This window comes from Apus apus, chromosome 3, assembly GCF_020740795.1.
Source record: "Apus apus isolate bApuApu2 chromosome 3, bApuApu2.pri.cur, whole genome shotgun sequence".
NCBI classification, from domain to species: Eukaryota; Metazoa; Chordata; class Aves; order Apodiformes; family Apodidae; genus Apus; species Apus apus.
Window position 1 is genome coordinate 52204222 of NC_067284.1, and position 144179 is coordinate 52348400.

At 39.5% G+C, this 144179-nt stretch overlaps 4 protein-coding genes across 9 annotated transcripts; 3 read left to right on the top strand and 1 right to left on the bottom strand.

Moving 5' to 3' along the window:
- The first annotated feature begins 16822 nt into the window (after positions 1-16822).
- PPP3R1 (protein phosphatase 3 regulatory subunit B, alpha) lies at positions 16823-56298 on the top strand. 2 transcript variants are annotated; one of them, XM_051613322.1, is made up of 6 exons: positions 16823-17035; positions 39820-39859; positions 48583-48759; positions 50802-50861; positions 51713-51897; positions 54126-56298. In XM_051613322.1, the coding sequence occupies exons 1-6, from the start codon at positions 17033-17035 to the stop codon at positions 54171-54173; spliced, it is 513 nt and encodes a 170-aa protein (XP_051469282.1). In that variant the 5' UTR covers positions 16823-17032; the 3' UTR covers positions 54174-56298. The 2 variants fall into 2 exon arrangements, with proteins under 2 accessions (XP_051469282.1, XP_051469283.1); XM_051613323.1 differs by lacking the exon at positions 16823-17035 and adding an exon at positions 37623-37642.
- A 1411-nt stretch (positions 56299-57709) lies between these two features.
- On the bottom strand, positions 57710-62796 carry PNO1 (partner of NOB1 homolog). The gene is made up of 7 exons (XM_051613318.1): positions 62550-62796; positions 62322-62471; positions 60385-60468; positions 59688-59748; positions 59000-59117; positions 58455-58525; positions 57710-57992 (listed from the first exon to the last, which is right to left on the bottom strand). Exons 1-7 carry the CDS (start codon positions 62727-62729, stop codon positions 57925-57927), a joined length of 732 nt encoding a protein of 243 aa, XP_051469278.1. The 5' UTR covers positions 62730-62796; the 3' UTR covers positions 57710-57924.
- Positions 62797-62845: 49 nt separating this feature from the next.
- DNAAF10 (dynein axonemal assembly factor 10) lies at positions 62846-71815 on the top strand. The gene is made up of 8 exons (XM_051613314.1): positions 62846-63084; positions 64336-64436; positions 65484-65614; positions 66751-66852; positions 67998-68113; positions 68468-68602; positions 70061-70158; positions 70912-71815. The coding sequence occupies exons 1-8, from the start codon at positions 62878-62880 to the stop codon at positions 71117-71119; spliced, it is 1098 nt and encodes a 365-aa protein (XP_051469274.1). The 5' UTR covers positions 62846-62877; the 3' UTR covers positions 71120-71815.
- Positions 71816-79834: 8019 nt separating this feature from the next.
- Positions 79835-94684, top strand: C1D (C1D nuclear receptor corepressor). 5 transcript variants are annotated; one of them, XM_051614101.1, is made up of 7 exons: positions 79852-79914; positions 84434-84502; positions 86917-86989; positions 88897-89043; positions 90310-90376; positions 90821-90876; positions 94120-94684. In XM_051614101.1, the coding sequence occupies exons 4-7, from the start codon at positions 88897-88899 to the stop codon at positions 94294-94296; spliced, it is 447 nt and encodes a 148-aa protein (XP_051470061.1). In that variant the 5' UTR covers positions 79852-79914; positions 84434-84502; positions 86917-86989; the 3' UTR covers positions 94297-94684. The 5 variants fall into 5 exon arrangements, with proteins under 5 accessions (XP_051470060.1, XP_051470061.1, XP_051470059.1 ...); XM_051614099.1 differs by lacking the exon at positions 86917-86989; XM_051614102.1 differs by lacking the exon at positions 79852-79914 and having other exon boundaries at positions 86941-86989.
- The last annotated feature ends 49495 nt before the right edge of the window (positions 94685-144179 follow it).

Below are 144179 nucleotides of genomic sequence, written 5' to 3' on the forward strand. Positions count from 1 at the left end.
AATGTGAAACTTGAACTTTAGCAACTACAGTGCCTCCAGCTTAGGAGCAAAGTCAATACATCGATTTGAAAGCTCATTTTTATGGAACATGAAACATCCACATGATGCTTGGACATCATCACAATACATACAAAGCTTTACAGAAGGCATTGAATCCTTTAAAAAGTATTATGATCAAGAATGGCTTTAAGAGATTTTATCTGCCTGGTAAAAGACAGCATTTACAACATTCTATGTGATGCACTGCCATTTCTGGGTAATTTGCATCTGTGAAGTATCAATGGAGACAAAAAAGTTCTTCTTTTCCTTACTTTGAATATGACAATTAAATAAGAGAAGGAGCCTGCAAAAGTGTCTGCACTGAACTAGAAGTGTAAGTAACTAAAAATTAAAATTCTCCGCCCAAAATGCTTGATATTTAATAAAAAATATTTAGAAACCACATGGGCATCTTCACTGAGATTTGAAACATATTGATCATATTGAAGCAAAAGAATCTAAATTGATCTTTTTTTGGCAGTTTAATTCCACCCTGATGCAGACAAGTACTGGAATTATTCCAACTTGCTTTTAATTATGTCTATAATGGGAAATAATACCAAAACAAAAAAAAAGGCAACAAAAGTAATTGACAGTACAAAAAAGGGCTGAGTCCAGTTGTGACAAAACATTTCAGACCCCATCTGGTTCACTGAGATTTGACAGTACATAAACCATACTAAGTCAGGCCATAACTCTATTATATCTCAAATTCTAATACTGTTCTGTGAACTTCTGCACATGTATTTGCAACACATCGGAAAGCTAGCACAATCAACCCCCAAATACCAGTTGTCTCAACTTTTCAGGAACTGAAAACTGGGGAGGGTGGAATCTGTCCATGGTAAGGATATTACAAAAATTTTTCTCCTTTGCTCTGTGGCCTGTTTTCACATGGAGAACTTAACATTTTGGAGAATTTTACTTGGCAAACTTAGCTGACCACCACTGCATACACCTTGTTCTTAAAGATAGGCAAAAAAGGCTTCTCCAAATGTCAGTGGCAGTAATACTCCTTCCCTTAGCCGTGGTTTGTTGTTTGGTTTTTTGTTGTTGTTTTTTTAATGTTCAAATCATTACTGGCATTCACACCAAAGATGCATCTATCTACAAGATTGTAAAACAAAAAGAGGTGTGTGGGTGTGGATGTCTAATCCAGAACAGTTATAGCCATTATGTAAGCTCCATTGCAGCTCACTGCCAGCATACCTTAACCTTCATCTGAGAGGACCACATTTAGCCTTTGTATCCATTCCCTGAAGAGTAACAGGAATTCAAATGTTCCCAGCAACAGCATTCTTTTCATCACCACTGCCAGAAATTTAACATTCACAATTCTTTTAGGAGGCTACCAGATCACTCAGTCTGGCTAACAGATGAAAACCTTGCACAGTACTAACACCACAAACAGAGAGCTGCAGACTCCAGTTTTCTTACATCTGTTATTTTTTTAAACAGTATTCAGAACATGCACAAGATATTTTTATTAGAGATGCAGTCAAGGATACATCAGCTATAATAATGAAACAGTAAAATTTAACTGCTGCCAGCAACATTCTGCTTTGGTCTACAGTCAGTTTGAGCTTCTGCCCAACATCCACTTGCTATCAGGCTCCCAAGAGTGACACTAAGCTGCTCCATCAAGAGTCTTAAAAGTTTATTTTGCTTTTACTGCAACTCTTCACTATGCAGTTGCGCAGCAGTAAACACGACCTTAACATCAAGTGGACATTTGGCAACAACTTGATTGCAAATGTAATCTACAACAGCCACAGAAGTTAACCAAGCCAAAAGCAGAGTTACAGCTCTTAAAAACTCAAGGCTATAAATGGCTAAACAAGATGACACTTCTCGCTGCAGCTTGCTAGCACGATTAACTGTAGCGCTGTGTTACTCCTGCAAATCATTTATCTTTTTGCAAACACTCCAGAAGGAGTGTAGATGTCTCAGTACCTGACTGTCTTCAAATCAAGTAACAGTACAGGAAGAGTAATAAATCAGTGGTACTGCTTGAAACATCCATTGTTAAACAAGTCTCATGGGATCTTGGATGGAGAAGTGATGATCTAAAGTCCACTGGAAAAAAAAAAAAGACACCATAGTTTTAAAGGCTAAAAATGAAGGCCTGGTTAATGTAGTAGATAAAACGTAAAAGCCCTCATCAACTTTTTAGGAGAAATGTGCTTTAGAAGCCAAGCCTGTAAAGTTTTGCAGCTATTGCTACATTTTATAAGGGACAGGGAACAGCTGAAAAAGGAATACAACTTAGATTTATTTACAAATAGATTACAGAAATAGCCAGCTACTACCCTTGCTGCTGTTAAAAAGAAAGCTGAAGTAAAAAGGTTAGGCTTCTCTGGGAGCAATTGTCCAGGCACAGATAAGATAAAACCAAAAATAAAGAGATGCAGTAAGCTGATTGTAACAGAGCTCCTGAAGTGAACATTCTGATAAAATACTGTGTCCACTTTTCAGAGGTCAGCATATGAGAAGAGACATCCAATTTCCATCCTTCAGCATTTTCCTTTCTCAGAACAGCACTTCAGTACAGGCACTAGATATACTTGGCTCAGGAATATACTGCTAAAGTCACAAAAACACGAATATGGGTTAGATCATTTCCTCACTTAAACTGGCTTAACTTCCAACCCAATACCTGTTTTTCACAGAATTCAGCTACAGCACAGTAAGGCCCTAAATAAGTAGCTGCAGCAGCTTTGTAATCAGCTTAATTTGTAGCTGTCTCTCCCCAAACTTATCACAATCACACATTCTCACTAGTGCTCATGCAATCATGCAGTCAGCCAGATCAAAAGGACAATCTGGTGTACACTAAGTTTTCAGAAGGTTATTTTTTTCAGTCACATTAACTCCCCCTTTCCACCATGCCTGCAGCCACAGAAATACAAATAATGACATGAAAGAGGTCAAAAAGGTGTAGCAGGCACAAGCTGTGCCTCAACCAAATGTGAAACTGCTCTTTCATGCAGAAGTTGGGGCCTTGGCTCATCACGGTATTTGCAACTCTGCTCAGCAAAGCACTGACTTGAGGCCTCAGTTACTATGGTGATGAGCATGGAATAAATGTTTACAAATAATTAGATAAATTCTCCCTTCAATAAAGCAGTTGTCTTTCTCACAGGCAACTACTCTTTTTAACTAAACAGATATAAAAAAAAGGATTACAATTTTAGAGCTTAATGATCACTATTACTCATTACTACGTTAAAAATTTAAATCTAAAGCAAGAATTTTAAAAAGCACATAAAAATTAGTCAGTGAGAAGACCATCTCTTCAGAAAACTAAATTGCTAAGCTCCCTAAAGATTAAGTTGGTGCTTGATTTTATACATTTCAGGTATTTGTTTAATAGAAGTTTCTTGCTTTAGGTGATTCTCCCCCTCTCATGAGACCCCAACTGGAGCACTGTGTCCAGTTCTGGAGTCCCCAACAGAAGCAGGATGTAGAGCTCTTGGATCAAGTCGAGAGGAGGGTCATGAAGATGATGAGAGGGCTGAAGCACTTCTCCTATGAAGACAGGCTGAGAGAGTCAGGGTTGTTCAGCCTGGAGAAAAGAAGGCTCTGGGGAGACCTTACTGTGGCCTTCTAGTACCTGAAGGGGCTACAGGCAAGTTGGGGAAGGGCTTTTTTGCAAGGGCTTGTAGTGAGAGGACAAAGGCTAATGGATTAGAACTTAAAGAGAGGAGATTTAGATTAGACATTAGGAACTTCTTCACTATGAGAGTGGTGAGACACTGGAATATGCTGCCCAGGGAAGCTGTGGATGCTCCATCCCTGGAAGTGTTCAAGGACAGGTTGGACAGGACTTTGAGCAATCTGCCACAAAGATGAATATCCTGCTTAGGGCTTTGGGGAACCCTTTGCCACAACATTTATGCATATACTGGATTTGGTTTTAAGAAAATCCAGACCAAAAATGTGATCACTAGTCATACTCCTTATCATCTGAAATGGCATTAAATTTAAGGACTACTAAATTCAGAAAACATTATTTTCTAGGATCAATGACTATAGATGAAACTTCACCAAACTCTGAATTCCTCTCTGAAGAAAAACAAATAATCGGCAAAATGCGGCAGGAACACTGTCAGCTGATGAGCTGCCTCATTCTTTCCACTATGATGCCATCTGTTGTCAGCTCTTCCCTGTCCACATGCACCACACTCCCTCTGACCCTCAGCCTGACCCAGATTCAGCCCTGGTCTCAAGCCTGGGAATGAATCATAGAATCACAGAATCCGAGGGGCTGGAAGGGACCTCGAAAGATCATCCAGTCCAACCCCCCTGCCAGAGCAGGGTCACCCAGAGCACATCACACAGGAAGGTGTCCAGGAGGGTTTTGAATGTCTCCAGTGAAGGAGACTCCACAACCTCTCTGGGCAGCCTGTTCCAGTGCTCTGTCACTCTCACAGGAAAGAAGTTCTTCCTGATATTTACATGGAACCTCCTATGCTCCAGTTTGCACCCACTGCCCCCTGTCCTACCACTGGACATCACTGAAAAAAGCCTGGCTCCATCGTCCTGACACTTGCCCTTAACATATTTGTAAACACTGATGAGGTCGCCCCTCAGTCTCCTCCAAGCTAAAGAGACCCAGGTCCCTCAGCCTTTCCTCATAAGGGAGATGTTCCACTCCCTTAATCATCTTTGTGGCTCTGTGCTGGACTCTTTCAAGCAGCTCCCTGTTCTTCTTGAACTATGGGGCCCAGCTTTATCCACCCAATGGGTCTTAATATCTATACCTGTGCCTGGAGATGCTGCATCAGTGAGAGTGGGCAACTTAAAAAGTCTTCTACTCATAGCCCCCTACTACAGCACTTTTACTGAAATTTTTCTCCCTTCTCCCCAGTCTGCCCACATAACTACATGTATATCCACTTGTTGGAGTAGTTAACTTTAGAAAAGTTTCAAGTACATGAAGTGTTTAAGCTAAGAGGGATAGTATTTTAAGAACCAAGTTAGGAAGCAGGTTCATGCAAGTAGATCATATGGGGGAAACTTCCAGTATGAAAGGGAAAACATGCAGCATGGCAGGAACCAGCATACACTCCTGGCATCTATCTGCACACTATAACCCAGTAGTAAAGAATAGCAAGATCTTAACCCTAATAAATTCACTGAATAACATTTAGTTATCCTTTTCATTTAGGCTGTAAATTCCTCCAAGGAAAAGACTGTTTTGCACCTTGTACACATTGTTGATACTCAAGAGATGACGGGAAGATATACAGCTGATCATGAAGAAGCAGAGTGTAATTTTGGTTTGCTCTAAGGACAGGCCAAATGCTTTCCTCCAATTCAGGTGCACATTTATTACTGAAGACAACACAGGTATTTGAGGGAAGAAATTGGCTTAGAATGTGAATATGTCTTCAGGAACCATCCAAATAAAAACCAGATCTTCTCAAACACCAAAGTTTACAAATTTAGCCTCTTCTGTCAAAGACAGATGACAACGGCAAGTATTTACATACTTATAGAAGTGATCTTTGTTTCAACTGAGTATTTAGCTATAGCTACTGGGAATAGCATGTTATTGCAAAAGGCAGTAACTACGTAATTAGGTCAAACTAAATCTCCTTTTATCCTTAAAAACCATGAGTTACTATTAATTCACAAAACATTCATTTACAAGATAAACCATAGCAAGGGACCAGACATCCTCAAACATTGACACTAGAACTATCAGTTGTGCTGAGTCAGGTAAACTGCATATTGCACAGCTAAGAAATCTCAAAGTGGATTTTCTTATTCATACCTTTAATATTTTGAGTTGTTTTCAAACTTCTATAATGCTCAGTCTTAGACATTTTGTTTTCATTTAAACATGAAACAGTAAAGTTTAGTTGAGTTTCCTTTACAAAACTTCATTTACCATTAATTTGACCATAGTACCAAAAGAAAAAAATGCAGCTTTAAGGGTTTCTCTCCCTTTCAATAACTGAAAATTTATTAGTGAGCTATTCTATTTATCTTTTATGCATTTTTTCAGATAATTAAAAAACACCTAACACTGATGATATTGCACTTCAAAACTTTCATAAGTCAAGAAGAATCCCTTTTTTGTTGTTAATTTCTCCTCTACAAAAAAAGTCTTTAGGCTGAGTGTGTCAAGCAAGATTGGATTTACCACATTTGCATATCATTTACTTTTTTGTAAGTAATTACGTATTATACTATGTAAATATCAATGTACATAAAAATATACTACATATCTGTATAGGAATTTCTGAATCCTCTACCTACAAGCGCTGTTGCTTTTTAAAGACATAACAAAAAAGACCTTAAAGTTTACCTGCCCATCTAGTGTATAAGGTTGCATGGCAAAAGGGCAAAAGGGTGACAAATGTGGTAAAAATTCTCTATTTAAACTCAGTGGTATGAACAGAATATAAGTGGAAGTGTCCCCAGAGTGACATCCATAAAAGTGTGTACACTAGATAACTTGTCTTAGATGTTAGGAGTAACACTTATTCCCCTCACAGATGTAAAAGAGATTGATTTTTTAAAAGTTGTAGAAAAAAAAAAAAAAATCACTGTGGTCCTGATTAAGGTTTGTTATCCACAACTCCACAGGAAACGTGCTACGTAAGTGCTTATTAATCCCATAAAACAGAATAGAAACAACAGGGCATAAGCTAAACCTTACCCAGGTAGGAATGTCTAGACACGTTCTGTGGTCTTCATCACCACAGCAGCATGCAGGAGCATATTACTACAGATTAGGACGTATTTGACCAAGGTGTGGTTCCTGAACAGGACCACACACCACATGGGAAGGTTAAGGATGCTGGAGAACCTATATGCTAGCTCTAAGGCAGAAGAAAACCAGGGCTGCCCGCAGCAACAGCCTTTCATTGGTCTGCTCAGGGATTCACCATGCTTCTAGCTCAATTTCATGTTTCAGTGGTGCCAGACAATCCCTGGAAAACTATTTTCATCTCTTAACTGGAAGTTACCCACAGAATTACCCCAATCCAAACTCTCTCAAAATATAATTATCCAAAACTGTGATGAGATACACAGAAGACTCAGAGTTAGCTACCCATGAATGGAGACCTTGAGCAAACGCTTAAACTGGCTACTATGATGCCAAGAACTGAGTATTCTTAACTTCTAGTATGTTCTATAGCATAGATCTACAGCTACATGCATTCAGTCAGAGCAAACACCCACTCATTCAGAACATGATAATTGTTCATGTTTGCTAAGAAATCAACCATATGAGCAGTAAAATGTACAATGAATGTTATTAAGATACCAGTAAACGTAAGGATTTACCATTGGGAAAGCCACTGTTCTTCCTTAAGTACTACACACCAGATACTTAATTGAACACTGTTTAAACAATATATTCTCAAACCTGGACTTACAGTACTGGAAATTCTTTACCTTTTGTTTCTTATACACATTCCACTCCACATTAACATAAAAGACAGCATAGCCCCTGGTTATGCTGTATTTTAGTTCAGTTAAAGAACTACCAAGAATCTAATGCTTTATCCACCGATCCCAGGTGCTTTAGAAGATTAAAGCTTTGATTGCTTCAATGATGGATGTTTTTCATCTTAGTACCACCAGCTTTACTGGCTTTAGACATTCTCTGCTCTCTTTTAGCACTTTCAGGAACCTCGATCAGGTAGCAGCATTTCCTCTTTTAAAGGTCCATTTACAGGATCACTCAGACTCTGCAAGAACTGGGAGGCTCCGAAAGCAACATATGTCAGATCTGGGCAAGTTTTTGATTTTGTTTTATTTTTAAAATACTTCTTACTCCACAAAACTATTTCAAAGGCTCTGACTTCCCTAGGTTTGTAAAAAACAGTGTTAGGCAATTTCCAAAGGCTTCCAAGTGTTGGCCTGTGGTTATACTGAAAATTCTTTCCCTGGAGAATTCACCTAAAACATGCTCTATTTATTGCACTCAGAACTGCAGTGCATAAAAAAAACCAAAACAACAAACAAGAAGGACACAAGAAGGACTGCAGGTTGTTCAACATGAAAGGTAGATCTCCATTTATGTGCCTGAGAAAAAGAGAAGCCCTCCACACACACTGGATAAATTCTCTCACTATACTAGATGTGGGTATGTTTGGCATACTACCAATGAAGACTATCCTAGACACCAGAAGGAGAAAGGAGTTAACTCCCAAGAGGATTACATACTGGCTCCTCCTTCTCCCTAACAGCAGTTCTTCTCTTTCCCCCCACTCCAATCTATATCCAGTAGTAGCTGCCATTGTATTTGATCAGCAGAAGACTGGATATGTATACCCTGGTATTGAGGCATTAACTAGACCTTTCACCCCAGGGTATGATTACAGGATGTCAGAAGTTTTCACAGGGAGTGAAAAGTTCCAGTTGCTGGCTACTGAGGTCTTGCTCAAAGTGTTGCTAGAGCTCAAGAGTTCCTATCCAATAGGGGGAGATAGTATTGATAACCTGTATTTATTCCTGCTACCTATGCCAAAATCAGTAAGTAGCACATGCTGCCTCATCATGCCATGAGAGGTGTTTCTCAAAATGGTTTCTATTTGCAAGAGAGCCAGAACATAAACATTTCCCAGACACGTCCTACACTTTTAGCTCTGCTGGTTAGCAACAGAAGGTAGCAAAATACTCCTGTGAGCACAAGCCAGCCAGCCAACTGCAAATTGCATTGACCAAAAAGCCACTATAGTGTTGTTTATTCTAGTCCAGAATTGGTGTGAGTTACAACAGGAAAAAGATATTGACTGCAACTACACTCAGGTTTGTCAGAATGGCTGTAATGTCTCATCCACAGATTGCTGTTACCCTGGGAATAGCAGGTCCAGCAAACTGTAAACACCAGAGTAAATCTTCATCCATTTTCAACCCATGCAGTTGTAGCATTACCCAGAGGTAAAATACTTATTACAACACTAAACAAGTTTCCATATATTTTTTAATATTGATATTTACATGCATTACAGAGCTCTCTCATGGCACTGTAAAGAACAGTCATGTGCTTCACCTGCTGGTGCATTAACTCTCCATTGCAATTCAACCAGACATCCCTAAGTTTGCAGAAAGGGCTGTGTAACAACTTCAGCTGACTGGGAAAAGGCATAAAGCTGAAGTTCTTTACATCATAGCATTTTTTTCAACACAAATAGCCTCATCTCATTAGTATTATACTGAGACTGAATAATCTGCACAATTCTTTTTTGTGTGATACTGTTCTCTTAAACCTGTTTGGTAATTTATGCATATGCACACACACCCAAGCCACAAAATGTTCTGTTGAGTTGCCCACCAGCTGAACGGTCTTATTCTTCCTACCACAGACAAGGCTTACAGGAGTAGGTTTTGTGAAAAGAGATTTGACATTGAGGAGAACATCAAGTACCTTTTGCTTTATAATATATGCTGCTTAAACTAGGGACAGGACATTTGAGGGGATTATAATCCAGTTGTAAAGCTGTTTGGGCTGTAGCAAAATTCCAGTGGTGATGTTTTATAGTACAATATCTGAAACAGTTTTCAGTGTGCAAAGCAGCCTGCAAAAGAAAATGCACAATTTCCAGAGAGCAGGATTCTTCCTTAATGGCAGAGGGAAAAAAAGAGTACTGTATGACTAAGTCATCCAAAATTCCATGGTATTTTCTTAGGAACTTCACTTTCATTATGCGTATCTTTTCTATGCAGGGAGATAGAAGTACTGGGGGGAAATCTGACATGAAAATACGAACAAATGTCTTTATTCTTACTTTTGAAATCTCCTCTGGAAACTCTGCAGGTTCTTCCAGAAAAGGAAGGAAAATCCCCTTTTTTTCTTGTGGGAAATTTCTTGTGGGAGTTCAGCAACAGCATGATTGATCAGAAGCTAATGTTAAAACGACTGAAATTACAAATCCATTCCACACAAGAAAGTAGATGGTACTCTGCCAAATAGGTAGGAGGCAGAAGCATCATGATTTACAGTGTACCACAGTAACAAGCTGCACTCCACCCCTGGCAAGTGCCCCTCTTAATTAGGCAGTCTTTTGCAACATGAAGGCCCGAAGTCTCAAATCACACAAGATTCACAGATTCACAGGCAAGTCAGGCCAAGCTACAATTCCTGCAATGGATTCCTTAGCCTCTGTGCAAAGCAAGAGCTGCCAGCAGCTGTAATGACCCTGCACAAAAAAAAAAGTTGCAGTCTTTTACCTGCTTTTTCTCAAAGGAAGAGGAGGATGCCAGGAAGCTAAAACGTTTTATGATTCCTTAGGTGACAACACTATGCTAGAAGTGCAAAGACCAAGCATTCAGTGGCATGATCTACCCTTTCTAGCAGTGGAGTGAAAGGATAAAAACTAGATTGTCCAAACACTTTGGATTCAGGACCTGAACCTGCTTTATAGGAACATAACACAGAACGCCATCCAGCAGGGTGAGAATAACTTCATTCTTCTACTGAAAGCAGCAGAGCAGGACTGAATATTCACCTGCAACCAAAGCACTGAGGTGATTTTCTAGTCCTGTGCTGCAGATGCAGAATATCTAAAGACTACCATGGTAAGAAAAAAGCAGTATCCAATTATGATACAAACACTGACAGCCAGGCACCGTTGGTAAGACTAGTTGCTTTGCACCTTGAGAAAAAAGCATCATCAAAACCAGTTTCACCATGTCTAAAGCAGTAAAACCTAATGCATCTATAAAAATTCAGGCAGCATTAGTACCAGTTAGTCCCTTACGAGTTCTTAGATGCACTTTTGAAATTCCATAGCAAAAAAACAACCAACTAACAACAAAAACCAACATCCTGTGGCCAATAGACCTAGCTGTCATACAGGGTTATACTCCTTCCTGTTTCTCAAATTGAAACTACAAACCACACAGTCCTCAGTCAACACTCCCACAAAAGTCTGGAACAGAGGCAAAGACTGAAGAATCACACACACGTGGTGCTTACCACAGTGTGGTCCCACCTTCTCAGAAGAGGGACCTTGAACATTTACATGAATACATGCTATCATGCTGCCTCATGTTTTCCTTGAAAGCTCTAACAAGCTACTTAATTCTTCACAGAGATGACAGAACTGTAAATGAAAACAGGTTACATGTGCACTGAGAACATGGCAATCAAAGTGATAGAAAAATGCAGAGCTAAGATGGATGCAATGTACAATATCATACCACAGACAGTATTTGTTAATGCAATTATTTTTCTCTTCAACTTTCTCTTCAGTTCAGATTCTGTTGTTTTGCTTAAATTATTGGTCTAGTATGATGCTTAAGTCATCACCTTCAGAATTTGTACTCGCCCAAACCTGAACAAGTCAGTCAATGCATAGCAAGTGATAAAACAGGTACCACCCGAAAATAATTCAAGTGGTTGTTTCCAGAAAATTGAAGTTACATCTATTAATAGCTCATTACTAACCTGTGCAGGCCAATCTCTAGTGACTGATCAGCTGCTGCAGGAAGATAAGAACTTCACGTATGTGTGAAGATACACGTGTATCTCTAGTGGAGGTAAACAAAAGTAATAAGCCGTTACAATGGTGGCAGACAAGCAAATCAGTGAAAAAAAAAAAACCAAACACTGCATTCGTGCTTCCAGCACTTACCTCCAGTTGCTGCAAGGTCTTTGAGCAGTCAGCCCACAGCTCTTATCAGAATTCCCCAGAACAAATGTCTTCAGAAAAAAGCAGCCAATTATACCAACCCTAGCTACAGCTGGATGCCATCAAGAAATCTTACCAGCTGCTATGCAAATAAGATCACTACATGAAATTATGCAAACAGCAGAGTCTCAAGAAAACTGTAACCTTCTAGTCTCCCTCTTTCTTGAAAACTGTTTCCATGTATTTGATCTGCAGTGAGCTATCTGATTTAACCCTGATCACAGGCACAGGATCAAGGATGCAGAAAACATTTTTATCCCCAGTTTACCCTAGCAGTAAGTCTAGGAAATCAGAAGACCACTCTTTACAACCCAATGAAGAAAAAATTGCCATCTGTGGCTTCAAGTTTTTGGGGGCTATTAATTACCACCAAGAGCTGAAAAGAACCTGAAGAAATAACCCTACTATCAGGACATTTAACTCATACCACAGTGGGCAGCAAGATCCACAGAGCAGAAGCATTTACAGTCACTGTTTAAGTAAATGCACATATGCTAGAGACACATCTGCACCTGCTCTAGCAATTTGAAACCCAGCATCCTGCAGTGATACAAAATGAACCAATGGGTAACCAAAAATCACCCTATTAAAACTATCACTTGCTTCACAAGGCTTTTGTGGCCCATGCCTTGCCTCTGGTCTTAAGGAGAGACTTCTCCATTTTCTAGGGAAAAATCAGTGTTCCCCTGCATCCCTAACCCTTTCATTTGACCAGTTTTTTCAGCTGTGCCTTACTGGATCTGAAAAGTATCATCTCCCTCTCCTCCCAAATCTTGGCAACTTATACATGCTTTCACAAATATGCAAGAAAATAAGTGCAGACTCCTTTGATTTCTTCCAACTGAAAAGGCAGATGTAGGTGTAAAAGAGATACAGTGAGAGGCACTTTATCTTTCCAACCATTTGAGAGTTCTAGTCAGTACTGCATCTTTAGATTTGCTTATTGTTCTACCGGTAATTACAAATGAAACAAGATGAATCAATAGGGTGCATCAGTTTCATAGAGTTCAGGACCTGCACTAGTGGGGCAATTCAAACATGCTGAGAAAAGACAGCTTGAATTTCTATCTATAGGCTTCCTCTTCTGCTAATAAAATACAGCTTCTGCCGCCCACTGCAGCTGAAAGCCTTTTTTCCTCAAAGCCAGTTCATAAAAATGGCTTTCCTTTTTTCTTCTACAGCATTAAAGAAGAATAAGAGTACATTTTAATAAAACACTACTGGATACTATGAAAACATAAATATGCTTAAAATTGTCTCACTCCCCCACTACTCTCTGGTGAGGCTGCATCTGGAATACTGTGTCCAGTTCTGGGCCCCTCAGTTCAAGAAGAACAGGGAACTACTGGAAAGAGTCCAGCACAGAGCCACAAAGATGATTAAAGGAGTGGAACATCTCCCTGATGAGGAAAGGCTGAGGGAGCTGGGTCTCTTTAGCTTGGAGGAGACTGAGGGGCAACCTCATCAATGTTTATGAACACCTTAAGGGCGAGTGTCAGGAGGACGGAGCCAGGCTTTTCTCAGTGATGTCCAGTGGTAGGACAAGGGGCAATGGGTGCAAACTGGAGTATAGGAAGTTCCATGTAAATATCAGAAAAAACTTCTTTCCTGTGAGAGTGACAGAGCACTGGAACAGGCTGCCCAGAGGGGTTGTGGAGTCTCCTTCGCTGGAGACATTCAAAACCCTCCTGGACACCTTCCTGTGTGATGTGCTCTGGGTGACCCTGCTCTGGCAGGGGGTTGGACTGGATGGTCTTTCAAGGTACCTTCCAATCCCTAAGATTCTGTGATTCTGTGTGTATTTTCAAGCTTTACTGCACTGTCCCAAGAGTTCACCTGCTTTGCTGGGAAAAGCTTCTTACAGCCTGCTAAGGGTCAGGGCAGATTATTTAATTAGGTGGCAGCCCTCACCTTGGGTTAACAGAGAGGGGAACGCTCCATACTAATTGTTATCCAGCTACATTTGTGCATAAGGGATGTTTGTATGAAGACCAGCACAAGGCAAGACAAAGAAGGATATGCTTGGGGGATCAAACATACTACCTGAACAAACCTCAAAACGTAAAGACAGATAAAGCATCACAAATAGCACCTTCAAAGAAGCATGCTATGTAAAGAACTGCAGCTGGATTTCAGACACAAGCAGGAGCATGGAAATGTTTTTTCCAGTCATTAAGTCAAGCACTATGCAATACATCATTATTGCTAATAACACCAAAGAATCTAAACAGGTAAAGAGTTTACATACCTCTTTACTTATCTGTAGCTAAAGCAGTTTCCCATTACATGGAGATACATATTTATCCTAGTTTGAATGGCTGTAATTACACTGCAGAGAAGCTTTACTAAAACCAGATCCTGAGAAAACAGAGCATTGTCTGAAGCTTACTCTAAAAAAGCATTCAATCTGTACTTGCAAAAATACGAGTCAGAAATACAGATGATATCATGCAAAGTGTTAAATGCAAGTAAAGGTTTTCTACAGACTCTTATCTTCATGCTAACAAATGCCATCTTGTATTTTAAACTTTTAGAAATCAGATATAAAATGCAACTCTGATGCATCCACAAAACAGAAAAATGAATAAAAACTGAATTAGCTCATCTTTGCACTGCATCTAGATTCAAAAGTACTAGCAGTGACATAACTGTGTTACAAGATAAGAATATTTTCATAAGTTCTTGGCCCTCTCTAGTTGGAAATTAAAACCGTAACAATTAAAGTATTGTACTCCTAAACTCTGTTTATTTTAGTCCCATTACATTATGCATAGTATATGCTAACCATCCTTGACTTCATTTAGCTGATTTTACTCCAGATTTGCATCTGCTAGATAAGGCTGCAGTGACAGAGACGTAAGCAACAAGACAGTTTTACATCAGAATTGCTTCTTTTGGATTTTTTTTTTTTTTGCTAGAGTCCAGTTTTAATACTAGTTTTCAGCAAAATCTAGGAATGCTTTATTCCTAGACATCCTAGCAACTAGATTTCTGTTTTTTTTCCCCTCAAAAAAGAAATGTCTTAGCTACCTGTATCTGTTAATAAGAAAAGGCAAGAAATTCCTTCCCTGGTTCAGACCATTTTACCACATATAACCTCTCACTGTGACCAGACCCAGGTTCTTACCTGCAAGGCCTTTTTTGCTGATTTGCCATTAACTCAAAGCTTACAGTGAAGCATTAGTATTTGTTTTGCTTTCTTCTAGTGCAAATTACCTTCTGTTTGCCACCACATAGTTTCACTCATCACCATGTTCTTGATTTCCTTAATTTGCTAGTTCTGTGCAATCTCTTTAAACCACTTCTTGTGCTTCCCAGTCAAGCTCACTCCTCTCTGCAGACATGGAAGCATGTTGAATGTCAGTTTTGGAACAGAGCCTTCAGCAGTCATTAACAATTTCTAAGAACTGTGCATTTATTGCCATGCTTTGCTTCAGTCTTTTAGGTAAGAAATTCTAATTTGTTATTGAACTTCACAGTCACCCTTTATTTCTCTAGTTTCTTGAGCAAGCTTCCTTATAGGAGATTACATGTTCCTTGTGGCCGTCGTGCATTAGCATTTCATTTCAAGATTCCAGGTTTCTCCAGAAATTCTTAAGGTAACCTTTGCTAGCCTTAACCAACTCAGACTCCCACAGATGGCAACAATGATGAGGCAGTTCCTTTTCCAGAAGAAGCTGAAGGGAAAGGAAAATTACCATTTTAGCTCATGCTCAGCTGTGGTCCTAACAAATTAACCTGGTTTAAAAGTAATAATCCAGACTTCCCTTCCCCCACAAATTAGGTTGCTGTTCACCTTGAAGTTGGCAGGATTGATTTGCATTTCCCTGGCAAAGTCTGTAGCTATTGTGAGCCAAATAGCAAATCCCTGAAAAACAACATCAACATGGTACTGAATCTTCTCTTTGGCAGTATTAACACAACAATATTTTATATGTAATTATTATTTTCACATCACCACTTCATTTGTCACAGAGTTATGCACTGTGTCATGGTGCTCCAAAATAAACACATTCAGCAGAATGAGCACAGAAAGAAGGGCAAAAACAGCAAAGGGAGAGTGAAATCAACCCATCTCTACTAATTATTTTACTTTACCCTTCACAGAGTTTTTTAAAAGTGTCATCTGGCCTACTTACAACTTTACTATATACAGAGATCACTCCCTGAGGATCAGCCTTACTTATGCAAGCAGTTGCATTGCCCTAAATCTTGCCTCACAGGGGTTACTAAGGCTACATCTTTTATGTTAGTATGCATTCAACGGTATCTATCATTTAATTTTGTAGACTATGAAGGGCACAAAGCATTAACTACCAGCATAAAACCACAAACATAGACATAAACACTTTTAAGAATTATCTCATCACAGCATAATTTATTTAGTTTTGTATAATTAATCCTACAGAAACACGGTACACTAAAATCTGCTAACTACTGAGTACCTTCCAGCCTGGGTAGCTTCTTGCAGTGCAACATTAAAAACTTGAGGAAAATCACAGCCAGACCCCTAGGGAGAGCAGGGGCCACTCAGATCCATGCTTCCAAAGACCTTCTCCCTGCCTAGAGTTGTGGGGTTTTTTTCTTTTGCAGACAGCAGGAATAACACAAGGCACACGGAAGGAAGTGAGAAAAGCAAGGACTCCAGTGCACAACTTACTAAGTGGCCATGGGAGACCGGCATAAGCAGGGGGTTCACAGGAGAGGAAGGACAACCAGCAGCTCTAACAGCCCCTGGAGCACCTAAGGAAACCTGGGCAGAGGCCTAAGAAAGCAGGAACCAGCCTATCCTAGCGTAGCACTCAAGGTCAAATGCCTTACAACAAGGAACCTTGTGACAGCAGACCAGCACCTCAGCTGAGACTCCCACGTCCCAGCTTCCACAAGACCCTTGCCTCGCTCCTAGGGGACCCCAACCGAGGCTACCCAGGGCTACCCCCCCCAGGCCCCCTCCTGCCCCCGCCGCCATTTTCTTCCTCCCTCCTCTCCCTTCCCTCCCCCGCCTCGCTGGTGACGTCACGGCCTCTCCCAACCCCGCCCCTCCGAGGGGCGGGGCCTCGGCGCGGCCGTTGCCCGGATGTGGAGGCCCCGCCCCCGCTGCCGAGCGTTAGCGCCGTTCGCGCCCCCTCCCTCCCTCCCTCGCTCGCTCTCTCGCCGTTGCGGCGCGGCTGGAGCCTCTGCCGCAGTGAGGGGAGCGGGGCCCAGCCCGGAGCCGGCGGCAGCGGCGTGCCCGAGGCGTGCCCCAGGGGCGGCGGCGGCGACGCCGAACAGGCACAGCGAGGCCGGGTCTCGGAGGATTCAGCTGCGGGGGAGACGCCTGACGCCCACCCACCGCCATGGTGAGGACCCTCCCTCGCTTCCTCTCCTCCACACCCCCCCCCTCTCCCCCCCCCCCACGAAACCCCCCGCTCCTGTCTCCTCGGATCATTCCAGGCCGGGCCGTGAAGCGGGGCGGGGGGGCAAAGCGAGGCAACGGCCCCGCGGCCCGGCCCGGCCGCCGCTCCGCCTCGCTGCCGCTGCCCTGCCTCTGACCCATCTCCTCCGCCTCCCGCCCCCGGGCCGTCCACGTCTTCCCTCGGGCGAGCGCCTCGCCGGGCTTCTCCCTCCCTCCCTCCTTCCCTCCGGGCTGCCTCCATGGCTGCCCCGCGCCTCTCCCCGGGGGCAGGCACGTCCCCCCGCTTCCCCTCCGCCGCCCACGGCCGCTGCCGCTCCCCCGTGCGCCTCGCTGCCTCCCCGCCTACTCCCTCCGCCGCCTCCCCCCCCTTCTTCGCCGGCGCTCCTGGGGCTCGGCCCTTCCCGTTCTCCCCCCCGCCTCACCCTCCGGCACCCCTTCACCTCACCCCCGCCCGCAAACGCGCTCTCTCCTCGTTCCCCCCCCCCGCCCGCCCCGCTTCCCCTCAGCCCGGGGGAACGCGTTCCCCGGCCTGCGCTTCATCTGTTTTCCAGATGTATCAACAGCGCCCTAAGCAAGCGCGGCGTTTGGGTAGCGATGCCTTGTGGGGGTTGTTTTGCAATCTCGATAGGGTTCCCCCTTGCCCCCCCCGCCCGCCCTTGGTGCAGCAGCGTTTTTCTGTTCGAGTGCAGACCGGAAAGCTATAATGCACGTAGCCCATGGCAGGGAGACAGGGCTAGAGAATGTATGCTTTAATTGCTCGGGCTTTGGAAAGCTGACACTTCAAATATGATAGGCACGTGGGTTTTGAGCCTGCAGGAAGACGGTATGCGGTATGTCCCGGTGTGTGTATTAGAGGTGTTCTGTTTTTTAAATAATTACGGTTTAAATTTCCCTTGTATTGCCGTGAAATTAACCCGGAGATACAGTATGGAGTCCTGTAGTATTTTACGTCGACACTAGGGGTGTCGCCTGCTTCTCACCGCTGCCAAGAAATCAACGCCCTTTTTTAATAAACATTTATTTTAGCCTGAATTATCCAGTGCCCTGGCTGCAGGAAGATGCTGGCAGTATTTTGGTTTTACAGCTGGAGAAATATAAGTGGTGTAAACTTTCTTCTTCTTAACGCTTTAAGAGCAAGGCCAGCTGCTCATCACGTTTTGCATTAGACCTTGCAGTGCCTGGAAGTAAAAAAATGGGTTTCTTTTGTTTTTAAGCAGGGAATTGCAGTGAAAAAATAAAGTTCTAGCAGAAACAGATGCGCCATGCGACTGTCTTTGTGTGTACACTTTAATGTCAGTTAGATGTGCCTTTGGAGAACTATTTTGAAGTATATAAAGGCTTGGTTTCAACTGGGGACTAAACCAGTGTGTTCACTTTGCACAGCCTTGGAGTACATTAAGACTTTGAGAAAAGAGGGCTTGTATTTTGAGAATAAGGTGTTGATGAAGTTGAAACTTAAACAAGTTATTTAAGAACTATGCTGTGGTTGCAATACTGTTAATTGCTGTGAGTATATATACTACCAGTGATTAAAAAGTTGTGCTCACACTGCCATTAGTTTGGTCCTCTGTGAATGTGGTTTTTTTTCTCAGATATTTGCCTCATGAGAGACACTTAACATTTGTAAAGTGAAAGAAAACGTTATTTAATCATGCCTGCGTATGTGTTAGTGCCTGTAATGAACCTAATTTTTATGTATGATTAACTTTTTTTACCCCTCCATTCTGTTGTAACTAAAGCTGTCCTAATGTTTTTGATGGTTTAATTATGTTGATTATTACTTTGCTACTTCTTGAACAGTATTTGTGTATGATCAGTTGCAATGTGTAAATTTCAGATGCTGGGGAAAAAAGATACGCTGGATATTATCTCTCTTAGTAAAGGTGTTCATTTGCTCACATAAGCAGTAGCAACAGCAGAAGAGTTTTCACTGTAGCTGTATCAGTATGCTGGTTCTGATAACACCTGATCTTAGGTGCCTTATAGTCTGAAAACCAAGCTTAAACTGAACAGCTGATACACATTTAAAAAAAAACTGTTTCATTTAAGTTGCTGTTCTTTTTATTGTTAATACCCTGTGGATATTTCACAGAAAGAGTTAACTTTTAATGAAGAAGCAGAGTAGACCTTGTTTAAACCTTTATTAGAATAGAGCAGTTCCTTTTCACAGTTTGGACCGGCATTTCTTTTGTGTTCTTACAGGACTGGAGAGAGCTGACAGTTAAGAAAGAGGTGAACATATTGTTGTGTTTGTAGTAGGTAGCTTAAGATAAAACATAAACATCTAGTGAGTCAAAGAATGTTCTTCTGGGTGTTTTGGTATAGCCAGTTCTAAAATAATCTATCAGGCAGAGCATAGGATGATGAGCCTATTACATAATGCCAGAAGTAATGTTGATATGCTATTTCTGTCAGAGTTGACTTAGCAAGTTTTTCCTATGAGTAGTATTTTCTAGGAGAAGGTAAATAGCACGGATAAATGCTATTAAACAATCTGGATTTTGGATAGGTAAATTCTGTTTTCTTAGGGTGGTCTGCATTCTGGTTCATATCCACATCTTGGAACTTTATAGTTGTTGGACAGAAGATGCAGAATTCCACAGGAGTTACCCAAACCGTATTACGTAGTGCACCCATCCTCTTAGCTAGACTCTATTTAGTTGTTTTGACTTGCTTTACTTGAGTAGTGGTGCTTCTGATGCATTTTCTCCAGCTGTAACTGATCCAACAGTCTTTCTAAGTTACTAAAGCCAAGAACCACCAAAACATTTTTCGCAATAAACAAAAAAACCCCGCCCAGAAGACCACCTTGAATAATTTTTTACTATCTAGCAGCGAGTGTGTTAAGTAAGTTGGTTCTTAGCTGAAGACCTGGTTATTACATTACCAAATCATAATTTCACTGCTGTCATTACAAACATCAAACACTCATGTGGTCTGCCTTATGTCTTAGAACCTACTGGTGGTCTTCTGTCACAGGTAGAATAACTGGTCTAGGAGTCAAACTGTGAAGCTCATATGTAGGTCTTAAGAAATATTTTATAGGGTTATTTAAGCCAATTTGCTTAGTAAAATATTTTTGAAGTAATTTTCAGAGGCATAGTTTAAAGGACAATTTGAATATGCAAGTTTACTTTGTGATCTACAAAGGAAGATGGATCCTGTTGATGGAAAAGGAAAGAGACTTTAAAAAGTAGTATTTTTTTTTTCCTCTTTCTCTGTGGTAGAATTCTTGCAGCTGGGTGTTGAATTAGTGCTTACCTGGCAGTTTTGTAGAAGGGATAGCTTTTTAAATTATAATTATGCTTTGTGGTGTTCTCCTACTGTAATTCTTAATATACACTTGCATAAGATTTTTCAACATTGCTTTGATTTCCCTATTGAAAGAATTACTTTGCTTTCCCTCACCTTTTTTATTGCATTTGTTTAGCTGAATTTTGTTAAAGAAAATTGTATTGTCTCCTAAAATGTTGTAAGTCTGAATGGTAGTTGAGCATGAAACTGTTAAGACTTCAGTTTATTTATATGAAATGGTGACCAAAAATTATGTTAATAGGAACAACTTTTTTGTAATTTGTCCTTTTTGTCCAAAGCCTATTCTCCCTTCTCCAGTTAGTATCACTCATGACCTTCTAATTGGGAGAAAAATTACACTGTGCTGTTCATTTAGTGACGTTTCCTGGTTTTCCATCCTTTTCTTCTTCTGACCTATTATGTTTTTCTCTTTTCCTAAGCTTGTTTATTCCTGTGTATTCTCTACAGAAAGACCACAGGGGCAAAGGGGGCTGGCTTTCCCATGCTTCCTACATGCTACTTTGCCAGAATCATCAGCAGAAATGGCGAAGGTGTTACTGGTTGATGTCCTTGTCACAATAAAACTCCTCTGCTTCTGATGGAGCAAGCACTGCAAGGATAGGGGAGTAAAGACTGAAGTGTTGGGGAAGGAATGATGAGAGGCATGGATCTACGTCAGAAGAGAGGAGTGAAAAATGCTTATGCTTAAAGGTTATGCAGTTGGAACCTACTGAGCAGGATATTGTGAGAAAATAAGTGTCTTGTTTTCCTTGTAATTTTAACAGAAAAAAAGTTGTAACTCCTGGAAACTGGTTAGAATTTTGCTGGCAGACTTGATGATATAAATGACCTAAGCATATTCACTCTTTCCCAAAGACTGTAAGAGCTTATCTTGTTGTGCTCTTGTGAAGCTGGTAAATATTATCCTTGTTCCACAAGTGAAAAATATATTGAGGTCATGGAAGGGTAAGAAGGCCCATTTTATTCTTTAGAAGTTCACATTAGTATGCGATGTAGGAAATTGATAATGTGGTTGTAGCTCTGATAATAATAACAACTAAGATTAACTGCTATGAATGTTGAGGTCTCGATGCTGATTAATTTTTGCAGTTAGAACACAGCCACTAGAAAACATGCTGTACGATGCCCATTTGGGTTAAGGCATGTGATGGTGTACAGTGGTTGAAAGCTTGGTCACAGATTACCATCTTTCAGCATCTTTGTAACATTGTGTTAGCCACTCAGTGACTTTTTTTTAGAGATTAGACCTGGAAATGGGCTTTTTATATCCCAGAAAAGTTACTCAGTTTCTTAGATATCAGTGACCTAAAGTAACCTTGACACCAGCCTTTGGAGAAAGGGCTGCTACAAAGGTTGCCTCAATGTGTTGAATTGAATGTGACAGACTCTGATATGGACCATTTTTTTAATCTAGGATGTATCTTTCAGTGTACCAGTTGAAGTTTTTTGGGAATGTTTTTAGTGCTGTTTCCCTGGATCAGTGATCACGGAGCTTAAATGACTTTAAATTAATAATTTTGTAAGGATTTATTTACAAGGAAGAAATAAATTTTACTTGGTGTATGACAGATTATTTTGTCACCATTTGAAATACTGTATTTTTTTAAGGAATATTGAGATAAGTTTAATGGCTTTAAACTTAAACCGTAGCTTCTGTTCCTATTCAAGTCTGTTCAGTATAATTTGAATGGCAAAAGTCTTAAGGAGAGGATTTGGGGGCTTTAAAAGTTTTATTAAGAATAAAACCCACATCCTTTAAGTAATTTTTGGAGTGACAATTCTTTTTAATAGGAAAATTTAACCGTGACATTTTATATAGCTTTCTAAATGTGTAATCTGAAAATTTTGACTTGGGTAACTCTACTTCCTTAGTTCTTTTCCACATAAGGACCATTAAAATGTTTTCTGTATCGCTTCTAGATTGTACCTAGAACTGCCACATGCATAATGTTATGTTAACTGCTTGGAAAAACTACATAGATGGTACAAAACAGGCTGGAGACTATCAACTTGCTTGTAACTTGACAGTGAGTTGGCTCAGCTATTGGTACTCCACAAATCAGGAAGAACCCCATGCGATATAATAAACCTTAACTGCGTTAAAGAAGTCTCAGAAACCCTTTAAATACTTCTGATTAAAGCACCACATTGCTCATGAACTGCCAATAAAAATCTTGGCTTTCCAAGCTGCAAACATGTTGTGCCAGTTAATACACTGAGGTGAGTATTTGTGAAGTCTGCTTTGATGGATGTTAGTAAGCAAACTGTTAAGGCAAAGAACCGGAACTCCCCCAGTAAGCTGATACTTTGCCTATTTTAAAAAGCATATGCATTCAAATTGAAGTTCACGAACACTTCATGTCATTGCCTAAGTTAGGTGAAGTAGGAATTAAACAGTGTTTTAAGATTTGAGTCATAATTTGGGAAGGGCAAGGGAGGGAGGAACGGGGTAACAGCCCAGGGTTAAATATGTTTCTGGGAAGAAACTCAGCTACTGGAAAAGTGAATTCAGCTGTGTTTCTCCCAAGAATATGATCTTAGGATCATATTCTGTTTATGTGGAATGTTTCTTCCTCTGCTATATTTTTGACAAATATGGAGGCTTTTTACTCTTTATTTTAAGCAGCTGGGAACTTTGAGAAGGAGGACCTCAGCTGCACTACTTCTTTCTACCCCTTCTCAGTTGTCACCCTGTTTATAGTTCCTATGTGTACATTTATCAGGTGTGTAGGGTTTTTTGTAATAGGTAGTAAAAGAGAGAACTGTTGTTTCACTGCTGACTGTGTAGATTCAGAATAGCATCACCAAAGCTGAAAGAAACTACTTGAATTCCCCCTCTGTTCAGTGATATTATAGCTAGCAGAGAGGACTTTAAAAGGAGGGGGTTTTTTATTACAAACTCAATGGAAGTTACTTTAAACCTGAGCTTATGAAGGAGAACTTCTCATATACTTTGTTGGCACGATGGCTGAACAGCTTTTTCAGTGTTATGCATGTTATGGTGTTCCATTGGGGAAGTTTAATTTAGTATTGAGCCACTGCTTAACCCATGACTGCTCAGATACCAATTTTGTTGGTAACACTGAAGGAACACTTCAGAGATTTCACAGATAGAACCCTGATTGCATGTAGTCTGCTAACAAATCAAGAAAAAATTATAAATAGAAATTCTAAACAGCAATAACAAAAAATGCCATGTGAATAAACAGACTTGATCCTTATATGTGACTTCAGTGGACTAGCTTAGCACTCAAATTGTTTTTTCATAGGGTTAGACAGTAAAATATCTGTTCTCTACTTGCTCTTATGCTTTTTCAGAGATTCTTTTAAAAATTGTGTTAGTTTTCCAGAAGTGTTTTAAATAAAACACTGGTTATTTTAGTAATAAGATTAAAGCATTTATACAAAGTTCTGCTGGTGTTAGTTTATTTCAGACAGCGCATTGAAAAATTGGATTAGTGACACATATAATTTCTAAAACATAGTAAATTTGAATCTTTCGTAGTCCCAAATGTTAGAGTGTTGGTGCAGCTGAGTTCACCAGAGTTCAGTTCTGAAAAAGTCTCTTTTGAGAGGCCTTGAAAAAATGAACAGTGGGGTTCAATAGGGTGGCCAGATGCCCTTTCTTAGTGAGAAAACAAAGTAATGTGATTAAAAGGGAATAGAATTGAAGGGAAATAGAAGATGGTGGCTTAAGATTTAGGCATTGTATGTGATGTAGTAGTACTGTAATGCTTTATAGTAGGGGGCAGAGCAGCTAAAGATTCCAGAAAAATAGGGAATAGTTTGTTTGAGTGAGAGAGTGGGTGATTTTTAACAATAGTTTTATCTTGGCTGCTTTCTGAGAGGTATTGTTTAGCATCTGTGCATGTCATTAATGTTTTGTCAAGTCAATCCTTGTTACCTAGAGTCTCACAAAGAGAAGTTAAAACACTTCCTTCAAATTAGAAGAGTTCTTTGATTTGCCCTTCATCTTACATACTGATGTACAAATGTATCCATATTGTAAGCTGCTTCTAAGGTTTGCAAGCAGTGCATTTTTTGACATATAACCTAAAAGAGCTGAGATGGAAAGTAGCAGAAAGATGGTACCCTGTGGTTCTGTGGGCAAATCATGGATACATGCACAGTTGTGTCAGTCTTCAGGGGATGGGTACAGTTACTTGTACTGTGCCTTGGACTAGTATGGCTAGATTCTTGATTGTGTGCTTCCAGAGCAACTATTAATTATTACAGGAAGTCATTGGGGCTTCACAGGGGTGCATCTACTTGACTTATTTTGGGACCTGTGGACCCTATAAATAGCAGTAATTTTTCTAATGTTGCTTTGTGTGTGCTGTTACGCTTGCTGTAATGTACATTTATAACTTAAATTTACAGCAGGGCAGCTGTTTTTAATTGTATTGCTAGTTACAGGAATTAATAAGCTCTGATTTCCAGCAGGATGAAGGAATCTTTTCTATACCAAGTGCTATGACTTAAAAAAAAATGTTAACATCTATAAGTAAATGAGATTTTTGGATTCATACATTTCAGACATGGTTGTTTATAAGCTCTCGAAACCTGGTTGGAATTATAATTTGATCTTTTGAGTACCCTTTTATTAGCTTGAAGCAAAAGTGCTAGATGTGTGTTGGTATTTGCTACTTAATGTTAAATATTTGCATTCCAGTACATAAGTATAAGAAAAAGGTCAGTTCCTGCCCTGAAGTACTTAATCTAAAATACTCTTTGTAAATGCATTTTAATATTACTTCATATAACCAGCTCCTGAATGGACATTACCTCTGTGTTTTAAAAAAATCAGTGTTTTCTCCATGACACAGGTCATATAAAGCAAACTGATTCAAGATCATGGAATATTCCATAGCAGTGAAAACCTTAATTGAAAGCAGTGTGATGTTTTTCTGTGTTATACTGTGGTTCGTGTTGCTTTCCTATGATCAGAAAGTTTATTATAATGATAACTGGAATACTTTGGAAATTTGCACTCCATCTTTTTTTAGCAAATAAATTCCTAATTTGCTAGAGTGCTGGAAATTCCTAATTCTAGAGTGCTGGAAAGTCTTAAGTATTCAGTTAGAATGGGAGGTGGTAATGCCTTGAAGACCTGTTAAATGTTTTGTAAAATTATTGATATTTTAATTATAATGGTTTTGATCTCTCTGTGTTGGGTCATGGTGTTGATAGGGCCTGTTTTCAAACCATATGACTCATCTTTATTGACTGAATTCTTCATGAATCCTTGGGTGACAGAAAATAAACTAGAGCTTGTTAAAATGTCTCAATTTAGTAGCTGACATCTGTAAGTTTTGATGGAAGTTATTTTCCTTTGGGGGGGGGGGAGGGGAAGAAGAACTAAGTATTAAGATCAGTGTTAGCTGTTAGAGACCATCAATAATACTGGAATACAATCTCTATTTTTGTGGATTCTGTATCTATGCAACAATGCCCATTCAGCATAGTCTGCTTTTTCCCTTGATTTGAACATCTTGCCCAGCTCTGCATCTTTGCCTCTGTTCTCTGCTCTTGACAGTTCATGAATTAAAATCCCATTTTTGAACTGTCGTTTCTGTTTTCAGATACATGTCCTTTAAAAGATTCTTTGCTAAACCTCTTTTTGATAGATCCTGGATGGCAGGATTATTGATTGTCTGCTTTCCTTTGTAATCTTTCTTCCTGTACTGTTTCCATTTTCTCTATTCTTGTTGGCCAGTCATAAGACACTTCTTTTTCTCAAGCTCATGTTTCCCTTTTTCTCACTAAGTAGTATTGAACTGTTTGTAAGTTTCTTAAATGGGAAGAAGGGCTAGTGACAGCATCTTATTATGTAGCCTGGTCTGTGCTCTTACACCTTTTGATCGAGTACTGTACAATGACCTGCGTGACTTTCCCAAACTTTGTCCTTGTGGCATTGAATTAGGGATTTTCTCTGGCACTTATATTTCCCAGATGAAGGATGTTCTACTCTGTAACTCTTAGTAGACTGTTGTATGCCGTGGAGCTGCATTGGCTTTTTATATTCCATCCAGGCCTTCTCAGATACATTAAAAAATCTGTGCAACTGTTTCTGAAGCCATAACCTTTGCAGTTAACTCATTACTGAATAAACTGTTAAAATTTAAAAGCTTTTGATAATTTTGTTAGAGAAGGATGGGTTGGTCACATTGTTCTTGAGTATTTCCAACCTGTTTATGTGAAGAGGGACTTATATTCAACTGTAGCATACATAGTTTTTTACACTAAATAGTGTAATACTATTATATGATGCAGTACAATCTGCTGCCTTCATTTCTAGAATGTGTCTATTTTTTTCCCCCTCTGCAAATACCACTTGCAGCAGTTCTGTGAATCTGCTATGTCTAAAGCCCCTGAAAAAATTTAGCCTTCTAAACTTGCTTTCTAACTGATACTGATCTTCCATTCTTTGCTAGCACAAGTCGGTTAGCAGTTTGTGGTGAGGGAACTTTACCAGATATGTTTGGAACAAATAAATATGTTATTTTGTATGTTTGTCAGTTGCTGTCGGAGGATAACATGCTGCATTTCATTCCCAGCTAGTTTCTCATCTTTCATATTTTCTTCAGCCTGATGCATATGTGTGATATATCTGATCAGTCACAAGCAGGCCTGTAGCCATTTCTTGCAGACGTAGAGGGTGGGTTTGTTTGCTGAGAATTCTGTGACTGCTGTAGGTCTTTCTCTGCTTTTGGAAAACCCTCTGCAAAGAGAAGTATTAGTCCTTTCTAGTGCTGCTAGTATTGCTGAGGAGCAGTAGTGTGAAACTGTTCTAATGATTATCAGTTTTTTTCCAGCCTGTAGAGTTAGGACTTTTGGTGTTACAGCTGATTTTCTTGGTGCAAGCAAAATCAGGAAGTTCAGAAGACTGAGCCACCCTTAGTTTTATTTTTTTGTACTTAGGATGTCACATATTATTAAGAGGTAGAGTTTTTGATTCTACAGATGTTAACACTTGCCTTCAGCTTTTTGAAAATGACCCCCAAAATTTTAAATTTGCAAGCATGGTAACAGTGACAGTAATTTCCACAACAAATTAAAGCATGTTTAAAAAAACAAATGGAGAGAAAAAAAAGCTTACCTTTCATACCCCTCGTCAATCCAGTGGCAAGTGTGCTTGACTGGAAGTATGAGTATAGCTATATATTTTTTTACTGTTTCTTTTAATTTTGGAGGGAGGTATTCAACTACCAATTAACTTGGCAGAGTTTTTACTGGAATTGTTCTAGAGAGCTGTTTGCTGAAGTTACCTAATTGTTTTTGGTTTTAAGTACCTGGAAGTGCTGAGAACTAAATTTGCATAATTGAAAGCAGCCTCATGAGAGTATATCTATATATAGCAAATTATATTTCAGTATGACTTTAGGTCAAGGTAGTATCTTGTGAAGCAGCTGTTCTGTTCTACCTATGCGAGTCAGCCAGTTCTTAATTCTCAGTTTTGCTGGATCACTGTTTTATTGCTTTGTGTTGGAGTGAAAGTTTTTAACATTGTTTTCTGGGAAGGTACTTCATACAGAAACTGTTTTGTTTCCAAATTGTTGCAGAGAAAGGGAGAAGCTGAAAAAGCTTTGATTGTCTACTAAATATTGTACCTGTGAAATGGAGGTTTTGACTCTTTCAGGTTGTTTTGTCTTTCTTCACTTGACAAGACTGTAAGGTGCTAAATAATAGCTTAAGTGTAATGTTTTAATTACCAGAGAAAACTGTGGCTTTGTTATAGTCTCTCCTGGTTCTCAGCGATGCTTGCATACATTGGCTTAACGTTTGAAGTCTTGTTTCCTCTTTTTTGTGTGTTACTTTATCTTTCCAAATCTGCAGTTATTCTTTCACACAAACCTGTACACAATGTACTGCTTGTGGTTGCTTGAGTTTTCTATATTCATATTGACCCATAAAGGGAAAACATTCATTTTTATTATTCAAATAATTAAATCAGAGAAGATTATAAATGGCTGATATCCAGTTTATATCCATTACTGTCCCTAAAACAAGATTGACATGATATGCCTTGGGTTGTTTGCCTTTAGTATCTCCTAATATGCAAGGTGTCTGATTTTGAATGAATTTGTGGCCTATTTGACACCCTACTTGTGATTTCTTTGTTATTAAGATGTTGATCCTTAGCTCTGTTAATCCTGTGACACTTTGGTCACTTTTTACAATCTTAATCATGTGTTAGGCTTTCTCCCATACTGTTTATGATAACCTTTTGTACTATATGCTTTAAAAAATGCCTTCTTTGAAATGCTTTCTAAAACTTTTCAACTCCACTTGTTATGCATATAGATTTATGTATTTTGCAAAAAAAAAATTCCTGGTATGTGTTTTTGCCTTGCAATCTTCTCTGTATCTTCTACCTTGTTTTGTACTTGGATTACAGATTTTCTGGTTGGACAGCATGGTCTTTTTTTTTTTTTCTTCAGTGTGGTTTTTGTCAATGCTACAGCACAGTTCTGGGGTGGATTGGCTGGGAAACTATTGCTATTATCTTTAAAGTTGGGAAAGAAGGCTGCTGTGGTCGCTTTAGCTAAGAGAATTGAATAAACTTCAGTGAAGAGGCTTGTGTAGTAAACGTAGTAAGAGGTTTTGTAGGTGAAACCAGTATGTTAACAAATAAATTAGTGTCATGCAGACTTACTTGTCTTCTCTAGAAGCAGTGAAGGGCCAACCTGTCTCTCAGCAAAGACTTTCTAATATGCACTTCTAATTGCATTAGAACTTACTCTGATTTAGTGGTGACAAAATTTTATTGTTTCCCTACTGAAGGATGAGTTGCTTCAGAATCTTTCTGGGAAACTCCTTGACTTTTGTAGAGTTCATTGTTCATTTATGCGCTTAAAATTACAGGGTTCTGAGAATTTTCAAGGATGATGCAAGATTTAGAAATGACAGCTCTGTAGTGATCACATAAGTAAACTGGATTGTTGCTTCTCAAGAGTAGTAGTTGGAAACTGCCCAAAGCAAAATTGTCTAATATGACATAGGGAATTGTACCTTAGCTCATAAAGTTAACACTTTGGATCCTGTGACTCTTTCTCTCAAGCTCTATTTGCAGATTGCAGTGCTAAGGCAAGGTTTTGCAATGAGCGTTATTTTGCAAGTGAGTTTGTGATTTCTTGTACATGCAGCGTTTTGCTTTTGTTCAAATGAGATTTGTTAGTTTTCTAAAAGAGGCGCAAAGTTTTCTGTGCCACACCTTGGTTTAAAAACTGCAGTGTGTCTCTGGCACTGGTGATTATCTGTGCCCGACATTGCAAACTTTTGTCAATGAGATCATTAAATAGAACAGAAAGCTTTCATATTCACACATTACAGACTTAAGGGTAATGGACACATTATGGACACATAATGGACTTAAGGATAACTGGATTGCTTTAAACTTTAGGTTTTGATTATGTCTACCTCAAACTTGTGTAAGATAATAGCATTCACTAGGTATTTGTCTATCCCTAGAAGTTGAGTGCTAACTGCACAGTCTGACTTGGTGGATCAAATTCAAATTCGGGAATAGTACATGACAATAAAACAGTTCTGCATCTATGATCATGGTTTCTTAAGCAGTTTTACAGACCATTTTCTTTGGTGTTTCTGTGGGTCCTTAAGTCTCATTCTGTATTAGGTGACTTTTTTAAAGACAGTTTATCTGCAGATGAGTAAATACAGTGTTGTGTGTATGTACGTATAGATCTATGATTAAACCAAGTACTTTTTTTGCACCTTCAAGATAATGGAAGTTCAGATTTTTGCTGAAAACTCTGCGATTGTAACTAAGTTCGGACAGGAAAAGCTATAGCATATATTGATATGAGTATATATAATGTAATTAATCCTGTAACTGGACAGACTTTACAGATTGCTTTTTAGTCCTGAACAGTTCAAGTTCAAAACACTAAAATTTAAAATGAGTGGGTTTATTTTATTTTACTAGATATGTTTTAATTATCTTTACTTAAATATTAATAAAGCAAAAGGAAATATTAACGATGAAGGCTGAGCTCTTATACTGTTGATTCCTTAAGTTTTCCTGTGTGGTTGAGGCTTTGGCAACACTATCTGTCTCTAATTCCGGGTTTGCTTCTTGCCGCATTGGTTTAGGGGCTTCCCTGTGATAGCCTAGAATAGCTACTTGACTGTGATGGCCTTAAGCCATTAATATCTCATTCTGGAGGAGACCCGTGGACAGTGAAGGAATTAAATAAAGCATAGCCAAAGTGACTGGCCAACTGCCAGCCAGAGGACAAGTGGCTTCCCTTAAAATGACTGACAGCTTGAGCAGAGCTATGACTGGATTAGATGCTGACTAAAGAGTAAACTGCAGGCTTTTCTTAAGACTTAAACAGTCTTTCTTGCTTCCTGCATCCTGAGGGAGGACATGGTAGAAACTGATGTACCTCCCAGAGGGAAGAATTTTCTAAAGAATTGCTTCTGTTGCTACAAATTGAATAAATGTACTCAAAGTTTTAATGAGACTTTTTTGTTTGTTTTTTTTGAAAAATGTAAAAGGGAATTACAACACTTACTTTGCATACTTGCAAAGAACAACAATGCCAGAATGCTGTAACAGCTTTAACCTGACTCGATCTCTACTGTAATCCCAAATCCGGCAATCCCCTTTGCCTTGGTTCATTATCTCTGATGTCTTCAATTCAAATGCCATGTTGAAGAATTAGGTATTAATCTTTTTTTGAGTTCCTTCAGTACAGAAGGTCATGGAGTGTTTCCTGTAGAGGCAGGATTAACAAATTCAGGCTACTTTGGGGATAACACATTTAAAACGTGAAATCTTCTCCTTCCAAAGGTAAGTTACAACAGGCTGTATATTTTGTTTTGTTTTTCCCTGGAGTGCTGTTTTTTTACTACAAAATGCTTGTAGCCTTCCTTAATGTTTGCTGTTGATTAGCATTCAGGTGAAATACTGAGTTAGAATATTAACAGCAGCTGTAAGACCTGTCCTTGTAGTTTCACCTTTGGGTTAAGATCATACATAAAAACTGAGCACTGATACAAGTTCAGTCGTTTATCAGAATTTTAGTAATCTTTCCAAGAAGTGTAACTTGAAAGTGTTCGGCAAAAAGTTAGCTTCAAGGGACGATGATGACACTCACTGGCAGGTACAAGGGAAAGCATAATTTATGCTGTAGTCTCAGAATGGCAACTGTAACAAAATATGAAGGTGAAATGGAAGAGTATGTTGTTGGACTTAAACTGCTAGGTGGAATTGTAAGATTGATGCCCTGGAGTCATGGATGTATCATGCTAGATAGTTGTATACTCTTGAAAATTACAGCTGCCAGAATATGGAAGATGCTTCCACCTCCTCCAAGAAAACCATAAATTGATTGGACAACTGTGTGTTAGTTACATGTAACTGTAAGGTGTTTTTTTTCATCCCATATGAAACTATTTTCTGGAGCTTTGTTAGATTTTTTTAAAAGATTAGACCACCTGAAGCATTTGATACTTCCATTATTATATTATCTAGGCTATTAAAACATGCTTCGCAGTTTTTCAGTGCTTGTAGAATGAACATTTATCTAAAAATTATGTATGTGAATAAGAAGTAGAGGAGAATGTGTTAGCAATCCCTTGGCAAATTCAGACTTGAAAAATGTACGTTTTTGCATTAAGATGTAGTCATTAGATTATAGCGGTTTTCAGTTTCCTTTATTTCTTTATGGGACATACTTGGTTTAATGTCTTCAACATGAGAAGCTTCCAACTACTGGGTTGAACCTGAGTCAGAGAAGTTAAAAGTCATTAGAGAAATTCTTAGATAAAATATATTATTTTACTAGAATTCTTTTGCTTTCCTACATCTGTTTTCCTCATGCTTTATGGGTTTTCCCAATGACCAACAGTAATAGTTGGGAAAGTAAATGTGTCACAAAGGCCTGGAAGAACTTAAAAGCACATTCATGTGTGGTTAGTTTTTTTTGTTTGTTGGTTTGTTTTTTGTTTTTAACAACTAGGGTGCATCCTAGAACTTAGTGGATGTTGTATGGATTCCTTATCACTGTGCACCTAGGGAACTCTTAATAGCTCATAGGAATACTAACTAAATACTAAGATTTAACGTCAATATATAAATTTCATAGCTTGCTTCTCTAGATGTATCTTGTGTTCAAAGTTCCAGGAGAAAATAATAGAATACACTGCTGTAATATGCACCTTATTTTTGGTTGTGTAAATAATTTCAGAAAGAAATGGTGGATACTCTTCCACAAAAATAGTGTGTCTTTCTTTACTAATAAAACATTTCAAGATTTATTTGGTTAAGACCATGTTCTGTGTGCTTGCATGACTCATGCTGTTCTGTGAATTCAACATATGATAGCAATTTTAGCTGTTGGAATTTCATTAATAAAAATTATAAATTTTAATAGAAGTTTTACTCAAAGAGCAGGAAAGCACAACTCTTAAGTACCAACTGAATGCTTGAATCCTTTGCTGTCAAATTTGTGGTCTGTACTACTTACCTGGTGCCTTTATTGCTGCTTCTATCTTTTTCTTTCTTGCCTTTTCTTTCCTTATTTTTCTTCTGTAGTATTTTGCTTTTCTGGATACTCTGTTCAAATTTACTGCTCATTTTTAACATGTTTAATTCCTTCTTTTGCACATGTGGACAACTGAATGTTCACCAGAGGTAAGAAGGTGCCCAGATTTGACAGTCCAAATGCTAGAAGGGAAATGAGATTAATTGGACTTTTGGTCAGACAAGAAAATGACTATGAAATCTGGGTGAGGACTTTTCCACAGATTTGGTTACAAAAATGAGTGGGACATAAGCAGAGCTGAGGTTGTGAAAATTGTGTTGTTGTTAAGATTCAAGAAGTTGTTGTCTTAGTTGAGTTCAGCTTTGAAGTGTTAAGTTTTAAACTGTTGTCATACTATTTTAGCTTCAGGATTAGAGGGGCAAGGAATTAGGCTGTCCCTCAAAAGTGAATGGATTTGCTGATGGCCTAGAAACATAATGTAAGATTGGGAAGTGTAGTACAGCATACTACTAGAAGATAGGTAATTTTGGAATTCACTGAATCTATGGTGGGGTTTGGGCATTTGTATGTATTTCTTTAATTTCTTCTGTCGGCCATGATCTTAGAAATGCAGTGGAGAATTTGAGCACAGCAGTCTTTAAGTTGCTCAAACTTCTTTTATGCCCTCTAATTTCTTGGCTTTGTTTAATTCTTTTGCATCACAATATCTGGCTCAATGTTAGTCTGATCATAAAAACCTTGGAGGCAAATTTATTCTCTTAGTATTTGAGTAGAAGTGTTGTGCCAGAGAACTGCTAATTCGAAGGGGGGATTTTGGGGAGACTCGCTCACTATGCCTGGAATAATTCTATGCAAGGCAAGTTAATAGTTGCTTTGCTTAAAATAATAAAAAAGTCACCCTGTTGTTTAAAATATTTATTTCTAAATTTTGGCAGTTAGTCTGTACTATTATCAGCTCTTAAATTGTCTTGTTTTCTGTTAACTGTGTTGTGATATCCCAATAATAAGTAGTTTTCTTTTAGTGGCTGCAATGAAAAACCTACAAGTTGACTTAATTACTCTGAGTCAAACATAAAAGCAAAATTCAGAGCAATTTTATCCGTGACGTTTCCTTTACGAGTTTCTTTTTGTAGTGTACAAATTGGATATTCCTGTTAAATATACTGGAAGATAAATCAGTAACAGGTATTTCTTAATTCACAGGCTTCACTCACTAGGGCTGAGACACATCTTATACCTGTATTGGGCAGGTTGTTAAAGGGTGTTTTATGTTTTCTTATCAGATTTAATTAAAAAAGGCAAAGTATATTCACAGTGTTCTGAAGGTGGTGTTCTTGCTGCCTGTTTTCCCAGTCAAACCTTATTCCTGTTTGTCTTGTTTTAAGCTTTATTTGTTGTGGTGTCTACAGAAACTTCAGGCATGTCTTCCATCTGTGTGCTCTGGTAGACTTCTTTAAGGCTGTAATTGCTCTGGTAAATTTGTTATGAAATGTACAAATTACATTAGGTGAGATCTTGCATGGTTGTGACCATCAAGTAATACAGAAATTTGAATACAAAAGTGGCTTAAAGCATCTGAAATTAATTTTAAGAAATACTTTAACCACTGTGGATGTGTCTGAGTGATATGTTCTATTAATACAAAAGTTTTTGCAGCCTCGATAACAAATACCGTCCTTTTTAGTTTGCCAACTTGCCTGGTGACTGTTTATGAAGAATACAGTGCCAACATATGACAGCCAAAGCTCTGGTAACTTGTTAAACAAGGGCTGTTTAAAAAACCAACCAAACAAAACAAGATTCTCTTCACCAAGCTGGCAGTTCTTCATTCTTAAAGCTTTGTGCAAATAGCAATGCATGGAAAATTAGCTCAAAGGAGGAGGAGGAGGAAGAATTCTCTGCAACAGGTAATTTTCATTAATTGTTAATTTTGGTGCTATGGAGAATAATGAGAGAAAATAGACAAGTAATTGTGTGTTTGTGGAAGAGGGGTCTTTTGAGCAGGTTTTTTTTAAGTACTGACTGCCAGCATCTGCCATCTTTTCTCTTAATACTCCCATTCTTTCCTCGAAATAGTGGATTATATGAAACAGCTTATTGTGTAGCTTGGGAACTGAAGTTGATTATCTTGATAATCCCCTAGTTCTGACCCCCAGTTTATGTGGCTTGGTTAACTGTTTCACTTGCACACTGTGGTTTCGTTCTTGAGATATCAAAGATAATTAGTATCATGGAAGGTGCAGAAGCAAATGCAGGAAGCACAATATACAGCATGCTGACAACACCCCACGAGGTGCCCATGTATCAAAAACCTAAATGCAGGAACATTGTAGTGTGTTTCACTTCTGTGGGAAGCTTTGGTGTGTGGGTGTAACAGCCAACTGCAGCCTCAAGGCAATTTGTATGTTTAAGGCCACTTACAGCAAGGATGAGCTTATACAGTTCTTTGAATGTTGCTGCAGAAATCATAGTAAATCTTGGACAGCCACTTGTGGAATTAATTAATTGTCTGGCTATGGAAACAAATCAAAAGCTTTGAAACAATCTAACTACTAAACTGTTCCAGGAGATGATTTGTGTTTGCAGTCCCTAACACACCACCTTTTGAAAACTAAATTTAATATGAGTTCTAAGCTGATGTTGTGGTTTGCTGGCATTTAAACACATGTTTTGCTTTTATAAAACCAGAAAACCAATTGAGGGTTGACACTGGAAGTCTCTGAAACATTTACAAAAAGATGTGCATTGTGCAGAAAGTAACATACAGTTGAACAGATCTAGACATTGTATGCTAAAGAACTGTTTTGCAATCTGATATCTTATGTGTACAAGCTGTTTTGTGTAGACAAGTTCAGCTAAGAATTTGGCTTATGTTGCTAATTTTGCTAATTACAAATTTCCTTTTTTATTTTATATCCACAGCTCTCATGTCTTTCACTAAGAGGAAACTTGTCAAGATAATTGCCCTTAACTATCCTACCTTGGAGAAGCATGTACAAAACTCATCTTAAGAAGAGAGGGTGATTAGTATTTGAAGTAACTGCCTAAGAAAGAAATCAAGAAGCACATTTTTATGTATAATCTGTGGAAGAAATAAGGCCGTTACTAGGTTATTCTTGATCAATAAAAAGGCACATCTGCTTAAAGGAGAAAAGAAAAAGAATCTGTAGAGGGTGAAATTGCAAACGATGTTTTTATCCTTAAAGGGACAAAACTACATGCCATATGAACTTGTGAAATAATTTAGTGGCACATTTTGACATACCTCTAGTGAACTGACATTTTTGCAGTATTCAGAATTTGGTCGGCCTGCTGTCAGTAGGCTCTGTACTGTTCCTTGATAAGTAATTATTTCTGTCTATAAGCCATAATTTTGCTGCTGTTTAAGCAGGAATTAACTTGAAGGGATCTAACAGCATTCAAAACAATTTCAAGACTATACTAAAAGAATAAGGCTATTCAGAGTATCAGTAGTATTCCAACTGCTTGTCCTAATTGTGTAACTGGAGAGAAAAGAGTTGAATTCCAGCAATATGGTAGTAATACGCAGATGCAGCTGAGGAAACAGGTTTTATACTCGGCATAGGTGCCAAGTAAATCTCTTGTGGAGTGTTGATGCTATATAAGCTGAATTTCTTCAACAAACCATGTGTCACTTGTTTCTAAATGTGCTAATACTGTGTATATGAGAGGATACTCTCACTTCATGTGAGATACGCTAAATATATTTCTGGCAGGAAATATGAGGGTTTTTTTAAATTGGCAGTCTTGAGACTTGAATCACATTTATTTGTATAAATGAACTTCTCTGCATCAGAGATTAAATGGCAGGTGCTGCTTTGAGATTTTACAGTTACTTTTGTCTTTACAAATTAGTATATTTTTTACTTTAAGTAAATATATGTTGCTGTAGTGTTCTTTTGCTGAATAAGGTTTATTACTGTGATGTAAAATTTTCTGTTGGTACATCCAGTCACAAAGTTGTATTTCCCAGCATTCTCTGGAATGCTGCCTGGTATTAAACTTTGGTAATTCTTTGCACTAAAACTGCATTGGATGACAATGTGTGCCTGTTTTTTTTCCCTTCTCTTAAAGGGCTCAGTTGATACTTTGACGTCTCATAGCTGTGCTTCTCTCCCTGCTCTTTTCCATAACACATTAGTGTGGATGTAGTTAGACCTTCCACCACACTGACCCCTACCTATTCTTAAACAGCAAGAAAATGTTCAGCCTGTTTTCAGAAACTTGTGTTTCAGGGCATATATTGTATCTCATACAGTGTGTACACAAACTGATTGTATTTGGGAACATATAAGTAACCTGTTTTTACTGCTGTTCAGAATACAGTGAAAAATGCCTGGCCCCACGACCAAATAATTTATCTTCATTTCTGAGGATCAGGTCTTTGGTATAGAAGAACACCTTTGTGTTTGTCTGGGTCACAGCTGTGCAAACACGAATCTTGGCATGAGTAGCTTGAACATTTACTTTAAAAAAAATAAAAATAAAATAACAAAATTAAATGCTTCTTGAAACTTAGACTTTTGGATCCTTCTGTGAAGATGAACACTCAGCACATCAATTACAGGTAACTACTTCCTACTTGTTAAAATACTTTATTTCAATACTATGTAACAAATAGTGACTAATAATGTAATTGTTACGTTGTCACTTACTAGATTGTTCTAATTTTTTGTAGGTATCCACGTTCCAGTCCTGGATAGGTAAGTATTCTTAACACTTAACTGGTTCACAGAAAAAAACTAAGCTGAAGTTTATTCACTATTTTTCTCTGCTCTCCAAATATATTTTTTAGGTTATTTATGTAGAGAGCTTGTTTATGGCCTAGCTTGTGCATCTAGATGCATAGTAAGACTCCTTATAAAGATTACACTTAGTTAATGAACTGAAAACAGTTATTCCTTTTTTTAAAATTTTTCCTACTCGATTTTCAGAAGCATTTTGTGCTTCTTTAGACAGATTGATTTCAGTAGACTACTAGAAATTAACTTTCTCCCGACACCTGAGCAAGGATGTAAGTGCACAGAACAGTTTTCTGATGTAGTTATGATTGTGTATTTGTATGTGCATGTGCATAAGCGCACTGGTTTTAATTCAACTTTCTCCTTTAATTTGCAGCCTTCCAGTCTGGTGTTTTTCTTGCCTCTTCATGACCTCGTGTCTTGAGCAGCCTAGCTGGATCCCCTGGTTCCTGTTTCTTCTTGTTTCAAAATTCTGCTTTCCCCCATTTAAAATCCCCTACCCTTTATATTCACACATACACGCTAGGCTTTTACTACCTGCTTTGGTCTTCACTGTTTTTTCTAAGACTTCAGGTTCCGTCCAAGATTTTCCATGTGGCACTATTCTCCTGGCTTCCGTGCCACAGTGGAATAAATTTCTCTTATAGAATATCTCAGTCATGCTTTTGAGGTTTTAGGGACTCAATGGTCCTTTGTCTACATTTCTATTCTACTGCTTTATCTTGCTGTAAGTAGACATTGGGGAAGAAGCTCAGGCTGTATCTTTTGCTGCTCTACTTATAAAGCAAACATACGAACTTTTTTAAGAGGCAAGAGAGCTTGTGGATTGTGGGAGATAAGCAAAGTGTATATGTTTTGGAGGTAAAAAAAGCAAACAAAGCCCCAACACCACATCTCCTCTGAGACATGTTTAGATCCATGAGGTGTTCTGCCCCTTCCTGTCCTTATTAGGAAGTGCAGTTATATGCTTCCAGGCTAAATGTAGTTCTTCCCCCTTTTTTTTTTTCCCCTTCTGACAAGCTGTCTCTGGATTTGTTTAATCTTGCATAATTTTGAGGAGTCTTTATGTGCAAGTGCTCAGCTATGGAATTGCTTATGCTCCACACTGCAAGAGAATCACTGCTGAATAGAATGTTTTAGACTCATCTTAAATATTGTTTTCCTGTATAAAACGCTTCTTTTAAAAACAGTTTTTGGAAAATGTTTGGTTATGAATCTCTTTGATTATCTGGTCACTCCTTTGCTGACTGATTCCAAAAAAATATTGTGTGTGTTTTGATCATTTTTGGCTCAAAGTGAGGCACTGGGGGGAAAAAAATACCAACTTAATTTTAGTGTCTTTTGGCGTTCATGCTGCAGTAGTTGCAGATTTCTGTATGTGCAAGTTTAAGGTGACTCTACTCTCAAAGGTTTCATTTTTCTTGCTGTGACTGTGTTGTAGTGCAGCCAGGGTTTAAAATCTTAAACCTTACTTTCAGGTATAAAGCAGGAACATACTAACATAGTACATCATAAAAATATTTCAGTGTAAATCTGTTATATCTGAATTTCTCATCATGTAAACCACTTTTTTGCATCATTCTTCCTGTGTGAATCCTTTTTGGGGAGAGTGGGCAGGTGGCTCTGGGAAGAAAAGATGCTGTGATTTTTGTATGCTAATTGAGTAAGGTTTGTCATGGTAAATCTTAAGGATATGTCTGTTTCTTTGTATAAAATGGTAAAGATTATTATTTGAAGTCTTGACAAATATTTTATCTTGACAAGTAGCCTTTGTACTACTATATGTAAGTAGTGAGTTTGACTTTTGGAGTTTAGAGTGTGGGATTGAAGTTCTTACCATCATCATGTGGACTACCGATATTTTCATGGGAATTCTCATCAGAGGAAACCTCTCAGTGGTTTTATGTTTCTTTGTATGTTTGGTATCATAGACCTGTCCAAATAAAACACAATCCATCATAGTTTGGTTTAAAATGTATATAGAGAAATATTTAAATATATATATTAAAATACATACATGTATTTTGAAAATGACCTCATAATTTGTATTGCCCAAGATGTTTACAGTGCTGAAACAAAATAGTTCCTCTAAGCTAATTTGGGAATAATTGCAACTTTGTTCTTTTCTTGTGTTTCAGGGAAATGAGGCAAGCTACCCTTTGGAAATGTGCTCGCACTGTAAGTTTTTTAGTTGCTACATTATATTGTTAAGAGAGGTTAAGTTTATTTGGAGATCCATACACACAATTTTAATGTATGAATTTACTGCTTGAAAAAATTATGTAGTTTATATACTAAGAGAGTAGAATTAAAAGGTGGAAGATTACCTTTGGAAAAAATACAGCTTTTGATGTTAGATTGTAAAACCAAAAAATCAGACTGTCTTTACACAAAAGCACTGATTTTTAAACATTTTTCCATTTGTATATGAAACAAACATGGATAGTTCTGATGTCTGTACAGTGAAGCCTTACAACTGGTAGCTCAACTGGTGAGACTTTCCATCAGTCCCAGTGCCAGCTCCTCAGAGGAGTGGAACAGCTTGTGGTGCAGTGTGTGCTATGTTAGGAGCAGAGTGAATTGCCTAAGCTGTATTTGCACACTGAGAGGAAAAGGAGGTTGAAGCTAAAAGAGCCTTTTCTCCTGTGTATGCTTGCAGCTAGGCATTTAGGTGAGAAGCCACTTGGTGTTACTTACTTTTGGCTATGAGAGCATAGAATTCATGGCTGTGTCTCATGGAGTTAGTCTGCCCTGTAAAAATAACAAAGTATTTCTTGCCTAAAGCTGACCAAAGAAAGCATTGTCTTGTAAAGTGTCCCTGGGCAGTTACGCTGAAGTGTACTTAATTTTAACTGCTTTTTTTCTTTGAATGCTTTTTGTCACTAAATCATGTGTAGACCTGTGTATGTATGTATGGACTGCTTGATAAAATTCGTCTTCTTCAGTGAATCAGATCTTGTTCTTAAACAGGATAATAAATCCTTCAAGATAGGGACTGTCTTTGGATTGCTTTCATAGTGCTAGTCGTAACTGAACTCCAGCTCTCAAGTCAAATGGTAAAATAAAAGAGGAATCTCTTTCTAAATACATTATTCAGAGAAATGATGCTTTATGCAGTAATTTCCAAGTCCTGTGCTTAATATACATATCCACAGGAATTATGAATTGAGTCATTAGTTTGTAATGCTTGAGAACTTATCCACAGCATTGCATTGCTAGGTTACGCACTCAGTGTATAATTTGTTAAATATGGACAGGAAGGTGAGAGTTTCTTCTTTTATTAAGACTACTGAACTCTTTTCCTGAAATCATGTATATCGGTCTTAGGTTACTGCTCCAATGGTGATTTTTCCCTTAGGGACAAGCTTCCTTCTGAAGATTGTATTCTTTAACCAGATACATCTCTGCCAAAGTTGTAAGCAGTGTGTTACTGTCCTTAACTTGATTCTAGGACAAGCCATATTCATTGGTAGCTACTGCCAACCTAGAGGTTTATTACTGATCTGGTTTTCCCCCTTATTTTGCAGAGAAAGAGAAGATTTCAACATAATATTCTGTGGTTAAACTGTATTTGGAGGATGTAGTGTAAATCTTGAGGTTTTGCATTATTAAAGCTTTTTCTGCTTCAGTGGCCCTTCGCATAGTAGATAGTCAGCTGCTTCTCTGGGCAGCATAAATACATACCCTCAGTAAGATGCTGTTATTACAGACTTCCCTTTCCTTTATTGTGTTTAATCACTGGGATAAGGGCACTGTGCTTAAAGATTCTGCATGCCCGAATATCCTGAAAGTGTGGGGTTTGTACAGTCATGCACAGCAGCATGTCTGTCAGTAAGTCCACCGAGTAGGTATTCTTCTTCCATGTTCTTCCAATCATAAATGTTGATGCTGCTTCCAGGTAGCTGCCACTGCCAGAACAAAAACTTTTCAGGGCAAGTGCAGACAATGTTTTTGAAGATGATTTTTTTTTAAGGATTTTGAATGGTTAGACTTTTGAGAGACTGTCAGTTACCAGTAATATGTTTATGTGGTCTGCATGATGGCATTGGGTCATAATTTCTGCCTGGCACTGCAGTTGCTATTTTGGTGTCTCATTTTAAAAGAATAATTTTGGTTTAAAGTTGGCAGTTACAGGAAGCAAATTTAGGATGCTCTGCAGAGGATGCACACCATTAAATAGTCAAGAATATTCTTTTTACCTTTCATTTTAGAACATTAATTCTTTTCAGTGGGTGAATTGGTGGTATTGGATTCATTAATTAAACAGTTTCTCTGCTGTACTATGTCTGGGAAGTTGCTGAAAATGTAGTTCTGTTTTATGTACTGAAAATTTGCTGTTAGCCAAGCTATGCCAAATCACCCATAAGGAAAGTTATCATAGCAAGAAAATGTGAAAAAAACTATTTTGCAGTATGTAGTAGGCAATATTTTAAAGTAGCAAATAGTTTATAGTATAAACAATATTTTATAGTACGTTTTTGTTCAGGATAAGGAGACTAGAATCTCTTTTCTAACTTAGGAAAATGTAATTGACACATCTGAAGTCATGAAGAGGATTAGGCCAGCTGTGTGTAAGCATATACAAGACAAGTGGCTGAATGTGTTCTCAAGGGCGTCATCTTTTTGAAATCTGATCTCCAAGACTGAAATGGCTGTCTTGGTTGCTACTGTGAAACATTATATTCCTGAATCAGACAACACTGTAGATAGAGGTGAGAGCTTTTGCTGAAGGCCTGTTTTGTTTTTGAGATCTCTGCAATCCATTCTAATGGAGAAAATGTGATTTTTTAAAATTTTTTTTTTACCTGGGAACATTTAAAATAATTTTCAGAACATGCTCTATTTGCAAAATCTTATTTCTAATACCGTAGGAATTTTCTTGTTTATAATGATCTCATATTTGAAAAATGTGGAAATGGCTCTCTGTGATCATGCTCTGGTTTTTGTTAGTTATAGCTTTGAGCCAGTATTTTAGGAGTGTTTAAAAAGCCAACCTTTTAAATACAGGTTTCAACATTTAGGTAAACACTTAGATTTCAGAAGTGCCCAGCACCTCTTTGCTGAGAGATATACAGCTTTTCTACGGTTTGCACACTTTGCAAACACCCGTGTGAGTATTGTGTACTCTGCAGCAATGGATGTACAGTGCTTCTGAATACATAAGCAATTATCCTGGTGAAAATGTCACTGAACATAGTGATTTCAGAGACATCTGTATTTTTAAGGAATTTTTTGCTCTTCACTGTCATATTAATTAGCAAACTACCCATGCACCTTTGTTGACTAGAAAATAAATAATTAAAACACATTTTCTGAAACAACTTTTTAAATGTAAAGTACATTGCATTCCAGAAATTGGCTTTTAATGAAGCTTTTTGAGTTGCCACTTCAATGTGTTTTGCAATGCTATCTGGGCATGATTTATGGAGTAATAACTTGAAACAAGCAATTTTATAAAAACATGATGGATCATCCTCTATTATTGTGTTGAGAGAAAGAAGTGGGGTGTTCATTAATACTTATCCACATGTTAGAGATTGTCTAGCTGGAAGATAAAGTTACCGTACTAAAACAGGAGTTACACAGAACATTTGCATGTAGTTTCTTGAAAGCATGGAGTTCTTGCATTTTAACTTGATTTATCACATATTTAAATTTAGGCAGATGAATTCAAGGTACAAAGCGGGTATTGTTGGTTCTAGGATTTTAATATTTGGATGGAGGAGGGATCTTTTGAAAATACTGATAGTTCTTTAACAAAGCATCCTTAATACTGGAACTGCTTAAATAAAAACCAGTTGTTTTTTTTTGTTAGTTACAAGGTGAATTAAATTCAAGATGGAATATAACACAAAGATAAATACTCCTGTGTGCTTTAAAAGAGTGAATAATTTGATGTTTCTACTGAACTACCAGCAAGGCCTTTTAAAGAAACATTTAAGAGGTATTATTTCTAGCCAGTTAGTATGTTTTAAGCTCAGGCATCAGTGCCAAGCTGATGGGATGCTTTCCAGTTCTGCTGAAAAACATAGGAAGCATGGAGTCTTGTGTCAGCTGGTGAGCAAAGCACAAAAAAGGCTAACTTGAGTTTGAGGTTAGAGGAGGGAAAGCTCACTGCAGCCAGAGCTGAAGGAAGCTCAGACCACTGTGATGAGTCACAGGCAAACTCTGCCTCAAATGGTGTAAACAAAGCTTGATCCTCCTTATTTTGCTCAGTGATGTTATCACCCTGTTTACACTCTTGTGGACTTGGACCTCCTTGAATTTCCAAGTGTTTTTATCTCTATCCTGGACTCCTTAGCTTGAGTCTTGTAAAATTCTGTCTGCTACTGCCACCATCAGTCCTTCTGGCTCAAATACCTTCACTGTATCTGAACTATTTTGTGCCTTGCATTTTCAGTATAGCTTCAGGATTTTTTTGTGGGCAGTAGGTTGTCTGTAAGGAGCCTTCAGAGAAGACGGAAAGAAGTATTTTGGTCAGGCTCTGAAAATTGGTGCTCTGTTCTTCAGTGATAGCTGTGTGAAATGTTAAAGTCAGTCTGTTGCTAAACAGTGAGGAAAAAGTGGCCTTCTAAAAGGGACACATCCATCATAGATGAAGACTAGTGTATGTGCATTTGGGGAGGAAATCTGGACAAAAATTAGTAGGATATTCCTGAAATATCGATATTATTGAAATCTGCTGTTTTCAAGATAACATAAATGTATAGTGTTTTTATTTTAAAAAATCCAAATAACACAAACAAACCAACCCCCAAACCCACAAAGCCTATTGGACGAGATTGATACTTGATCAGCTTTTGGCAGAAATACTAATTTCTTTAATACTGTTCTTTTGCTTGTTTCCCCACCCTGAGAGTAGAACCTCTCTCAGATCAGTAGTGCAGGCAAACTCCTTGCTCAAATGTGTGTGATTCCTTTTCTAATAGAAACTGCTGCTAAACAGCTTTTTCTGGACTGCATATTGCAGTTAAATTGGAATTGACTGTTTGAGCTGGGAAATTGGATGTGTGGAGAAAGAGTAATCAACATTTTCTAAGTGTGAAGACTCTAATTTCTTTATTTAGGCAGTTAGTTGCTACTTTGCTACTGTTCAGCAAAACATGAAAATTGTTCTTGAAAAAGTTCTCTTACGTGCCTTTCAGACCTCTTCCCCTTCCTATAATCTCGTTCTTTGTCATCCATAATCTTGATCTCTTTGGCTACAGTCTTTAGACAAAAATAAATTGGTGCTTTATCTTAAGCATTGCTGGTTTGTAAGTTTTAAGTATCTGGCTAATTGCAAATGCAAGACTTAACAGTGGATCTTATGCCCGACAGATGACGTCAGAGCATGTATTTTCAACGTGACATTGCTTATTAACATTGTGTGCTGTGGATGAGTCTCTGAATGTGCCAATAAATGTTCTTATCAGTAGGTCCTGCTAAACGACAGAGACAGATTAGCTCGAGATAAAACAACTTTCTGACAAAGTTTGCTTTCTTAGCACATCTTGTGTGGAAGATCTTATCTCCCTGCTGGAGCAGACCAGTGCTATGGCAGAGTTGGTCTTGTCTGTCTTTTGCGCCAGCTCTAGTAATTTAAAGCTATATAGCTGTGTTTGACTGACTTGTGTATGTGGTAATTAGTTCTGCTTCATAGCAGAACATTGACAGAACTCTGGGTCTCATTTTCAGTCTTTGCCGATATATATGTGAGGAAAAATAACTGTTGACTTCAGCTCCCAAACTAGGAAATGGGCTGGAGTAATGAAATCAAGACTTTGTTTAATTTGTCTTCGGGGTTCTGAGCAAATTATGCTCTCTAATGACTGCTGGTCTTCAGTCCTGGCTCAAGCATTTATTTGTTCACATCTTGATTTGTAAAAATGTTGTGATACTTTGGGGATTAAGCATAAGCTAGAAATGTTACAAGGCTCACAATTTATTAACACAATTTAAGTGAGTCTTCTCAAGTGAGAAGAGATGCAGCTATATATTGCTCCTTTAATTTTTCTCCAGTGTGATTCTGTGAAATTGCAGAGCTATGAAGTGTTTCAGATTGCTTAGGAGGCTTGAGTCTTGCAATTTTAGTCTGTGCTGGTCTTTCTGTTGGTATTAGAAGTAAGATTTCACTGCTCTGTTAAGAGGACAAAGGTGCATTATATAAACACTATAGATAATACTTTCAAATTGCTGCTCAGTTGTTTTAAAATGAAGTTATTTTTTTAACAAAGAAATTATGCATGTATCTTTTATTCTTGTTTGTTCCAATAGGAAGAATAGTTCTAATAGTAACCTTTACAGAACTTATTTCAGGGTTTCCCAGCATGAGTTCTGAATGCAATTGCAAACTTCTGATTTCAAAACCAGGTAATTTGTGAGGGATTTGCCTTAACAAAGTAATGGCAGTTACTTGAAAGATGTTGCCATTTCTGAGTCCAGGTAAGGAAGCAGGAGAGTGGCGGTTGAACCAGATCATCATTTTAAACATGGCTAATAAAAGTGGAGAGAGACTGATATCAGGGCTGGACAGGTCCTTATATTACTGGAATACAGGTATAAATTATGTCTATTCACACATTCATTTCATATTGGAAAATGTATTGACATATGTAGTGTGACAAACTGGACTTGATATTTTTGTGCTTTTTCAAATGCTTATGCTCTGGGGATTTTTTTTATCATACTTAGTCTTCCTATGTGAGTTGCAAGTCTGGAGTAGAGCTTGCAGTAAAAAAGATATTCCTGTGTTAACACCTTTCCAAGGATGCTGGCTTCGCATTAAACTGTAGCAAGTCCTGTAATTTTAGGGTGGCAGAGCCTGAAGTACAGGTAGACAGTGCCTGCTGTTTCAAAGACTGCCTGACTCCATTTACAGCTCTAAGATTTTGAGGAAAACAGAAACCGAGGAGTTTCTATGGACAGAAGCAAGAGCTGACAAATACCTTCAGAAGCAGCACGTTGTGCTGGAGGAACTAGTAAGCTACTAATTTGAGCTAATTGCCACTGGAGGTGTGCTGTGCCATTCTCTTTTAGTACTGTCTTTTTTTAGTCTCTTGATGGTGTTCTACATAAAGCTTTACCATATGGTAACGCTGCTCCTTTCGCATGATCCAGAAGGGTTTCTGTGTGGTTATGCCAGCAGTAACTGCTCGTGACACTGCAGTGCAATGTCATGCTATTACAGTCACACCTTCAGTCACATTCTAGGCTTCCGTGTAAACTGGTGCGTAAATGAATGCAGCTTCAGTGCAGTCGAGAGCCTAATGAATCAAAATACCTAATTGTATACTGGAAGCTGAGGAAAATAAGCCTCTGCAAGTGCTGTTGAGTCTTATTTTTGTAGCCTTAGAGGTAGAATCAGATCTGTCACTTACTGGCAAAACAAAGATAAGATTTTTCTGAGAGTATCATCCCTTTTTTGCCCTTTGCCTCTAGTTACTGACTAACTGAAGAATGTCAGAATTTACTATTCAGGCAAAATAAGTCTTGACAGAAAAATAATCTTGTGCATCTGGACTTGTGATGTACTGTCTCCATTTCATTACAAATTACTGCAATTGAGTATATCTCTGGATTTGTGTTTGGTTATTTTTTTAGATGAGGATATCAAGAAAATGAGTAGAGAGGATCAGGTCTCTGAATCTGCTACTGCTTCCAAACATAAAGCTCTGCATTTTGGCTGACCTTGCTGAAAAGCTTTAACTTCTATTTGTTTTTATGCTGCACTTTTACAAAAGCCTAAAAAGATATTAATATGATGTAAAGTGAATTGGGTGGTATGTGTGTATCTTGCAGAAGTTAAGAAGCAATTTATTTTACTATTGGGGCAAACGCACTAACTGGAACTAAGAAATGTAGATGAGACTTCGTGTTAGGAAAGAAGTTGATATGGGGAGTTTGAAAGCTTCAGGTTCTGTACGAGATGCTTGCTGTGCTTTGCTGTATGTTGGCCTCTTTCTAGGACTTCCTAAGAACCTCAGTTTCTCCTTCATACCCAAACATGGTGTGCAATTTGTGAACTAACCTTTTGGTCTCATAAATCAAGCTGCTGACAGGGATTTCTTCAGGTTGTTACAGGGAAAATTTTTCAAGCTCTTTAGCAGTAACGTAGTACAAAATGGTTTTAATGGTGTTCATGGATTCCCATGGATTCCTGGAAAAATCAGAGGTGTAAAGCGTGGATATATGCTTTAACTGAGTTTCTCTTTAAATGTTAAGACAGATGAAGTGGTATTGCTGCAGAACCTGAATCTTCTTTAATTTCTGAGACAAAAAAAAAAGATGTCTGCAGGTTGTGGCTACAGAAATGTCTGTCTGAGACTGATAAATTTTTTAGGTCTGTCTGGGTGATACTTTGAGTAGGTGAGTGATAACTGGCCAACAGTGGGACTGTTACAGCCTGCTTAACTTGTTGTGTATCCTAGGAGATCTTGTATGTTCAGTGTGCTGGAGCAACTCTGGTTTTGCTAATGTGTTTACGAATATAATTGTCTTTCTGACTTACTGTCTTTATCTAGTGTAAAAGTAATTCTAGCTCCTTCAAAGAAAAGTCAGTCACTACTTTCATTTCTTCATACCTGGTATTTGTAAGAGCTGTCTGACTAAGAACTAGCTAAGCACCCTCAGTCCCTAAAAATGTTGTGTCAGCATATGGTGTTCAGTGAGTCACAAGGCTAACTGTATTATGGCTGGTGCAGGGAGGAAAAAAGGTAAGATTTATTTAAATTAAAAGGCTTGTGTTTATCTTCAGAATTTGATGTTATCTTTATAAACTTTCATGAGAGTGTTTTATAGTTTTAACAAAGTAGGAGAAATTCTCCTAGGGAAGCAACAAAATGTGCATTGTTTTTAACTGGCAAAGGATTTGCTGAAGCGTTTCTGAGCAGAGGTGTGTTGTTTGTTCCTTTTCCTTTCAGTTGATGCTGATGAAATAAAACGACTAGGAAAGAGATTTAAGAAACTTGATCTGGACAACTCTGGTTCCTTGAGTGTGGAAGAGTTCATGTCTTTACCTGAATTGCAACAAAACCCATTAGTACAGCGAGTAATAGATATATTTGACACAGATGGAAATGGAGAAGTGGACTTCAAAGGTAAGACATTGTGCTTTGTGACAGGTGTTTTATCAGAATTCCTGGGGCCCTGGAATTCCAATTTTGTTTCACCTGTGAAAGGGGGGGGGATAAAGAAAATCTGTTCATCAAAATAAAGATGCTAATTCTTAGTGAAACTGAATACCAGTAAAACTAGTTTCCCTGGTGCATTAGGGCAATGCACTCCTGAATTAAATGCTTAAAAGAGCAGATTGTTCAGTAATAGCTTTCCAGGTCATGCCGATTTAGGATTACTCATTAAGTATCTCTTAAAGTACACTAATTCATACTCTGAATTGTGGTCTTATCTAAAGTATATTGTTAGGCTGAGGAGACTGAAAAAAGTGGGGTAAAACTGTGTAAGTTGTGTGTCTGTGCAGAAGCTGTATTTATCAAAATATTGTTAAGAGATCTCTTCTGGAGTATTTTGAAAGTAGTTTTCTAATTTCTGAAAGTGGTCCAAATTTTTCTGTTGATACTTCCTTCACAAGATTATTTTTATTATCTTAAGTAGGCAATTCAAGTAAAAAACAGGTTTTGATTTAGTATATTTCTTCAAAAATTTAGACTTAATTTAAATATTCATGATGAAAAGGTTAAAAATCTTCATTCCTAGTTTATGTTCAAACAACCACTGAACCTTATGAGTTATAATGTCTGTAACTTTTGTTCAAGGTAGTATTTATTACCTCTCATTGCTCACGGGTAGATGTTCATCAGATTTGAGCTTTTTTTATTTTCATAGAATCATAGAATCAGAATCATAGGGGTTGGAAGGGACCTCGAAAGATCATCTAGTCCAACCCCCCCGCCAGAGCAGGGTCACCTAGAGTACAATCACACAGGAAGGCGTCCAGGCGGGTTTTGAATGTCTCCAGAGAAGGAGACTCCACAACCTCTCTGGGCAGTAAGTTAATGAATCTCATTGATAGGCTATCATTTAAAATAAAATGTTAACATACAAAAGCAGCTAACCTTTAAAAATCTAAAGGGTTTTTTATAGGGAGAAAAACTGTGTAACTGGAATGTTGAGTTTTCAAGACTTTCTTGGTATCGGTTTCCAAAACAGTAATTGCTGTATGTAATTTTTCAAAATCCCCTTGTGAAAAATAGGCCGTGATGAAAGATGATGCTGTGTTTCATGTGACATTGAGCTGGGTTAATGTAATTATCAAGAGATGCTGTACTTGGGTGGGAATAGGAAGTTGTCAAAATCAATTTTCCATTCCAGTAAAATGATGCTGTTACAATAAATGGCAATGAATTCTACTGTTATCTGGCCAAGTTTGATAAATGTCTTTATTTCTGTCTCAGAGGAGGAAGCTCAAAGGAAAGATTTTAAACTGAAAGAAGGTAAATTTAGATAGGATCTATGAAATTTTTTACCACAAGGGTGGTTAGATGCTAGAACAGGTTGCCCAGATGAGTTATGAAGGCCTTGTCATTGGTGTCAAGGTCCGGCTGGACTAGCCTTTGAGCAACCTGGGCTAGTGGAAGTTGTCCCTGCCTATGGCAGGGAGTTGGACGAGATGATCTCTAAACTTCCCTTCAAACCCAAACCATTTTGTGATACTGTGAAAAGAAAAATGCTTAATGTGAGGAAACAGGCATTTTTGTTGTTGAAAGGACCCAGGCTTAGAAAAGTTTCTTTAAGAATTATTTTGAGCGGTTTTCATGTAATTCTTGCTTCAAGTTGAGAAACCAGTTTTGCAAGGAGCTGTACAATTAGAATCCCCACTTTAGTAGAGATCTTGGGGGGTTTTATATGAGGTTCTGGTGAAAGTCTAGTAGCAAAATTACTTCCAATACTGATGTGAACAAGTCTGCTCAATGGGCACAAAATTAGATTTGAAGTACTTCCCACTAAAGAACATTAAAGTATCAAAGTATGTAGACACTTAGGTGTCACAAAGTAGGCAATATTTTAAAGACATTTAGGGTAATTTAGTTTCTTTTTACAATTTTAGAAAATTTCTGAATGTTGATTGCCTTGGTTTATTAAAAATACACTTTTACATAAATGTTTTTCTTGTGTTCTTTAGAATTTATAGAAGGAGTCTCCCAGTTCAGTGTCAAAGGAGATAAGGAACAGAAGTTAAGGTGTAAGTATTTTCATTAACATTTTTTTAATCCTCAAAAATACACCTTGGGTAGTTAACACTGAGAAATCAGCAAATCCATATTATCTTTAAAAGTTAGAAATCATAAAGGTAGATAGTAAGCTTTTTACAACACATTTTAATTTGTGTGAAGAATTTGGCAGCATGCTTTTCTGCGGGGAATATTTGAGAGGGTTGATCTCTGAATCTCTTAAGTTGCTTCCCATTTTTTAAAAATAATTTAAACTTAGTTCACAAAACTTTGTAGCAATGTGCTTTGCTTTGCTTTATGGGAGCATAAGATAACATTAATTTTTTTTTGCTACTATAGTAGGAAAGCACTAGAGAATTGTTTGAGAACCACACCTCAGGAATGCAACATGACTCAAGCTTTTGGAGCAGGGAAGGGCTAAGTTCAGTGATGGTTGTAGCTTTCAATAGCTAAGACATATTATTGGTTTAGGAAAGAAACTTGCCTTACTGAAATGTTTAGATACAGGTTTAGTCTTAATGCCAAAGTGTTTGCAACAAAGCAACCAGGGTGAAGATTTTCCAGTTCGGTTTTTATAGATTTCTTTTACCAGTGCTAAAACAATCCTGATTGACATCTCTAAAGTGAGTTTTTTCTTTTAAATTCCATAGTAGCACTGTTCATTGTATTGTTTCTGATGTTTCATGTTTTCCAGACTGTAACAGAATGGCTGTTAGAAATCTCACTTAAAATGCAGTATTTCTCTCAGTTTGTGCAGGATTGTTTCATCAAATTGTTAATGCAAAGCACATGAATGCATATTGCTCTTTTCCAACCACCTTTGTTACTGAAGGTTTTACATGTTTATGTTTTACTTCTGCAGTTGCTTTTCGCATTTACGATATGGACAAAGATGGTTATATCTCAAATGGAGAGCTCTTCCAGGTCCTGAAGATGATGGTTGGGAACAATCTCAAAGACACTCAGTTACAGCAAATTGTAGATAAAACCATTATTAATGCAGATAAGGATGGTGATGGAAGGATATCCTTTGAAGAATTCTGTGCTGTAAGTAACCTCTGAAGAAAACTTTGATAATTTGGAATTTGAAAAAAGGAGGAAAAATAGTAAAAAGTATAAAGGGTAAAGCTATAAAAGCAGAGTGTTTCTTCTGATGTGACAACAGTCATCCTTTGCCACAGCTTTATTGTAGATGGTATCATCTTGTGGCTTCCAATAGAGAAATGTCTTACGGCCTCTGAGCAAGTCATGAATGGGTTCCTTCAGGATGCAGACTATCCCACTGACTAGTGTGCCTGAAGAAGATGGCTTCATTCAGAGCACAGCAACTTTTACAAAGTAATTTCTATGTCATTTGATGACATACGAAAGACAAGACCAGTCCTAATTACTTTTGCATATGGACAAAAATGCTAGCCTGACATGAAGGACATACATTGAATTTCGGTCTCTATGCTGGTAGAAATTAGCAGCTTTAAAGATTACTTGCAAGTGACTGCTTGTCGCAGGAGGCTGGTTTTCCTTGTTTTCAACAGCTACTTCTGATTAACAATTTCTGCTGGTTTAAATGTCTCAAAGTGCTTAATAGAATATAGGGAGTGAAGTCAAAGCATGGTGGGTAGACATGTAGTCTGCCAAGGGAGGAAAAATGCTTCAAATGATCTGAAAGGTGTGAAACCCAAGTATGTCATAGCAGATCTCTTTTTAAAAGTGTCACTGGTGGGGTGGTACATGAAGGGGAGAGGTGTTTTCCACAGCGTTAAATTCAGGTTAATCTTCCAATCTCTAAACTAGGTGTCTGCTCCAAATCACCCTTTAGAACGGTTTATCTTTGCAGGGTATGGGGAGAGGCTGGGGAGATTATCACAATCTGCAGAAGATGGGATTTTACAAAGGCCACATAGTGGGATTTGTGTCAGTAACAGATTAAACCCCTCAAGTGCTGCTCCTGAAAAAGGACAAACAGTTGAAAGGCACCTTTTAAAAACTTTGGGTATTACTGAGCAGAATGCATGAATATAGCACTTCAGACTTGAAATGGTTGATTTTCATCTGTGTCATATTTGTTTAATCAATTGACAGCTAGTTTTAAATACTTTCTTTCAATGTGCTATGCAATTATGAGCATTTACACATTAATTTTAAATGCTGTATTAATGAACATACAGCTGGGTAGCACAGTTTGAGTTGATAGGTGCTCAAGCATTGCTTTTGCTTCCTACTCTTTGAATTTACAACTTCAGCTCAAGCATAATTTGTTCATACTCATGATCAATGCAAGTTCCAAAAAAACCCCAAACAAACCAGGGAAAAAAAAGCTGCCCACCTTTACTGTTAAAGCAAAAAGGTTCTGTTGTCTGCATATTTTCTTTTAGGAGTTTAGTTATTTTTATGGCATCATGTGAAAAGGTGTGTTCACCTGCAGAGAACTCAGAATGAGTTGCAGCCTGAAAACACCTGGATCAGTGAAATAACTATTTCTTGCACTGGGCTGTTGTCTTCCAGCCATCCATTGCAAATGATGTTACTCTTTCTTTTCTCTTGTCCTTCGGCTTCTGCCCAGACTTCCTGTCTTGTACTACATTTTGATTTTTTTCCTCTTCCTTTATTTTAATTCCTTCAGTCTTTTTGACCTCCTGGCAAGACACGTTTCATTTCTACAGTATCGTATCATCATTTTTGCGTTTTACCTGATTTCAATTTTGTGCCATCTATCTACAAAAATGCTTTTTTGTTTGTGCCATTTGGCCATACTGTTTGGCCTTTGAATTTTGTTTCCATATTATAAAAAGTTCCTCTGACGTGGCACCTTTCCTTTTCTCTGTACATGAATTGTACACCTTTGAACACTGTAATTCTCTTTTGGGTGCATGCAGTTTTTGTGAGAAATCCTGCTGCCCTGCCCTAAGGCCCTTTGCTTTTCATGTCAAGATGCAGTTTCACAGGGTGTTTTAGAAGTAAAGTTAGCATTACATTTAACATGCTGAAAAATATCACAAGGTCAGAGTAAGAGTTGGGGGAGGAAAGCCAAAATGGTTTAACTTATACTGTTTTTCAGGCCCTTGAGTGTGTAAATTGTATTAATTACCTTGGTTCATATCTACTTCATTCACAATATTGTACAATACTTGAGAAATGTAAATGATTTAGGAGAAGCCAGGGAAGGACTGTAATTGTGATTGACCTGAATGCATCTTCTGAATAAAGTGTGTTCTTTGTGTCTTCTTAACTTTCAATTCTCACCTATTTATGAACACTGATTTTTTTTTTCCCAGGTTGTAGGAGGCCTAGATATCCACAAAAAGATGGTCGTAGACGTGTGACTCTGTCGGGCACCACCCAACACTTTTGCTTTCTTCTCCATCTCTGAAGATCTGCTCAAGACGTCCAGCAATGCTCTCTGTGTATTTAAATGGAAGTATTTTTCTCTGTGAAGCCACATTTTCCAACATGAGCCTCATGAAGCCAACTAAGTGTTATTGAACTTTTATTCTCTCAATAACTCGGTGTAGCACTTTAAAGTCTGAAGGACAGCAAAGATGGAAAGAGCATATCAGTGTGGTGGAGAAAGGGAAGGGGTTGGCTTTTTAATTTATTTTTCTTCATCTTTTATAACAAGGAAATATCTATCTATATATATATGTGTGTGTGTATTTATATATAGATATATATGTAGCTTTCTATATGTAGTAGCTAGGTGGGCTTTAATTTAATATACTTGATTCAGAAACAAAACTAGAGTACAAAGTGCCAAGCAGAATATTAACAGTTCAATATATGGATATACATCCTTACTTTTATTTCACACAGTTTTATATATATAGTAGAAGAATGTAAAATTTTAAATGGGTGTTAGGTCAACTCTTTTCCTGTTCCTGTGACAGTTCAGATGTTTCTATATATTGAATGGCTGACAAAGCATTGCTTCTTATTAATTCACCTTAATTACTTTTTTTTTGTAACACAGGAAACTAAGTTTATTTATACCTGTTAATATATTACCAGGGACTGTGTCTCTTTGCTAAATAACTTAGTACAGTTCTACTTAGTATGAGAATATAGTTTAATGCTACTGCCAAGAACTAGCCCTCACATGCATGTAGTAGCTGCAGAATGCTTTGACGGCTGTGAGATTTCATAAGCTAGGAGTGCAGAGCAGTTACAGCTGTCCTGAAGTTAAGGCCAATCTGCTGTTCTGGATTCATTTTAGATATGGCTGCTCAAGATGTTAGATGCATTCACAATTTTCTCTTGTGCTTATCTTAATGAAATTAGGATTGACATAACTGTGCAGGATTCCCATCTACTTATTTTATACAGTACTTAGATTACAAAATGTTCTTGCCATTTAAATTCTGTTGTTTCAATCATCATAGTTTCCCCTCTGCATTTAAATACTACTACAGGTAGCATAAATAACTGGTAATATTTTATATATATATATGTATATAAGATTCATACAGGGGGAAAATCTTGTTAACCTATGCCATAGAGGAGGAAAGCTTCACACTATCTAAATTTATACCTCTTGCAGTTCTCCAGTCCTTTGCCTGGAGAATTTTTTTTTTTAGAGTTGTCCATATCATAATTTGTAACGGATGGTAACTTGATATATTTGTGTGATATAAAAGTAGCGAGCCATGTTTTACAACTTTATATCATCCCTTCCCTTTTCTGCAATGGTACTATTGGCTGGAAGAAAAATATTTGCTAGATTTTTTTTAGGACAGTACATCTTTCTTGTATAGTAGTTTTTCTATTAAAAAAATTATTTTATAATCAGCAGTGGAAAGTGCAGGTTGTCTGAACCTACTTCAGTCGAGCACCTGTCTGCCATAGCTGTTCCTTCAACTGAGTGCTGCACATCATGGGCTCTGTCTGTGAGAGAGAAATCCAGGTGCTTGGTGTCCTTGCATGACATGAAGTTTTGCATGTAGATCGATTTGACATGTTCCTCTTGTTTACATAATTTGCATAATTTAAAAGATAATGTTGCCAAACTTTGGTAAATGTTGATGTTCAAAACAAAAATCTCCACTACATGTAACTTTTCTTCCTCTGGATCAGTACGTGGCTTATAATCCCAGCCAGTGGTTCTATCTGTTCCAGTGTCAACTGCCATGTGCTCTGCTTCAAGGGGGAACTAGTCTTTTGTGAATTTTTTGTACATAAGTATTTGTTACAAACATTTTAGCAAATGCTTTCAATTTCTCTTACTTGCTTGTGCATATCTTGGCTGGCATTATAGAAATTAGTGCTGATGTTATTTCCTTAGGTGCATTGGAAGGGGAGGGATGAGGTTGGTTGTTTTGTTTTTTTTTTAGTTTGTGTGGGGAAAAATGATTTATGTTGAATGTTTAGTTTTTCCTCTGCATGCTACATCATATGTTGTGGGAACTATAAGGACCTTCATACTATATGAATACAAAATAAAATCTTTAAACCTTGGCTGGAGTGCTTCAGTACTTACCCAGACCTTTCCTGTTCACCTTAATGCAGCTCTGCACTCTGCTTTGAAGAAAACTTAATGTCTTTAGTTTTTGTCCCCTCTGATTATGAAGATTTTTTTTTAAACTCTCCAGGGTGCACACAGAGTACTTCAGGTGTCATCTTAGTGATTCAAGACCAATCACGTTTTTTTTTTCTCCAAGACACATCTCTCTTTGCTACATGTTGCAATTGGATAAAATACCTTGTTTTAAATCCTACTAAATTCAGAATTATTATGGTAAGTGGAAGGTGGTTTGAAAAACAACAAACTCCTAACCTTAATATAGTCAGATTCTTACTCAAGGAAAGGTTGGAATCCTGTGCTGGTGAGAACCCTCCCTGTAGTAGGTATGTCCTTTACAGGAGCTGTTTGCTGTTGCTCTTTGTAGTGCAGTTGTTTGGGCCTTCTGAGGCTGCTCTCTCCCTTTCTACTGCTTTTGGTCTGTCCTGGTATGTGCCTGCTTTAGGATAAAGGTTAGATTAATCTTCTGTGTGCTGGCCTCACTCTCCTGTCTTTTCAAGCTAATTGAGATAAATGACATAAGCAGCTGATGGACAGAAAATGTGCTAAGCAGGTAGGTGACCTGCTTGGAATGGACACTCTCCTTCCTGTATAGCTCAGACTGCTGAGAGCTGTAAATTTAAGTAACTCAGCAAGTCTTAAATCTCTTAGCAACTGAAGACTCAAATTAATTTGGCTGCAATAATAATCCCATACCATAAAGTGCTGCTCTGGAAACTGACATTGAGAGAAACACTCAGGGTGCTAGTGGTTTTGATAATCTCATTTCAGTTTTTGTTTTCATTCACAAACCTAAACTGAATTACTTTACAAGGGACTTCCTAACAAGTTTGGCTGGCAGGAGAAAAGGATTCATCTTTAAGTCAAGTTGGAACTGTGGCTGGGCTCTGTTATCTCTCCCCCTACTCAATTGCACGTGTCATTCTAAGGAGGAGACGGCACTTTGCAGTTGTTTGTGGTCTACTACACTGTCATGTATTTAATCTCACTAGGCTGCCCTTGCAGATCACTTCTGAGGGAATAAAAGTCTGTCTAGGTGCAGACTCTACTATTAAGTTCAAATGCATTATTTACCTCTTCTCACCATTTCTGTGTGGTACATTACTCCATCAGTAGCAGAGAATCCTTGGGCAGCCTGCCATTGAACTCTGCATTCCATTTGACACTTCCTTTTTCCAGGAAGATACTGATTCATAATGTGTGGTTATGAACAACTTGCCTATCCTTATTCCTTTAGGCTTAAATGCAATCCTCAGAGCAGTCTCTAATACTCTGGAAAGTCAGTAATGAAGCATGTTTTCATTTGCAGGTAAGTTTCAATAAAATCAGGTACCTGTACTTCTGATGTAGACACAACAATTTAAATTTTAATGACTATACAGAAATACAGAGTGTGTTCAAAACAGACATGCTGTCTGATTTGAAATTAGACTGCACCAACAGTCCCAGTTTTCTTCTGGGCTTCCAAATCAAGCAGAAGACTGAGTGCTTGTGTAGCTCCAGGCCTCCTGTGCATACAGAAATCAGGACTCCCAGCCCCTGGTGGTGCAGCCCACTGCAGCTCAGAATCTTTCAGCTGCTCTGCTGGCCACTGCCCGAATATTCCCATAAACTTTTGATGGAGGACTGCCTGCAGGAGAAAGCACAAATTCAGTCAGCCAACAAGATAATGGATGTCACAGAAAGAGGTGTCTTGCTCATTGCTGTGTTAAAAGTGGAGAAATAAGCCCATGGGAGAGAAGACAAGGTTAGCCACCTTGTCTGTAACTGCAAGAGCAGAGTTAAGCTGCTACTGTTGATACAGGCTTTCCCCTTTGGCTTCCTAGACAGTGCATACAAAACAGCTCCTCAGGACTTGCTGCAGCTGAAGCAAAGAACAGAAAACACTCTTTTTACACCATACAGAGGGTTTTGGAGACAGAAACCAAGCCCCAGGCTCTCTGCTGCTTCCCCAAACCCTTCTCTTAAGAGCAACAAGTCAGCTCCCAGCAAGCTACCTGCATGACACACCAGGGAAGAAGGTAAGACCCACAGAAAGCAGTCTGTCAGACTGCAAGACACATAATGGGGAAGATGAGACACTGGGACTTACCTAAAATTAGATTGCAGATTGCTGTTCTTGCCATTTTAATGTTCTGAAAAGAGCCCAAAATATGAATTTTCCTGTAAAAAGCAAAGTAGCATTAGTTACTGGAAAAAACAATAAGAGTCTGAGGTTAGAGATAAATGCAGAATTTCAGATCAGTGTACTAGTTCCTTTTCTAAACTTGCAAATAAACCCCTCAAACCCAAGAAAAATCTATAATATAAAATTTGTGCTCTTCTAAATATCTCTTGAAATAGTTAACATTTGCAAATTTAACTGTAGCAACTTCAGGAGGGAAATGTTGCAGGGGCGATGGGTTCAACTTCAATGATTCCTATGCTGTGTATAAGCGGCTCAGTTCTAGGTGTGGTGGTGACTCTTCATTCTTCTCAAAATAAATATGCAAGCAGTTGGTGTTCATTAAAAATAACACTTAAATAAGTTGTCCAATACTCTACAACAGTTTAAAGAAAACTAAGTTATCTGTGCTCCTGGAAGAGAAGATGGATTAGTTTAGGGACTGTGCTAGAAGGAAGGAAGTCAATACTTACGCATCAGCAAGAACAATTCGCGTCCTGGTTACGTTTTCTATAGTGAATTTTGTTTTTCCACCTTTCCCTGCTATTCTCCCTATAGCTCTTGACAGATGATCTCCTTTCAAAGGTTTGACTGAAAGAAGAATAGCACACTAAGTACAGCAGCAGTGGTGTGTATTTCTGTAATGCCCTTATTCAAGTTACTGGAAACATCATTCTAAAAAATAGGAAAGCAACTTTCCTAGAGGTGAAATACAAACATATCTATATTCACCTCTGACTAGAATCCTGCTGCAAGGACTCCCAGTAAGACGTGAAACAATTAACATTTCTGCTGCCCCTTTCCCATGCCTTGCTCTCATGATAGTAGGAGGAACAGAGCCCCTTTCACTTTAAAAATGTACTGGATGTATTCCCCAAAACACACCACATCACCTTTAAGTTTAAAGCAATGTTTACCCTGTGAGAAGAAATATCCAATCAACCTGACAAAATCATATGCTTTTAAAGTTTCAGGGGAGATCTTTGAAAAAGGACAACCCTTTCAAGCCTGTACCAAGACAATGGTTCTGTGTAATGGCACGAAGGGTTTCCTCAACCCTGAGGATAAATGATAAATGGGGGAGACAAACAGATGACCCACAGAAAATATACTCACAGATAGTACACATGACTACTTGGATACTGCAGCAGAACTACTTACCATCTGTAACCTCAAATGATTCCAGAAAAAGATCATCTAATCTGATGAGAGCAAGAGCATCCTGAAACATCAAGAGTTTTGTTATCAGTATTACAGTACCACAGAGCTGCAAGATTTTATGTTTTCTCTATACATTTAAACAGACAACATCAGTAGTATTTCTCCACTTAACATATACCAAACGCTAGTTAAAGTTAGACCAGCTAATTTTTCATAAACAATGTAAGCATTCATTTCTGAGGAGAACCCTACACATTCACCCCAGACCCACCTATACAAGTGGTGTCAGTACAGGGCTCCAACAACGGGCAGCCCATATGACACTGCAAAAAGTGGTTTGGTTATTTTAAGTCAATTTCTAGTTTTGCATAGGCTTATTGACTAGGACTAAAGCAAAATGAACAGTCTCTATGTGTGCAGGGCACCTCAGACCCAGATAGAATATAATTCCCTGCTTGCCTCTCACAAACCTTTAAACATTTTCTCCATTGTATAATTTTATTTATGTGCTGTCTGAAGATTACCTTTTTATTCTGCATGAAGAAATTAGACTTCCACTCCAGTCACAATCTCAGACATTTACTTCTAGAAAACCACCTAAAGATTTTTATTCCTTACTTACTGTGATTTGTAGAGGCCAAAGACATTGTGCAAGCAAATTCAAGCAATCTCACGATACAGCTGTTGAGAGACTCACCTCTACTTGAAACCCAAGTATAAAAGCTTTCACAAAATCAGCTGCTTTTGTTAAAGCACTGAGATCCTTTGTCTCTTGACAAGTCTGCAAGAGAAGTTATTTGCAAATTAACACCATGCAAGTACAATAAGGACTTGAAAAGTCTAAGAGATACAATCTAAAAATAAAAAAGCCACACTCAGGTAATGCTCCTATATTGTGTTTCACTGAAAGACCCAAGCAACAAACTTTTGCTTCTCTATTATGTTGACCCTCAACCACAAGAATGCACCACCTACCAGAGCCTGTGGGCTTTGGAGGGGAGGGAAAAGAGAAACTGCTGAAAATGCCCACCAGCAGTGACCGAAGAGAACCTTTTTCATTAAAAAATCCAACCACAAACAAAAAATCCCAAACTAAGCTGCAACACAGAACAGCAGAATAAAAGAGAAGGGCTTGAAGATGGAAACTTATCCTAATGACAATATCCTAAAGATGTTTTAGCAGGTGGTGAGAAACATAGACAGGTTCAATAAAACATATGTGAAACAAGAGGAAAAGAGGAAACGAGGCAAGAGGTAAGAACAGAAATAAATGGAGCTGACACATCAGCAAGTGTTGGAGTGTTTAAGCTTTATACTTCCCTGCCTCCTTGATCCCCAGTAGAGGCCACAGGATTTGCTGCCAGCGGACATTTTTTCAGCTCATGTTCCAAAACTGAGCCAAAGCATTCCTCTGCTACCAGTGGGGAATTCTGTGCACATCTGCCTTTGCAGACACTAACAGGGCCAACTTAAGAGCAGTCTTTATAGCAGTAGAAAAAATAAAGCTGGAAACAGTATGGAAGGAAGATAATTATGTTAAGGCCTGGAATACACAAAAGGTATCCTGAAATCTCCTTTACAGCTTCCACACCAAGTCAAAAAAATTATGGACATTTGTTGCAAAGTTTTCAGACATTTTATATTAATGATGGATATAAGCAAAATGAAATCTGTTTGACCAAGAACAAAAACTACCTGCTTCTGACTTTCTGTATCAAAAAGTGGACTTCAAATCCCAGGATTTTCACCTGCAGTTATTCAACGGAACTGCAAAAGTTCTTGAACTGCAAAAGTTCTTGACCTTCCTTGTCTTTCCTTTCAAGTTATTTCTAGGAAGTGTAAATAAGGGACAGGTCTGTCACCTTTCCTCTAGTTGCTACCACTAAACTTGTGATAAGATTTCAAGGCTAGAAAGCAGTATTACTGTTAGTGTCACCATTTTGACCATTACATTAGAAGATCTCATGCATCAACTTTACTAATACAGCAACTCATGTCAAAGGCATATCAGGAACTTTGGACATACTCTTAAAACAGTGAGGCTGAATATTCCTGAGAGGGAATAAGAAAGAAGAACGAGCATCTGCAAGACCTGCACTTACATATTTGCATCTCTGCCCTCAGCTACTTCAGTGCAATCCAATAAAGAAAAACCACAAGCTATTAAACTAAAGGCCCTTATCTTCTGCCACAAACAAAAAATAATATAAGCCTTGGTGGCATCAACTCAAAGTTGTCACGTAAATACTTAGTAGCCCTAAACTGCATTCCAAAGTCATACCTAACACACACCCTGATCCTTCCTTAGTTCTCAAGTATGTAATTTTCTCCTATGAAAACTGGGAAAAAAACCCCACCAGCTTCTTATGTTCCTATGATTCCGTGTTGCCCCTTCCAGAAGAGATCAGCAGCTCTGCATTTCACTTGCACTAACTGCTTGCTCCTACGCCATAACTCGACAGGCTTTATTTGGATCCGCAGCCAGGGTTTTCCGGCCAGCTCCCGTTCTCCCAAGCCTTCCGGGGGGTGCAGCGCGCTTCCCCCGCCTCTGGCCCGCGGAACCAGCGCGCCCCGGCCGAGAGGCCTGCGCGGCGGACACGAGCTGGGGGGGGGGGAAGCAGCAGGTCTCGTTACCTTGATCTCCACGTTTCTCGTTTTCAAATTAAACCTGATCTGAAGCTGCAGGTGCTCCACGATGGGCGTGAATATCTTCATCCAGTTCTCCTTTAACGGGGTGTACCTGTTGGCCGGCACGGGAACCTTCCGCATTTCGCCTTTCCCGACCTAGCAGGGGAGGAGGGCTGTGAGGCCGAGGGCCAGACGAGGCTCCGGGGCCCCAGCGCCCCCCGGCGCCCCGCGTACCCCCAGCGCCTCGGCGGCCACCGGCGGGAAGCTCGGCCTCTTGCTGGGCCGCGGCTCCGCCGTGTCCATGGCGGCCCCGGCCGGCGGCTCCTCCCCCGCCGCGGCGGCCCGCCGCTTCCTGCGGCCGCGCCTGGGCAGGACGCAGGTGAAGCCGCCCTGGCCGGCCGGGCCGGGCTCCATGGCGGGCCGGGAGCGGAGCGGAGCGGGGCGGCGGGAGGAGCGCGAGACACGTGCCCCGCACCGCCGCCGCCGGAAGGGGCCTCTCCCGCCCCGCCCCGCTTCCTGTGCCGCCCGCCGCGGCGCCGGGGCGGGGCTGTCGGTGTCGGTGATGTCGTCGTTGCCGCCGCCGCCGCCGCCGGGGCTGGAGCGGCCGCAGGTGGTGGCGCACGCGCAGCAGGCGCTGAGCTACACCCTGTTCGACTGCAAGTGGGTGCCCCGCAGCGCGCGGCTCCTCTGCCTGGGCAGCGCGGCCCGCGGCGCCGGCCTGCTGCAGCTGTACGAGCTGCGGGGCGGGCGCCTGGCCCTGCTGCGGGAGGTGAGCGCGGCGGCGGGGGGGGAGCGGGGCGGCGGGGGAGCCCGGGAGGAGGGAGCCCGGGAGGAGGGAGCCCGCCCCGCGGGGCCCGCTCTTGCTGTCCCCTTCGCTAACGGCCGGGCTCGCGCCCACCCGCTGGCCGTTGCCATGGTTTCCGTCCCAGGGAAAGGCGGGGCCTCTGGGTGCGTTTGGGGTTTTTAGGGTTTTCTCTCTATATCTCTTTATTTTATTTTATTTTTTAAGGCCAAGCTGGCCTTTGAGGGCTTGCTGATTTTCAGGGATAACGGCGCCTCAGGTGCATGGGACGTCTCCCCCCCCCCCCGCCCCGTCCCTTCCCGGGGCCGCCAGCCAATTAACTGCCTCGGTTAATGAAGCTGTGGAGGGAGGAGGCGCTGGAGGGGCCCCCGCGGTGCTGCTCCCTAGGAGCTGGGAACGGCTCATCCCGCCCTTTCCCGGGGTGCCCGCGGGGCGCGGGGTGGCCGGGGGTCCCGACGCCTCGTGTTTTCAAACCGGTACGGGCAGCAGCCTCTGGGTCTCGTCTTTTGGCACCATCAAGTAGAGGCGAGAGGGGTTTTCAAGACCTTTCAGTTGAAATCCCTGCTTTTCTGTGCACAGAAAAAAAATAACAATTATGTATTTGAGCCACAAAGATGATGAAGGGAGTGGAACATCTCCCTGACGAGGAAAGGCTGAGGGAGCTGGGTCTCTTTAGCTTTGAGGAGAGGAGACTGAGGGGCAACCTCATCAACGTTTACAAGTATGTTAAGGGCGAGTGTCAGGAGGATGGAGCCAGGCTTTTTCCAGTGATGTCCAGTGATAGGACAGGGGGCAGTGGGTTCAAACTGGAGTATAGGAGGTTCCACATAAACACCAGAAAAAAACTTCTTTCCTGTGAGAGTGACAGAGCACTGGAACAAGCTGCCCAGAGAGGCTGTGGAGTCTCCTTCACTGGAGACATTCAAAACCCGCCTGGACACGTTCCTGTGTGATGTGCTCTGGGTGATGCTGCTCTGGCAGGGGGTTGGACTGGATGATCTTTTGAGGTCCCTTCCAATCCCTAGGATTCTATGATTCTGTGTGTATATTTTGCTTTTGATAGCAGTTTTATTGTGTTTTACACCAAATATTCTATATGCATTTCACTTAAATCTGCCACCTGCAGACTCACCAAACTGCTGCCCAGTCTGTGATTGTGCTGCACGTTTCCCATGTGGTGACACAGAAAGTATCCTGTGGTGTTGTGTTTTTTTTAAGATTGAAAAGGCTAAACCTATAAAATGTGGAACTTTTGGTGCTACATCTCTGCAGCAAAGATACGTAGCTACAGGAGATTTTGGTGGAAACCTTAACATATGGTAAGCACACGTTCTCTTGAAGCTTTTCCATTTGATGTTGTACATGTCTGTTTGAATTGATGTTTCTGTGTGTGGCTGCCTTTTGTAGAAGATGCTTTCTGTGCTGCATGTGGTTGGGGCCCAGTTCCAGGCTTTGCTGGCTACTGTATTGGAACATGCCTATTTTGTAAAAACAGCATAAACTCTTCAAAACAATTTAATTCACTGCTGCATTTTCTGTGTGCAGTTACAAAAACCTGTCAAAAGTTATTCTAGGTCCTCTTTTGAAAAAAGGCTTTTGAATGGATGCACAAATACAAATAAAAGGCTGTGTTCAACCTAAATTTTATTTTTAGATTAAATAAGTACTTTTAACCTTGAAGTTTCATTTGTTTTTTGAGGTCCCTGGATGATTTGTGTAATTAATTTGTGTAGTAAGTTGATTGTCAAAGTTACAGAATCAAAACAATTGTTATTGTTGTTTTTATTGTTGTTGTTGTTACTATTTCCCTTTTTCCCTTTCCAAAGAATGATTGGTTATGTTTTTTTAAAATAATAAGAACACCATGAATTAGTCACTAGTTGAAAGAGGATAAAAAATTTAAAATACAATTCTGAAGGGTTCTTGAAAGATGAGATTCAGTGGGAAAGAAGTGTGAAACCCACAGCTGAATGCTCTTCATTTGAAGAGCAGTAGTCTGAGCTAGGTGGGGATTGGTGAAAAAGGTCATCATATAGACTTGCTGAAAGTAAAGCTAATTGGAGCGTTTTGATGTGTAGCATGATTAATTTTGAGCCCAATGTAAAAAAAAAAACAAACACAGTTCTTAAGGGTTGCTGCTGTGAATCCCTTAACTGCCTTTACAAACAGGGAAGTCCAGAGCAAAACAAAAACTTCCAGACCGGCCTAAAGCTGTAGCTAAAGAAGGAACTGAACAAAGACTCATGGTTCTTCATGGTGATATCCATATTTTGTTCCCACAGTTAATCTGAGTTTATATCATTTTTATATGAATCCTGAGTGTCAAGGAAAATGCCATATTATCTGTTCTTTTTTTTCTTGCCTAGGAATTTAGAAGCTCCTGAAATACCAGTGTATTCTGTGAAAGGTCATAAGGAAATCATAAACAGTATAGATGGTGTAGGTGGCTTAGGAATTGGGGAAGGTGCACCAGAAATTGTGACTGGCAGTCGAGATGGTGAGTTAGTGAACTCTGAAAGTCTTTTCACTTACTCTGAGAGAGTCTGCAAGCTTTGATGGCAGGGCTCAGTCTGCCATCTGAACTCGTTACAAGTCTCTTGCAACTGGTTCTTCATACACTGTCTTTTGAATCTTGCTTGGGACAAGTGTTCTCTCATGCGTTTAGAAGCTGCAAGTAAGCAAAAGATACTCTTGTCACTGAGTGTGGGACAGAGGGAATACAAAGCAGAATAAATGCCAAATATCAGCTTGAGAGAATATATCCTTAATAAATACTTTTACAGAATCACAGAATTGTCAGAGCTGGAAGGGACCTCTAGAGATCTTTTAGTCCAACTCCCCCACTAAAGCAGGATCCCCTAGAGCACATGACACAGGACTGCATCCAGGCAGGTCTTGAATGTCTCCAGTGAAGGAGACTCCACAACCTCTCTGGGCAGCCTGTTCCAGTGCCTTGTCACCCTCATAGTGAAGAAGTTTTTCCTTGTATTTAAATGGAACTCCCAGATACTTTTCCTCAGAACTGCTTTCCAGCAAGTCCACCCCTAACCTATATTGGTGCATGATCACAACCCTCTGAGGTCTGTCACACAGCCAGCTCTCAATCCACCCTCTGTCCACTCATCTAGCCCCAGCTTGCTGAGTTTCCTAATGAGGATGTTATGGGAGACAGTGTCAAAAGCCTTGCTGAAGTCAAGGTAGGTAACATCCACTGCTCTCCCCTCATCTAGCCAGCCAGTTACGGCATCATAGAAGGCAATCAGATGAATCAAGCATGATTTCCCCTTGGTGAAATCTTGCTGACCCCTTCCAATGACTTTCTTTGCTTTCACATGTTTTGAGATCATGTCCAGAATGACTTGTTCTACCACCAGGGATGGAGGTGCAATTAACCAATCTGTAGTTCCCTGGGTCCTCCTTCTTGCCCTTTGTGAAGACTGGAGTGACATTTGGTTTAATTCTGTTTTCTTTTGGGTTTTTTTCTGTCTGCTAAAAGCAGTCTGGCTTTTTGGAATTGAAAGAGATGCCCTGTGTTTTGAATTGTCAGGCTGAAAAGCAAAGACCTTCCCTGGGAAGATGAACACAACGTGACAGTGTATCCGTAATACAAAATCCCTTGTCTTTCTCTCACAGGAACTGTGAAGGTATGGGACCCAAGACAGAAGGATACTCCTGTTGCTAATATGGAGCCTGCACAGGGGGAGAGCAAAAGAGACTGCTGGACAGTAGCATTTGGTGACCTATCAGATTATATCAGTTTATCCCTCTCATTGAATATTATCAAAGTATTTCAGGATGTTGTGGAATAGTTTGTTTTGTATGGACCAGTCAGTAGCAGGTTTTGCTTTTCAACATTGTCAAATTTATGTGTGTTTAATGGGTTTTCAAAAGAAACTAGTTTTGTGATGTCAGGGTTTTGGACTCATTTGCTTATCACTTTTGGTCAATCATTTCACAGACAAACTGTGCAAGCTTTATTTCTATGTCAAGGAATGTAAAAACAGTGTATCCAGCTGTGTTGTCCTGAAGGAGTGCAAATGCTGGAGTGTACAAGGAACAAATTGCTGTTGTGGCATAGTTCCATCTATCAAGCATTAAGGCATTAACTTAAGAGAAGATCCTTGAAGCTAAGAGCTAATTAAAGACAACAGAGATGTTTGATGTGTGCTCTGCATTTTTCCTTTGGAGAGAGCAAGCTGTGTTTTACACAAGCTGGTATTTCTGGATTAGCTCCATTTTTGCCTCTGGAATTAGGGAGTGAGTTTTACAAAGTGCTAATAAGCTCAGGGAGTATAATAACAAAGTTGATAGTAAGGAGAGGACATTTCCTAGCAACTTGCAACTGTAATGCTCATTGCTATTGGTAGCTTTGTATTCTGCTTTGATGGACAGAGAAAAAAGTGTCATCGTATTTCCTTCCATTTTCTTTTGAGTCAGTGAAGCTTGAGCCAAGGTCAGGTTCATCTTGAGCTACATGCCCAGGGATAACTTCTTTCAGACACTGTTTCCTTGATCCTGTCAGCTGAAAGGTTTTGCAGGCAGGCTTCTACATCTCTCTAGTAAAGGCATGGTGATGCCCAGGGCCTCCCTATGGGCATATGTCCATAGAAGAGTCTTCTTGTCCCGCTAACATTTCACACTTGATTTTGGCAGGGGGAATAAGGATTTTTCTGATATTTTTATAAGAAACAGACTACCAATTTGGAAGCTATATTTTCTATACTTCCGGTTTGAAAACCAGACTATTCATTAAATCTTAATATCGCAATAGTAATATTTTTCTGGTATAAATATAAGTTGAAGTAGCAGGCTTAGGAGGTCTGAAATGTACAGCCTAAAGAAGGTTTCAGTGTTCTGATTAATTATTTCACTGTGTCCAGGAAATGCTTACAATCAAGAGGAACGTGTTGTATGTGCTGGATATGACAATGGGGACATTAAATTGTTTGACTTAAAAACCATGTCACTACGATGGGAGACCAACATTAAGAATGGGGTAAGGAAACCGTAAAAGTATTTTTCATTCTAGATCTTAAGCAGGATGGAAAAATTAAAAGTCCTGTGTCTACCTGAAATTGACCCAGATGACGGTTCTGCTCAGATAGTACAAAGGAGTTGTTTTAAGTTCACCAAATTATACTACTCAAGTTCTTGGTCTGGATAGCGTGGGGTATTTTTAGGTAGATTCATGTTTTCAGATAATTTTGTTATTTTCAAATTGGTTATGTTGGCATTGTACAAATAAGCAATGATTAGCATATATTTACGAATCACAAAACCCCCATTTTTTTTAGCAGTGGCTAAATTTCAAGGCTGCATGTAATTTTTAATATTTTTTTTTTATTTCCAGGTTTGCAGTGTAGAATTTGATAGAAAAGATGTAAACATGAACAAGCTAGTGGCCACATCGCTTGAAGGAAAATTTCATGTTTTTGATATGAGAACTCAGCATCCGGCCAAAGGTTTTGCTTCTGTTTCAGAGAAGGTATGGGGAGACAGACAATTTCTTAATAAGAGACAAACATTTTGAATGTATGCTGTCAGAGTACCACAGGTCTAAAACTACTGTGTCTGATAGGTAGTAGATGCTCAGTTTACAGGGGCACAAGCTGTGCGGGTAAGATGGCTGCTGTGGCCCCAGGTGCAGGCAGTGAAAGGGCCTAGTGCATCCAGCTGCCAGTGCTCACCCAGGTGTTCTCTCTTTTATAACCTGACATTTGGCTTCTCTGGTCTTAGGGTTCTGTTGCAGTTGCACCTCTGTGCACTCAGCTGTGCCCCTGGTCTGGGAGTCACATTTGTTTGAGGCCATATTTAATCATGATGAGCATGCAGATCCAAATCTTAAATATAACCCAAAAGGAAATGAGCCTTCTGCACACACTTTTATTCCTGCAGTCACCAGGCCTCATATGAGACACAGAAATCATTGTTTTTCTTCAGAATTGAGCATTTTTTGATTCAGTTATTGGGAGTGAGTGAAGGAGACACTTAGCCCAGAGGCTGTTAAATATGGAGAGCTCTTATAACCCTTTTTTCTTCCATCTGTGGCCTTGATTAGTCTAAGTTCTTTGTAAAGCAGTATTTATTTATTTTTAGCATATAAAATCTGATGATAATTAGAGAAAATGAACTTTTGTGGTGAAGTTCTCCAGGACTGCCTAAATTACAAAAAGCTGAGTTTCAACTTAATATCTTTTAAATCAATATTTTCCATGCCACCATTCAAAGCAGATAAAATGTTGGAAGTCCTTCAGTCAGATAACACAAAACTATTTACTGAATTAGTGTTTGTAATAATCAAAATGTGAAAATGGAATTTGTTCTCTTTCTTTCAATGCATTTAAGCTTTTCCTTCTGGGTATTTGCAGAGATGCATTGAGTCAGAGTACATGTGTTGGAGTTTTTCCCTAAGTGATTTCTGTTGCTGTGTGATCTTGCTGTGCCCTGGCTGAGACTTAAATTTGAACTGTAGATTGTTTGTTGTGTTTGCACAGTGTTTGTAGTGTGTGATGGTGATGAAATTAACCTTGTGCTGACTGTGTCACCTAAGAACCTGGGAATCTTGTCATTCTCAAGCAGTTCCAAATGACCTGCTTATGCAGCCACCTTACCTCTCTTTAACCTTGCTCACATGGCCAGTCCCAAAGCAGCTTGAGTACTAGTGAGTGGTAGCCTTGATCGGGCTGCTGCCTTATCCCTGCAGAAGAATGGAGTGCTCTGAAGGCCTGACTTGGCTTCTCCTCTGTGGGAACTGGCCACTCCTGTGGCAGCAGGTTGCAAGACTGGAGGAAGGGAAGGTACCTCAGAACATATGTTCCAATATCCACTGTGAGAACATGGGGTTCTGTTCATACAAGTGATTGCCATTTTAAGGTTCTGCATCCTTTCTTGTGAAGCTCATCTGTAATTGACTTCTATACAACACTGATTTTTTTTTTATTAGGTGCAAAAGTCTACCATTTGGCAGGTTCGGCACCTGCCACAGAACAGGGATATATTTATGACGAGTGGAGGAGCTGGGAGCCTTCATCTCTGGAAATAGTAAGTGATTACTCTCCAGCCTGCAGCAGGGGGAACAAGAAACAAACCATCTAATGTTTTAAGAAAGAATCTTCCTGAAAAGGATATATGGGGTCCTTCTTCCAACCTCAGAATTTCTGCTTTAAATTATTGCTTACAAATGCAGTAGAAAGGGTGGATTTCAGTGTCAGTACTTGATCTGGAATCTTGAATTAATCCCTCAAAGAATGTGACAACAGCACTGGTGAATTTTGTCCCTTGCCAGTTTTCTTACCATAATCAAGATTTAACTATATCCTTTCTTAAAAAGGTCATAAATGGAAGAAGAGGGATTTCTTAGAATTCTCATATCGTAGCAGTTATGTGTGAGAATAATATTGAAAGCCTGGACTTTTAATGAATCTTCTGTTTACATCTTCTTACATTACATGGCAGAATAATTTAATCATCCTAAACACTGTGAAGTAGGTGCATTGAGTTTCAGAGGGATAGCTGAGATGAAATTTTCTTGCCTGTGGCAAAACCCAAACAGTTAAAAAATGAAGAGAGGTGTCAGGATTCAAAATTTCCTGCCTCAGTGTTTTTCTTCTATGAAATATTTACCAAGTATGCAGTGTGGATATAGCTGGATATGAATATTAATTATTTTAAAGACATTTATAATTTATTTTCCTTATCTTGAGAACAGAGAAAACCCTTCCTTTGAAAACAAAGAGGATAATGATGTCTGCATCAGTAAATTCTAAGCACATGTTTTACTTTTCTTATTGCCAGTGAATACCCAGCTCAGCGCTCGAAGAAGGACTCTGAAGGAGCTGAGATGGGGGTAGCAGGTTCTGTCAGCCTCTTGCAGAATGTGACTCTGTCAACGCAGCCCATTTCCAGCCTAGACTGGAGCCCTGACAAAAAGGGACTGTGTGTTTGTGGCGCCTTTGACCAGACTGTGAGGGTGCTGATAGTTACCAAGCTTAACAAGATTTGAGAGGAAGACTAGAATTTCTGATGAGAAAGCAGTATAGTTTGCTGCAGTCTGTAAATACAGGAGCAAGAGCTTGCCTGTTTCTAGTTTAATTTCTCCATTATTAAAACTGGATTAAATAAATAGAAACTAGATCTTTCTATTGAAACTTCAGATACATGCAGTTAGAGTTGTTTGATTGTGCCGCAATAACTTAAAGTTGCCTGGGCACAAAACTTTTAACTTCTAGAAATGTGAATTTACATTTAAAATAAAATGTGCCTTTGTGTTAACACAACCTGTAACTTCAGAAATCACTTTTAAATTGTGTTCAGTTTAATCACAGTGCAGATCTGTTCACACTTGTTAAATGGTTTGGCTTTTTTATGTATAGTATTGTCTATATGCATTCATGCAATGGAAACTACTATATACTCCCTCACAGAAACTCTTGAGTTATTTGCTGTATTCATTAGAATGCTTGTTAAAGTGACTTAGGATTCTTTAATACATGATAGAAATTATAATGAATGCTCTTCAGTTTTAATGGAGTAAGCTTTCTATTGAAGATCATATTGAAATTAATCTGTTGAGCAGAATGCACTGTTTTATTATTTTACTTTTGTTTCATTACAAGTGTTTATGTTCTGTTGTTTTTTATATTTATTTTTTATGTAGGATTCTACAAATAAAATTATATGGAGTGTTGTCTTAATACAAGCAAGGCATATTATTCAAACATTCAGACAGTCTAAAATGCACTGTTCAGAGATGGCCCCCATTAGCTTTGTGCTCTAAATAAAATATATGTGCTGAGAGGTATGCTAGCCAGCAGAAATTTGTGGAAATGTGGTTTCTCTCTTCAGTAGTAATTCTCAGTCAAGCACAGAGTAAGGGAAGAAAAAGCTCTCAGTATAGGTACCTGTGAAGGAAAACAAAGAATGGTAAGTGCAGGACTGGGCTCTTGGTGGTATTTTTATTATATATTTGGCCTGCAGCAAAAATGTCCCTTCCGTATACAAACAACTCCAGGGAGGGCTCTTAGTGAGCCTACATGATAGTGATACAAATGAGAGCAAGAACTGATAAACACCACCTCTTAAGGCTCCAGGTGCCTCCAAAAGATGAAATACGTGTTACCTCTGGGTACTTAATTTTGGAATTAATTTTATTTGTTGTTTTGAAAATGAAGGAATGCATTTCCCTTATGAGTAGCTGGTTTCATGAAAATACATAATGGTTTGCATGGCAAGAGTTTGCAAAAACCTGAGTCCTGGAGAGAAGTACAGATGAATGGTGGTGCTGTCCTTGTTCGGGAAAGGTAAGTGGCTGTATGTGTGTACCTAAAGAATGAAAGGTAGTCACTGGCTGGAGAGAAGAGCTGTTGCTAGTGCCTGTACTATTCAGTATCTTCTCAGCAGATTGGATTTCTGCTTCTCCCAGGCTAAACAAGAAACAAGCAGACCCAAAGCTGCCTGTGGCAGCCTAGCCTGCTCTGTTTATAGTCCTTCCCCCTCCTGCAGAAGACTGGCACCTTGCCTCTGCAGCCTGGAGGCTGAAGAACTAAGTCATGTTCTAAATAAAATCCTAATGCATCAGAGATGAAATGCAGAGGGCCAGTTCCTCTCTTGACGCAGCACTGAGGCACACTGGAAAACCCCTGCCTTGCCCAGGGCCAGGGAATGGAATGTGCTGCCCAGTTTGATGATCACTGCAAGTGACCACGTTTGACAAATAGATCTGCTTGGCAGCTATCACTTGTTTCCTGTGCAACCATCCCTGTGTTCTCACAGAAGAGAAAAATCTGTTCATGGGCATGACTGCAGCCAGAATACAGGTATGTGTTACAAAGCTTGGTTGTTGTGGTTTTTTACCAGATATTGTGCAAATCCCCAGCTATTACAAATCAGTTTTTTCTTTCATATCAATTCAGTTACTTTTCTTTTCACCAGTTGTAAAGGTCCTTGGAGATTACAGCTCTCTTGAGATTTCTGTGCAGAAAGTCTGTACTTGGCCTACATAGTTTTTATCACACACACACACACAATAAAATAAATTGACAGCTTAGCCATGACTTGGGTTGAATTTGAAGCAAAGTAAGGCAGCTGAGAGCTTGAATTGTTTTGTGTGCAGTGTAAAGCATGGCTATGGGACTGCCTGTGCAGACTGCAGGTTCAGCTCAGAGGAAAGACCAGATGGGAGTTCTGTGGAGCTGGGCCAGACCAAGTTGGTGACTTGGTGATGTGGCCAGTCATAGCCTTGGCCATAAAGGGTTTTGATTTCTTGCTGGCTTTTGTGGAAGGACCAGGATGGCAACAAGCTATGCCAGCTGGTCTCTGAGCCAGAGTAAATCTTAGCAGAGAGAGTTGAGCTGCAGAACCACTAAGTTCCAACCTCCGGTAAGCCTGGCAGTAAATCAGCCTGTGCAGAACGTGTGGACTGGGGCTCCCTTCCCAAACCAATGGTTGCTTCCTCTCTTGTCAGTGTGCAAGAATCCACTCAAGGTTGCCAGCATCTCCAGGTATTTCCTGATCAGGACATTGCACCCTGACCTTCTCCAGCATGGCAGCAAAGCTGTTTCTCACACTGCTATGAAAAGCCCAACAGTAGTATTAATAAAACAAGCACAAGGAAGCTCTCCTAGGTTTCTTGGCATTTTAAGGTTATGAAACATTTAAGACATTCTCTGAAGCTGGGGGATGCATGGGTTGCACAATAGTAGTAAGGTCCACAGAAATGCACAGAATCAAGACCTGATGGGACATTTTATGTAGGAATGATAATAACTCAGCCTGTTTACCAGGATACAATGTATCCAAACTCTTAAGAGTTTTGCAGTTGAAACTGCTCTTGGAAGTAAATTACTCCTTAAGTCTGAAGTCCCAGCTGCTTCCAGTTCCTTCTCCTACCGGCAGGGGCTGCTTACATTAAAAGCTGCCACTGGCAGTATTTGTGTTTGTGTGTGAACACTTCCATCAGCACAGAAATGCTGCTTTATCCTCATTTTGCACAAATGTGAATGACTGCCTACACGTGGTGCAAAGCCTTAAGTTATTTGTGGATTTGCTGGGAGGGCTGCAGCCTCTTGCCCCAGTGCACATCTGCAGGTGTAGCTGTTTCTGGCTCTGCTCATGCTGGGATGTTGCTCCAGCCTGTCCTTTATCTGTCCACCAGGAATAATCCAAAACTAGCCATGTCCTCTGTATACTAAAGGCTTTTTCCTCCTCTTCATCTTTATTCTTTTGCTGATTGTGTAAGATTTCTGAGACAGAGAATTTTCTTAGGAGTTTTTCCAGCTTGGAGTACTGTGAAGCTCGGGTTTCTAGGCTGTCCTTCAGCAACAATGAATAACAATAAAAAGCAGGTGCATCTAATGAAATCTCTTTATTATGTCCCATGCAAAACCTTTCATCTTCTGAGTCATCAGTCTTCCTGCAGAGACAACAGAATCTCTCCTTGGTGTTTCTTTCTGGCATAGCTCGACCAGGCAGGTCTTGGCAGCCTGTTCAGCAGATGTGGTGTACAGACCCTTCCTGCTGCCTTCCAGAAGTGCACAGTGTCACAGGCCTGTGGCATCTTCATATCCGGCAGTGTTTTCCCTTCCTGACACATCCCCTCTTTCCCACATCCTGCTGTTGCAGTGTATGAGAAACATAAGAGCAGCCACATTGGGTTAGACCAAAGAGCCTTCAAGTCCTGTATTCTGCCTCTTCAGAGGCCCTGTGCAGGCAAATAAATACTAAAAAATCCTGTAAAATTACAGCTGCATTTTGTGTCCTAAGTTTAATTCATTCCCAAAGTTGTCCTAGGCTTCCTGCTAAAATGAAGTTGGAGTATGAAATATATGGTTCTATTGAATTTATGCACAAAAGCTAACAAGTGAGAATGGTGGAATGCTAACGCATTTAGGAATAAACCTCAATTTATAATATAATTTACTTCCATGATCTTAGTGAGAGAGACAGCTATAAAAAAATTGCATCTTTATATAGTAATTGGAAGAAATGCAATCTTAAAATAGTATCAGAACAAATACTCTACACATGGTACATTGCTTTCAATTTACTTCTGCAGTTTCCATATATAAATGCATATAACTTAATAGATATATCTACATCAGCAAATAAATCTTTGTATGTAAAGTAACCAGATATGGTACCAGCGCTTCACCACATCCTGTCATTTAATCTAGTTGGCATGAACACAAACTCTTTTGATCTGTACTAACTATCTTTATCTCAGTGTAGATCTCATCCTCCCTATCTGTTATGTTAAAAAAGCTTTAATCAGAGGGCTTAAGCTAGTCTGATTGAATTATATTATTTTTCCTCCCTAAAACAAAGCTACATCAAGCTCAGTTTCCTTCTTTCCATGTATTTTTACATCTGTATTTTGATAAGAAATGTTATGTTTCCAAACGGGAAAAGAGTCTGTGTTTAGTTGGCTTAAAGTAATTCTAATTTAATTAGAGTGCAGGAAAAAAGACACTTCCAGAGCATTTTAATGGAAAGGTGAGTCTAAGTTCACCTTGGTTTAGGCTGCCACATACACTGTCTACAAGTCCAGCACACTGTACCACAGCATGGAAAATTTTGGATGTTAAACTTCTTTTCCACTGTCCTAAGTGTCACTGCCTACAGGTTTGGGTTTTTTTTTTTTTTAGTTCCTGAAGATGTGAGACATCCCTGTGAGTTATCCTCAAGAGTCTGTTCCCCTTCTTACTCTGTCTAGTGGCTGGGCCACAAACCTGGCAGCCAGATATCTTGGGCTCTCTTCTGGGACTCACCATCTGCCTTGTAATAAATCATTGTAAACTCTTTAATTCCTGCCCTGCCTTCCTGCTTCCTGCATATATCTTGTCTCTGTAGCATACAGGCAGAGACATAAGTTACTATAAACATGCCACTGAGCCAGGCAGCTGCCTGTAACAGGCCTTTTGCAGGTATTTGTCTTCTGATATGTCAGAGGATACATCAGGCACTCACCCCTCTTTCATTGAGAGCCAAGGGCATGTATGCAGACAGGTACTGGCAAGCAGATGCATGTTCACGCTTCAGCTTGCACCTGGTACACCCTCTTCTGGTAACTTGTTGGTCTGCCCCTAAATCAGATTGCAAATTCACTATGTTGGAAAGAAAGAGGCCTCACAATCACAAAGTGGTCATCCCAGAAATGCCCAGTGTGGCTGAGGACCTTCAGACACAAATATACTACACATACTAACATCTCCCAAACTGGTCTGCTAGCTCCAATGTGGCATTTTAAAAGGTACCATCTCATACTCTGCTTTTTGATTACTTTGGCTGTAACTTGACTTTAAACATGCTTGGCCAGGAACTGTCAGGAAATGGTCTGCAGCTCAAGTAACACAGGTGCAGACTAACTCACTCTTGAAATAGTTAAAAATATGATGTTGCACAAGTTTAGACAAACATATTTTAAATGCAAGCTACAGACTGACCAGAGGTAACACAAAATTTCTCTGTTTAGTTTCAACACAACTTAGCTGCACTCTCACTGACTTAATCTCATTTGAGTCTACATTGGTTTAGCATTTTCAGCACTGTTGCTGAATATCTAGAGGTTTTGGACTGAGACTGACAGAATAAACTAGTATGTTCTCTGTGTCTGGACGTGCTGGAATTCCAGTAATTGCTAGGAAGTGCTTACGGTGGACACCTGATAAAAGTGTCTACTTAGAAAGAATGAATTATTTAATGAAGTATCTCAGTGCTTTCATGAAGACTCACATTGAAAGGCCGAAAAGAGTGTTTAGTGTCAGAAGAAGCTGAACTTGCAGACAAAGCACTTCTATTGCTATATTTTCTCCCTCAGGTTCACTACAGGTGCCTATTATGACCACCTCTTGCTTTTGGTCTGATTTTAGCATCTGCATTTTTATTCTGCCAATGATTCATTAACACTTTTGTTACAAGTAGCTTCTAGAAGCCTTCTCTGTTATTCACACCAGATTTACAGCAGAAGAACCTAGGCTATTTTCTTATTATTATTAATCTTGCCTGTGAGCATCTCCAAAAGCTTTTTCTGGGGCTTTGTTTCTGGGAGCTGGAGTTGTCCCAGGTGGTCTGTACATCAGGCTGTGATGCTTTGCATGACCCAGCCTGTAAGCATAATGTTTGTGGCACCAACATAAAACAACTGAATTATAACACCTATATCTCAATCAGATTTTGGCTGGGATAAATGCAAGTCCTTAACTCCTCACTCTCTGCTATTGAAAACCAAACAAGCAACACAGCCATTTTAAGCAGGAAATGAATGCTGATATACATAGTAACCCTCTGAGTAAACTGCCTCGAAAAATTCCAAGACCTATGGCACCCAGTAGAGGAGCTCCAGTTAATCTGAACAAAAGTGTAAATCTCTACTAGTTTGGAGCCAGGAGCAGATCTATAACAAATGGTAACCACTAGAAGGAGACAGAGAGCCACATGGTGTGGCCATGAAATACTCTCGAGTCCGTCCAAGCTGCCCTGCATTAATGCTGGATGCGGTTACAATCTTCTACAAACAGAGTTGGCTGAATCTGAACATTGTTCGGCATGTGTTGCATTTTCCTTTGATTTTGTAATTGAAACAAAATATTTGGTTTAGGAAATAAGACTCTGGCAGAAACTTCCTACCTAACATTTGGTAAATCAATTAGTCTTATCAATCAGCTTCTCTCTGTGTATTTCCCGACCTGTGGTATGTGAATACTGAGCTAAGAATGAGCTAAACATATGTCAAGTGTTCTGAGGTCCTTGTAGACACTTGGAACACTGAAAATGCAAAGTATTATTTTATTTAGGAGTGCAGGTCTTGCTGTTTCTCTGTCATCCTTCAGACTCTTCCATTTCTGAATTTTATTTTTAAAAAGTACCTCCTAAATTCCCTTTTACCTGCAGTACATAATTCTGTAGCTGTACTAAAAAAAAATACAAGATAAAGCAATTAAGACTGTGTTTTGTGAAAATAATAAATGTTTATGAAAATTCAGTGAAAAATATTATTACACTAAAATATTAGCAGACAGTAGGGATACAGTTTCTTGCTCCAGTGGTTCTACTGTCTGTGACTGCATCCTGCACACAGCTGAAAGGGTCTTAAAGAATCCCTGTTTGCTGCTTTCATAAATACCCTGTTCTAAAAACAATTATTTATATTGCCTTTTCAGACATTTTCAGTTGAAACTGAAAACCCAACCTCTAAATCTTCTGGAGGAAGAGATGACAAGATGTAGACAAGTTGCTATGCCATCTGAAGATCTTTAGATATGCTTCCAACTGGCAGTAAGGAGAAAGACTCTTAAATGCAGTTCATACTGATTTAATTAGAATACACATAGTGTAGCAGTCAGATGTAAACCACCTAATTAAAAGGAAACTCATTTTGCAATATTTTAAATCACATTGAAAGCACAGATAAGCGTACTGTATCTAGATAAGACCCCAAACTTCTAGTCTTGTTCCCCCTACAAATACACTCATCCATTTTCCCCTGCCTTGACCCCATCCTTCTTCAGCCCGGACCTGTTTTTCCCTTCCTTGAGAAACCCTGATGCTGAATAAGGCAGCTCAGTACTTTTCCTTGGGGCAACCAGCCACGACTTAATCAGCCACATACAATTCTGTGTAACTTATAGCTGAGAACAGGCCCTCTTCAGGCACAATGAAGGGTTCCAGTGATCCTATCTTAATCTGCCTTGGAGGGGATACGCTGCAGACTTTAGTTACAATAAGCTTTAGAATCATAGAATCATTAAGATTGGAAGGAACCTTAAGGATTAAGTTCCAACCCCCCTGCCATGAGCAGGGAACCCTACCACTAGACCAGGTTGCACAAAACCTTGTCCAATCTGGCCTTAAAAACCTCCAGGGATGGGGCATCAACATGTGGGACAGTGTCAAAACACCTTGCACAAATCCAGGTAGATTTAGATGAGATTGTGAACAGAAAAAAGGTGAAAGAAGTCTGTAGCTAGTAATGCCAATACAGATGCAAAAACTGGCTCCTGTTTTACTATTTATCAGGATGTAAAATGTGGACTTTATCTCTGGGAGTCACAGATGTGGTTGTACAATCTTCCAGTCAGCAAAAAAATGTCCCTTCCAAATTCCCTTTTACCTATGGTGCATAATTCTGTACTCAAAAATTAACTTCATAAAGCAATTAGTGCTGTTGGGTTGTTTGTTTTGGGTTTTTTTTGAAAATAAGAAAAGTTCGTGCCAATTGAGTTAAACATATGATTACACTAAATTAAAGAAATATTAATCCACTGCAGTTTCAACCCAGATTTGCTGAAACCTCGAGGGAAAACACCGTAGAAATGACAACACAAAACGCTCCTGGAAACGAAGCCTCGTTCGAGGATGAGGTGAAGATGCGCAGCGCCGGCCAGGAACGGATGCCCGCCCTCCGGGCTACCTTCGCGTGAACCTGGGCTCCCCGGCACTGAGGGACCGTCTCTCCAGCCAGTTCGGGCCTCCCTTTTCCCAGGCAGCCGCTGGGAGTGCTTGGGACCAGCCGGAGAACCGCCGGGCGGCGTGCTCCCTCCACCTCAACGAGCTGGCTGCTGACAAGCAGGGGTGCCCGGCCCTAGAACAGCGGCCTCCCCTTCTTTCTGTGCCGGACGCCGGCACCGCGGCTGCCCACCCCCCCCGCGGCGGGGACCCTCGCGCGGGGCAACGGCCGCGCCCAACCGCCCCGCCGCCGGCGTCACTGCCGCGCGCCGGGGGTGGCCCCGCCCCCGGGTCGCGCTCTCTCTCTCTCGCGCGCGCGCGCTCGCGGCGCGTGCAGCTGGGCCCGCCCGCCCGCAGGTAGGAAGGGCGGCTGCTGCACGCGCGCTGCCCGCCCCCCCCCCGCCCCCCCAAGATGGGTTGGGCCCTTCCCCTCGCCCCTTCCTCGTCCCCTCGTCCCGTCCCCGTCCCTGGGTGGGAGGGCTCGGGGAGCGGGCGGGCAGCGGGGCGCCGGGGGCGCCGGGGAGACGGAGGCCCGGCCTTGGGGGATCGCGCCGCCTGAGGCCGGGGTTTGTCGGAGGCCTCCGGAAGAGGCAAGTGCGGCTGTCGGGAGGCAGGGCTCTCCTGGCGGCTCGCAGGGGGGTTACCTGGGCCCCGCAGGTGAGAAGGGAGGCCGGGGTGAGGTTGGGAGAAAAGGTTGGTGTGCCACCAGCGGCAGCCCTGGGTGGGACTTCAGGGGTACGTCCTTTGGAAATCGTGTTCCCAGACGCATTCGGGAAGCCTGGTCAGGCGCTAAAATCCCGTTATGCAATGGTCCAAAGGGCCGTATTAGGAAAAACGTCTTTACTGAAAGACTGGTCAAGCACTGGCAGAGGCTTCCCAGGGAAGCGGTGGAGTCGCCATCCCTGCAGGCCTTTAGAAAGGGTGTGGACTTGGCACTTCAGGACATGGTTTAGTGGGCATGGTGATGTTGGGCTGATGGTTTGACTTGATGATCTTAGAGGTCTTTTCCAACCTTAATGATTCTGTGACTGGTAAGATGTTTCATCTTTTAGCAAAGAGGTGCTAGAACAAGGATTTTTTGTTATAAACTGTTGGGAAAGCCTCGGTTTGCACACATATCTAATTCACCTGGTTTGCATGTAATCAAGGAACCTGTGTGTGGCCTGAGGGGAGCCAGGCTTCCAGGGGAGCTATCAGTCAGTGTTAAACAGTCCAAGTTGTTGTCACTGTTTCAAATGCATGGACACTCCTCCATAACTTCCCAGAACTGAGGGTCAAGTTGTGCATGGTACCAGTTCTGTTAGTGAGCATAAACATGGTTTAACATGTGACTTTTAAAATTACCTACGTGTTGCAGTCGAGGAGCCTTGATAACTTCATAATTGTAAGAGGAGTGTGGTTTTCAGAGATAAATACAGTTTGTACATACAGGCCATGATTAAAATAGTTCAGCAGCACTCTCTTTCCTTAACAGAAAGGCAGGTGATACATAAAATTACTGAGTTCAAGTATTTTGTAATAAAGTAAATCTTGTTAAGGTTCTCTCATGTTGCTGCAAAGGTGAAGATGTCCTCTTCCTTATTCCTTGTCACAGCTTTCTGACTGCAAGCTTAGGTTCTGCTGGCAACGTAATAAGGGACACGCAAATTAAACTTTAGATTATGCTAATTAAAAGGCCGCATTTTGGAGAGAAGAATGGAAAGACTTGATTGTAAAATCAATCAAAATTAAAAGGTGCTTGGCTCATTTCTTGGTTTTAAAAATACAAAATAACAATTCCAATCTAAAATATTTGGATATTGCTAATCATCTGGCAGTATGACCCTTGCTAAAGAAATCAGAAAACACTTAACACAAGGCTGTATCCCAGAACATAAGAGTCTCGGAAGTGCTTGTCAAGAATTCCTAGGCTTCCTATCAGAAATGCAGTGCAGAGATCACAGAAACCTTTCTGATAAGCGCATTTGTCTTTGAAGTGGTTTAAGATCTTTATCATCAATTCTCCATCTGTGCGCAGTTGGTCTGCTTTTCATATGAACTGTCAAGCATGTAATAAATATTATTTCATGTTTTTAATGGCAGCAGTAGAAAATTGTAGGACACGTATGGAATGGACTGGTAAACTGACAAAAACATAAATTCTGGTAAATAAATAAAGAGTGCACTGGAATGGTACTGTTTACCACAGCTCCAGGTAGAGTTTGCACAATCAGAGCTAGAAAAGGCAGCACAGAAAGAAGAAACAAAAGTGATTGATGGCGGGACAACAATGAGAGTGATGAAGCATCATATTGTTAACTTTAGAGACGATGCCAAAGGGCTGTTGATAACAGACCATTAAATCTGGTTGCAGAATTTATCTGACCTCTCTTTGTTCACTATAACTACTTGCTTTTCTTCATTCTTCATGCAGGCTTGCTGTGAGGCATTCTGCTGGGCCATGGGGGTACACACCGCGTTACATTTTGTTACCTCTTCAAACAGGCAGTGTTCCTCATGCATGCTGCTCTGTGTAAGCTCCATTTTTCTGTGCTGGGAAATTGCTCGTATTCCTTTTTCCCAGCATCCTCTATTTTCCTGGTCCTTGGTCTTCCTTCTGTGTCAGGCTGTAGTTACTGCCACGCCCTTTCTTCCTCTGCCAGGCCAGAGTGAGTGCATCTCTGTTCTCCATCCTACAGTGTTTTATTTCATGTATTGCAATGGCTATGACAGCTCCGTATCTCCAAATGACCTCACCCTATTACTCCCTCACTTCTGTGATTTTGCACATCCCTTTTCTGATAGTAGTTGGTCTCCTTTTTGTCAGGTTGTCAGCTCTTGAACTCTACTTAGGGGATAGATAGAAAAGATTTTCCCCATTTTTCTCCTGCATCAGTTTTATTGATGCTTGGAACACAATGCTCAGAACATCACATCCCACAGTTATATAAAATAGGTAAATATGCTTCTGGAACAAAGCATGTTAGCACAGTCAAATCATGAACACCCAAAACCAGATTGAGATTGCTGTTCTAAACAGTAGAGAAAGGTACTGCATGAAGTGCAAGTACAGGAAATTGTATTCTGATAATATGAAGTACTTTTTCATGCATTGTGGAACTAGTGGCTGAAGGAAACAAAGTAGGTCAGCAGTTTAAAAGGATAAAAAAACTCCTTGGCTGTAATTCTGGATATTCATGGTGCTGATACCAGTGGGGAGTGACAGCATATTTCAGAAGAGGTAGTAATCTCCATGGTTTAGAGTGTACAGGAGCTATAGATTGGAGGCAGCGGTAGACTGAAGGCAGGTTTTTTCCTGTTCACTGTGAATTTGGTAGGACAGAAGTATTCAGTATTGATTGCTGTCATGAACAAAAACCCACTGGAATACAGAGGTACTGAGTTTCATCCACTCAAATGCTCGGTGAACAGTTTTTTGCAAGGAGAGAGTATTTTGCTGTACAAAAGTTCTTGCTACTTTCAGTGCAACCAAAAGTACATGTTTTGAAGGCCATCACTTTAATGGCCCTTTTTTTGGGCCACTGTTTCATTTGGGGCTACACTTTTTTTGTACATCACTTTAAAGCCCTAGACTTGAACTGAGCTGTGATAGCATAGTCTGAGTGTGAAAACTTCTCACCGACATACCAAAAGAAAGCTGGTATTAGCGTTGCACTTATGGGCATGCTCACAGGTTGGAGCTGAACAAGAGACAGCATATATTGGATTTGTTCAGAAGAGGAAACAACTATGTCATCAGAGATGTGGAATATAGGACAGTTGATTACAGAGAATAAAAATGTTTTACGCATCTTGCAGATCAAGTTGAAGCTTTACATCAAAGTTGGCTTCCATGGATATAGATAGTGCTGTAGTGAATGTGGGTTGTCGGTGAGATACCTGTTTTCTAATGTGATATCCTCCATGGGCTGCAGTGTAAATGAGCCTCAAAAATGTTATTTCATCCTTTTAAATTTTCATCTTTTAAGACGGATCAGATCAGGATAAATCTTCAAGTCCTCTGGAGGTTGAAGAGACTTCATCTCAGTGGCATCAGCAAGTGCCTGATGGCTATGAGCTTTTTTGTAGGATTCTTCTGTGCACATGGAGATGTTGACTGGCATCTAGCTTTGAAGGCACAGTTAAAAATGATTGCTTGGCTGTTGCCAATTTGTAATACAGTGCAAATGGTGCATTGGGTAACTACCATGTCTTGAGTTGGGATATTTTTAAGGGGATCAAGATAAGCCTGTTGGTGCATACTTGGTATTTCATGGTAGGCTTAATTGCTTTTGCAATGGACGTCTTTCTCGCTAACAAGATTGTGAGTTGGCGTTGCAAGAGCACTCTGACTAATTGTACTAGATGTGGTCTCCAGCTGCCCCAAGCTGGCTTGAAAGGCATTAGTAGCAAATCAGATCTGTAGACACAGTGATGACTAGTGGGCAGCTGATTATTTATCATGCAGTAGTAAAGCTGAGGAGTCTCTGTTACCAGTTAGAGCCTATTGTACTCAGAGCTTTGCAGACATGGAGTGAAGTGGATTTCTGTGCCCAAAAGACATTTGTGATCAAAGAACTTAGTCACAATCTCTGGTAGCTTTAAGTTTAAGATGCTCGCTCCTTGTTGCTCTATTGTCCTATAGCCACAGCAGTGAACTACAGTGTTGGAGCAGAAGGGAATCTCTGCTGTGTTCACAGCAGCTACATTCATTGCAGGTTGTGAATCAGAACTCGTGAGAAGGAGGACAGTGGCAGTTTTAGCAGAGATGGTTTATCTTGCTCATGTTGCTGATGCATTTGTTTGTAATATGAGAGCATTTTTATATGCTCTGACCAAAAGGCTTTGGGTTTGTTTAGTTTTTCATGAAAAGAAGTCTAATCTGATTTTTTATTAGATCAATAATCTGAAAAAAGAAGAGATGAGCTCAGTATGAAAACAAGGCCTTCTAGTGCTTATGAAACAGGTAAGAATTAACATGGTGTGAAAGGAATTGCAGTATTAAGCAGAATGAAGAATGGTAAATTACTTTCGTGTCTCCTGTTTGCATGTTACAAAGTATTTCAAAGACACCATTTTTATCCTGAACTTGGCAGTTTTAATTCCAGTTGAAAACCTTGTGCATGGCACTAGCACTGAGCATTTTTTAATTCATTCAGAGTATTCTATTGCCACATTGATATATGTACATAGGTTCCATTAATTTCACCATGCATCTTCAGCAAAATCTCACCTAGAGGGTACCCAGGGCCTAATTAGAGTTTATATCTTTCAGCATGACAGATACAGTTTTGCTGTGAGGGTGGGCAGGAAGGGAGGTTTGGTTTTGCCTTTTAAGCCAGTTTACTTTCTAAGGCTTGTGTTAAAACACCAGACATATTAAAAAATTATTCATAAAAGTCACCTGCAAATTGTCTTCAGTTTCCCTTTTTCCTCTTCTTACCTTTGTATGCCAGTCATGGGTGTGGTTTTCTTGAAAGGTCTCTGCAGTGTTCTTGTATAATTCTCCTGAAAGATAAATGTGAAGGCAAATGATTTTGCAAGTTGTGTTGTGCACAATTATCTGTATTTTGTTTGTTTCTATTTAAACTTCCTTAATACAGCATTTAACTCAGTTGGATCGTAGATCAACAGTAACATTGGCATTATGGCAGACTGCTTTTGATTGACATCTGTTTAGTCTTTTTAATACATTCTGCAGAAGATGATGTATTTTCTCTTGCTTTGTCCTTTTCATATGTGTCTTCTCTGTGTCTCATCATAATGTTTGGTATTTTCCTCCCTTCCCTTTTTGCAAGTTGAATGTATTACTTTCTCTGATTTGCACTGTGTTGACCAGAGAGAAAACAAGGTGTTCCTTGTTTTGTAAGCAGAAGTTTCTGAATAACTGATAATTTATTAAAAAATGTTAAGAAATTCCAGAATATTCTGAAATTTTCCACCTGTGGAAACTCATAAGACAATTTTTGATCAGTGTTAAATGCAACAAATAAGTTTTCTATTAAAATGGTTTACTTTTGTGACTTAAAGTCTTTTTCTTCCTCAAACACATATTTCTTGGATGCTGTTTTCCCAAAAACTATGTGGCAGTTTTTGAGCTCAGGGCTAAAAGGGAAAGCTGTTTGTGGTAGACTGATGTTATGAAGTCATACCACATTTTCCATCACTGTTTGTTTGCCTCAGTTTCCTTAATAAAAGTAAGCCTTTTCTATTTTATGCTTATGGGTTGCGAACTTTCCTTTGCATTCTCAGAATTAAAGATCTTACAAAGTATTATCATTGTGCACACAACTACAGATAGTGTTCTGCTTCAGAGGTGTTATCACTTGATAATGAAAATGCTGTCTTAGCCTTGTTTCTCTTTTACTTCTCATTATTCATATGCTTACCCAGCAAGTATTTTCATAACTTCTCTCATTTGAGTATTTGCATTATCTCTTATTTTTTTTCAGTGGAATCTCTGTGCCAAAAAAAATGGGTTGAAAATCATCAAATACAACAGAGGGAACTTATGTAGAACATCAACTTCAGGATCTGAATTAAATTTCTACTCGTTCAAAATTTATAGAGAAACACTTGTAAAACTTGAGAAAAATCTTGTTTGTGGTTCAGTAACTGCAACATAACTACTGAGGGCAGTATTGCCTTTAGGTATGTTTTAGAGAGTCACTGATGTGGGTTTAGTTCCTTCCATCCTTGGCTTTGTCATTGTGCAGGTGTGACTGTGCAGTCTGTGTGTTGATTTTGGCAGAAACAATTTAGTGGAGTTTCCCATGTACATGTTTTCTAATGTAGTGTAAGTTTGTTCTTGTTGATTTAATGTTATCAAAACTATTTTAGGCTGTTGACTGGTGCTTTATTGTTGGCATGTGCCAACACTGTAACATATCCTGCTTAGAGATTAGTAATGCTGAAACAACAGTCTAATGAAAAGAGAGAGGTCCCTAAACAGCAGGAGTAGGAACTTGCTAGTTCCTGTTGAAATGAACAGAAAACCCAAGTTCAACAAATTCTTCCCCCTCCCTGGGCAGAAGGAGCAGACTTATCAATGGGGAGCATGGTACATAGACTAATGTGTAGCCTTGTTCCATTGAAGGTTGTTGCATATTTTACCTTTCCTTGCTAATTGACAGTGTCATACTTCATGATATAAGTGCAAAGTTAATTCTTTCTGGTTCATGTGATGGTAATTGTAGAAAAACACATTTTGGACTGTATCTCTTATCTTTCCTTCTATCTTCCTGTTCTTTCTCTGTCTAGTTCTTTAGGTCTAGCTTGGGATATTGGAAAGAAAGTATATCACTCTAGTAATTGTTTATCCTTTCAATTGCTGTAAAATAGCTGGAGTTAGTTTTGATTGGTAACACATTTCTGCTACAGGAGTTTGGATATTTTTTCCTGCAGTTGCTGGTGCTGGATGCCCTGACAGAGAGAGAAAAGTTGTGATTTATCGGTATGTTCATGCATGTCCATCAAATTAAGACCACAGTAGATTAACTATTGTAGTGGTGGTGAGCTCTGTAGATTATTGTTGGATTGGATTACACCTCTCTGCCTGTAGGTGTAAATGTGTACTGACAGAGATTTTCTAGCTGGGCTTGACTGTATTAACAGCTGGGAAAACCTAGTTTCTTCTGTAGCTTTGAGTAATTTTTGTGCTGTATTGTATGACTGAAAGTTAATAACAAAGAGTGTTTCTGGACTCTTACAATCAACCTAAGAAGGGGGATCATAATGCAGGTGGCCAGGACAGAACAAAACAAAACCAATACTATCTTAAATGGCAGAAATAATCATGGTCAGCATCTTGTAGGTTCAGCTTAGCTTTCTTGCTTAGGTCTGCTGCAGCTCATTGAAACAGTATTTACATATGCGAGTTACGTGCTGGGATAGGGAGGGGACCTTCAGTATGTCATAGTTAGCATTGTGATTCTGTACTCAATCTAAAAACAAGCTCTGACCAGGATGAAATGTCATGCAGTTGAGTAGGATTAGAAATCTAACTATGCAAACAACAGCAGTGAAACTGGGCTTGTTAGATGGTTGATCATATTTCTGGAATCTCACTGGTGTGGTTAAAACTGGAGTTGCAGACAAGCTTGAGTAGCTTTGCACTGTTTTTCCTCTCAATCTTCCTCCTGTTTGACCTCCAAGAGACATTATAAATAAAAAGGAACCTCTCTCACACATCATGCTATTGCCAGGAAAAGGGAAAGATCAAGTCTTTATCTAAAACAAACTCCAGTGATGTGACAGCTGTTTGCTGTTTTCTTGCTGTTTGCACTGGCTGTGTGGCTTGACGTTCATAGATCAAGTTTTCAAAGCACAGTTTCTCCAACTTATATTCCTATCCTCAGCAGTAGTAGGATTTATCACATTGATCCTAAGTAGGAAAGACCACAGTGGTCCAGGTGCTCCCATTTGTTCTTGACACAGCTCACCAAATGGGCAGGAAAATTATATATTTCCTCCTCTCTTTCCTTAGAAAAAGTTGTTGCTCAGTCAGAAGTTGTGGAAAGTAACCTAGCTTGAAATAACATTAACTCCCCAGGAGCATGCGTGATTTGAAAGAAATTAAAATATATTGAGTATAAGACAACAGCCAAATGGCTTGGCAGTAGCCATGCCATGTTATCATGAATGTTGGGATCAAAAAAGGATTGCTTTGGGATTTTTTCACATCTTTTCTTATCGCACAGTTCCTGTGGGTAGATGCATCTGCAAGATTTCCAGAGTATTCTGAAATCCCCAAATCAATTCAGCTTTGTTAGAATTACATCACATATTGTAATACACCATAGAGAATTCAGAAAACTGGATATAGGGTTCACAACTAGAATTTCTTGGACCAACTCCTAAATTTAGCATTGGAAGATGTAACTGACCCTGACATAACTGGTGCTGTATAACCGCTTTAATGCTGAAGTAATGTCTGTCCCTAAGACAGGCTGAAGCAGTATCATTGGGTTTTTTTGGGAGGTTGGGTTTTTTCTTAGTGTCCTGTCTGTTGCTTGGTGCTCTGATATATAGAGCACTTCTTTTAAACAAGCAAATAATTTCTTTCTGTCACAGACCATAAAAGCTAAATACTGGTTTGGCACTGTTACAAGAATAGGTACTACAGTCATGTCATTTGTAATGCTTCTTCATGCTATTTTGCGCAGCAGCTAGGAGATACCCCTGAAATTATAGGACCTTTAACTGTGTCACTATTGACATTAGCTGCCAGAACTCTTCAGAAATAGGCCTTTCTTACAATATTTAATGAATAAATGCTAATGGCTTTTATTTTAAAATACAGTCTTTTGACTCTGTAGAGACTTAATAAAAAGGATTATTAGCTTTGTTTTCTCTTCCCAGATGAAAATGTCAGAAGATGATACTAATATGGAAGAATACCCCACTGAAATCCATGATTATCTTGCAGCATTTGAAAAATCTCTTGGTTCTGTAGATGAGATGCTGAAGACAATGATGTCAGTTTCCAGGAGTGAGCTTCTCCAAAAGGTGAATAGTCTTCCTTTTTGTTATTAATATAGGAATACCTGAGAACCCAAACTGAAATAAAAGGGTCTGTTAGGCAAGCCACTGACCAGAGAAATAACAAGTGTGACACTTCCTACCCTTGATACCTAATAATTGAAGTTTTTGCATTTCTAAGATATCCAGATGGTCTTACAAACACAAGAATTAAATATATGTTCTTCCAAGTTGAAAGGAGATGATCCTACCGGTGAATCATTTAGGTAGAGGACATTCTAGCTTATTCCTAACCTTCCTTATCGTGCATGCTGAATGCTCTTTCATAACAGTGAGGTCATTCACATTTTTGTCTGAGACCTTTTCACAACAGACTTAATGGAACTTAGTATACTCAGAAGGACATAAAGGTGAATTTACAGTAATGAGAAATGGTATGATTCTGGAAGTCTAGACTTGCAGAACCTGGTGGGTGCTTGAAAAACTGAGCTGTCTCCTCTAGCTATGTTAGAAGCACAAGTCTGTAAAATGTGGGTTTTTTTCAAAGACAGAGCAAGGTACTGCCTGAAGACTTCATACAAACCTCTCTCTCTTTCAACATGTAAAGCCAAACATGTTCTTTCCTTTGGGCAAGAAAAAGCTAGCACAAGAGGATACTTCTTTATCTTGTGAGGATTTCTAATGCAAATAAATGATGAAGAAAACAGTCTTGACAACACTGATCTTTTGACAGTATCCATGTTAGAACTAGTGAGCTGTACAATGATGTTATCAGAGTTTCTGGAAATCCTATAGGACTAAAACAGTAAATTGACTTTGACAGTTGAGGAAAAAACCCCCTTGTTACCTTTATTCTTCCTTTGTCTTACAGCCCTAAGTATTCCAACATGCATTGAACACAGTTTACCATGTGCAGTGTTAATGTTCGTTGATTGTCTGTAGCACACATTTGAGCTTCAGCAATCTTAAGACATTTTTTTCTGCCATTGATAGCAACAAGTATTTTGAATTAAGCTTCTATGTAAAAATCAGGACTTAATTTTGACTATGGGAATAGCAATCCAAGAGCTGTATGTCAAGAGGTTTTTGTGCTTTTGGCTATGTGTGACTGTGGCATTAAGCATCACACTGGGAAAATTAAATTAATATTTGCAGAGAGAATGGTTCTGTGTTGGCACACAGAAATAGGCATAGACATGGTATCAGTGAACTTGTATTGCAAAAATGTGCTCCTTCATGCACCTTTTTGTACCTTTTTGTACACGCAATTGTGGTGTGTTTTTTTCATTCTAGTTAGAGCCTCTTGAGCAAGCAAAGCTGGATTTGGTTTCAGTGTACACGTTAAATTCAATGTTCTGGGGTAAGTATTTGGTAAAAAAAATTGTTTATGATTACCATTTGAACATCTTCTGGACAGCTGCAAACATTAAATAATCATATCACCTAGCCAAATAATAAGAAACTTTTAATTATCCCAGGACCCAAATTATTGCTATTACAGGGTAAACCATGTTGAAACTCCAAATCAGAAATTGATAATCACAAAACCTGATTTTGTACATCTATGAAGATGTTTCTTTCTGTTTTTTTCTTGGCAGCATTTTCTATCCTAAGGACAGAAAGTTTAACCATGTTGGATTTTTTTTAAAAACTGCAATATTTTATTATAATAGTTTGTTTGATACCTAAAAATACAATAAACGCCAATTTTTATAAATGGTTTTAGTTTTCCTGTGTGACCGATCGATTTGGGTCCTCAGTCATCACACCTTTCCCTTTCAAAAAGACATGTTTTTTCTTTCAGTGTACTTGGCTACTCAGGGAATCAATCCAAAGGAACATCCAGTGAAACAAGAACTGGTAAGATTCTTATACTGCAATGCAATATTTTACTTACCCAGGACAGTTAACTCATGTAGAACTAAAAAAAAAATGTTTGTATCTACATTTAAAACTGTTGTGTTGCCATAATAGCACGCATATGCTGTGTGGTGTTATATAACCGTTCATATCCCCTGCTGGGCTCTCTAAATTGAGAAAGTCATATTTTTAGTTCCAAACAGTATTGTTTAAGGCAAAGTTATAGAGTCTGCTGAAATTACAAAAGAACAAGAAGATAAATGGTGTCATCTTTTCTCCACTTTTATTTGAGAATTTGATTCCGAACAGCGCAGCTTTTCACTTGTATTTCCATTGTTAAATGGAAAAATGTTTCATGTCTGATAATAATTTATAACTTCCAGTATAGTATTTTTTTCTTATAAATACTTGGAATCATGTTAATCTTTGAGGCTGCCTTTTCTTACTTTTGTAAGACTCTGAAAGTATAGAGTGCTTGATTTACTAGTGAAGACGGGAAAGAGCCCCCTCTCCCCCTTCCAAGTCCTCCATTAATTCATTTTCTCAGCAGTAAAGAATCCAGTTCAGCAACAAAGCTAAAAGCTTTTTTGGCACCAGCTGTATGTGTATTGTCCAGTAATTCTGCATTAGTGACGTATTTACAACCTATAATAAATCTTCTAGGTTTGTCTTTATATTCCATTTAGATACATGACTACAGTATAGAAGGCCAGCTATCTTGAAAATTCTGCTGACTTAAAAAATCAAATCATTTAGCTTGAAGAAGAAAATAGAAATCAAGACTTATAGCTACCCAGTTTAATTCCTATATAAATGAAAATACTAAATCTGGGCAATTGTAAAATACTTAGCTTAAATGTAATCCTTACATAACCAATGAAGTGGAAGATAGGACTGAAAAATGTGGAAAGCTAGCCTGAATAACAAGAATACTTCGATTTTTAATTTTGTGAGGTTTTCAGTAGTCTAGACAGTATCATATTAAAAAATGGATCAGTTAATATTTCATGAGTTTTCAGTCAGTTTCTTGTTCCTCCTACATTATATATAGTGGCTGAATATTGTGTTAATTTAGCAATACTAAAAAATAAATGTTATCTCTTCTGCTGTGAATGTTCTATGCTGGTATTTTACTTCACAATTGCCGGTCATTTTAACTCTGAAGAATGAGTGAATTATCACAGGCTAGATTCTTATCCAGTTCTCTTTTCCTTTTTCAAGTGTCAAGGTGAGTGAATGCACATTCCTTCCCTCCAAGAGCATTGTGATGTTCTTATTCATGTGGAAAGGGAATAAAAAAAGACTGTCATATTGCTTTGTTTTTTAGAAATGCTCTCCTTGTGTACCTACAGGGAATATACAGAGATTCCAACTGCATTAATAAAACTCACATTTAAGCTATCAGAGCTCATTTCTTTTGTCATGCTGACATTTGCCAGCTCCTTTTTCCCATGTTGATACATGTAGGTTTGCCATCTGTTCTCATTAGCCACCTCAGTCACCAAAGAAATATTGGTCTATCATGATTTCAGACCCTGTAAACCTCTCCTCATTAAAACTATGTTTTTGATACAGAAAGAGTGGCCAACTTTTTGACAAATCAGTTGCCTATAATGGTCACTGAAGAACTGAAAATCCGTTATGTAGTGTAGGTCTTAAAACTTTTGTTGCAGATTCAAAAAGCTGTCAATGGCTTGTGTGAGAAATGTGTGGGTTACATAATATTAACATGTATTTAGTTAGCAGTAACCATGAATGTTCCATTAATTCTCATTTGTCACTTAGGCATCAGAGCAGTGTATATATATGTGTAAATATGTTACTGTTGTTGGCAGTTCATATTACATTATCACATAAAGGCCCTAGAGTTGAAGGCCATATTAGGCTAAATATGTAGACATGAAATCTATCAACCAAACTTTTAAGTATTTTGCAGAATTACTGTAAGTGTCCTCTCTAGTCAGTGAAGAGAAGCAGGCGCTTAAGAGGGTGATGAATTGTTAAGGTGTGAGGGTATACTTAGGTGGGGCTGAATCCAAGCCATGCTTTGTTCAAAAAACCCGAAATTACTATGGTAGGCTAAGATGGCAAGAAAGTATCCTCTTGCTTCATGAAGTGGCAGTGGGAACAGTTTTTTTTATTTATGATCATAAAAGAAGCTTCTGGTACAGCTGGAAATTCATCAGGCTGCAGTAAACAGGTTCATTGATAAGTTTGCTTGAGCATTTCAGGATCTTAACCACAAGACTTTGTGTAGTTGGCATGTGTAATGCTTGTACCATCTTTGATTCTGTGTAAGATGCTTTTTGGCTCTGCCTGGACATGCTGTCTATTTTTTTATTTATTTTTGTAGACAGTAATCAGTATAATCTGTTAATATGTCATATCTAAATATTATTTTGCCATAGAATCATAGAATATGCTGAGTTGAAAGGGACCCATTAGGACCATTGAGTCCAACTCCTGTCCCTGTGTAGGGCATCCCAAGAATGACACCATGTGCCTGAGAGCATCATCCAAACACTTCTTGAACTCGGGCAGGCTTGGTGCTGTGACCACTCCTCCGAGGAGATTGTTCCAGTGCTCAACCACCCTCTGGGTGAAAAATCTTTTCCTGATACCAACCTCAACCTCAACCTGATTCCCGTGATGGCTTCCTGTTATTTCTCCAGATCTTGTCATTGGTCACAGGAGGGAAGAGATCAGTAACTGCCCCATCTCTTCTCCTTGTAAGGAAGGCATAGACTGCAGTGAGGTCACTACTCAGCCTCTTCTCCAACCTGATCCAAGTGACCTTATCTGCTCCTCCTAAGTCATCCCTTCCAGACCTTCACCATCCTTGTGGCTCTCCTTTGGACACCCTCCAATAGCTTGATGTCTTTTATATTGTGGTGCCATCTTTTAATGTAGGCTGAACTCCAAACTGAGTTCAGTGTTTTGTTTTCTAACGTTGCCTGCAAGTACAGTTCTTGTCTCACTGTAAATTAGATGCAGAGTCTTCACCTCTGTAGGACTTAATGTTCCTTTGGTGGGTATCATGCAAATAGTAGTATGGTAGGTACCTGTGATGAAAAATCTGCTGAAGGGGAAGCCTCAAGTTTGCAAAGAGCCTTATATATATTTAAATGATGCTATTTTTCTAGGTATTATAGAAATGCACAGTGTAGAGCACTTGTACTCTGATTTTATTTTAGTAGCAGTCTTGGGAGAGTGTTGTGAAATACACTTTTTTTTTTTTTCTAGGAAAGAATAAGAACATACATGAACAAGGTCAAAGAGATAGCAGACAAGAAAAAGGCATCCAAACTTGATAAAGGAGCTGCTTCTAGATTTGTAAGAAGTGCACTCTGGGAACCAAATGCTGAAAATGAACATGCCTCCAAAACTTTTGCAAAAGGAAAAAAGAGAAAGATGGACTAAATTTCTGTTTCCCCTTAGATGAATTAGAGACACCTATAACTTATTTCAAAATTTGTTTTGCATAATGTATGCATCTTGCAGAGATGCTATAAAGCAACATCTTGATTTGGTTATACTTAAGAATTTTACAGGACCGTATTTTGTTCAGAACACTTGTCACTGAGGTAATCACATTATATGTGTACCTGAAAGTGCCATTTGATGTGAGAGAAGTAATATTTCATTAGTCAAATAAGAATTACCTAATATACACTTGCTGGTAATAGATATTAGTAATGTTTTGCTCATAATGCCTAAGAATTCCTTTTTTTTTTTTTACTGCTGAATGATTGACACTTTTTTATATGTACTTAATCTCCAGAATATTAAAAAGTCTCAAACAATGCTACCCAGTCTGTGGTCTTCATGCAAGAGCTATGTTTACTTTCTCATTATATAATTGTGTGAAATGCTGTATTTGTACAGTTTTGTAAGGTTTTTTTCACTGTGCTAAATTGTTCCCTTTTTATCTTCAGAACTTGACTATATGCTATATTCCCTTACTTCTCTTGCTTCTGAGAAAACCAAGTTTCAAGGGCCAGAAGCAGACAGCTTGGATTCCACTCTAAATCACTGTCTAGTCAATGGAAAGAATAGATATCGCCAAAGGGCAATTTGTAGGGTCTGAAAAAAGGAGCAGGCTGGGGACAGCTATTAGGAAACAGCACATGCAGGAACTTGATTGGAATTTTTGCTTCAGTGTTCATCCCTCACTGCTGACACTGAGAGAGAGACAGAGAGATGTGCTCTGAGGTGGTAGGAGTGCGGTCATCTGTTGTGATTTCTCAGATCTTCATCAGGGAAAGCATTCTCTGGTGCTGTAAAAACTATACTGTTTTGCAATTACTCTATTTGTTTTCCTAAAAATGTTAAGCTTAGTTGATTAAAAGAGGTGGTGTATTAGTTTCTTCAGAAGAACCTCATTAGTTCATTTTTCAATACACTGCAAAGCAAAACTCAGTTGCTGGTTAACAATTTGAAGTTACTTAACTATTTATGAACAATTTAGTTCACCAAAATGCAGTTTTGGTAGCAGTCTACAAAACTGATTGGGAAACAGTGTTACTATGAAAGACTGAATTGTAAGAACAAATTAATCAATGTATACCTCTAGTACTGGAAGCTGAATGACATACAGCAGATGGTTATTGTCCTTACAGAGTTGTACTGCATCGTGCAATGAAGAATATGGGCTAAACTGAATTAGGTGCTGAAATGAAGGTTCTCTTGTTATTGACTATCTAAAAATATATATTTAAAAGCAAAAGTTCAATACATTGGCAAGTTTATTAAACTCAAATAATTAAGTATCTCTAGAAACTTCCTCAGTGACTGGCACGAATTTACACATTTTTGTTAATGATGAGCTCTTTGAAAAAATAGCAATTTTTTTCAGTCCAACTAACAAGAGACCATATGTATATGCATGTCAAAGGCCCATAAACATTTGCTAGCTGAAATCTAAAATGAGAATGGTATATTTCTGCAGGTTCATGTCATGGTTATGCCAAACAAAAGGTCTGTTGGACTCACAAGTCTTTTTTGTGTGTGTGATTAAGGTAAAAATGAAAAGACCCAAAGTGTGTTTTTAACCAAAGGCAGCAATACTTGTGTAAAGCAGTTCTTGTCTTGGCGTGCTCATTAGGTTTCTAAAGAGTATATTTGGAAGTTTGTGTGTCCTCTCTTGTACCTGTTTCAACCTGCTACTGCAAATGATAGCTGTAGACTTATAAAAAGACTTCTGGACTTTGCGTGGATGTCTGCATGTGCTAAGCACGAGGTTCAAAATGTTAATCTTAAAAGCATCAATTTAAAAAAAAAGAAAAAGAAAAAAGGCCAGGTGTCCTATGAACTAATTGGGAAGACAACACGAAAAAAGTGGTCTGAAGTGGCACAAGCCAGAAGCACTTTAATGTAGAGATTTTCTGGGAGATAATGTCTTATACTTTGAGAGGCATTGTCTTTAGGAAATTAATAGCTCAGCTTGTATTTACTAAGTGCTGCTAATTAAAAGGGAATTGAAGGACATTTCCATTTCATGATTTTCCTCTTAAGCTTCAATTATAGCTTTTGTTCTAAAAGGTAATTTCTGAAAAGGATCATAATTCATTGTCCACTGAAGTACACAGGTTTCATTGGTAAATGTTTAAACAAGAATAATCCAAGGCTATTATCTAAGATGTTCTGAGGCAAAAGTCCATCTGGTAGAATTAATTATATACGGGTATTTGGCATTAGTGATAGAGCAGTATAAATAGATGTAACAAGTGCAACTTTATAAACTTTTTTTTAGACTTGTGTAACTCATTGTGGCTGTTAACAGCTTGGATTTGTAGCTTTTCTAACACAAAGAAAACAATCCAGACCAATGCCCCACAAGCTAAGAAGCATTAACCATGTGCTTTTTATTCACTAACAGCTCTATTAGAAAGAGGCTTGAAATACAAGGTCATGAATGCTAAGTGTTTTGGTTTTTTTTACCACTGAAGTGTGCTTGGAACATCTAGACTTCAGGATAGCTATTGAACTTTACTTGTCTCAAATACAAAATGACTTGACAGAACATTGTTTGTGAAAGTACTTCCCAGGAAAAGCTATATGAGTATTGGAATAAAAAACAGCAGCTTTCCTGGAGGCTGGCAAAAAGAGCATCTATTGCAGTGGCTGTGTGAATAAATCTGTATGAGCCATGGTTTGTAGAATGCTTCTGCAGGGCCTCAAAGGAAAGGCAAACTGTGGGAGACTTCTAGTCTCATTGCTGTGAGTGTTGAATGTAGTGAAGAAATAGCAATTCTGCATTAGTTAATGCCAATGTAATACAAAGAGTTGCTATTATAATAACAGCAGTTTTTAGTACCAGTTAATAAAGTATTAATTAACTCAGGAAATTTAAAGAACATAAAGGTGTGTGTGATGCCCTCCTGCTTTGTCTTGATTTTTCTAGTAAAAGATTATGCATTAATATTAGTTAGACGTAACAGCTACGAGAAGCACTAACAAAATTGCTGTTTCTCAGAATGTTTTTAACGAATGCAGTGACAAAATTATGTAAAACTCCAAGTTATGGTAGAAATACATATGTAGTCGGACTGACTGGAGGCTAATTGATGATAAAATTAGAGTGGTTTGTATTCAGGTTTTTAAATTAAAAGTGAAAATAGTGTTCATTTTGTTAAAGATTTTGTTTTGATACGTGCATTTAATGTGTTACCTGTTCTTGCTTTGTAGTCTTTGAACTAAGAAGGTGATGAGGTTGGTATAACTGATAGGAGCTTGCACATAGAATTTTCCAAGCTTACAAAAAACCCCACAAAACTTCAGAAGATAAATGAAAATACAACTCAAGGTTTTAACCTCCACTATTGTTAAATAGCTACATTAAAATAGCAAACAGCGCTTGGGGGCATCTGGGAAGCTCTCTGCTTGGCAGAATTTGGAGGTCATTGGATATCAAGTCGACTTGATTCATTGACTTTAAAGCCAATGGGAGTCTTTCTACTTGGTCCTTAAGGACTTTGGTCCTTGAATTAGCACAATTTCATTGAACTGCCACAGATGGACAGGAAAAGTAAATTACTTGGTTATTAAATCAATGGCTCAGGACTTTGTAGTAGATGTCTGGCCCACTACTGAGCATTTTTTCAGTCAGCAAATTATCTTTTTCTTAGATACCTCTTTAAATGTCTAATGAAAGACTTCCTCTCCACATGCCTGTGCTTTTAAAAAAAGTATTGCAGGGAGAAAACTCCATGTCATTTACTGCTCCAGCCATGTAAATGGATTTTTACCATAACAAAATGGATATCTTTAACCTGAGAAAGTAGGTCTCCTCCCAGCTGTGTAAAGTTTCTCCAGATCAGCTCCTAGAAAACCTTTCTCACTGACAGAGTTTACTGCAGCTGCAAAGGAAGAATCTTACTTGAACTTAAATCCCCACCCTTATAAATGCTAGCCTTGAGTTAGGAAGTCTAAACATCAGTGGTGCTCATTTCTGCTCCTTCAGAATTTTTATTATTGGAGGACTGAATCTGCAAGAGTGGATTTTTAATTGTCATCCTATTTCTTCCTGGCCTCGAAAACCAATACTAGTATGAAGCCGTGTCAAAAAGTATGAATGTTGCAGTTTCACTGGAAATCTCCTTAAAACATAGTTATCTGTAACAATCAAAGTTCAACTTCATTCTCTCAGAATTAAGCATTTTCTTGGATCGAAGAGGGTAGACTAAAAGTCACTTTTAAGCTGTGGGTCTGGAACTATTAAAACTGTAAAGGGAGATCATGGTTTCTATAGTACTTTGCTCAGGGATTATCAAGACCTGGTTCTGCAGCCCCAGAAGAAGAAACCTTGGATACTGGGATTAAGGGCTCTATCAGCTGTTTACCACAGGAAGGCTTTTGGGAATTGTGAAGAGCAAACTCCAATCTGTAAGTGGAACCACAGGTGGAGGTATATTGGTGTGTCATTCTGTGGTATAGGATTCCTTCAGGAAAGATCTCACTGAACTTTTGACTGCATTCATGCAGATTCTCAACTGAAAGCAAATGCAAAACCCCCTTACACCTAGAAAAAAATTTCCTCTGTTTAACATTGCTACAGGCAGGGACATGTGCCAAGTTATTCTTAAAAAAAAAAAAAAAAAAGAACCAACTTGAATAGAAAGATGGAATGTCATTTCTTTCATAAGACGTGGCTACCTAGTAATGTGTAGCTGCTTTAGAGAGTTAAAAGTGCAAGGAAACAATAGCAAACTATTTCTGATGCAAATCAGAAGTTGAAAAAAATTCACTTCAGCTATACAGTAACATGTAAATCAGAATATAATTGGGGAAGTGATCATGAGGCTGTGCAGAGATGTTCTGGTTCTCCAAAAGACTAAGTCTGTCAAACTTCAAGCCAAAGAAACTTTACAACTTAAGTGGGGCCAAAATAATTGAAACTGGTTGCATCCCAAATGTGGGCAGATTATTCCTTTGTCAAACCAAGATGTGAAGATGCCAAAATAGGGCATTAGTTAAAAAGACTGTATGTTTCTTAGGAAATCACTTGCCACTGATTTAAAAAAAAAAAATTTAGGCTACAGCAATATAGGGAAAATAATACAGAAAGCAAATGATGGATGCAGTTTGTTCTTTTAGAATAATATGTAACCTATAATAGGAAAAATGCATTAGAGTTCTGCAGTGTGAAAGTGTAATTTTTCTTTTTGCTAATTTGCTTTGAGTTATATTCCTTGAAGAGACTTCCAGAAATTCCACATGCATACTTTTGTTTTTGTAGATTATGCTTAACATCCTTAGCATTAGGAGAAATTTGTTGGTTTGTTTTCCTTCTTCAAATTCTGTTTTCCAATGTGATACACTTTTAGTATTTTACTGATAGAACTAACAGTTTGCTTTTTTGCTGACATTTAACCTTCCCTGTAGGAGATTACTGATCTATGGAATACTTAGTGCTGGTGATCTAAGAAGCAGACCTTGAATTGCTCAGTTTTCATCAGCTGTACCAAAGGGAAAAGAGCAAAAGCTTGTTTTTACTACTAAGCTGAGTGAATATGGTGTGGAAATCTTGTAATGGCAAGGTATCAATTTTGTAAAGTGATATATTTCAGAGGGGATACTGCATTTGACTGTGAATAAAAAGCTTTATAAATGGAACATTTAAGAAGCTATCTTTTACTTTTCAGTGTAGGGTTGTCTTGACATGCATCATTTCAATTTGGCAGCCCCAGTAAATGGATTGAAGCAATTCAGTATGATAATTCAGTATAGTCAAGAGGCTTCTTCTCAGTCTAGTGTGGACACATTCCCTGGATGAATTTAAAGACTATATGAAGTGATAGAAAATGGGTCTAATTCAGCACTATGTTGTTCCAGCTTTACATCAAGACAATCTTGGTATCAAAAGTACCTAGATAGGATATCCAAAGACTACATGAAGAAAATAATTTCCAAGCTAAGGATCGCTTCAAATTCATGGTGACAGATCTTGCATAGCAATGATGCAGGATAGCCAGAAAAGAAAAGGAACTCAGCTGTGCTTGCAAATAAACTCTATTAAAGTAGTGATTCCAGGGGCAAATTCTTAGCTGCTGTTTTCCAGCAGTCTGTTCAAGTAAATGAGCAGCTGCTGAGTTATGCAAGTGAAAAAGTTGTCTGTAAAAGCATTAGTCTTGATATTCCCTCATTCGATATGACTGTTCATTTCCATGAATACATTGTAGTCTTTGTTTCCTAGAGTGTTTATTTTTTCTGTCACTTGAGTGGTTTTAGGCCTCATAGGAACAAATTAGTCATTGTTTAAAGCCACAGTTACTGTCCCCATTATTAAAAGGTGAGAAGGAGACATGCCTAGTAACAAACACTGTCAAGTTGGACAGCATAAACAATCTTTTTTATTCGTTACCCTGGGCTTGCAAACCTCCCCAACTCACACACAAGACAAAACATGTTTTATCCTGCAAAGGTTCATGGGGACAGCTTTTCCTTGAGGCAGTTAATCTCAAGAGGTGCTGTCTATGTACACATTACACATCCACCTGCATGTTTCGTATTTCCTGAATGGCAGCAAGTTCTTCTCTTGTGTGTAACAGAATATAAAGTATTAGTGAAACACTATTATTGGAGACTGAGTGTAATATTGCAAGCTTAATTCTCTATAGCTTTAAGTCACTCTTGATTTTGTTTGGGCCACAGTAGCAAAAACGCAGCACAACAGAAAGGAGAATTTGGCTTTATGTAAGTATTAATGTATTTACGGAACAAAAACAGCACTAAAAATCTAGCTGATTCTAAGTCACTGACTTCCAGTGAAATTTACCTGTCTGTGAATGAAATTCCACTTCCTGCATGCTTTGACAGTGCTTGTTAAGCCTTTTTAACCTTTTATTATATATTAGGCTTATAACTGATACCTCCACACAGTGTCTCAGCTGCTCAGGGCAATGTTCTATTTCCAGGTATTTATAATTCTGCCACCTTTTAACTACTCTCATTGGATTTTTTAATGTTTGGTCTCTGCCATGGCTGAATATATATATATATATGTTTATGTTTTTATTTCCTGGAAAGGTCGAACACTTATTGTTAGAGTTGTTCAAATAGTATAGGCCACATTGGCAGTGTTAGCTTAAACTTCTGACCATTTTTTTCTAAAAGTTGTAACTCTCCTTCATTGAGGTAAAAATTTGAAATGCATTATCAGGATGCTAAAAGGAAAAGTTATCCCCGTGAAAATCTATCCAGATTAGAACTCTAGAGAATCCTCAGAGAACTGCATGGTAGATACTGTTAATTTGCTTGTGTTCCAGTTTTCCCGTGCATGGTCATCAGCATTACTAAGCTCCCAGCACTGTTTTGAAGCCACAAATAGCTTTGGGAGGAATATGGGCTCTGCAGTTTATCTCAGCTGATGACAGGGCTCTGTAACATGCTATATTTGCAGAACTGCAGATCTAGTACAACTTTGCAGCTTTTAACAGCATTGTTTTGATTTAGCTTTATTTGGATTTCGGATTTTTAAAAAGTTGATGTAGACAAAGGATGCCCTTATACGTATCTGATTTAGTTTATATTATGATCACACTGGAGTTCAGCTTCAGACCACTTTAACTAGAATGGAATTAATTCACGCCACCTTCCTAAGAGGTAACTTCAGTGCGACTGTACCCTTTTTCACTGTTTAACTATGCTGAATGTATTAGAAATCTGAAAATTAATTTTTTGTCTCAACGCAAACCATCATGAAAATACATGAAGTCTGGCCCATTTAATATATGTATTTTTAGTAGGTGTTCTTGGGCTGTGTAGAATCCAGTACCCTGTTTTCTGGAAGACATTCAGATCATTAGAGTAAGAATTTGATCTCATTCCTTATATATACAGAATTACACCGAAGAAGGTAGGCAAATTAGTAATTTCTGGGTATAGATTAATATTTCTAGATGTACCTAGATGTCATTTCTAGATGTAATAAGTGACCTCGATGTTGGTATCAAGAGCACTCTGATGAAGTTTGCTGACAACACAAAGAAGAGTGGAGAGGTTGACACTCCAGAAGGGAGGGCCACCCTCCAGGATGACCTGGACGAACTTGGAGGAGTGGGCTAACAGGAAGCCTATGAAGTTCAACAGGAAGAAGTGTAAGGTCTTGCACCAGAGAAGGACCACAAGGATGATCTGAGGACTGGAGAACCTGCCATATGAGAGGCTGAGAACACTGGGTTTGTTTAGCCTTGAGAAGGCTTTGGGGAGACCTTATTACAATGTTCCAGTATTTAAAGGGTGGCTACCAAGAAGATGGGGACATCCTATTCACAAGGAATTACATGGAGAATACAACGGGTAATGGGCACAAGTTGGTCCTGGGGAGATTCTGACTGGACACAAGACCTACATTTTTCACCATGAGGACATTCAAACATTGGAATAGTCTCCCAAGGGAAGTGGTAGATTCCCACACATTGGACAGTTTTAAGTCTCAGCTTGACAGGGTGCTAAGCTATATAAACTACAGTAGTACATAGAAAGGTTGGACCAGATGAACATTGAGGTCTCTTCCAACCCAGCATTCTATGATTCTATTAATTCATTTTACCTTGTTCTTCCTTCCATACTTCATGTTGTTCTATGATTCTATACCTGTGCCTTTTTTTTTTTTTTTTTCCATTCTGAAACTTTGCAAAACTGGTCAGATTGAGACTTGGTCCACTTACAAAAAAATAAGAGCAAAATATGCTTGGGATTATTTATTTATTTATTTTAGTCTTCTGCTATGTGAGGTTGTACTATCAGAAAAAATAATTTTGCCCTTGGCTTTGCTTGCATGAGTTTTCAGAAGGCAAAGACGCCAGATCCTGACATTAGCTACAGTGACTTCTGACTTGCAGAGACTTTCCTGACAACATGACACTTCCATTCCCTTTGCAAAAAGCCAAGATATAATTTGAGCCAAGCCTTCAGTTACTGCACAGTTGTGAGCTCACTTGTGTTCAAAAAGAATACGAGGTTCAAAGTCATTTAAGACAAAGCCTGTATTTGGATAACCTGCCAGCCTCAGGAACCTCAGTGACCATTACCTCAGCTGTCCAAGATTAGTAACAATTTACCATATTCAAGTATCTGAGCCTACAAACAGGAGGAAAAAACCCAAAACAAAACAAACCCAAAAGCTGATTCTCAGCTGGTGTTAAGTGGAGGGACTTTGCTGGCACTGTGTTAACACATCTGTGGTCCCCATGTTATTAAGGTATCTGAATATTTCTTTGTGACATAACTTAAGAACACATCTTAATGCTTAGGTTTGAAAACCATCTGAAAAATGAACCAGACAACCACAAACTTCAAAGTTTGCCATTTTTCCGTATTTAATCTATCTCACACTTTTAGTAGGCTAGATTACTTGTATAAATGTAAGAGAGGCAAACATTTTTCAGTTTGTACAACACAACAGAGAAGGTGTATAAATCCTCATCTTTAATCACCTTTGTGCTTACAGGCAATTTAATTTATTTTTCAGTTGTTTATCTGCTTTTCCTATGTCCATCTTCAACATAATTCAGCTGGGTGGCTCTCCTTCTGCCTCTGAAATTAGATTGAATGAAAGAAATACTGCTGGAAATTCTTAAGGACTTCTCACAAGTTTGTGCTCCTGAGGCACATCTGCGTGGTATCACCTAAACGACAGCAATTGCTACAAAACCAAGATCTATTAAAACAGGGATAACATCTTCTAGTAGGTTAAATTAGTTTAAATTAAAAGGGAAGGTGAACAGCATATATATCCCTTGAAACCAATAATCACTGTTGAATTCCTTTGCAGGATAAGCACAGAAGTGTCTCCCAGCACTCTCCAGAGAGTCCTCTGTACCCTTCCAGTGGGCAGCACTCCTGCCCCCAAACCATTCATCTGCCCATAACACAATGAAACAGATGTTTGTTCCTTTAACCACTTGATACATCTCAGCAAGAAGTGCTTGACTCATCAAAGTTGTAATTCTATAGCTAGATTTTATCTTTCCTGGAATATAAGTAGTGATGGTATCTGCTTTGCGTGGGGTTAGCTTGTTCAAATATGTAACTACATCATGCACAGTTTAAGCACACACAGCAGTCAGCCTAAATGGTGCACCAAAATACTTACTTGCCTTTATTTTGTTCTTTATTTTTTATTACTTTAATTTAATCCACTTACTTCGATCGCCACTGAACTTCCAGGCTCAGGAGCTCAAGGGGCAGCCATGTTCCTGTACCTCACAAAAACCCACCCAGGGGCTGTGGCTACCGCGGCACCTCTGCCCCTTCAGAAAGAGGCACGCGTATCTCCTGCGCGTCCTAAAGGCGTAAAAGGCTTATCCTGAAGTTGGTGGGTTTCGCCTGTGGCTTCTCCTCTCTCTTTCTCTCCTCGTTCAGAGAGTACAGGCCCTCCCTTACCCCGCTGCCCTACCCCAGGCAGCTGCTGCCGCTGCGCGCCATTTTGTGGTCAGTCACCGCCCAGCCCCAGGGCTAAAATGGCGGCGCCGCCTGGTGGAGGGGCTGCCTGTGCCTTCCGGCGTGGTTTAACCTGCCCTTTGGTCCCTCTGCAGGAAAAAAGGTACGATTTGCTCTTCCCTGCACGTCTTCGATCTGTCACGTACGCTTGTGTCACTCAGTGGAGGGCCAGCTCCGCAAGGAGGCAAACTGAGGGCAGTGTTCCCGAGGAAGGACGTTTCATGCGTGAAGAGCTCCTTCCTTACGAGCTCCGCCGGAGGTGCTGCGTATCCGTTAACTTCTCTGCTCCCCTTTTTTGTGCTTTCCCAGCGCCTGCGGTGGGTGGGAGGGGTACCGCTCGGGGTGGCTGCCCCGGGGCCCCCCCGGGGCTGGGCTGGCCTGGCCTGGGCGGCAGCGGCCGCCGCCTCCCTCTGGCCGCCGGCAGCCTCGCGGGGGCCAGAAACCGGGGGGGGCGGAACAAGCTGCCAGGGGAAAGCGGGAAAGCGAAGTTAAGACGAGGCCTTCGGCGCGCTCTTCCAGCACGTTTTAGCCTTGCTGTTTCCTCGCCGCTTGGTGGCAGCAAAGGAGCATCGAACAGGCCGGAGGCAGCGGCGAGAAGTGCGTGTTTTAGAGCCTTCGAGATCTTCCCAAGGTTCAGGGGCAAAAAAAGCCCCAAACAACAACAAAAAAACACACAAACAAACAAACAAAAACAAACAAAAGAAACCACAAGCCAAGCATCCCTCCATTCCCCCACAAAAAAAAGAAAAAAAAAACCAAACACGCACAAACCGCCACAATAAAACCACAACAAAAAACCTAAGCTTTCAAAATCCTTAAATATGCAAAAATATTGTATTTTTAAGACAAACGAAACTGCTGCTCCACCCATCAGGTACCCACAGTTAAAAATACTGCTTTTCTTACCTTATTTATTTTTAACAAGCCAGTGTAGCAGACTGCTCTGTGTCTTTTTTTTATGATCAGTTAAATTTCCATATGCTCTGTTTAGTTTCTCTCTGACTTCTTGGAGATATTTTTAAAATGGTGTATGTATATATGTGTGTGTGTGTATGTATATATGTTATCTAACGTAATCTCCGTGCCTTTGGAAAGTAATATGTTGACTTCTAAATTCAGCTGAGTTTATAGACCTGTTTCTCATCTTCTGTTCTCACACCTGTTTCATACTCATGGAGGGCTGCTGGGTTTGTCTTTAATTTGCTGTGGTGTAAGCAAGAAACAGATCAGGTCTTTTATTCTTCCAGGATCCCCATAGATTACACCTACTGAGTAGAAGAGGGTAGTACTTCTCAACTAGAGATTGGAGGCAAGGACTCCAGGTGGTGCAGTGTGCTCTGTGGACTCTAAAGGCCTTGCACTTCTTTGGCAATGAAGTAATGCAGATTTACCAAAAGGGCTAAACAGGTGTTGGCTTGTCTTCTCTGCTTATTGCCTATCAGTCCTAGCTAGCATGATGTGTCATGCTAGGTGTGTTATTTGAGGTGAGCACATCTGTGCAGTGCCCCATTCAGACTAGCATCCCTCCCAGTGAGAAGGATAAGATGGTCAAGGCCCGCAGGCTTGGCCAGAAAAAGGGGATATGCTTCTATTAATGGAATGATGCTGGGTTTTGCCAGCACAGGATGGCAGCCCTGAATACTTTTTTTTATAACTGTATCTGGGAAGCTTTTTAAAGCAAGGTCTAAATTTCACAGTGTTTATTCTCTGCCTAGCATCTGGTCACTGATTATTTTTGTGGCTGTGCTTAAGCTAGCAAGTGCACACATCATAGTCTAAGAAACTTTTATGTTAAGTCTTGAATCTTGCTTTCACTCATATCACTTTAACTTTTGGATAGCCTGATTCCTGTGAATTTACACTATTAAAATAATAAGGTGTTAGTAAAGACTTATTTTAAGGGCTTCCTTAGACGTGAGGTTTGATTCTGCTCTGAAATAAATCAGGACTGTCTCTAATGAAATCATGTAGTTGTGAAATCCCAATGGGGGCAGTAGACCTTGTGTTCTGTTTCACATTCCTTGAGCAAAACTTCTGGTGATTCACCTCTTCCTGCCCCAGTTTCCCCACTGAATTTAGGAGGAATGCAAAGTCAAGTCCTTAATCTTCAGTCACAGTCCATTGACACAAGTATTTACTTGCATGTTGGTTATTTTTTTTCTCTCCAGAATTTTAGCAGTATGAGTCCCTTCAAAGCTTCTGCTCCTGACTCACATTATTGGTATAACATTACATTGGCTGAGTCCCAAGATGAATTTCCTTTTTGTATCTCAGAGTGTGAATGCAAAATACTCAGCTCCCAGAAGAAACCCAGTAGAGAATGAATACTAGCTGCCAAAGCCTTTAGCATTTCAATCTTTTTTTTAGAGGGAAAACAGATTATTATGCATATCCATTGAGAAAAAGGGATCTTTTTTTCTCCCCTTCACTTTTTTCATAAACCATGTGTCAGTGCTGCCTCCTATAACATTGATGAGTAATACAGAGAGGCCATCATTGTAACAATTAAGATGGGTTCTGGGACATGAAGTCCTCCACTAGACAATTACTTTGCTTAGGCTTATTAAAAAAATCCAGTCAACATCCTTAACTAGTTAAGTTTTTTGACCCCAAGAAAGTTGATCCAGGATTGTATTCCTATGTCTAAGCTGTTGCTTTAATAATATCTTTCTTACTTCAAGTCAAAAGGTGCCCATAAGCAGCTTAAAAGCCTTTTGGTTTTTTTTGTTAAAGTACTGCTTTAGTTTGAATAGAAAGCACGCCTTTGCTCCAACTGAAGTGAATTTTCTCTGGTTGTGATTGATTACAATCTCTGTTAATCTTGGGTTTTGCTTTGTGATGGAGGGACCAGGACTAAAACTGGAAGAAACTGGTCTGTAGGTGCTGAAAATACCATAGTAACGCTCCTTTGATCTCAAGACCCAAGCAAAGTTCCCAGTGACTTTGGCCTAGGGTTTCCATAAGTTTCAAAATCTCTGTCTGTTGGATTTGGGAAGTTAGTCCCTTCCTTGAATGCAGAACTTTATTTATCTTTCCACTTTGTATTGGGTGCTATTTTCCTCTAGTGAAACAGGTCATTGGACTTCTCAAGCTCTGCAAAAATGCCCAAAATGTCAGTAAGCACTGGATTTGGCCCATCATCATGAGGGACTGGAAGAAAGGGGAAATTAAAGAGCAAAACTTTAGAATGAGACAGCTAGCGAAAGGGGAATAGCAGTTTGCCGTCTCATGAATGTCATCTCATTGTGAGACTTATATACAGGTGCAGAGGCCTTACCCTAACCCTTCTGAAACAGCAGACAACTCTCCTGGGCTTGGATTTCAGCCAGCAGCAGGGAAAACAGAATTGGGGAAAGAAAATATTAACTCTTTAAACTCAGTTTCCCTGAAGGGGCAACCAAGCTTCATTCTGCTCTGTGAAGATAAGTTCCTCCATCCCTGTGGTGCCCCAGTATGATCTGGTAGGCAGAGCAGTTTGCCAGTGTGGAATAGGTTGGGTTTTTTTCCACAGGCCCTATAAGGCCATTGTTATTATTGTTGCCTACTATAGGCACATGGAGACTTTTAAAAAATTTAATTAAATCCATTAGGGAGATATTGGCAGCAACAGTTGAACTGATATAATTTTGATTATAAGTTGATTATGCCTTGATGATGGATGAGTCAAGGAAACAGACATTTTTCGTGATGGCGCCAGGTTAACTTGCTGGTTGTAGCTAAATAAAATTTTCCATTTGTCTTCAGTGTTTATGGCAATAAGGCCTTTTAGGTTTGAAGTTGTAAGTTCTGCTTATATCACTGCTGGCTGAAGCAGCATTATATTGAATTATGCCAGTTGCAGATGTGGACCTTCATGTGCATGACCATGTTGCAGATGGAACAATCTTGAATGGCAAAATTGTTTTTCAGCATGTTTAGCCAAATTTTAGCTGAAAAGCTAAAGCACTTCCAACTGAAAAAGAGTGCCTTAAGAAGCCTGAATGCTCTGTCCTAGAGGGCAGGACATCTATCGTTCTATATGCAGCTGTCCTACATATGTAATAGAAGCCATCTAGAAGTCTGAGGGGAGGATGATTGGGAATGGGTTTAGATGATCCCCCATGTGAGGGGAGGGGAAAGGATGGTTCATGTCAGATGTGGTAGTTTTGCTGTGGTGACCTTACTGATACTGTGATTTTAGGGGAACTCTTAACTTTGGTTTTAGTGATAGATGTCAAGCAGGGTAATCCAGGCTTTAGCATTGTCCTTGTTAGCATAGGCAAGGCTTTTACTTGTAAGTCTCATTCACGTTATATTTCTTAATGTCTGTGTAATCAGTGTACGTTATAGGCCTCTCCCCTTCCCTGTGTACAAGTTTGAAGAATTTTCTCTTTGAGGAAGTGAGAGCTGTTTGGCCTTGCTTCAGCTTTGTTCAAGGTCTGTCAAAACATCTGTCAAAAAGGTGAGAGAAGGTAATTTTACATGCTGCTAGACCACCTAGAGTTGCCTTCTAGGTGCTATTACTTCTCCTCATGCTGTGGTGCATGCCTAACCTGGCCTATTGTACTGCCTGTGGTTATTGTTTTATTGTCTGAGGGCGCATCTTCTCACCAACAGTCACCAGATCATGGGAAGGACTTTCACTGTAACACTGAAGACTCTAAAGAAGTCCTTTATGGCCTGCCTGACTCTGATATTTTTTTTCCACTCTTCAGATACCTCTTACTGTCTTGGACTCTTGGTTGTGATTTAAAAAAATTAGAGTAATCCATTTCCTTTTTTATTGGTTTTGGTTGGTGTAAGTGTGAGGATGGAAAACAATTTGCTTCTGTGAATGTCATTTTAAGGTTCTTGACATTTTTTCCATGCATTTTTGAGTGTGAAACCTTGTTCTTCCCTGATGAAGGTGTGGATAGATGGTCAGCGTAGCAGTGTCTTGAAACAGGATATTGTGTTGCCCTAGATTTGAAGGAGAGTAAGATTTATTTTTGATGCAAATAACAGAATCGCTATATTAAGTTTTAACTTAATTTGCTACAAAAAGTGAGCCACGCAGCTTCTTACTGTCATTCACAGGAGGGATAGGGTTGCTGGGTCAGGTTATTCCAATCCATATGCTATTTTGTCTATATGTCATAAGAGAAAACACCATGCTTGTGGTTAGACTGGAAGATACATACTTTTTAATCTATATTGTTCCTTTTTTCCCTTTTGTTTCCCTTTGTTGTTCTTAGCAAAAACAAACCCATGATCCTAACAAGGTAAATCCAGTTGTTTTCTGAGGATAAGGATGAAGTACAGCAATTCTGTTTTTAAGCAGACACTAGAGAAGAGGTTTATTCAGAGATTCTCAATGACCCCTTGTCAAGGTGGGACCCCAGTGCCAAGCAAGTAGTCACAGTTTAACTGAGACTGTATTTCAGACAAAGGGTCATTGAGCTTTTCCAGATACTTGTCCAGATTCAACCAGTTCCTCTTTTCCTGTAAGGACTGACCATATTACAAGGGTTCCCTTTCAGAGATTGCTACATGAAGATCTCAAAAGATACTGTAATACTAATATGAAAATTTAAAAGAATAAAGTAAAGAATTGGGCAAGAAATACAAAGGGATGGAATGCATAAACATTCCTTTGCCTGAGTATTTACCCTGGAGCATTCCCCTCAGAGATCATCCTATAATGTCAGCTCTGTTTACTCCTTGAGTAAATGTCTGGTGTCACTTTAATAAATCAGATGAACTCTGCTCAGAGAGTTATGAAGCCTGTCGTTTGATCATTAAGATTATTTACTGTCGGGTATGTAGTTGAAATACAGTAGTAATACAGACATACACAAACTCCTAAACAGGAAAAATTAATGGATGAAGCCTGCCATGGTGTGTTTTAAGGTAAAAGGATGTTGTCATAAATCAATCAATACCTGGTTTAGATCATTGTGATGGTGTTTGATTCAGAAACTTCTGAGTCAATTCAAAATAGTACAGCCTGTTTTAAGTAGAGCAAGACAATAGATAAGGCTAATTATTATGGGCCATCTGTACGTGACAGGCTTCTTTCAGATAGTTTTTCCTGTACCCAGCACTGAGATGGAACTTGAAGCTCAGTGTGGGCTTTGGGTGTAGGCATGTTTACAATAGCAAAACTGTGTTTTTACCTCTGGAGTTTGCTTTCCTTAGGGAATAGCTACATGATTTTGCCATGTTATCACCTGAATTTCTTAATTTCTCTTCATGGATGCTTTACGTTTTGTTGAGTTTGTGTAGTTTGCGTCTTCACGATTTAAATGCTTCTAACAGAGATACGTCCCCAGGGGGATTCAGAGGTTGTAGTTAAAGAATATTATTTTTTTTTTATGTGTCTCTTGCTTTCAAGCTGCAGATAGCTTTTCAGTACACTTGTAAGTGCTGCCAGCATGATTCTTTCAGAAGACAACAAAAATGGACAGAGATCTTGCAGCTCTAGGACTTTGCTGTTCATGCTGCTTAATCCTGATTGAATTCCTCTGTGGCTGAGCAAGGCTTAGAGCAGAAGAGAAGCTCAGATACCTAAACACATGACTAGATATCACAGAGGGGCAGCCCTCATTCTGAGGGAGGATCTGCAGGGTTTTGCTGACAGTGATCTGTATAAACTGTGATCTGGTATGCACACCAGTTTTGTTGAGAGGGGACAGTTTAACTGTTAAGGATTGTGGTGTTCCTGATTACTTTTTCAGGATAAACTTGAGTGGAGACTAGCAAAGACTAGCATGTGCACGTTAAGAGCCAGATTCTTGGCCCTTGCTCTAGGTGTCCTCTGCCTCTGGCCAGACAGTAGAGGACTCGTTAATTACGAGTTTTTCTCTGTCCACACCAGGTACACCATAGGACATTCTCTCTTATGATCCTCCAGTCCTCCAGAAGAACCTGGAGGAGTAGCTGTAGAGCTGAGGTGAATGTTGTCTTGCTCCCTAGATTTTTGTGAGATCACTGGCATGAGGTTATTGTCCTCAGGAGCAGAGTTACACCATGGATCTGTTGCCTGCAGAATCGTGCACACTTGTGGGATCCAATTGCAGGCCTCAGTCAAAGCTGTATTAGGTTTCACATGGAAGCCTTTGTTGCTTGGAGTATTGAGCCTTGGTGTAGCAAAGCTGTTAAAAATGTGCTTAGCTTTATACATGTGTGTAATCCCCACCTCCCCTTCCATGAAAGCAGGGAGAAGTACTGTTACTCAGAGCAACTGAAGTTACAGTGAGCAAAACACTGATGTCTTGTACAAAGAGCAGTTTTGTAAGCCCTTCTGTATCAGCAGCACGGTCCAGTGTCCTAATACATCTGTAATATGTATGTTTTAAACAGGATTTCATTGTTGTAACTAAGCTAAGGCAGGTTAAGGAGAAAAGAATACTTCTATTTTGAAAGAAAGCAGCTGAGGTGTTACTTCCTATGTTCTTCTGTTGACATTCTCGTGTTGGTAAAACCTCACAGTTTGATTTGCTGATCCTATGAAATCATCAAGGGAATGAAATAAAATACCTGAAAAGACTGTTTGAGATGAAAGCAGATTGTGTTAAATGTACTAGACCACTCAGCTAGTCGCTTGAAATGGTAAAATATTTAAATAAGAGAGAGAGAAAGGGTGGTGGGGAAGTGACACAATGAGCAATGGGAAATACCATTCTAAATTTGTGTGGCCCTAGGATCTCTAGTGATAGGCTTTTATCCCGTTATATCTAATTGACACAGAACTTATCATTAACAAACTGAGAAGTATTTACTCCCTGAAATATTTGGGACATTATAGTGACTTTCTGTTCATGATAGGCTGTTGAAAGGACTATTATGGTCGGCTCACATGTAACCTGGGAAAATGATCCAGCATTCTTCAAAGTTAATGAAATGTCATTTGTCATAGGCTTTGCAGGTGTGACTCTGCTTCTACATTATAATACATGATGGAAGTAAGTGGCTGGATTGCAGGCCTGCTGCCAAGTGTAATGCACATTCTGTGAGTGTCACTGGTGCAGCATTCTATAAATCTTACTAATAGCAAGAAGTCTTGAAATACATGATCTTTTTCTTCTAAGGTCAAGCAAGAGTACTCCACAGCTTAATTTTAGCCTTGCTGTCTCTGAAGTCAAAATGGTAACATTCAATATTTCCTCTTCAGCATTCTCTTTTGAAGGATTCATTTTGAAGGCCTGAATATTATTTTTTTTCCTTGATGTTTTTACCCCCTCCAAGAATAGGGTGAATTGGCTCTCAAAAAGGGCTTCTTGAGTGAGAAATTTTTTGGTTCACTCCCAGACAAAGCACCATGTCAGAGTAGAAGAGGTAGCATTTACTCTAGCTGCATGGCTAGGGGAGGGAAAAATTTCCAGATGGCCTGCATAGCTGTACCAGGACTTTTGCTGGGATACTGCAAAGGTTGAGATATGAAAGCTGCTGAAGTAACTTGCATACAGCAATGTGCTGCTTGCCAGATCCCTCATTACAAAAAATAACGGTATGTTCCTTTTAGGGGCCAGATGTTTAGTTGGTCTAAATCACTGACCATAAATATCAGAGACATGCAAAAGGGAAAAAAAATAAAAATCCAAACTCCTTCAATTTGTCTGTCTTGTGAAAGATCTAGTCTGTTATTTCTTGAAAAACATGTTTTCACATGGTTACTGTTTGTATTTGTTATCTGTACTTCATCTCTGATGGAACAAGAAAAGGAAACAATGGAGAAGGAAGGGTCAGCTTGATTTTTTTATTATTTTTTTTTCCCCCTCTTGCTGTTATGCAGGGTTGACAGCCCTGTGTGCCATTTCCTTAATTGTTTAGGCAATTTTACTCAATTCTTAAAATCTTCCAAGTTGGAAGTCCTTAATATACTTGTTTAAATATCCAATCTAACCGGCACAAGCCAGTTCACTGAGAAACCTGGAAATGCTCACTACTCTCTTGCTTGTTTCTGCTAATGCAGATTTGTGTCCCTTTGTATGGTGCTAACTCTCACAAGTATGGTAGGAACAGTTCACTGTCTTGCTTTAATAACCTCTTTTGAAGAGACAAGCTAAGTATCATTCTCCCCTTCCCCACCCCTTTTTGTTATTATTTATAGCAGTATTACATGATGTGAAGCCAGTCCATATTTCTGTAGGCTCTTGTGCAACTGCAAATGCAAGGAAGTTTTAATTTTATTGAACGCCTAAGCACAAAGCTTTCCCTCAGTGCTAGTACAGAAGTGCCCTGTTGCTCATGTTTTACCTTCTAAGAAGTCTTTCTAAGGTGAAACTATAGCATCTTTGGTGCTAAGTGCTTAAGGACAAGGATTGATTTTGTAGGGTCAGCTCTTGTTTTGAAATCCATTTCTTACAATTATATATGTTGTTGTTTTGGTCACATTAAATAACATACATTTTGGGGTGATACTTCTTTGTATATGTTCACAAATTAATCTAACTTCTAAAGATTCTTTTCTCATTCAAGAAGGCCATGGGTTCTGTTGTTGTGAATTTTATTTTCCTTTAGAGGAACTGAAAGGATATTCTAGGGCTATGTGAATGCCCTGCTTTGAAAGAGTCACAGAGATACACCTCACTATATAGCCTTATTCTAGCTTGTATACTCCATGAGCTTAACTAATATTTTTTAAACTTTCGTGTTAGTCAGCTCTTAAGTAATGTGTTGTGTGCTTTACAGGGAGACAAGTGAACAAAAATGCTCCTTTTTGCTTTCCAGTCCTATTTGCTTAATCTTTAAGAATCTTAGGCTGGAAAGAAAATAAAAAATTTACAAAATATGTCCCCTGTGGCCCCTCACCTTCCTCCCTCGTTGGTGCTGAGATCGAATTTCAAACGAATTCTGGGATATTGAATTTCAGGTTTTGTTTTTCCATAGCAGTGATTCTGGCCAAAAAACTTTTTAATCAAAAGGACCAACTGTAACCTTGTTAATAACTAAGAAAACAATGGCCAGAGGGAAAAGATCTGCCAAAAGCTACAAGTCATTTCTGTTGGCAGAATAATTGGTAGATCGTTATTTTGGTTGAAAACAATGTGATTTGTATTTCTAATTTTGTAAAATTACTTAATTAATAGCACATGAGCAGCAATGTTGATTGCAGAGTGGCTCTTGACAGAGGACACTTTTGAAAGCAATGTTATGGGGGCAAAGGTAGGATTATGCAAGACTTCAGCAAATAAGGCCAAGACTGCTGCTCAGCACATGATTCTGCTTGCCTTGGTGAGGCATAAATCATTATGGTATGCTTGACATTGAAACACAAGTAACTTCTAAGAGGATAGTGGGGTATACCACTGACCATGGGATAATCAGTGAATGAAAACTGAGTTAATTCTGTTTGCCATGACAAGTAGATTGTTAGAAAAGAATGCTACTGCATGATAGTGCATGGGAACTTTTGGGTATTGAGAAAGTACTTGGAGAGGAACTGCATAGCCAAAGAAAATAAATCCAGGGAATGATGGTCCTGTACAAGCTGTGTTGTTCATCCTATGTAAATATTTAAGATGGCTTAGGCTTTAGTACTTGTGTGTGTGCATGTTTGTGGGTGGAGAATGTGGGAGCATTAAGGGAGAAGTGTGGAGTTACAGCGCTTGCCTATAGGGAGCACATGATTCATAAGATCAAAGATCCAAATCCTTTGTTACAGGCCAAAAACAGTAGTCCTTAAAAAAAACTGTCCATGTTGCTTCTCAACAGATGCCTTTCTTGCATTGATTACTGGCTTCCATGGGACTGAACTTACAGCATTACTTTTTATTTGTTATTTCTTTTGTGCAATCTACCACAGTTCCTTCCCCTGAGGAAACCAGTTCACAGTGAGTGTGTGTGGGGGTAGGGTGGGATAGAAGAAAGCAGGATACTGGAGTTTTACTTCTGGTGAAACCGTGAAGCCAGCAAGAAACGTGCTGCAACTATTCAGAACATTGTGGCTCTCAGGATGCCTGTGCGTGCTTGTCTGCTGTGTTATATACAGTACTTGATTAACTATTGTTTCACACTGATGAATGAGGTTCTTCTCTCCATGACTTGGAACATCTTCACAACTCCTTTTCTGTAAACCTCTCCTTTTTTCATTATGTGATTATAATTATTTCCTTTTTGTAGAGTGCATAGCCTAGCACCTATGTACATTGAGTGTCAGGGCTTAAAACCATAATAAGCTGAATTCTCACCTTAGAAGCCATTATTCCAGTCATTACAACACAGTTTATTCCTCTAGAGGATATTAACATTTGAAAATGTGTCAACTAGAGTATGAAATTTATCATGATCATGAACCACCTGCCAACTAATTAGAATACACCATTCTGATTTCCTGTACTACAGTATTAATCTAATGCTTTACAGCCACTTATATTTTTAAGTTGTTTTAGTTCCTAGCAAACTCCATTTGAAGGCCAAAGCAGTATGTTCTAATGTGGGAGAGATTGAGTAAGAAGGGTCAAATGTGTGGTCAGAGTGCTCCTTAGGAAGGCTCAATCAACAGTGCAAGTGATGGCAAAACCACTGGGACTGGGGCAAAAAGGAGAGGAAGAGACTTGAAAAACTTTTTCATGTAGTAAAGAAGTAGGTAAAAAGTGTTCTGTTTCTTATTTTGACTAGAAAATGTATCAGCAGATGAAGTGTCCTGCAAGAATGGAAGTGGGTCATAGCTGGAAAAAAATTGAGAGTATCACCTTGCTAAAAGTCTGAAAATTCCTGCTAACTGTTCCCTTCAGAGAGGGCTCACACAGAATCACAGAATTGTCGTGGCTGGAAAGGACCTCTGAGATCAGAGTTCACACCTTGAGCTGGAGTGTAATACAGCAGTTTGTCTGAAGTTCTGCCTATTTCGTTTAGCAAGACATTTCTTTTAATAATTCTGGTATTGGAGCAAAAGTTTTTTTCAGAATTGGAGTGAGTGCTGTATATGAAAACAATCAAAGCATGTGTCAACTCTTAATGGCAAAGTCAGGCTCCCTGAAGAAACTTCTCATGTTTTGTTAGTACCTAAAGATCCACTCAACACATGATGTTGCAAAATACGTCTTTTAGAGTGCTTCAGTTGGTTAAAAAAAGTCTTTGCGATGTTACAAGATTTAGAGAAAGTGTTCCTCAGTTTGAAGTAGAAATTTACATTCCACTGAATTCTTTCCCTCTTCTTTCAATGACCAAGCTCATTTTGCTGTATGACTTACCATGCTTCTCAATTTGCTAAAGGCCTTAATATGAGAAAAACAGTTGCAGAGAGGTATATTAAATCCTTAGTGGTTTAATTATTTGCTGTAATTGATATCTTAGCTGTATGCTCTGCTTTTTCATCACAGTAATTTCTAGTTTAAAAAAGTTAATAAATATGCACAGGACTGGGATGAAAATGAATGTTTGGTTTTGCCATCAGTAGGTCTGCTCTAAGGTGTTACAGTAAGTCACAGGCAAAAAACTTCAGACTGATGCTGAAGGAGTTGAATGATTTCAGACTAGTGTTTTTATCTTGGCTTCTGATCAATCCCATGTTCTTTTGCAAAACACTTTTATAAACTCTTCAGGAAGAGGGAGAAATTGAGGAAATAATTCATGCAAACAGAGCTGTGTGGAAGAGTTGACTGGCAGTACTAAGGGGGAGAGGGAAACTAATTAATTTCTTCATTGCGTGAAAAGGCAAACTTTAAAATGTCTTCCTAGAGAAAAGGATCAAGCTTCAGAATAGCTTAATAAACAGGACTTCATAATAAAAGCTTGATTGATAAAGGATGACTAGATGTTATGTGTGTGTTACAGATGTCTGTACATTGTTACAAGCTCCTTGGTGGGGCTTGTACAAGCCTTAGAGCCTTAGAGCCATTGGAAATGCCAGCGGCCTGCTGCAACTGCTGGTAGTGTTAATGTGGGGTCCAACTGGTGGCCTGCAGGCTAGCTCCAGGCTTCTGCACTGATTCATCTAGCCCACCAGCTTCTACCCTGGAGGAGATAGGGAACAGATGTTTTGAGCTATGACTGCAGCCTCCAGCAGCTGAAGTTGTCCTCCAATAGAAAGCCAAAATGCTGCTGCTGTTGACAGGAGGTGTATGTATTTTGGGGGGAGGTGGGTAATCAATTGCTACTGAGACACAAATGTCCAGATATCTTTTTCACCTAGCACTGCAGGCTCCATCAGGTTGTAGTCCATGGCAGTGCCTTATTGCTGGCATTGTGTAGATAGTCTCAAGGCTGTGCTTGGCAGTCAGTGCTGTGGCAGAGGAGGGAGGGAGCTGGCCACTGGTGGGGAGGGAGAGGCAGAATGCAACCCATGGTGAGGAAGGCGGGAGGGGGAATTGTAAACCCAGATCTGTCCCCCACAGCTGTTGAGGTTAGACCACCCTGTACTATGTACAACAGCAAAGTTCAGTCAGGAGTATGTGTGTGCCTAGCAGGCATCCATTAGAGATTCTGATTCTCCAAGAAAGTGAGTGAATCGGACTGAGAGGAGTATGTTGTTGTCTTTGTCCTCAGAACTGTCCTGGCTGCCTCCTACAAAAAAGGGACATGTGTTACCTCCACTGGTTCAGCAGCCTTGAGCCTCCCTTTGGAGAGGTCATGCCCCATTGAATTCCAGCAAAAAGGCATTTGAAGAGTGTTGGGTAGGAAACCTGCAGACATGGGTGGGCCCAGCAGGGAGGTGATAAAAGGAGAGGAAACTCCTGCCCAGCCTTCCTGCCAAATTATGTGAACCAGCAATAATCTGGCCTTGTGAAGAGTGTATGAGGAAGGGCAGTAATAGTAGATCTGTTGCCATGAGTGTAAAGAGCAGCCGGTATTCACGACAAACCCTGAATAAAAAAGTCAAAGGAGTAATTTTTTTCTTCCTTGCTTTATATGTCCATATCTGGACATACAGAGAACAGAACAGGAAACCTTTTTACTTGAGCCCACTCATGAATATGCACCTGTCAGTGCAATCAGCTTGTACTTTGTCCAGGGATGTTATGGCTGTTGCTTTTTTTTCTTCCCCAAAGGATGTCACAAGACCTGTGGAGTCATGAAGCCATGAGTATAAACCAAATTTTACTCTTACATCTGCTTCTAAGTATGTTTATAATATTACAAATTCATTTTTGTTTATTATTATTTATTATATCATTCTTTGCTCGTCACCAAAGCTACCTGGTTTCACAGTCTGCCATCTATCAGTTTCATAGCCAGTAAGATGTAACTGCTAGATCTGGCCTCCTTGTAAGCACATTGAGGACTCCATCTAATCCAATAGTAGTGAAAGGAGGAGAAGGCAGTGCTTGATCCTACTCTCAGCTGTCTTGCTGTGAGCCAGAGCTAATCCCTCAGTGAAGTTACACCTGCAGTATAAGCTGTGGAGGGTCTATGAGGATCATATCTACCGTATCCTACAGGGAAGCAGTTTGTGAAGGGGTTTCTGGTTTCCCTGCTTTGGAATCCTGCTGTTAACGGCTGCTGTCTGAGCCCTAGTAAATTAGAACTACTTAGTCTAAGTACAGCATGAAGGCTTCATTCTTGGCTAGTGCAGTAAGTGGAAATGAATGATTTAAGTTGCATATGCTTATTTGCAAGATCACTTACCTTCATACAACAAACCTTCTGCTGGATCAAAAAATCTTTCTTTTTCTACTATTTCTGTAAAACAAAGGTTCTCATATTTTTTCCTTGACTTATGCTATATGTGGGCTACCAGCAAGGGGGAATAAGCACCATGCTAGGTGTACTTTTCACAAGTGCACAACAATGCAGCGGAGAGGCTGAAGTAATGGCAAAACCAGCATTTTTTCTGTTTCTTTCCCAATTCCGTGAAAGCTTGAGGTATTTAATCATAGCGGGTGACGTGAAGGTCACAGCATGTCAGATAACATCAGTGCTAGTGTTTCTTGTCTGAGCTTATGCAGAGTCCATTGGTCTGTAGCTCCCAGATTCTATTATTAGGCGTTAACATAAGGTATTTCATGTACCCCATAAAAACTCCATAAACAGGTTTACAAGCAAGCCTTGTAAACAAGGAGTTGGCAGAGGTCTGTGTTGGTATCACTTACCACTCTGCAGCTCCACTGATGAGCTCTCTTGTCTCCATCCCAGTTGAGAGAACTCAGTCAAACAGAAGAATCCTACCAAAATACCTGAAAGGGACTTTTGACATAATTCTTTCTCTGCTGCTAAGTCTATTCGGAGTGTGTGGAAAAATTCTTCAGAAGAATGGCATAGTGCAATGTGATAACAAGCCCCGTGAAGGTTATCAGTGATATAATCAAATCTATCTGTGCGACACAGACCTTCACTGTACAGCTAATTAAAACTTGTTTCTTCTTTGCCTGTTCCTGTTTGGTGGCCATTATTTAGAACTGAGCTGCAAAGCACTGGAGTGGAAAGTTAGCTCTCAATATTTTAAGACCAGCTCTGTCCAAAGCCTTGTATTGAAAGAAGCTGCATACTCTTTCTTCTGGGCTGTCTGAATGGCAGATCATAAAGCCATTTGCAGTTAATTTCTCTCTGCCCTTAACGTCAGTTATGAAACAGACAATAAAAATAATACAACCAAACCCCCTAAAAAAAACAAACCCCAAATAGAGAAAACAAAAAACCAACCAACCAAACAAAACCGTATGAAAACATTACCCTTTTTAACTTTCTTCGAGCTTGTTGGATGATTGCAGTGGAAATATTTGAACTTTGTTTTATCCCATAACAGAATGTGCAGCTGGATCTCAAATCAATCTCCAGCATTGTTTTCTTGCTAATTACAGTACTTTTTTCCCTCTTTCCCTTAGTGTCCATACAGCTACTTCAAAAAAAGGCTGGTTTTGAGGCCAAACTGTGAATGCAATACCTGTGATTAAGGTGGCATATAGGATGTAATGTTGTTCCATGTTTGGTACAAAGAAGAAATCGGCACCTGTCTCCAGCATGTGACCTGGTACAGCAGTGCTGTGACTTTTTTTCCCAAAAGCAGGACTCATGTAGCCCAGTGAGGTGACAGCCAGCCACATGGTAATTGCTGTACGATCGGTCTGTGAATGGTATTAGTAATACCATTTATACTGTGGAAATGCCAAGGACCTCTTGCCCTGCTATGCTGGGCATGGCATGTATGTAGAGCAAGAGTCATGCGATGCTTCAAGGCATGCAGATGCTAATGGAGAGTCCTGGGCAAGTGAAGGATTGTTCAAGGTCACATAGCACATTAGTAGTTTTGCTGAGAGTAGAATTTGAAGGGGAAATTGTGCTGCTATGACAGCTCCCCTTGAAGCCAAGATTTTTCCTCTAGACCTAGAGATTGTTTTGCTTATTAAACTGCCTGAGCAAGACAGCTTTGTTTGGAGACTTGCTGAGGGCTTTCCCATTCCCTGTGTAAGCCAGGTATTAGTAATTATCCATGTGTATGGATTGCATCTGTTAATTCCTGGTTTGTACCTCAGGGATGAATGTCTAAGACCTGTGCTGTGCTGCTTCTCAAAGGTAATGGTATTTTTGATCCTCTCCTTCACAGTGTAAAATCAGGGAGTGGTGTAGGGTATTTTTCCCTCCCCAGCTGATAGGAAGGGAATATGGGATTCATGTGTTTCTTTTTGTCTGCTGCTGTCAATATTAGAAACATCAAGTTCTGTTGGCATGATATTTTTTGTCAGATAGCCCCCTGTATTCTTTGCCATTCCGTACTTCCACAGGATGGCTTCACACCAGCAGCTGTTGATAGCACCTTTCTGTTGTCTAGCTTCTGGTGTGTTTTCAGTGGTTACGTGATCTCTGAGAGGAAGTAACTCGAGATAAAAAGATTGGAATTTGAGAGCGTACTCTTGACTCAGTTAAAGCCAGAAGGGTTTGACATTGAATATGACCACTGACTGTGAAATATGAGTAGTGATTCTTGCATGAGGTCTGCAACTTCTGGGATACAGCATCTCTGCCTTTTTAGGCAGACATTCAGCTTTATTTCAGTGCCTCCCAGAGTTGGAGAATTCACTGTGTTGCTATGTACTAGTGTCGCAACTCTAATGGCCTACTTTCTGTTTTTAGAAATGGGCACCCTTCATGTCTCTGAATTTGCCTGGCTTTGGCTCCTGGCCATTAGATCTTGTCCTACCTCTTCCACTAGACTAATGAGACCTTTAGTACCAGAAATATTCCTTTCGTAAGCAATCATCGTATCTTATGATACGGTTAATAGCATCCAGTTTCACTTTCTTGCCACAGTTAAGACCTCTTGGCTTAATTTCTTGTGACTCCAGCTGTCTGCATCTCCATCCCTACTTTTCAAGGTGAGGATAATGATATTTAGGGTCTTTCCTCCCCTTTTTACATCATATGTTCATTTTGCAAGCTGCTGTGTGCCAAGGACCTTTTCCTTACAATGGCTTTGTGGAGGTCCTGGCCCATGAGATCCTGACCTGGTCTTGTACTTCAACGCAGTTACTGGGATACAAATAAAAATAAATACGTTCTTGCTCAGAGTTTGCTATGTTCTCTTCAAGCTTTCATTCTCCTTCGGTTAAAAAAATAACACATTCCCACAGTACTACTCAATTAAAATTAAAAAATCATAATGTAATTCATATTTGTATGAATAATTTACTTTCTAGGAAATGCATTAGGGAAACCCTTTCAGATAAGGTTCCAAATTTGCAGGAGTAATGATCTGAGGGGAAGAGATTGCTGTGAAGTAAATTATGCGTTAAAGGAGCCTTTTAATATTCTTATTTAACACCTAATATTGATATATTTTTTGATCTATAGAAGCTACAGAACTTTAATATATGAATCAATTAAAATTGTGTACAAGCCCCAGGATTAGTAAAATTTTGTGTGTGTGTATATATATATATAGTCTTCAGTTTCCTTATATCCCCCTTCTGCAGTGACTGATGCTATTCTAAGAACAAAAGGAGCTTCTCTGGGCATAGAGGGTACAGTAAACAGAGTCATTTGGCTGTTAGCCTGTGTGAACTATGGCTGATGCATAGCTTCCATTAGGTCTTTTTAAATAAGTCTGCTTATGGTTTGGCCAAGCATGTATGGAAAGGCCTGGAATGAACAGCATCCTTCACACCTGTCACATTCTCTGGCTAAATGAGGACTGTTTGGTCAGGTTTGGAAAAGGATCTGGTGGCACCGTACAGGAAACAGGCAGCTGGATTTTCATTAGTGTTCAATAGGCAGCAGTTTGCATGGAATTGTTTGTTCTGTATGTTTACTGTCTGTTGTCTGCAGCATTATTTTTCAAGCAGGCAAAGCCTAAGGACTTCCTTGCTCAAAAAGCTGTCTTAAGCTAGAATAGTTGAATGCTGAATGTTGTGGAGATTTTGCTCTTGTGCTAAGGTACTTAAGCAACAGGAGCCATTCATTGCAAAGTGACTCTCAGTTCATCTTCCCCAGAATCACAGTAGTAACATCTAGCAAAGAGGCACAGCATGATGCTGTAGCACAGGGGGTCTCTGTGCTCTGTGACTGTCCTTCTGGAAACAGCCAGAAGAAAAAGCAGGAAACTGCAGAATGTGATGCAGGCCCTTGGATGGAGAGTGCTGGTACACCTGGTACATCACCTGTGGGTCTGGCGGTTGAGGGAGCAGGGCCCATGACTTTCCACAGAGTATCATGTGCCGGTGGATTTAGCAAATCCATGCAGTGCACAGATGAGGCTCCTGTTTGGCTTCTCCCAGAATACAGGGAAGCCCCAGTGAATGTTCACTCTTATGGGGAGTGTCAGTGCATTTAGACTTGTTTTGTACTCCCAGAGGAAAATGAGATTTTAATTCCTTTGAATCTTCACCCTTATTGATTCACAGTCCAGAGTGTTAAATTCCTGCTTTTCTGAAATACTACTGTACTACTGAGAAAATGTGGAGAGTGCCAATATTTCAGCCTGAATGGTTGTCCTCTCCCCCTCCACAAAGTGTATTAGAAAGAACTCCCAGAAGTATGCTCTTCCGTGACAACGCAGATGCTTTTCCATCATTCCCACTGTAATGTTGCACTTACAGTAGCACTGGTGTAATTTGTGTAGCAATTTTCTCTTTTTTGCCTCTGTAGACCTGGAGTGTTAATAGGTAATTTTCTGCTTACAAGCTTATGTATTTGAGGTTCTTCAGCAAATAAAAATCCTTGCCAGACCAGTAATAATTATACTGTGGTAAGAGTTTTGAAATGTTGCAAAATGCTTGTGACAAGAATCTGCAATTTTGGTCTTTTGGTTGGTTTGCATCGGCAGCACCCTGAATACTTGTGAGACTGCTTCCTCATCAGTTGCTGTGTAGCAGAAAGTTTTTTTCTTCTTATCAGCTGTCTTCAGTCAGACTTGGGTCTAGTAGCTAAATAGATAGGTTTGGTCATATTCCGCATCAGTATTTATATACTTCAGGTGTATGTTTATATGTATCTACACAGAGATATAATCTTTAATAATGTCTGTAGAAACTCATTCAAAAAAGAAAAGTTTCCAGTGAAATGTCAGTTAAATTCCATAAAGCTTCTTTTAAAGCAGGGTTATGCTTTTGACCTGCATGTGGGTAGGAAATACAAAGAACTGTGGATTTGCTGGAGATGGATTCAGCTGAAGAAAGCCTAAATGGTTTGAGGCCATGAAAGCAGTTTAAGCAGTTGAGTCACAGATCCATGGAAGGAATAAGTGATGTATGGCTCAGTGTCTGATGAATGAATAAATGTTGATCAGTTCTTGCATCTGTCCCACTGGTGAGGTTGTGTTGTAGGGATCTGTGTGTGTGTACAGTAAAGGCATTCCAAATTGCCCAGATCTCTTGGGCAGTGTTGATAGCGTGGTAGCAATGGGTCCACCCTGGGTAGCTTTGTGCCATTTTGACATTTGTTTCCAAAAACACAAATAGCTTTCCTTGCCATTCCTTACCCCAGCATTTAGGCGAACTTCTGTAGTTGTCCATCCCCAGCATCACATAACTCTTGATGAACCCTCAGCTATGTTGGCTGCCGTATGAGATTTTTTTCCCCTCTTCAATTGGCCTGTTGCAACTGGGGGGGGGGAACAAACAAGGTGCAGGCAATTTCAAGTTTGTGGGAAGGAGTGCTTTGCTATGGGTAGAATCTGTTTTAATGTAGTGTGGAGGAGAGGATAAGAAGGCAAGCTTTTGCTGGTTTCTTGTGTTTTGAATTGGAAAATCAGAGCACTAATCCTAGGGCACTGTGACCCTTGCTTCTCTTATACTGTACCAGCACGTCCTAGGGATGCGAGGCACACTGTGCCTGAGTTCTGCTCTGTAATAATTAATGGAAAAAGTTCAAGAGATCTCTGATTTTGGTTCTTGGTTCTAGTACAGTATTTATGGCTGAATTTGCTTGTAAAAAGAGCTATGCCTTTAAAGGTTATTTTGGGGTCTTTTGTAAAGCAGAGTTATTACAAGAGTATCTTTGAGAGTTTCAGCACTGCCTTTCAAACTGGGCTGATTGTAAAGCAAACAGTGAGTTTGGATCCAGTTGATACTTTTCAGTTTGTATCTAAATTGCAACCAATAAGCTACCTAAATGAAATTAAATACAGATCCCTTTCTTGACCCAGCTTCTATTATAAAGGAATCCAATTAAAAACAAGTAAAGTAAAATCAGAAAGAAAAGGATGTCTTTGTCATGAAGTTTGGCCAGAGCTCAGGTCCACTTGAGATATTACTTAACATCCAGGCTGGAATATTTGGTCACAAGCAGACAGTTTAGATGGAATTTCCTTTCATTTGTCATTTTGTGTTAGTCATTCATGCTGTTTAGAGGCTGCACAGAATCTTGTATCATCTCCTGGGCCCTGTTTTATGAGTTCAGTAAATTAAACTTGGGGAGTTTTCCGGCCAAAAACTAGAGCTTACAGCCAGGGTCCCTTGAAGGAATACAATAACAAATAAGGAAGGATAACCTTTCATCTGTAGCTTACATTACAAAACCATGTGACTTTTTTTTTTTTTTTTTTTTAAAAAAAAACAAAGCTCATGAGGGGGAAGGAGGAGCTAAGTTACACAGGAAAAATTAAAGTCAGCCATATGAACTGCAGACCACAGTTGCAGATATATCTGTCAGATATGTCTGTTTCTCATGTTGAGCAGGAGGGAGATGGGAGAAGATAGAGGAAAACAAAGCAAGAATCAGCAGCGTTGAAGAGCAGTTTTCTTGCTTAGCTCCTTTGCAATGGCCTGATGTACCCCTAATAAACAAGGCAAGGGAGAACTGTTTTTGTGTACAAGTTATGTTGGGAGCTCCATGCTAACTACTGAAGGAAAATAGTGAAAAAATTTCTTGACAACAGAAATTAGTTCAGCTTGACCTATTTCGCTAGCTGCCGTGGTGCATGGAGGAGATAATGTGAAAGTTGCAGTATTAGCAAAGTGACCAGCAGACCTATTTCTGACTAAAGTATTTAAGCCAGAGACACCTAGAGGTGAGAGTGTGAAGAGCTGCTGCTTAACGTAAACGCTTGTCAGTGGCAGTAGCAACAGGTGTCTCGTCTAGTTTTCAACTCTTTATGTAGTAGGTAGATGCTGAGAAACAGAGCATGTGACCACCATAAGAATGGGATTGGTAGCTAGTCCTTGTGACTGCTGGCATAGTTCTGAGTGAATTTGTTTACTTTTTTTAATCAGTTAGTGAATCAGAGAAAGGTGGTTGATGCAGTGAATGAGATGTGAAGCAGGAGAAATGGTAAGGTCATTATTCTTGTTGGGGAAAGTGGAAGAGTTAGGTAGCTCAACAGGTTGACTGTATGAGGCATAATGGGAAACTTAGAGATGTAAGAACACTTTTTAAGTCTTTAGCAGCCATTGCATTGGGAAGTTCTAGCTTTCAGACTGATATGTTGAGGGTCACTTGTAGACTGAGGATCCTAGAGGATCAGGAATGAATGGTTGACACTGAAGCAGTTATTGTTGGTTGTTTCTTAATTCACTGGGATTTTATCTTGGTGGGTTGTGCTTTTGCCTGCACGCTTGCCGTTTTTAACAAATGTGAAAATTGTGCAGAGAATACTATTATAAAAAAACTTATTTATGGAAAACTTTATTCTAGATTTTAGTGGGAGGATTGATTAAAAGTGAAGGTGGAGTTTTGTATAGGTGGTGAGATGAATCATGGTGTGAGAGAGATTAAAAAGTGCCAAGGGATTTTGGAGCTTGATTTCCAATGACAGTTGGCGTACTTCTTTCTTACTATGAGAATTTCTAACTTGTAATTTGATTATTCTAGCCCCAGAGGACTCCAGGCTGTGGACAGATCTTTTCCCAAGAGCAGAAGATGGTGGTAGAAGAGATGAGTACTTTCACCATTCTCTGGGTGATTCACATGAGCTGTTATTTGGCTAGCTTTTGCCTTGGACATGATAATTTGCCCTCATAGAATTACTGTTAGGTGGGTCACTCTGTTTACTGAACAGGCAACGATAGTGGAAGCACAGGGAAGGAAAAAGTGTCTGGAGACAGATTCCATCCTTGGCACAGCTGCGTAAGAAACAGATGTTTGTCTCTGGCAGCATAGCACAGCAGGGCAACTCTGTCAGGTATAGCTGTAATCTCTTCTGCCTTACAGTACTGGAGACCAGATACGTAATGAGAGGGAGGGACCAATTAAGAAGGAAGGCGGAAAACTTTCGGTGTAGGAAGGAAAACCCTCCAGAGTAGTATTAGTACAACAAAAGGTACATGTTTTGTTTTGCAGTAGCCTTTTCAGATTATTTTTTAAGAACAGAACAAAAATTTCCTGGGTTTTTTGGGTATTCTTTTTCTGGAAAATGTTTTTTTCACTGTTTTGCTTCCTGGATGTTTCTTTGCAGGAATTTGCTTTCTTGTGACATCTTTACAGTAGGTGGTAAGCTTGTTGTGTGGGAATGACAACTGAAACACACTTTACTCCTTGAGTTCAGTATTGCAGGGGCAGCAGTGTTTTCATGTGCAGAAAGGGAGGCTGACTTCAAAATGGCTGAAGAAGTGAAAATTAACCAAAAACTTCTCAAAAACTGAGAGGGAAATGAACATTTTTACACAAGTCTTACTTGCTTATGGTACATAGGTGGTTTTGTTTTGGATGGGTTTTCTTTGTTTTCTTCAATGTAGGCAGGTTCCTTTCCTCATCTAGCCTTTTATTGTTACTGTTCTTTATTGTAAATGCAGTATGAGCAGACTTTTTGCCTATCCTGATTAATTTTCACGATGACTTTGCAAGGCTGAACAAGCATAATTACAGGCGTTTAAAAACTCCAGGTTAGGCTCTGGAACTGTGTCAGTCCTAATGTTCACACTGTGAGGAGGTGTGGGTTGGAAATGATCTGAGGATCTCAGGCTGATGGGAGTCAGACCTGTTATTCTGGTGCAAATATTGGTCACCTGAGGCATTCTCTGCACTAGCTTAAAATTAATTACTTCCTTAGCACTATGCTGCAGTGACCATCTTAAAAGAATGAGAAAACTTAGTGGATCACAAAGTGATAATCCAGTCTGTTAGAACAAAATCACCTAGAAGAAAATAGTAAGTTTGTGGGATGGATCTGAATTCTTATTAAATAACTTATGACCACAGCTAAAACACCAAGCTTAATATCCCATTAAGTTCTGTTAACTACAAAATTCTCAGATACTTAAATTTTAGGACTAGTGTTTTATGTTCTGTGTAAATTATACAGCTATCCAGGATTCTTGGTCAGTATGGACTCTTTGCTAGAGTAAAATGTTTTTCTCTTGGGCTCCTCTGCTTCTGAACAGCTTAGAACTTTGTTTTCTTAAGGAATTTGTCTTTGTCCATGGGAGTAAAGTACAAGTTGCACATTCTATGGAAAGCTTTATGTTCTTCCCAGCTATAAGAATAACTTACTTGTTAACAACATGAAGTATGGAAGGAAGAGCAAGGTTAAATGAATTAATAGAATCATAGAATGCTAGGTCAGATGGGTCCTAAAGATCTGGTCCAGCCTTTCTAGGTACTACTGTAGTTTCTATGAGGTAGCTCAGCACCCTGTCAAGTTGAGACTTAAAGCTGTCCAAAATGGGGGAATCTACCACTTCCCTTGGGAGACTATTCCAATGTTTGAATGTCCTCATGGTGAAAAATGTAGGTCTTGTGTCCAGTCAGAATCTCCCCAGGACCAACTTGTGCCCATTACCCCTTGTATTCTCCATGTAATTCCTTGTAAATAGGATGTCCCCATCTTCTTGGTAGCCACCCTTTAAGTACTGGAACATTGTAATAAGGTCTCCCCAAAGCCTTCTCAAGGCTAAACAAACCCAGTGTTCTCAGCCTCTCATATGGCAGGTTCTCCAGTCCTCAGATCATCCTTATGGTCCTTCTCTGGACCCTCTCCAGCCTGTCCACATCCTTTTTTGTAGAGCAGGGACCAAAATTGAATGCAGTGCTCCAGGTGTGGTCTGACAAGCACCAAGTAGAGCAAGATAATGACTTCTTGATCTCTGCTGATGATGCCCTTGTTGATGCAGCCCAGCATCCTGTTGCCTTCCTTTGCCACTGCAACGCACTGTTCACTCACTTTGGGCCTGTTCTCCATCAAGACCCCCAGGTCCCTTTCCACAGGGCTGCTCTCCAGCCAAGTGGATCCCAGTCTGAACTGTGCTCGTGGGCTATCTGTTCCCAGGTGCAAGATCTTGCACTTCTCCCTGTTGAACTTCATAAGGTTCCTGCTAGCCCACTACTGCAGTTTGTCCAGGTCATCCTGGAGGCTGGCCCTCCCTTCTGGAGTGTCAGCCTCTGGAGTGACAACCTTCTCATTATCGTAGTTGATTTCTATACATTCAAGGTTTTCATTATGTGGAGCATGACTCTTCTGTCTCTTCTCCTCTGCCTGTCTTTATGAAACAACCTATCATACGAAACAATCTATATATGAAACAATCTATCACAGTCCTCTAGTCGTGAGTATCCTCCCACCATGTTTCAGTTATTCCTATGATATCATAGTTATCTGACTGGGCAAGGAGCTCCAGTTCCTCCTGTTTATTTCCCAGTGTGCATTAGTATACATACACTTCAGGAGGCTGATCTTTTGGTTCTCATTTAAGGAGACAGTTGGGGCACATTTTACAGTACTCTGGTTGGCCTGGTTTGATCTCCAATCAGTTGTAGTGGTGATGGTGGAATGATCATTGTAATTTTGGATCCCTCCCCCCAGGTCCTTCAGTTTAAACCCCGCCTCAACAAGTTGGCCAGCCTGTTGCCAAAGATTCCCCTGCCTCTCTTAGAGAGGTGGATTCCATCCCTTAGTCTGGACTTCAAGGTCTCTGTTTATGACTTAACAGAGTGTTGTGATTTTATTTTTTAGCAATGTGGATGCATTTCATATAAACAAACGTTTATTTTGACTTACAGTGCACTCTAATTGAAAGCTGGAATAAGCTGTGCTAGGATTAAAAATAAGTTGTACTAGAGGAAAGTACATGTTCCTCACACATCACTATCCATGTTCAAGCCCTTAGTAGCATACAGTAATTAACCAATCTAATAAAATCCATATTGGCAAAATAAGAGAATGTGCTCATCTCGATGTGTAGGCCTGCACCTGTTTATTGCCTGATGGCCAACTTCAGTATTTATCCTATACCTACATCTAAAAATTATCAGTGTGTATAGATGCACTAGTGCTAGCTAAATTTTGCTAGTCATGATGCTGGTTGTTTGGTTTTTTTAATCTGTGTAAGCCAGGCTGGGCTGTATTTGAGAGTTGACAAAGCATATTGCTGTTCTTTGTGCTCAGTAGTATCTGACCTGGTTTGGGCTAGCATACATGTAGCTGATCACCATGCCTCTGATTGCAATATGGCCATGTATGAACATGGCTAATCCTGTTAAAATCAGTAAGACCATCTATGACCTTAGAACCTTAGAACCTATGACCTTAGAATCATAGAACAATTCAGGTTGGAAAAGACCCTTGGGATCACCGAGTCCAACCATCATCCCTACTCTACAAACTTCTCCCCTAAACATATCCACCAACACCACATCCAAAAGACCCTTAAACACATCCAGGGATGGTCACTCAACCACATTCCTGGACAGCCTATTACAGTGTCTAACCACTCTTTCTGTGAAAAGTGTTTTCCTAATGTCCAGTCTAAACCTCTCCTGTCGCAGCTTGAAGCCATTGCCTCTTGTTCTATTGCTAATTACTTGTGAGAAGAGACCAGCACCAAACTCTCTATAGTGACCTTTAAGGTAGTTGTAGAGACTGATGAGGTCTCCCCCCAGCCTCCTCTTCCTCAGACTAAACATTCCCAGCTCCTTCAAGCGTTCTTCATAAAATTTATTCTCTAGGCCCTTCACCAGCTTTGTTGCCCTCCTCTGTACTTGCTCCAGCACCTCGATATCTCTCTTGAACTGAGGTGCCCAAAACTGGACACCATACTCCAGGTGTGGCCTCACTGGTGCTGAGTACAGGGGGACAATCACCTCTCTACTTCTGCTGGTCACACTGTTTCTATCTGCTACCAGCCAGGATGCCATTTCTTTTCTTAGCCACCTGGGCACACTGCTGGCTCATATTCAGCTGCTTGACAATTAAAAGCCCTAGGTCCTTTTCTGCCAGACACTTTGCAGCCACACTTCCCCAAGCCTGTAGCGTTGCCTGGGGTTGTTGTGGCCCAAATGCAAGACCTGGTACTTGGCCTTGTTGAAGCCCACACCATTAACATTAGCCCAGTGATCTAATCTATCGAAGTCTCTCTGTAGAGCCTCCCTATCCTCATGCAGATCAATGCTCCTGCCTAGGTTGGTGTCATCTGCAAACTTACTGATGGTACGCTCTATGTCCCTATCGAGATCATCAATAAAGATGTTAAACAGAAAATGGTCCCACCACTGAGCCCTGAGGAACACAACTTGTGACTGGCTGCCAGCTGGATTTGACTCCATTGACTACCACTCTTTGGGCCCAACTGTCCAGCCAGTGCTTGGTCCAACAGATCATATGCTTATTCAGGCCATGAGCAGCCAGGTTTTTTATGAGAGTTCTGCTGGAAACCATGTCAAAATGTGTCAAATGATGAGTGCTTATGCTTGGCACTGCAATGCAAAGAAAGCAATGGAAAATTCTTGTTTCTGTAAACAGAGGTTCTTTTTCAGGAATACAATGAAGAATGTCTCCTTTTTTTTGCAGATTAGACCTTATGTTGTATTCTGCAAAGAATATTTTTCTATTATTGGTACAGGAAAACATAGATTATTAGACTGCTGATGTCTGAATTGGTTCAAAAGCACAAATTTCTTGCCTTTTAGGTTTAAGTCTGTTACAATGGTAATTTTTTTTTTTTTTTAAAGTAAAATTCAATTGCAGGGGGTAAATAACAGGGAGAATGTTGATGAGATTTTCATGAACCACTCTGCCTGGAGAGCTTACTACTCCCTAACAAAGTTAAAATCTTTCAAATATTAAAAAGGCTAGGAAAATAACTATGCAGTGATTTAAACTTCATATCTTTTTTTCTTTACCATTTTCTAATACTGCACTTTAAACACCCCTATGCATTGTATAGGTAGTTAGAATGTATTTTTATGTGTGAGTAAATGGTATTTCCTGCCAAGAGGAGAGGAGAATAATGTTCTGGAGAGTGACAGTTTGTCCATAAAGGACAAACAACTGAGTGTTTCTTGTAAATATTTTGAGGAGACAGTTGTAGTTCTTCTTTAACCTAAATGTAATTATGACAAGAAAACCCGCCCCAAACAGACTCTATGTTCAAGCCTTGCACTGAGGAGAATTAAGACAGGGCAAATGTGTGAGCGGCAGAATGTACTTCTGTGAACTTTCATTGCACTCAAATGCACATGCACATATTTTATTTACATATTAACTGGAGACAATGAGAGCATAAAGACTGCTATATAGAAGGATTTTTTTTTTAATCCAACATCGTAAGATGCTGTAAATGCACCTAAATATTTTAATTCCTTGTTAGCACTCTAGCCCTTAGGAAGGTCTGTTACAGTGCAAGCATGCACTGTATGCAGGTGATGTATTTTCAGGACTGGATGTGAGAGGGTAAATGAGGAGACCTGCTTTCTGTTCCTGGCTCTGTCACTAAGGTGTTTGAGCTTGGAGTAGCTGTTTAATTTCTGTGTGCTTATAATATTTTTTTGGCAAAAATCTCCTGTGTTAAACACTTGTAATCCCTCTTAAATGCTTGTACATGTAAATTTATCCAGAGCTACCATTTACTACCTTCTGCAGTATGTAAAATAGTATTCTCCAGGTAACTGGACTCAGGTATGTTTAATGCTATGCCTCCAAATTTGTGTAAGTAAAGTCTTTGCAAGGAACTCTGGCTCCAACTGCTTTTATGAAATAAGTGAGTCCTGTCATAGCTACTTAATAATATGTACAGAACAGTTTAGAGAAAATGGTTACAATTTAGTAATCCGAAATGAGCGGGATTTTAACCTGTGGCTCGGAAGCTTGCATTCTGTATTTGGCTTTGATACCAGCAATCAGGCAACTCTCTTGAAAGTGCAAGTGGATCCCAAGGATCCTTGTGAGGCAGGAATTTATTTTGACGTGTCTTGTCAAAGACAGTGGCTGTACATTTCCTACCATTCTTTTGATGTGGCTGATCAGAAGAGAGCACCATGCACAAAACAAATGACCCTTCCATCCCACCTCAATGCCTGTTTTCTCAGCTGGCAACTGACCAGACTTGAACTTAGGTAACATGTGAGCTTTGGAGCGATAAAAGGACAAATAATGCTGTAGGGAGAGCAACTAGCTCAGATTTTAATTTTTACTCTTAACATTTCTGTTACTTCACTGGTTTTGAAATCTTAACCTAATGGAAGAAGAGTAAACCCTTATAGAACAGAGACAAAGGAAGGGATTTACAACCCAAGGTGAATCAAATGCAAACCACAAGGAACCTTAAGCATAAAGTCTGCCAAACAGATACACAGTCTGTTTCCAAGGAATGGGGTTTTAATTTTTTTTTACTACACAATTCCTATGCCTGTTTGACCTGGTGGAAAATAAAATCACATGTAGTACTAAAAACATAAAAGAGGCAGATCATTGACTTAAGAAAATCCTGGAGAAAATGAATGCTTTCACAAGATGGATACATCTTCTCCATCTTCTGCCTCCCAACTATGCAGAAGCATTAATCTGCTTAGAGGATCAAAAACAAGAGAAGAAACAGAGTGGCAGCTCTTGCCAAACCCAGATAAAAGAAAGAGGAGGGGGAAGGAGGAGAAGGGGGCAGAAAAAAAATCCCAAGGCAGAGTGAATGATAACCCAAGCAAAAGGCCAACACTTTTGCCTCTGGCAGTCAGGCAGGTTTTGTAAGCTTTTTTCCTTCCCTTGGCCTTAAACTAAATAAATAAATAAGTACATTGGCTAGCCTTATTAACGAGGGTTAGGAAGCTGGTGGTTGTAATAATATCCCCCCTTCACCTAGAGCGGAGGTTCTATTCTATTTCCTTTCACGTATATGGCAAAGGTCAGCTATTGAGAATGACTTGTCATTGGTGCTGTGTCTGTGTCTCTCTATTACTAGCTATGGCTGTTTCACTCCCAAGTGTGGGGGGGTTTTTTTGTTTGTTTTTTTTGTTTTTTTAGAGCTTTGGCATCCCAAGCTTATTGGGAGAGGAAATATATCAAAAAGCAGCCCACAAACAAGGTTAAAAGCACAAATAAAGACAGATAGAGAAATAGAAAGGGGAGGAGAATAAAGGATGGGGGGGGATCAGTCCAATTTTCTTCAGAGACATATCGTATTGTTGGGGCTGTCTGGCGGTGTTCCAGTGCTTCAATTGAAAGTGAATTTCTTTTATTGAATTCCATCCAGAGATATCATAACCTCAAAAGGCTACTATTACCCAGAGGGTTTCAGATGAAACCATCTGAGCGTGACTTTTGAAATGCAAGAAGTCACAATTGTCGTTTTACAACACGGGACCTGTCAAGGCCCCTCTTTCCAGACAGGCAAGTTGTTTACATAATCCTTCTACCCACCATATGGAGGTGAAAACCCTTCCATTGCTGGTCTTTTTTTCCTCAGCAGGTACAAAATCAAAACACCAATAATAATAATAAAAAATCCCTGCTGAACTTGATAAAACCATCCCATGCCTTGACAAGCAAAATTTAAGCATTAGCTTTTTGAGCATGCATTGGAGGGCAATGGATTGGATAGCTGAAAGACCTCTGGGTTTCAATGAACCCGTTAGTCTTCCCGTAGTAGTAATAATCATAATAACCCAGAAACAGAATAGCAAGTCAAAAGATCAAGGTGTTGGAAAAAGACATTAAAGAAAATGCAGCCACCAAACGTAGCAAAACCAGGGGGCAAAACAGGGCTGAGTCTGGTCCTCCAAGCTGATGAGACACGTTGGGCAGGCTCAGCTTCTCCTGGTGAACCATTCTTACCGTGAACCACAGGTGACTCCTGTTGGCAGGAATCACTGCCACATATGCTTCCCCTTTGCTGGGTGAGGTGTGGCTGTGAAGGCTTCAGTATGGGAGGCACCCTTCCTTCAACTCTTGCAGGGCAACACGTTGTTGGAAGGGGAACTAGAGACATCTGAAGTTAATTGTTAGTTTGGAATTTTGACTGATCTCTACAGATGTTAAGATAGTGTGTTTGCATGCACATTTTCAACAGATTTTTTTGGGCTGTGGGTAGATGCTCTATCCTTAGAGCCCAAGGTGGAATTGTAGTGATATTCCCAGACTTAACCAGGAGGTTTTGATGTGAGAGGAATCAATGTATGGGATGTATACTGCTTGTCTTTTACTGAGGGCAAAAGAAACTAGCAAAAAAACAGGTGTCATGTTTTGATACGAGCTCTACTCATGCAACTATCTGTTGAGAGGGCAGAGAAGCCTGCAGTGAAGTAAAGAGGAAGTCATAAAGCATGCAGTAGGCAGGCAACATAAAACAGCTGAGGGAAGCAAATGGAAATAAATTTGACTAAGATCTGGTAAGAATAAAGCTACATTAAAGTTGTATGATGGAGAAATTGATGGAAAATCCAAATGAAATACAGAGTTCTACTTCTGTAAAGTCACAACCATCTTTGGAGAGGGAGCTTGAGATGGCAGTTGGTACAGCAGCAGACAAGCTGGTTCAGAAATCTTTTGGCAGCATTTTGAAACTGGTCATCAAAATGACAAGCTGCACTTTGGTTGGAGTATGTGAGTGAGAAGGTAAATGTCAGTTGTGATTCATTGCTCAGTAAAATCCCTGGTGGAGATGAGAATCCTGTTGAAAAATGCCTTCAGTATCATACTTTTCTAGGAAAGAAAACAGAAAGAAAAAGGAGGGTTTAACATTTGTCTTCAAGCAGGAGAGAAAAGATGTAGATGTGATAGTGATAGATTTTAATTCCTCAATGGACACACGAGTTCTTACTTGTAATTTTTGTGCAACAGAGTGTGAGTTCAAGAGAAGAAGTTTAGTTGGCCAACACTTCATAGAGCAAAGTGTTTCAGATCACATGTGGGACGAACTGGTGGGTGTCAGATGAGTGTAGGTATGTGGTGGAATAATGAATGTAGTGTGGAAAGTAACATAAAGTCTGAGAGGATGATAACATCATAAGGCCCCAAAAAGCCTAAATCAGTACTTTCAGATATAAGACAGAAAGCAAACTGAGGAGTTACTTAACTGGGCAAGGGATATCTGAAGTGGAAGAATATACAAAGAACATGAGTACATTTACCTGTCTGCAGAGCAGCTTATGTTGTTGAACTACTGCATCTTGAAAAATGTCTTGGTATAAAACTTCCAGGTGTTCTCCTTGAAACTTCTTGTGTGAAAGAAATTATGCTGGCAGAACAAACTAAAGAAAGTGGAAGATAAAAAGCAAGCAATACTGTGGTCATTTGCTAAAGTAAAAGGAGATACTTAGAAAAGAGCACCTGAAATTTGAGAAGTCTGATGTGACTTTCCTGTATGGTCAGGAAAAAATTAAAGGAAATTATAAAAATTATGTGCTTTGAGGTTCTGTTGGCAAACCTCTCCCTGGCATTGTCTTCTCCATCTAGACATTGATAATTTTTTAGAGACATCAAAAAGAAAACACAGAAGAATGCTATGCAGGAAAAATGTGTTCTTAAGTGGTAAGAGATTATTGATGGTAAAATGCCTCTATATCTTCAGGCTCCATTAACAAGCTTTGGAACCAAGACTTCATTAAGACCATTGCAGAAAAAGAACTGATGTATGCTCTCAGTAACTACAGGGATGCAAGGGAGACAGGAGTGAGAGTGTACAGGACTGCAATAGTGAGAGGCTTCTGGAAAATAGCTCTAAGCTTATCTTTCATAATGCTGATTAAGTTTTTGATTTCGAAGTGGCAGAACATATTGAGCCCTCTAATAGCATGGTAGTAGACCCTGCAAAATACAGTGCTATTGTAAATTAGCATAGAAGATACAATGGCATATGGAACAGATGCTAGAGTTCTGCTGCTAGAAGAATACTAGTTCTGGGTATGTGCCTGATCCAGATGTCCTTTCATAAAAAAAAAAAAAAGTTGCAGCTATTGCCTTGGAAGCCATAGTAAATACATAAATAAAATAACACACAGCAACAGCAGAAAATATATTAGCAGCAAAATTGCAGGATGTGGTCACACTTTTACTCCACTCTTACCTGAGCATAATTCTATTGATCACGTTTTTTCTTCTGTCAGGATTGGAGATCAGGACTTTAGCATTGCTAATATTTTTTTAAGTAATGAAAAGAATTGTATCTCAGTTGCAGTGCACTGTGCAAGCTGGGTAATGAAAGCATTCTTACGAATCTGAGAGGATGATTTGGTGCAAAAGAGCTATTTACTAACTCTGCCTGTTAATTCTCTCTCTCGGGAAAAACATTGGGTTTGAATCTGTGGTGATTTGGAATATGAAGATTGGAGGTTTTGTTTTTGTGAAGTGTCTCGTCAGTAACAGAAAAGGCATTATGGCAGAAAATGAGCGAACTAATTTTTGGTGCAAGTTTGCTGCTACAGGCTGGGAGCCTACAGGTGTTAGGTACAAAAATCCCACTGAGGTTCTCGCTTCTGCTGTCATACAGTAAGAATTGTTGAAGTTGAAAAAGATACTAGTTATTTGTGGTGTACTCTTTATTCCTGTACATAATGTAAGGCTGTTGTAAATAAACATGATCTGTGAGCATATTTTTGAACAAAAATATTTCTGGCAGAAGAAAAGCGTTATTTTTGTATCCTGATAATTATTATTAGTGTGCTAGTTAATGTATTTTCCAGGCTAACATGTTACCATTTTGTGTGTGTTCTGTCATTGGCACAGTAGTTGAAAACTGAAATGTCATGAGGCACTGCAGTAGGTCAGGTAAACTGAAATAAGTATATCGGTCATGAAACTGGCTAGATTTTTTTTCTGATTATCCTAAAGGAAATAAATGGGAATGTCTTGAATGAAAAGTTTGTATTTACAGAAACAATTTATTTCACTTTAAGCTCTTGTTATAAAACTCCCAGCCACATGAGTACACTGTGATTAAATCTTGGACTCATTGATATTAAACCTCATAGTGTTTGCTGGGATTTTATCTGATGATCCAACTTCTATAGCATTTTACCAGGTGCTTGCTGTAGTTCTGCTCAGCTGTCCTCTAGTTTGGGTGCTCTCTGCATGAAGTCCTTGAAAACAGGAAGGAAAAAAATAAGGCAGGTCAATAATAGTTCTGTCCGCCTGGACACGTTCCTGTGTGATGTACTCTAGGTGACCCTGCTCTGGCAGGGCGGTTGGACTAGATGATCTTTCGAGGTCCCTTCCAACCCCTAGGATTCTATGATTCTATGATTCATTTGCTGGAATACAGGGATTTGTTCATGCTTGGGACATAGCACAACAGGTGTCAGCCTTAAAAAGTGAAAGTGGACTGGAGAACTGATGCTTTGAAATCCTGGCATTTATTTTTTCGCTCTTAGAATTAGGTTGAGCTGATGTATCTTGATCTGTGGCAGAGCTGAGCCTTTTTGCTATAAATGGTTGGATTGTGGAAGTGGCAGCAAAGAGTAAAAGAGGGAGATAAATCTTACGGCTGGTATTGCACAGAGTACTGTTTCTGTGGTCTAAGAGATTGCCTGGTCCTGTCTTAGCAAAATGAGAAACTGATCTCACTTTCTTTCCATCACCACTGAGCTTTCAAACAACAGGGGAAATGTGTGTTTTTCTCTAAAAGTAGAGAGCAACACATCCACGTACCTATTACTAAACAGAGCATGTGAAAGTACAGAGGTAAAAAATGCCTGAAAATTGTGATAACTCTTCTTGTCTGGTGGAAATGTATATCGAGGCAATCTTTGGGTAAAACAATTCAGCTGGGAAGATGGCCCTCAGGATGAGAAGGGGACTCTTAAGCCCTGGCTGGGGTGAGCCTTCAGATAGAGCCAGGAGACATGGCTTCACACTGAGTAACACATGTTGAGATCTGATAAAACAGGACTCGCATGGAGTTTCATGGCAGCAGGTTATTCAGCTCATTTGATCATAATTCAAGCCATTTGTGTAACTAATGATGCTTTCAGATGTTTGGTGGAATAAACTAATCAGCCATTTAACAGCAGCAGCACAGCTTCTCTGTGGATCTGAGGTATTTGCTGCAGTCAAAGATGCAGCTCCTATCTGTGCATTTTTGTTAGCAGTGAGGTTCAGTAACCTTTCAACAGACCTATCTATGTAACAAATAGTTCAGCAGGAAGAAAGAGCATGCTTGGGAAAAGGCGTTCTTGTTCAGTTGGTGCACATCTGCTTTAATATCTTTATGGTGAGGCAGTGTACCAAGTCAGCATGTGTTCTGCTAATTTTGAAAAAGTGTGAATCAAATAGGCTTATGGATGAATGAACCTTATGTAGTTTGCAGGTTTTGTGAGTCTCTCATGCTAATCCAAGGCCTCTTCAGGTTAAACAATCACACATAAATTGCCTGAAAGACTAATCTGACGATATAGTCCTAGTAGGTGGTTTTCAGCTTTCATATTTCAATATTTTTTTGTTTTATTTAGGCAAGGACTGATGAGACCTACTGGCCTGTAACAGCATAGTATTATAGCCCAGATCCTTTGTTGTTATTAATATGTGCAGCTCTACAGATGTCAGTGCAGCTGCACTAGTTCATATTAGTAAGGAATATCATTGGCTGTTGCAATGGCAAACCAAATTTCTTCCTATATTTAGAGAAGTGCTAAGCTGAAGAAACTTTTATTCTCTCTCTAAAGGGGAAAAACCACCCATTGCTATAAAGGACAAATCCTATCAATAAACCACTGAGTAGGTTGAGGGAGACTCAGGAAACTGAGTATTATAGAGAAATTGGTGTTGGTTTTGGTTTGTGTGGTTGGTTTTTTTGTGGGTTTTTTTTTTGTGTGTGTGCGTTTCTTTTGTTTGTTTGTGGTTTTTTGTTTGTTTTTTAAACACATAAGTACCTGAAAATAGTGTTTATAGTTAAGGTGCTGTGTACATACCCAGTTCTGGAACTGCAAAACCATCATATTAATGCTGTGCAAGCACATATGTTGTAAAAATTTGTTGTAAAAATTTGTCTTTGGAACAAAAACACAGGTACGGTTAATGACAACTTTTGATGAAAGCAAGATTGCTTTAAAGAGAAGGAATTAGGTAGATTAGCTGGATGACTAATTGACCAAGGAGATAAATGTGTCCTTATATGGGATAATGAGTTTTCATAGTTTTGAATTATAAAAACTTCATATAAGTTTCAGTGCAATATGTTTGATGGAAGGAGAGGAATGTGTTTCCAATAGAAATGAAATCCTTAAAGGTTTCTCCTTGTCTGCTGTTTGTGCTGTAAACAAGAGGGTTGGATGATTTATTTATCGTTTTCTTTGGTCTCCTATATACTTATTGAGGAATAGCTGCCTGCAGAACCCAGGTGTAGTTTGCATACTAACTACTTTTGTAATTGATCTTTCCGGCTTTCTTCATGTGCTGCAGAAGGTTGTCAGCCACTTCTTTCAACTTAACTAATGATTGTGCAAGAAGGGAATCTTCGGTGGGAGCCAGGATCCCCTGGATACTGTAGCAATGCAGCTCCTACATGCTGGCACACTCCTGTTACCTTGTGTGGTGTTATTCAGGTGAGCTTGGAGGTAGGAAACTTTAATTGCCAGACATACCTTGCAAAGATATTTCCCAAAATGGAGGGAAAAACAAAAAGGCCAGTGCAATGCTCTTGCCTCCTTTGTGTCAAAAGTTGGCATATTTGTCACATAGAAAGCAGCTAGCTGGTGTTCCTCTACATAATGTGAATTCAGAGGTTTATAAAGTAAAAAATTGGGTTCAGCCTCCTTTTCCTAACTTGAATATTTACAGCAGTATTTATGTAACTGAAAATCGCATTTGGGAGAGACTGGACTGGCACCTGTGGGAAACTTTCTGTTGACCCTGCTGGAGTTTTTGGTTGACTCTTTGAATCAGTCTCAGGTCATATACTTATTGTATACGAGGAGTCTTTTTTCCCTGTGTTTCCTTTCCACTCACTCTGTCAGTATGTGTCTCTAGTAAAACCCTCATGTGCCAAGTTTTTAATAGATCAGCGTATCTTACTTTATTTCTGCTTTATTTTTCCTTTTTATCTTTATTCCTTTCTCTTGTCTGTAAGTACTACAGCAAAACTCTTTTCTCTGGTCTAGTCACCCATAACCCATAAAATAAACTACTTTTAAAAGGGTGGAGAAGAAACAATAATAAAGGGTCTAATAAAAGATACTGTCTCTCCCTACAAGGCTTCTTTCACTTCAAGACAATACAGCAGTGTGATAAAATAAACTGCTGTTGCCATATGTTTTGCTGAAGGATCCCTCTCCCCTTCCCAAGAGGTGACACAGGCACAGTAGTATTGAATTTGGTATAACTGAAGACTGACCTTTAGAGCTTTTAGTTTGGTAAATTACCATTCTGGGATGTTCCTGTAAGTATTCTTTACTGACAGCCAAGGTGATTTTAGTGAGAAAAGACTGAATACATATATTTACGGTTATTTACTCATGTCATCAACAGAACACTGCTGTGATCTTGCTTGCTCTTCCCAGTTCCTTTATTCATCTGGAATAGATCTTGCTGAGGCAGAAACAGGCTGTGGGAGGACGTTTGAGAGGAGGAGGGTTTATGTGGTTTCCCCATCACTCTTGCTATTAAACTGAAGCTGTGTCCACATCTGGTTTGTACTTAACATGCCACTACCACTGTGTGAGAGTAGTCCCTTTATGGCAGATGATTTGGGTTGTAGAGTCAGCTTCGCAAAGCACTTTTTCTCTAAGAATATACTTCAGGATTGGAGAACAGTGTTTCGTTGTATATTTCTAGTTGTATATTCATAGTGGATAAGATACCTGTTTATCAATCACAGCATGAGCAAGGCTTGCGATTTTAATATCTGTTAGCAGCCAAGGTAAACCCTGCATTTGTCAGTCCATATTTACTTAGACTGGCTAACATGTATTGAATTTCTGTTTTCTAGGATTTTATTGTCTCAGTTTTGATGTATTAAATAACACTTGATTAGAAGAATGTTTTCAGACAGAATACTTTCTAAATCAATAATTTACCTGGAAACACTAGTTAATGTTCATTGTAGTTCATCCTCACGCATACTTGGCTACCTACCACTGAAAGACAGTGAAAGCATCAGGAAGCTCTCTGTTCTACAGCCTTTTTACCTTAGAGGTCAACACAGTGCTGCTGTACTGATGTGACTATCAAGGGTGTCTTTATGTGAACACTAGTCTAGAACTAATACATAAGCTCTGTACTGCCTGCTAATGCTAAACTTTTATTAGCTGTCACCATGCTGAAACAAAAGCCAGACATTTGTGGTGCTGAGTACCTCTCTGACTGTGGCATTGGAGGCCAGATTTTCCAGGGACCTCTGTAATTACTGTCAGAGCTGAGTTGCTGGGAAATTTGAACCTGCCAACTGGGCTTCCTGGGTTCTCTCTTCTCAGCACTGGCAGGGAATATGAGAAACAAAACCTTATATACTGGAGGATACCAGTAGACAAAGGGTTACATTTCATAGTGCTGTGAAGCTTGAAGGTCTCATAATGCCAGGGGAAGGATTATAAATTGTAAATGAAAATTGTGCTCCTTTTAAAAAATTTGCATGTTTCTGTTTGCTTTTTGCAGATTCTTGTTTTCATTAGTGGCACTTGAGACTGTGGAACATCATCTGTGACAGTAGAGCTGTCCAGTAGTGTCTTGTGAAAACTTAAATGTCTAAACTTAAAATACTATTTTCCTTTTCTTCCTTCTGAAGATCTGAAATAAAAGGTTGATGGTGGTTTGGTTTCTTTTTGTTTGTGTTTTTTTTTGTTTGTGTTTTGTGGTTGGTTTGGGTTTTTTAAGGAAATAGTCTTTTTCAGGGAAACATTTTACCTATTCTTCATCTACTGCAGGAAGCTTACTAATTGTCTACCTTGCCTACTTGTACTGCCTTAACTCTGATGATAGAATTGAAGCTGTACAAGTCACTGGCATCAATGCAGTCTGTTCCTAAAAAGTCACACTGTATGAGGGTTGCTATTCTCAATAGGGAATGAGAACAATCTGTTCTCATGTAAGAAAGCAAACGAACAAAATTTATATGCATCTTTGAATTGACTGCATCTGCCTTTGAAGTTGTTAGGTATGTATGAAATAGTCTTATCACAGCCAATCTAAAGTATTTTCATAGCACATCTGTCAAACCTTGTGGTCAGATGTAGAATAAAATATATGAAGTGGGTGAGGGAAAAAAAACCAAACAACTGTATTTGGAACATTCATGGGTCACCAGGAATATGATAATTTGGAACTTGATTTTCTCTTTCATAGGCCAGTTTGTTTCTTCTGCTTCCTTCTTCTTTCCCTGTATAGTACATCTTTTCCTGTCTGGGCTTTTGTTCCTATCTGCTGCGTGATGCTGCTGACACTGGCCTGTGGTGATTCTGAGCTTTTCTGGCATAAAAAGAGAGCCTGGGAGCCCCCTCGTGTGCTTCAGAGCTTTCAGCCTGTAGCACAGAGCAGTATATCAAACATCAGCAGGCCAACCCCTTTTTGTTACATTACCCAGTCAAGCATTTTCTGCTGCTGAATGTCATCTTATTTAACATTTTGTCAAACAACTTCTAAAGGTCTTAACAATATGACAGATGGGCCATTGAATGGATGCTTTAATGGCTGAGCATTAGTTTGCTTTGGTTTGATAGTGTTTATTGTTAGTTAAGTACTGTTTAAATAAATCAGTCTTCCCCCTCTCTCTAGTACAATGCAGACACATTCAAGAGGGTTTTATTCTTCTTGTGGTGGGTGTGTATTTCAGTCTGTCGTGCAGACAAGATATATTTTGGTCTCATTTCCAGTCAATCTGCCTCATGGGGTATGACTGCAAGGTCTGGATCATGTCTGTAAAGGTTAAGGTATGTCTTAAGGATTTTGCCTAGAGCTACAG

What these genes read in the sequence shown, in the direction of transcription:
- PPP3R1 (XM_051613322.1), top strand. An exon ending in TAAGGAACAGAAGTTAAGGT is followed by an intron (nt 50,862 to 51,712) that starts GTAAGTATTTTC and finishes TTACTTCTGCAG; the next exon opens with TTGCTTTTCGCATTTACGAT. An exon ending in CCTTTGAAGAATTCTGTGCT is followed by an intron (nt 51,898 to 54,125) that starts GTAAGTAACCTC and finishes TTTTTTTCCCAG; the next exon opens with GTTGTAGGAGGCCTAGATAT.
- PNO1 (XM_051613318.1), bottom strand. Translation starts at nt 62,729, where the DNA reads ATGGAGCCCGGCCCGGCCGGCCAGGGCGGCTTCACCTGCGTCCTGCCC. An exon ending in CGAGAAACGTGGAGATCAAG is followed by an intron (nt 60,469 to 62,321) that starts GTAACGAGACCT and finishes CTTCTCTTGCAG; the next exon opens with ACTTGTCAAGAGACAAAGGA. An exon ending in CGAATTGTTCTTGCTGATGC is followed by an intron (nt 58,526 to 58,999) that starts GTAAGTATTGAC and finishes TGCTTTTTACAG; the next exon opens with GAAAATTCATATTTTGGGCT.
- DNAAF10 (XM_051613314.1), top strand. Translation starts at nt 62,878, where the DNA reads ATGTCGTCGTTGCCGCCGCCGCCGCCGCCGGGGCTGGAGCGGCCGCAG. An exon ending in GGTGGAAACCTTAACATATG is followed by an intron (nt 64,437 to 65,483) that starts GTAAGCACACGT and finishes TTTCTTGCCTAG; the next exon opens with GAATTTAGAAGCTCCTGAAA. An exon ending in AGACCAACATTAAGAATGGG is followed by an intron (nt 68,114 to 68,467) that starts GTAAGGAAACCG and finishes TTTTATTTCCAG; the next exon opens with GTTTGCAGTGTAGAATTTGA.
- C1D (XM_051614099.1), top strand. An exon ending in GGAGTGAGCTTCTCCAAAAG is followed by an intron (nt 89,044 to 90,309) that starts GTGAATAGTCTT and finishes TTTTCATTCTAG; the next exon opens with TTAGAGCCTCTTGAGCAAGC. An exon ending in ATCCAGTGAAACAAGAACTG is followed by an intron (nt 90,877 to 94,119) that starts GTAAGATTCTTA and finishes TTTTTTTTCTAG; the next exon opens with GAAAGAATAAGAACATACAT.